Here is a 144,179-nt window from a genome sequence, read left to right on the forward strand (position 1 = left end):
TCACTTTCTCATCATGTGCTCTGCTCTTTGTCCATGGAAAGTTATGTTAAAGGGGTTGTCCCGCGAAAGCAAGTGGGGTTATACACTTCTGTATGGCCATATTAATGCACTTTGTAATGTACATTGTGCATTAATTATGAGCCATACAGAAGTTATTCACTTACCTGTTCCGTTGCTAGCGTCCCCGTCTCCATGGTGCCGTCTAATTTTCAGCGTCTAATCGCCCGATTAGATGCGCTTGCGCAGTCCGGTCTTCTCCGTGTTGAATGGGGCCTCTCGTGCCGGAGAGCTGGTCCTCGTAGCTCCGCCCCGTCACGTGTGCCGATTCCAGCCAATCAGGAGGCTGGAATCGGCAATGGACCGCACAGAGCCCACGGTGCACCATGGGAGAAGACCCGCGGTGCATCATGGGTGAAGATCCCGGCGGCCATCTTACTAAGGTAAGGAAGAAGTCGCCGCAGCGCGGGGATTCGGGTAAGTACAAAACGTTTTTTTTTTAACACATGCATTGGGTTTGTCTCGTGCCGAACGGGGGGCCTATTGAATAAAAAAAAACCCGTTTCGGCGCGGGACAACCCCTTTAATCTACCAATGCGTTTTACCAATTACAAACAGCTTGTCTCCAAAAAAAGAGAATATTTTGTACTTAATTCATTGTCTGATTCAACAGATTCAATATAAGTATTACTTTCCAATTAAACATATTGTCAAGTCTAGAAGTAAGTGTTGCTCTAATAGCACTGCATGACAAAGCTCGGAGAAAGAGAACAAGTTAGGTCAGGAAAGAAAGATAGAAAGTTGATGGCAGCAAAGAAAACCCTGGTCCATCCAGTCTATCCCAAGCATGCTTGAATTTATTTATTGTTGATTGTCCCACCACGTCTGCTGGAAGTTTGTTCCAAGCATCTACTACTCTTTCAAAAAAGATATTCTTGTGTTTCGGCAATAAAAATTCTTCTATTGAAATTTCATTCTAATACCCCTGACCTATTTGAAGGATTGTTTTCACTTTATATATAATATAATAGTATATATATATATATATATATATATATATATATATATATAATATAGTATATAAAATCCTGAGAATACATATATAAAAGTCACATACTTAAAACAAAGTTTGACTTTTTACTCAAAATATGCCACCCTTAATGAAGTGGTATGTCATAATATAACGGTATCTCTATAAACGAAAGTGCATCTTATATTGCGTTAGGGACTAAGAAACTATGCAAGCCACACTGCACCCAAAGTGTTCACCATGAATACTGAAAATGGTTTAAATCAGAGTATTCTATGCTACCATAGTGACGATAAACTATACAGGCCCTGTGAGACTTAAAGAGGTTTACTCACAACTTAAAATTGTTTACAAGCACTCTGTCCCTTCTGTTTGCTGCTAACCAGGACATATGACTGCTGCAGCCAATAATTGGCTATAGAAGGTCACTGCTGTTGCCAGTGAGTGGCTGAAGGAGTCACATGTCCCAGTTAGCAGCAACCAGAAGGGACAGAGTGGTTGTGAAAGAATTTTAAGTAATGAGAAAACCCTTTTAACCCTTTAAGGACCAGGGTGTTTTGGTCCTAGAGGACCAGACACTTTTTAGGGATTTTACCCATGTGGTAGTCTTACTGCCTTTTTTCTTCTTGTTCAGCTGTCAAAATTAGTTTGCTGCATTTTTCCCGTGACATATAGGGCTATTTTTTACATCTTTTTTCATTGACTTTTTTTCCGTTTTTAGTTTTATTGGGGGTAAAAAGCTAAAAAAAAAGTTTTTTCTTCCATTTATAGTTGGTTTTTAAATTTCCGCTTAAATAAAGTATGTAGTGACAATAGTCTCCAACAGAGCTGTACCCTGCAGCTCTTCTATGACAGAGGACACCCTGTGGTCATGTGATCGCCAGGTCACTTTTACTTTTAGTACATAGAACTCATTGGGCACTATGTAGCTTGGAAAGCAGAAGCTAAAAGTGGTTAAAAACCGCTTCTCCCTTCTCATCTAGGTCCTTGGCTGTGTCTGACAGCCGAGGCCCTGACCTCATGGGATTAAAGCCCAGGACCAAGCACTGTAAATTTACCATGTTTGGTCCTTAAGGGATTAAAGTATTCAGGGCATGCATGGATTGTTGCTGATGTGTGGAGATAGCATCTTATAGAAAGCACAAGGAGTCAAAAATAGTCAGCTTTAGGTGTTCGGCCTCTTATGCTCAATGGAGGCATAAGTGCATATTTAATGTGTCCAAACAGCTCACATATATAGCTTGACACAGTAGTATGTTAGGGCGGGTAAACAGAAATCAGCTGTCAATGGAGGTATTATATGATGGCCCCATGGAGACATTAGTAAGGATAGATGTGCTCAACAGTGCAGTTTGCCATATTGCATGGATAAGTAAAAGCGTGTTATATACCCACTCGCAGACTTGAAATATACTGAACGTTTTTTTTTAATAGCCGAGGCTTGAACTGACCAGGAAAGACAGATGGATAGAGAACAAACCAAAGAATGCATGAAGTACCGATGGAAACGAACTGCATAAAAGGACTGCAGTATTAGACAGAAAGTTTTGTCAACTGATTTTATTATTTCATTTAATTCAATTTTCGGTGAAATTGCTCTTAGTTTACATGTCTTGACAGACTTTGCTTCAAAAAACAATGTTTGTGTTATGCCTCTGGCCATTCAACCTGTTAGATAATATAGTTGGAACTGCAAGTATTTTTTAGAAACTTATGTGCTACATGATTTAATGTTACTTCCTATTGTTGATAATCTTACAAAATAAGCACTCGTTTTTGTTGCATTTCTATGATCTATAGTATCAGTGATGGAACATCTTCCTGATTGATGGACAGAATGGTCCCTGTAGTCTACTTGGTAGAATCACATTCTCGAGGGTGTTATATCTACAAAAACTTAGTACCAACTTGGCAGCAGATTTTTCAATATGGGGTCCATCCGTAAAGTACTTCAGTTTTATTCAATGTTTTGAATGTACTTATTTCCTTTGTCAAAGATGGCCATGAGGTTACAATTTAACTTTTCTTCTTGCCTTGTATTATTCTTGTTTCTGTCTCTTAAACAGTCTTAATGAGAGTGTCTCTAATTTCTTTTAAAGGCAGAGTAAATTAATTCAACAGGATAAGCTTTTTCCATGAATCTTTTCTTAATAGTTTGTGATTGTAATATTTAGTCTAAAGTTTTGTGCTTTTTTTCTTGTGGTACCTGGCTATGAGGGATGTTTTCTATCGTCTTGCGGTGCTATCAAAACACAGGTACAGTAGCTATTAGTGTCTACCTGCTTGAAGTTAGTTTTTGTGATAAACACAATAATTTCTTGGGTGACTCCCAATTTGGAAAAGTGCAGTCCTATCTGATGTGACATTGGGTGTCAATTTAGGTGTCCAAAGCTTTTATTGTTCAGAGCTTGCCAAATTGCAAATAAGTTTTCTATGCTACTTTTCCGAATCAGAAAAAGATCGATGATGCCATATAACGGAGATATATGCAGCAGCAGAGATCTACAGAATAAAGATATGCTTTTATTTACGCAGGTATTGGAAACCTCATACATGTGAAGCAGGCCAGCACTACTGAATGAGTTTCTGACTCATCCGTAAAGGTGCAATGTCATAAACGCGTTGACCATTAGCTAATGTCAGCTTTCTTCATTGCATGCATTTTTTAATACACGCATAAATAAAAGTATGTGTTTATTCCACGAATCATTGGTGCTGGTTAGATAACACTGGCCAACAATTTTTTGTTGCATTTATATGAACTCTTGTTTTAGTATAATTTGAGTATGCTGATTTCAAATCTGGAGTTAATTTTTTACTGTAAGCTCTAGTTCTTTTGCAATTTAACATTTAAATATTTCACTTTAAGTCATTTTCGACACAATTAAGTACATGGTACATAGGGAAATAAAAACCTTGGTTGATATGATGCAAGTGTAGGGTAATAAACAACAACTTTCTGACAGGCCATTACAGTCGGCACAAGTTCTACTCTGGCAGAAATTTACGTTTATAGCTTTTGCGTTTATGTACTTGCTCAGGGCAATCACGTTTTACGGACCAGCAGTAGTCTGCCATCATGTTCTTATCCCATCATCCTTGATATCTTTCCTCCATTGTACGCAAGTCCTGATGAAAGCGTTCTCACTGCTCATCACTAACATCCCCAAGGTTTTCTGGTAACTGATTGAGATAACTGTTAAGGACATGCAGCTTAACACTCATGTTGCATCCAAGTTCACGAAGGGCCACTGACATTTTTTCAACAAGTTCTTCATAATTCTCACCTTTTTTGTTACCAAGAAAATTTTTGGTAACTTCTACAAAAGACATCCATGCTGCCTTCCTATTCATCTTCTTGACAAATTTCTCATCACGTAAAAGAACACGAATTTGAGGACCGTTGAACACTCCTGCTTTAATTTTCTCAAAAGATAAAGCTGGAAGTGCAAAAACAATATACTGGAAACAATCGCCATATGTATACAATGCTCTCACAAACTGCTTCATCGGGCCAAGCTTGATGTTGACTGGGGGGATTATTTCGTCTTGACTGACGATAGTTTTGTTCACAATTAGAGATGAGCGAACGTGTTCTTAACGAACACTTACGCACCCGAACACCGGCTTTTCCGAGGACTTCCGTGTTCGCGTGTAAGTATTCGGGGGGCGCCGGGGGGCGGGGAGAGGCGCGGCGGCGCGGGCGGCAGCAGCGGGGAACAGGGGGGAGCCCTCTCTCTCTCCCTCTCCCCCCCACTCCCCGCCGCAACCCCCCGCGCTGCCACGGCGACCCCCGAACTTTTTTCGCCCGAACACGGAATTCCTCGCGAAGTTCGGTGTCCGGGCGAAAAGGGGCGGAGCCGAACACATTCGCTCATCTCTATTCACAATGTTTGCTTTACCTACTTCTAAAGTTTCTCGGTATAGCCACTTCTTTTGTACCCAGTGTTTTTCTCGAGCTCTGCTATCCCTCATACATATGTAGCACGGATACTTGGTAAAAGCTTTTTGTTGCCCAAGAAGAAAGTTACCCATTTTCAGATCCACACAAATGATCCAGTTGTGCTCATCATATTTCAGTAGATCAATTACTCTCCTGACATCTTTGTACTCTTCTTGCAAATTCCCAGAGTGTCCAACTGGAACTGAACCGTAGACGTTACCATTGTGCAAGAGAACACACTTTAAGCTACGCTTGGAGCTATCAATTAACAATCGCCATTCTGTTGCATTGTATGGGTTTATCCCTAATTCATGGAGAAGGCCTGGAATATCATGACAAAAAACAAAATCCTTTTCCTCTGAAAAGAATCTAATAAAATCTTGCTCTCTCTTTCGGAAGTAAGAAACTGTTGCTGAGCGATGTAGCAAATGTTTCTGCTGGAGTCTTGAGGCTAACAGCTCTGAAGATAACTTGGAGAGGCCCAAATCACACACTAAGTCACTCAGTTCTTATTTATTACGTTTTTTGAGGACATGAAGACTGTGCCGTGTCCGATGAGGATTCTTCTCTTTCTAGAACCATTTCATTCCCCATATCATGGTCTTCATCATCCTCACTATCTTCACCTCCTTCATTTACAAAGCCTTTGAAAAGTGGAATCGGGAGATCTTCACCATGCTATACAGGTCTTATTGCCAAAGGTATATTAGGGTACGTGATTGCATGACGATTTTTCTTCCCTACACCTCTTATGCTGTCAAGACAAAAATAGCAGTCAGTAATGCAGTCCTTGGGTTTTCGCCAAACCATGGGAACCCCAAAAGGTAGACCCTTTTGTTTTCCTTTCATCCAGTCACAAAGCATTTCTTCACAGTGATGGCACACAATATGCGGAAACCATTTCTAGTCCTGGTCACCAAGAGGAATTTTGAAGTACGTTTTGTAAGCAAGACACAAAAGACATTATATTCTGTCTCTGATGAGGAAGTGTGTAGCATCCACATATGTAGCAGAAGGCATCAGGTTTATTCACACATCTGTCTCTACTTGATGAAGCCATATTGACGTGTTCTTATTCCCTTCTGAGGTTCGGCCTTCACCCTATTTTACCTCGTCTACTTGACTGTAAACAAATCACAATGTAGCATATAGTCAGTGGAACCTGAAAGACAAAAAAAATTAAGTAGGAAAGCATAGATTTTCCGACTAAAATCAAAAATATCAAATTGCAAGAAAACTATAGCATCCACACAAAAACTGATGGCAGTTGAAATCAGCATTGAAAATGCACCTAAAACAGTTAAAAAATCTCATGCAACAGAAAATTCAAAAAAATTTGTTGGCCTGTGAATTTTTCCACATCCTGCTGAATAGTGGAACCTGGCTGCACCCTGGGGAGTCATACATGCACAGGACAAGACTGGTAAGCTAACTTACTTGGAGCGATTGATATAACTGAGATATGTTATGTTTCTCTGAAAGAACCGTGATTTGCTAATGTATGAGGACTCAAATCTCTCCATAAGGAGATTTGCAGAACTCAAGACGACTTGAGTCCCTATCACAATTGCACACTGTCGATGGTATAGTTTGCACCGAAAGCAGAATATATTTTGTGTCAATATGGAATCCAAGCCCTCTTCTGTTTAGGAGAAATCATGGCATTCATCTCAAGGTAATTACTGGTTGCTTGTAGACATAATTTGTTGCTGATGATTCAATTGAATTTGGAAACATCTAATGTAAGAATTAAACATTCATCTTCCCAGATGACCATTATAACATCTTGTATCTGGATGGTTGAATCCCTGAGGTATAATGGAATAGAGGTCACCATTTCTTTCAGGAACAAATCAATATAGTGAGAGAGTTGACTGTTTAAAGGGGTTGCACTTACTATCCACATGGGACCCCTGTTTTCACGACCGATGTGGGTGAGACCCCCACTGATCAACAAATTATCCCTTAGGGCTTGGTCAGACGAGCATGTTTTACACGCTGTACTGCTACCCGGACACTTTTGAGAAGCGTAGAATCTGTGCTTCTAAAAAAGAGCGGACAGCGAGTGCCGACTCGCCTGTCAGCTCCGTGGTGCACTTTGTCCAGGGTGCTTACCATAGGCTCCTATGGGAGCTGTGGAAGCAGGCTGCCTGCACCATGGATGTGTGAATGGGCTGCTCTGCACAGCTAGAGGCAGCCCATTCATGCACATACTCCCTGCATGTCAGCAGCGGGGTGTACATGTTGCTTAGCAGCGTATAAACCACGCTTGTCTGACCGAGCCCTTATCATGTAGATAGTTGATAAATTTCTGTTCTGGTGCAACCCCTTTACTGATCCTATGAAGTGAATGACAGGGCATTTAGTAAGTTTTTTTTTTTAATGAAATTTGTGTATATGGTAAAAAAAAGGCGCCTGTAGTTATAGAACAATTAGGAAGTGCTTTTCACATTTGTTGATTAGGTTCATGAGCATTGCTTCATATTCTTTTGTTGAATCTTTGTTTAAAACTTGATAACATTTTCATTAGATAGTATTTTTTGCTCCTCTGAGGTAAGTATCACAATTTTGTTTTACGATACCACTTCCTTAATCCATCGACCTTACTATAATTTTGGTGGGGTTTTTTGTATTTTAGAGTCCCTTTCTCTCATTATCAGACAGATTCCTGGAGCTTCTTATTCCCGCATTCACTGACTTGAAACCCTGGGAAACTAATGAAAATAATGTTTCCAGATGGTGTCCCTTGTGTTGTACTGGATAAAATTGGATTTGGCCCTCACTTCTTGATGGATGAAAGTATCAGAAGCTGGAGGAATAGTCTTGTGGCCTTTTGATTTCATTTGTGAAAAATGTCTTTGTAAGGTCAGCTTTCTCACAAAAGGATACAAGTTAAAAAAAAAAGTGAAATTATTTTTCAGTCGATCCGTTTTTGAGTAGGGCAAAAGTTAAGCCCCTTGAACAGCACCCTGATTTCATTTTCCTATAATTAGATAGATTGAAAATCTTGAAAGCTTTCGATATTTCTTTTTTATTGATTTTTGCTTTTATTTATGAATTCCTTTTCCCTTTCATCTTCTCATGTCCCTGGTCTTTCTTTCCTGTTTTGTGAATTTTGATGTATTTAGTAGTATAACATATTTCATAATAGTATTTATCTGTTTAGGGAGTTCTGATGGTGGGGAATCCGATCAATTTAAAGGGATGCTTCTAATAACTATTTTTTAACTCTTTTTTTTTTTTTTTTGAGGAGGATTGTTTTTCATTTCAGCACTACTATGCAATTAAAAATTCAGTACAAACTACTGTACATATCTAGCAGGTCAACACAAAGGTTTAAAACTCCTGAGTGTTAGGGCATATTGCTATCTCCTTACAACACACTGCAAAAAAAAAAGAGTTTATATACAAAATAATCTCAATAGAATTGAAGATAGAGGATTGGACTAGAGATGAGCGAGCACCAAAATGCTCGGGTGCTCGTTGCTCGAGTTGAACTTTTCGGGATGCTCGAGAGCTCGTTTCGAGTAACGAACCCCATTGAAGTCAGTGGGCGACTCGAGCATTTTTGTATATGACCAATGCACCGGATTGGTCTTTGCTTGTGAAAAACCAGAAAATATCCGAAATCCATGGAAACCCCACAGAAACGGATAGGGCAGGGCAGGGGCAGCATGCAGGGCTGCATCTCAGGCTCCCAGGTCCCACTATTAAGCCACAATAGGGGCAAGAGTCTGCCCCCCCCACTAACAATTGTTACTTTGGACAAACCCTCATTAGCAAGGCACACCTTAGCAAAGCACCACACTACCTGCAACCAAGCACAATCACTGCCTGGGGGTCACACCGCTGCCTCTTCTCCTCGGTTACATTCTGCCCAACCCCCCGCACGACCCTGCGTCCACAGCACACACAAAAGTTTCCCTGCCCAGCCTTCAGCTGCCCTCATGCCACACACTTGCTTCATAGCTACACTACCCTCATGTTTATTTCCAAGTGCGTCTGCGATGAGGAGGAACCGGAGGCACACACTGCAGAGGGTTGGCAAGGCCAGGCAGCGACCCTCTTCGAAAGGGGTGGGCGATAGCCCACAATGCTGTTGAGAATTGATGAGAAATTGACATTCGATCTTCACGTGAGCCTCCATCTTGTGTGACCCAAGGTGCTGCGAGTTACATAGCAATGGGGAATCCATGTGCCCACACACGATTCATTCTGTGTAGGTGTCAGATAGCTCAATCGACACCGCAAGGGGAAAGCCATCTGCACTCTGCACCCTACCATAGTCAGTCAGTGACTTTCTGCCAGACAGGTAAAACACAGCTATGGGAAGTCTGTGTGCACCCACAGCATAGCTGGGTCCTAGGCGACCCAAGACATGAACCATGAAGAAATCAGAGTGCCCAAACATGGCAGACTTTCACTGCGCCAAGGACATAGGCCTCTGCACAAACCCTCCGCAGTCGCGGGCATAGAACGGACTCCGATGCTAGTACAGCTGTGAACGTCTCATTAAGGCAGTAACGCTCCTCTTCTGTGGCCCAAACGAGTTTCTCAGATAACTGTGGTAACACGAGAAAATACATATTGGCCTCGGCCCACAATTCATGCCCTACTCAGTGAGTGTTTTTGGTCCAGATAGGTAAAACACCGCGATGGGAAGTCTGTGTGCACCCATAGTATAAACAGACCCCTGTAACATTCCAGTAGAAAAGATATAAGCAGACCCCAGTAACATTTCGGTTGCAGTAGTATAGGCAGACCCCAGTACCATTTCTGTAGTAGAAGTATAGGCAGACCCCTGTAACATTTTGGTAGCAAGAGTATAGGCAGACCCATGTAATACTTCGGTAGCAGGAGTATAGGCAGACCACTGTAACATGTATGTAGCAGCAGTATAGGCAGACCCCTGTAACATTTACGTGGCAGAAGTATAGGCAGACTCCAGTAACATTTATATAGCAGCAGTATAGGCAGACCCCAGTATCATTTCTGTAGCAGCAGTATAGGCAGAACCCTGTGTGAGGGTATATGTATATATTGCCATATGTTTTTTATGCTTTTATACCTGTATGCAAGTTCTATTCAAAGTTAAAATGAGAAAAACTTATATGTCGCCTTACATCAGATATTCCAAAAGTTTGCAAGGCCGAGAGAGATGTGTCCAGAAATTCAGAGATGAAACAGAACCGAACACGAAGGCCGTGTACTTGGCTGTTTTCCCAGAAGCGCCATATCTAGATAACGACTGTTCAACTACGTATATAACTTTCACTGTTTCAGGCCGGAAATCCGGACTTTACATATATGGTTATGCGGTGAATTTGAGCCAATGAGCCCATCACCCATTCCTAGTGATGAGACCAAAGGGTATAAGATCCCATGTAATCTGTAATAAAGTGCGCAGTCATGTCCCCGTGTGAGGAACTATACCAGACCTCCGTGTGTGGTGTCTCTTCTTTACCGCCGGCAGCGGGGCATTGGGGTGGGCCTGATTGGTGCTGTAACACAGAATTTTCCCTGACACCTGCACTATTTCTGTAGTAGAAGTATAGGCAGAACCCAGTAACATTTCTGTAGTAGAAGTATAGGCAGACCCCTGTAACATTTCTGTAGTAGAAGTATAGGCAGACCCCTGTAACATTTATGTGGCAGAAGTATAGGCAGACCCCTGTAACATATACGTGTCAGAAGTATAGGCAGACCCCTGTAATATTTATGTAGCAGCAGTATAGGCAGACCCCTGTAACATTTACGTGGCAGAAGTATAGGCAAACCCCAGTAACAATCTTGTAGCAGAAGTATAGGCAGACCCCAGTAACAATTTTGTAGCAGAAGTATAGGCAGACCCCAGTAACATTTCTATAGTAGAAATATAGGCAGACCCCAGTAACATTTCTGTAGTAGAAGTATAGGCAGACCCCTGCAACATTTCTGTAGTAGAAGTATAGGCAGACCCCTGTAACATTTATGTGGCAGAAGTATAGGCAGACCCCTGTAACATATACGTGTCAGAAGTATAGGCAGACCCCTGTAACATTTATGTAGCAGCAGTATAGGCAGACCCCTGTAACATTTACGTGGCAGAAGTATAGGCAAACCCCAGTAACAATCTTGTAGCAGAAGTATAGGCAGACCCCAGTAACATTTCTATAGTAGACGTATAGGCAGACCCCAGTAACATTTCTGTAGTAGAAGTATAGGCAGACCCCTGTAACATTTCTGTAGCAGCAGTATAGGCAGATCCCTGTAACATTTACGTGGCAGAAGTATAGGCAGACCCCAGTAACAATCTTGTAGCAGAAGTATAGGCAGACCCCTGTAACATTTAAGTGGCAGCAGTATAGGCAGATCCCTGTTACATTTATGTAGCAGCAGTATAGGCAGACCCCTGTAACATTTTTGTAGCAGCAGTATAGGCAGACCCCTGTAACATTTACGTGGCAGAAGTATAGGCAGACCCCAGTAACAATCTTGTAGCAGAAGTCTAGTCAGACAGACCCCAGTAAAATTTCTGTAGTAATAGTATGGGCAAACCTCTGAAATATTGGGATACCATGAGCGTAGGCGAAGACCAAAAAAATTAGTTGGATAAGAGAGTAGGCGTGGGCCCGAAAAAATTAGTGTACCAAGAGTACAAGTGTACCTCTGAAAAATTTATCAACCGAGAAGGCATGTGAAACTCAAAAGTATTTTTTTAAAGATATAGCTCGCTGTTGCTCAATTTGTAACAGAGCCTGGAGGCAGCCCTGTGAAAAAAAATGGTTCATATTAAAGTATTAATACTTTTGAAACTTTAAAAAATTGTAAAAAAATTGTTAGATGTGCCTTTTGGGACGCAGAAAAATTGACAGTTCAGCGCGATGACATGTTGTTTCTGGAGGAGGAGTAGCAGGAGGAGGACTAATATCCGAGACAGATTGACAAAGCTAAATGCCCCGTTTTTCCGGTGATAGAGAAGAGTGCTTTTATCTGCGGTTGCAGCGAAAAGAATCTTTAGGTTCCGCTGCTGTCCGCCGGTGGAGAAGAGAAGTCTGGGGAAATCCAGGCTTTGTTCATCTTTATGAGTGTAAGCATGTCGGCACTGGCAGTTGACAGGCGGGTACGCTTGTCTGTGATGATTCCCCCAGCTGCACTAAACACCCTCTCTGACAAGACGCTAGCGGCAGGGCAAGCCAGCACCTCCAGGGCATACAGCGCAAGTTCGTGCCACGTGTCCAGCTTTGACACCCAATAGTTGTATGGAGCTGAGGCATCACGGAGGATGGTGGTATGATCGGCTATGTACTCCCTCACCATCTTTTTACAGTGCTCCCTCCGACTCAGCCTTGACCGGGGAGTGGTGACGCAGTCTTGCTGAGGAGCCATAAAGCTGGCAAAGGCCTTGGAGAGTGTTCCCCTGCCTGCGCTGAACATGCTGCCTGATCTCTGCGCCTCCCCTGCTACTTGTCCCTCAGAACTGCGCCTTCTGCTGCTAGCGCTGTCAGATGGGAAGTTTAGCATCACTTTGTCCACCAGGGCCCTGTAGTATTGCATCACTCTCGTACCCCTTTCCTCTTCAGCAATGAGAGGGTCGAGGGTCGAGAAGGGTGTACACCCAGTAATCCGTGTTGGCCAGAATGCGTCTAACGTGAGGGTCACGAGAAAGGCATCCTAACATGAAGTCAGCCATGTGTGCCAGGGTGCCAGTACGCAAGACATGGCTGTCCTCGCTAGGAAGATGACTTTCAGGATCCTCCTCCTCCTCCTCCACAGGCCATACACGCTGAACAGATGAGAGGCAAGCAGCATGGGTACTGTTACCATGCAGAGCGGCACGGGGTCCCACGGTCGGCGCTCGTCGCTCCGGCGTTGGCTCAGGAGGCCTGGAGCCCTGTGTCGGGGTTATCCCAGCGACTTGGGGTGGCCGGTGGGCGGCGGTGTGGGCGTGTCCGCCCGTAGGGTGCCGCCCCCGCACTCCTCCGTTCTTCTTATACAGCAGTGGGTGGAGTTGCCTCCTCCCACTCTCCACCACTGGGCGGAGCCTTGTGGTTAAAAGACTGGCAGTGAATTGAGCTCACTGCCAGTTATTGGTTCTCCTTGCACCTAGCCAGTCTGTCTGCAGTTACCCTCAGCCAGTCCCTAGTTGCCGGTCATCTCCTTCTGGTTCCCTATTGCTCTGTCTGTTCTTGTTGGTTCTGTTAGCCTCTAGTCAGGTCTGTCTCAGTCTGCTCTAGTTGCTAGTCAGTGTCCTTTCAGTTTGCCTGTGAGCTCCATCTCCAGCCTTGCTTTGACTTGTAGTTCTGTTGGTTTGTTCCACCTGCCTCTTCTGTCGGCACTCTGTCCCCCGTTAGTTAGTTCCATCTAGATAGTCGCCAGGTCCCTAGCCAGAGAAGGGACCGCCGCCCAGTTGTCCGCCTGGGGTTAGCCAGGGCCGAGGCAAGTAGGCAGGGACACAGGGGTGCGGGAAGTTCAGGGCACCCCACCTGGCGCTCGGGGGGCAGAGTGCCGTAACAGGTACCCTCTGCAGTGTGCCCAGCTGTCTCTTCCCCCTCCTCCTGCTCCTCCCCCTCCTCCTCCTCCAAAACATGCTGAGATATAGACATGAGGGTGGTCTGGCTATCAAGCGGCATACTGTCATCCCCCGTCTCCTGTTCCAACTGCAAAGCGTCATCCTTTTTGCCTTGCAGCAAACTCCTCAGCAGGCATAGCAGCGGGATGGTAACGCTAATGATTGCAGCGTCGCCGCTCACCATCTGGGTAGACTCCTCAAAGTTTCCGAGGACCTGGCAGATGTCTGCCATCCAGGCCCGGTAAAGAATTGGGGAGGCTGACTACCACTACGCCGCCCATGTTAGAGTTGGTATTCCACTATTGCTCTACGCTGCTCATAGAGCCTGGCAAACAGGTGCAGCGTAGAATTCCACCGTGTGGGCACGTCGCACAGCAGTCGGTGCTCTAGCAGATTAAACCAATGTTGCAGGGTCCTCAGGGTGGCAGCGTCCGTGGTGGACTTGCGGAAATGTGCGCAGAAGCGGCAGACCTTGCCGAGCAGGTCAGATAAGTGCGGGTAGTTTTTCAGAAACCGCTGAACAACCAGATTGAAATCGTGGGCCAGGCATGTCACGTGTGTGAGGCTGCCGAGCTGCAGAGCCGCCACCAGGTTACGGCTGTTGTCACACACGACCATGCCCGGTTGGAGGCTCAGCGGTGAAAGCCAGAGGTCGGTCTGCTCTGTCAGACCCTGCAACAGTTTGGGGGCCATGTGCCTCTTGTCACCTAGGCTGAGTAGTTTCAGCATGGCCTGCTGACGCTTGCCCACCGCTGTGCTGCCGCGCCACGCCACACCGACTGCTGGCGACGTGCTGCTCACATTTCTTAATTGACAGGTAGAGATTGCGTAGGAGGAGAGGGAGGGTTTAGAGGAGGTGGCATAGACCGCCGCAGATACCAGAACTGAGGAAGGACCCGCTATTCTGGGTGTGGGTAGGACGTGTGCGGTCCCAGGCTCTGACTCGGTCCCAGCCTCCACCAAATTCACCCAATGTGCCGTCAGGGAGATATAGTGGCCCTGCCCGCCAGTACTTGTCCATGTGTCCGTGGTTAAGTGGACCTTCCCAGTAACCGCGTTGGTGAGGGCACGATTGATGTTGCGGGAGATGTGCTGGTGTAGGGCTGGGACGGCACACCGGGAAAAATAGTGGCGACTGGGGACCGAGTAGCGTGGGACCGCCGCTGCCATCATGTTTTTGAAAGCCTCCGCTTCCACAAGCCTGTACGGCAGCATCTCCAGGCAGATTAATTTGGCAATGTGCACATTTAAAGCTTGAGTGTGTGGGTGCGTGGTGGCGCATTTGCGCTTTTGCTCCAACGCTTGTGCTAGCAGCAGCTGGACACTGTGCTGAGAGACATTGCTGGATGGGGTCAAGGACAGCGGAGGTTAAGGTGTGGGTGCAGGCCGGGAGGCGCTCGTGCCTGTGTCCTGAGAGGGGGGTTGGATCTAAGTGGCAGGTTGGGGCACAGGGGAAGAGGCAGTGGTGTGACCCGGAGGCGGTGAATGGCCTTCGTCCCACCTTGTGGGGTGCTTGGCCATCATATGCCTGCGCATGCTGGTGGTGGTAAGGCTGGTAGTGGTGGCTCCCCGGCTGATCTTGGCACGACACAGGTTGCACACCACTGTTCGTCGGTTGTCCGCGCTCTCACTGAAAAACATCCACCCCTTTGAACACCTAGGCCTTGGCACGGTGGCTTGGCGCAAGGGGGTGCTTTGGGAAACAGTTGGGGGATTCTTCACTCTGGCCCTGCCTCTACCTCTGGCCACCCCACTGCCTCTTCCAACCTGTCCTGCTGCTGCACTTGCCTCCCCCTCTGAAGACCTGTCCTCAGTTGGCTTAGCAAACCAGGTGAGGTCAGTCACCTCATCGTCCAGCTGCTCTTCCTCCGAATCCTCTGTGCGCTCCTCCCTCGGACTTACTGCCCTTACTACTACCTCACTGATAGACAACTGTGTCTCATCATCATCGACCTCCTCACCCACTGAAAGCTCTTGAGACTGTTGCCGGAAGTCCCCAGCCTCATCACCTGGACCCCGGGAACTTTCCAAAGGTGGGGCATCGGTCACGACAAACTCCTCAGGTGAGAGAGGAACCATTTTTTCCCAATCAAGGCAGGGACCCGAGAACAGTTCCTGGGAGTCTGCCTGCTCATCAAAATGTGTCATTTTCATGGAGTGAGGAGGCTGGGAGGAAGGAGGAGCAGCAACCAGAGGATTCAGAGCAGTGGACTGCATATAAGACTGGGTGGTCGATACATTGCTGGATGCATTTTCTGCCATCCACGACAGGACCTGCTCACACTGCTCTGTTTGTAATAAAGGTCTACCACGTGGACCCATAAATTGTGATATGAAGCTGGGGACCCCAGAAACTTGCTTCTCTCCTAATCCCGCAGCAGCCGGCTGTGATTCACCTGGACCAGGTCCTCGCCCGCGTCCACGACCTCGACTCCTACCCCTATCCCTCAGCATGGTGGATTACGAATGGAGCAGACACAGAGCGGTGTAAATAATTATGGAATTATTTGCGTACACTTTTGCGCTGAGAGCGGTATTGTAACGCTAACTCCAGGCAGAAACAAAGAATACGGAAGGCTGCAAACAGACCTAGCTGTGCAATAGTGAAGCACTAAAACTCCCACCAGACACCCAGTAAAATGCAGACGGTCAGAGGTAGCCCAACGAATAAGCTTTTTTTTTTTGGAAAAAGAATACAGGCTGTATAGTGTGTATATCACTTTCCCTCTATAAGTGGCTGTGTTGGCTGTACACTGTGCGTCAAATTCACTGCAGACACAGACCGGTTTAAGTAATTATGGAATTATTTGCGTACACTTTCACGCTGAGAGTGGTATTGTAACGCAAACTCCAGCCAGAAAAAAATTGTAAGGAAGGCCGTAAAAAGGGTTAGCTGTGCAATAGTGATGCACTACAACTCCCACCAGACACCATGTAAATTTCAGACGGTCAGAGGTAGCCCAACGATGGAGCTTTTTTTTTTTTCTTTTTGAAAAAGAATACAGGCTATATAGTGTGTATATGACTTTCCCTCTATCTGTGGCTGTGGCTGTACTCTGTGCGTTAATTTCACTGCAGACACAGACCGGTGTAAAAAATTATGGAATTATTGGAGCACAGTTTGACGCTGAGAGCGGTATTGTAACGCAAACTGCAGCCAGGAAAAAATTATACGGAAGGCTGCAAAAAGGGCTAGCTGTGCAATAGTGATGCACTACAACTCCCACCAGACACCCTGTAAAATGAATGCAGACGGTCAGAGGTAACCCTAAGAAGGACCGTTGGGGTTCTTGTAGACAGCATTCTACACTACCACTGTCCCTATCTCAGCAGCAATTTCCCTATACTCTCTATTACAGACTGCAGACTTAGAACGCTATAGCTGTAATAGCCTGCACAGCCCGAGATTTTAAAAGATTATGCAAAACTGCTCCCAGCAGCCACACAGTTATGCACACGGTCAGATGTGGCCCTAAGAAGGTCAGTTGGGGTTCTTGTGGACAGGAGCCTACACTAACACTATCCATGAATAAGCAGCAGCACTTTCCCTATGCTCTCCCAGTGTGTGTCTGCGGCGAGCCGCGGGCGGGATCGCTTTAAGTACTCGGCGGTCACTTGATCTCGCCAGCCACTCACTGCAGGGGGGTGGGATAGGGCTTGCATGTCACAGGAGGAAGTGGTAATGCCTTCCCTGCATGTCTATTGGCTAAAAAATGGCGCTAAACATGCAGGGAAAGAAATGGAATTGACTTGAGTACCGCGTGGTGCTCGCCTCCAGTAACGAGCATCTCGAACACCCTAATGCTCGAATGAGCATCAAGCTCGGACGAGTGTGCTCGCTCATCTCTAGATTGGACTGACAGAATAAACGCATGACAGTTCTACTGTTCTTTTGATAGTCCTAGATAAACATGGCTTAGGAAATTCGGCTGCATAATTCCGCAGCCTAGTCAAGCACCACCACTCCTGCCTCAGTTATGTCAGTATTTTTTGGTTTTATGGTACTATATTAACACATGCCCCTTTCCTTGTCTTTGCTAACAATAATTACTGTAGATGACTGCTCTTATAGTAACAAATGGTGCAGAAATTCTGGGGGCAGTTCTGGGTCTTCTGGAGCTACAGCATGAGTGTGAAATCTAGCTTCTACTGACTATCGGTGGATTTACTACTGAGTGCAGTGTGGGTTGCCTGTCAGAGTGCTGAGCACTTTATATGAACGGCACAACAAATTGTGTGTTATTGGTTTAGGTAGTTTGTGTTTGCCTATAATTGTGACTACAGTCAGACAGCATTTTATTAGTAATCGATGGCGAAATTCAGGTAATTCCAAAGGAATCATTTACTTTTTCATACAACTGTATAGAAGGGGGTGGGTGTGGAGGAATAGGTAAGAATTGATTTTTTTTCTATGACAAAATTCCTTTGATATCTTGCTGATTAGAGATGAGCGAATACCAAAATGCTCGAGAGTTCGTTTCGAGTAACAAACCCCATTGAAGTCAATGGGAGACTCGAGCATTTTTCAAGCTGACTGATACTCTGCATAGAGGAGATTGTGTGAAACACCTGAAAACATCAGAAAGTAATGGAAACACCACAGAAATTGATAGGGAACGACAGGGGCAGCATGAAAGGGTGCATTTGAGGCTCCCAGATCCCACTATTAAGCCAAATTGTGGGTAATAGCCTGGTGGTCACCCCCTAACAATTTACTTGGGACAGACCATAAGCAGCAAGGCACACACACTGGCACATCCTAGCTAAGCACCACACTAGCTGCAACCAAGGACAATCACCTGTGTTACATGCTGGCATTGCTGTCCAACCTCCTGCACGAGCCTGCGTCCACTGCACACACAAAATGTTCCCTAAGCAGCATTCAGATGGCCTCAAGCCACATGCTGGCTTGATAGCCAAACCACCCTCATGTCGATTTATAAGTGCGTATTGGATGAGGAGGAACCAGAGACACACACTGCAGAGGGTTGGCAGGTTCTGTCAGCGACCCTCTTTGAAAGTGTGGGCGATAGCCCACAATGCTGATGAGAATTGATGATAAATTGATGTACGATCATAATTCCAATCCTGTGCCACCTCCGTCACAAATCTGCCAGGAGTCGCAAACATGGGCATAAAGGGGACTCAGATGTCAGTATTTCTACACATCTCCACAATGCAGCAGCGCATACTAACACCAAAGATTGGTTTGAAGCAGGAGGTGTAGCAAAAGCAGCCACCACAGGTAGACAGTGACCCTGTGAAAGTCCGGTTAAATAAGTTACGCTTCCTGTGAATGCTCCAATCCAGTATCTCAGATAACCATGGTAATTTGTAACACGAGAGATAATACATGCCGACCAGACCCCAAGGAGGAGGGAGAGGTGGCATAACAAGCCCGAGAAACTGTGACCGAGGTAGGACCTGCAATACTCTGTGTGGGAAGCACGTGAGTGAGCCCAGGGTCAGACTCGGTTCCAGTCTCCTCCTAGTTGACCCAATGTGCTGTCAGTCACGGTTTCTTTCATCACTCCAAAGACTGGATAAACCACAAAGAAGTTCCACAGGCCAAACCAGACACAGTTGCACCCCCCCCAGGACCAAGGCTTCTGCAGAACCCCTCAGCAATTGTGGGCATAAAGTGGACTCGGATGCTAGTACTGCTGTGAACATCTCATTAAATCAGTTCCAGTTCCTTTCAGCGCTCCAAAGACTGGATGAACCACCAAGAAATTCCACAGGCCAAACCTAGCGCAGTTGCATCGCCACCCCAGGACCTTGGCCTCTGCCCACACCCTCAGCAATCGTGGGCATAAAGCAGACTCGGTTGCTAGTACTGCTGTGAATGTCTCATTAATTCAGTTACGCTTCTTTTGATTGGTCCAAACCAGTGTCTCAGATAACTGCGATAACACGAGAGCAAATACCTGTCACCCAGCGCTGATCCCCAGACCCCAAGCAGGAGGGGGAGGTGGCATAATAAGCCTGAGAAACCGTGACCGAGGTAGGACCCACAATTCTTTGTGTGGAAAGCACGTGAGCGGGCCCAGGGTCAGGCTCGGTCCCAGCCTCCACCTTGCGTGACCCAAGGTGCTGTGAGTTACATAGCAATGGGAAATCCATGTGTCCCCACAAAATTCAGTCTGTGTATGTGTCAGATAGCTGAACACCATAATGGGAAAGCCTTCTGCACCCTACCCAAGTCATACAGTGTATTTGTGCCAGACAGCTGTATACCGCACTGGGAAACCTTTGTGCACCCAAAGCATAGGCGAGCCCAAGAAACCCAAGGACAGTATTAAACATGAAGAAAAGAGAGTGCCCAAACATGGCAGAGTTTCGCCCTGCCCAGGACCTCTGCCCACACTTTTGCCCAATTCATTCTGTGTATGTGTCAGATAGCTGAACAATACAATGGCAAAGCTGTCTTCACCCTACCCAAGTCATTCAGTGTATTTGTGCCAGGCAGCTGGACACCGCGCTGGGAAACCTTTGTGCACCCACAGCATAGGCGAGCCAATGAAACCCAAGAACAGTACTAAACATGAAGAAATTACAGTGCCCAAACATGGCAGAGTTTCCTAATCCCTCAGCAGCCAGCTCTGATTCACCCCACCCAGGACCTCAGCCTTTGCCCACATTCTCACTTGGACGCCCATATCCGCATCCATGTCCACGTCCTCGACCCTTGCCCTACTCTTCATCATGTCAGATAAAGGATAGAGCAGGGACCAAATAAATTAACCCACTGTTTAGCGCTGAGAACTGGGGCTAATTCACCGCACACAGAGACTTGTAGATACCAGAGGCTCTATGCTGTGACAGAAAAAAATTAAACTGCTGTCTTGCGCTGATACCTATGGGTAATTTACCACTCATGGAGACTTGTAGATAAGGCAATGCTAGATGTGAGATGTTGTGCTCAGGGGCAGAAAAAATTAACCCACTGTTTAGCGTGGAAAACTTAGGCTAGTTTACCACACACAGTGATTGGCAGATGTGAGATACACTGCAGAGCCCCAGGAAAAATTAATCCACTGTTTAGCATAGAGAATTTAGGCTACTAGACTGCCCACAGTGATTGGTGGGTGTTAGATACTCTGCAGAGCCCCAGGAAAAATTAACCCACTGTTTAGCGTTGAGAATTAAGGCTAGTTCACCACACACAGCGATTGGCAGATGTGGGATACTCTGAAGAGCCTCAGGAAAAATTAAACCATTGTTTAGCATGGAGAATTTAGGCTAGTTCATCACACACAGCAAATGGCAGATGTAAGATACTCTGCAGGGCCCCAGGAAAAATTAACCCACTGCCTAGCGTGGAGAATTTAGGCTAGTTCACCACACACAGCAAATTAGCCGACTGTTTTGCGATGAAAACTATGGCTAATTCACCGCATACAAAGAATGGTAGATGTGAAATGCTCTGCACAGGCCTAGATACTTGAAAAAAAAAATTGTGCACTACTGCTCTCAGCCAGCCAAAAAAGTAATGCACACAATGAGGAGTAGCCCTAAGAAGGACTGTTGGGTTCTTGAAGTTAGGATCCCTGCCTAACCGAACCCTACACTAACACTTTCCCTATCTCAGCAGCAGCTCTTTCCCTAACCTCTGCCAGCATGCGTCTGAGGCGAGCCGCGGGCAGCACCAGTTTAAGTACTCGGCGGTCACCTGATCCCGCCAGCCACTCACTGCTGTAGACATGCACAGGGCTGGCACGTCTCAGCAGGAAGTGGTAATGCCTTCCCTGCATGTTTAGTGGCTAAAAAATGGCGCTAAACATGCAGGGAAAGAAATGGAATTGACTCGAGTACCGCGTGGTGCTCGTCTCCAGTAACGAGCATCTCGAACACCCTAATGCTCGAATGAGCATCAAGCTCGGACGAGTGTGCTCGCTCATCTCTAGATTGGACTGACAGAATAAACGCATGACAGCTCTACTGTTCTTTTGATAGTCCTAGATAAACATGGCTTAGGAAATTCGGCTGCATAATTCCGCAGCCTAGTCAAGCACCACCACTCCTGCCTTAGTTATGTCAGTTGCATCAAGCTCGGACGAGTGTGCTCGCTCATCTCTACTGCTGATCCCTTCTGCATTTAGCTGACACTTTTGTGTAGAGCCCAGACAGAACCTGCATAGATTATTTAATATGTACATTATTTAGCTTTTCAGCTTGCTGTATCATGATACTGGGCAGCATGGTGCTCGGTGGATGGTATGGGAGCTCTGAGTTCAAAGCTTGGCCTGGCCAGTATATGGAGTTTGGATGCTCTTGTTAGATATGCATCCTAAGAAAAACGAATCGCTATGTATAAACATACTACCGGTAGGTAAATATCAATACAGCTTTAATTCCTTAAAGAGGCACTGAGGGTAGGAATAAATGCTAAAAAAATTAAGAGGGAAAAAAGTAACTACAAAATGAAAATTGTTCTGCTAGCTTCGGAAATAAACAGTTTTATAAAAATCTGGCAGAGAAAATAGGTGTCAGTTTCTTCCTAATCCTTTCCTTTGCAGCTAGTGATCATCTGAAGGTCTGGAGCTTAGATAAAAGGAAGTAGCTGTGCTTGTTTGATCTTTCATGGCAGGCATAGCAGTGGGGCACAGTTTCTGCTAACTTACAATCATTGGCATCCTCTGATGCTATTTTTTAGTATACTACTGCATTGTGGGATATCATCTAGACTAGTAAAAAATTAATGACAAACTGATATCAGGGCTTTATTTATTTGTTTTTTTGAAGTTTCACTAAGACCTAGAGTTCTGAGTTGCGGAGGCGGACCACACTCACCTCTATGCCCCACAGCATGAAAAGCTGTCACTCAACTTTAGATGGGTGGAGAGAGACCAACGTGGCCCGCCTTTGTGACTCGGAGCTCTGTTTCCGAGTGACACTTCAAAGCATATTTTTCCTGAAGTGTTTTAGAATAAAACATAAGGGCACTCTGTATATGTGTCATGCGGTTCAGGCCAAAATCCCTTTAAAAAAGTCTTCCAAGATCTGCTCCTTTAGACACCAGTTAAGGACAGTTCCTTTTACTTAAACCGGCATTTTATATGCCAGTCTAAGTAAACTATATACCAATGTCAGACAAATGTATTAAGAGGTGCAAGCCATTTGTCGTGTCTGGGCGCACCTCTATGCTAGAAGCTGCCGTAGGTTTCAGCTATATTTTATACCTGCTTCTGCCATAAATTATAGTAAATTTGCCATAAATTATAGTAAATCTGATGAGTCGTGCATCACCATGCTCCTAATGCTAGGGCAAGCTCACTTTAGGAAATGGCCTGGTGTAAAACTTAAAGTTGTAATTTTGGCATACAATGCATAGTACTTATGCCCCAATGCTTACTGTACAGGACCCAGAAGAAGCTCTTGTCCTCTATATAAAATGTTATTTACAGCCCCCACAATCTTTGGGTTTTGTTTTTACGGCATTCAGCGTGCAGTATAATGCCACTCTCTTACAGCATTTGAAACATTGTGCGAAACGCAGTAAAATGCCTCCATTGATTACAATGGGGCTTCTCAGGTGAGTGTTTCTAAAGACCCATTTAGACACAATGATTATCGCTCAAAATTCGCTCATAAGCTGTCTTTTGAGCGATAATCGTCGTGTCTAAATATGCCCATCTTTTAGTTTTCTGCCGAACGATGGTTTTCAGTTCTGCTAGAAAACCGTCCAGCAGAACAGCTGAAATGCAGGACCGCACTCTGTGTTCTGCATGGGGAGCGCTGATAACAGCTGATTACATTGTCTCAGCTCTTCTCAGCTGTCAGCCCTGCCAGCAGAACAAAGGTCATGTATTCAGCGAACAGCGGGTGGTCTGTTCCCTGATTACAGCTTCCAGCGGCTCACAGGCTACTACTTGGTACTAATAGGCATTAGTACCAAGTAGTAGTTTATGCAAAATGATCGCTGAAAAGCCATCTTTCAAGCGATCATTTTTGCAGTGTAAATGCACCCTACAGGCTTATTCAGATGGGCGTATATCGGTCGGGTTCTCACGCCCAGCTGATATACGCTGTCCCTTTCAGCAAAGGGGAGGAGGCTGTATTGGCCGGGAACTAGTGCACTGAGCTCCTGCCCACTCTTCGCCCCTCGCCACTGTTTGCAATGGGAGGGTCAGGACAGGGGCAGGGCTAAGTTCCCCCTGCCCTTTCCCCTCAGGTTTTCACGCCTGGCCGATATACACTGCCCTTCTTTGCAAGGGGAGAAAGTGGGACGGGATGGGAGCAGTGCACTGATCTCCCCTCCCGTTCCACTTTCTCCCCTTGCAGAGAGGGGCAGCGTATATCGGCAAGAAAATCCGACCGATATACGCCCATCTGAATAAGCCCCAACACTGCAATTTTTAAATGTTGTCTGCTTTATTTTAGTGCATTTCAGCGCTTTTTTAACGCACCCATTGCAATGATGGGGTGCCCCACAGAGCTTTGCAAAATGCCCAATTTAAAAATGCTGCGTTTTTACAGATGCCAGTGTGAGAGCGGCCTTAATGACATGTTTCTTTTTTTTCCTGCACATAAGTACAATTACAGCAACGGCATATTTATCCTTTTCTTCCCGTTTTAGTACTTTTACGTAATAAAAACACTTAAAAAAATAATTTCCTATTGTGTCACTATATTCTGAGTCATAACTTATTTTATTTTTCATTGATAGAACTGATTAAGAGCTTATAACCTGCAGGATAAACCATATGATAGACTACACATGACTTTTTAAGCACTTTTTATTAAATGAAAAATGTCAATTCTGACCTCATTTTATAAATTGTGTTACTGCACCTAAATTATTATTATTGCACAGCCTTGGGGACCTATGTTAAGACTAGAATGTCTGGCCTACTAAAGTAGTGTTAGAGCCTCATGTGGTGCTGAGTGTTAAGGCAGCAGAAATGCAGTCCTAAGCTCTCGCTCACAACCTGAAGTTTGTGAGTTCAATTCCTGCATGGTGCAGGTAACTGATGCAAGGTCAATTCATCCTTCTGAGGTTGTTACTCATTATTGGTGGTGGGGAGGGGTGGTAAAAAAAAATTACTGCAGAATAAGATATACAAATAACAGGATTGATTTATTTAAAGGGACCCTTACCATGTCAATAGCTGCTGTGTCCTACATGATCACTATAATGACCATATTGGTAATTGTGCATTAAGCGGTTAGGCAAAACGTTTTTGGAGAAGAAAAGCAAGTGGCAACATTTCTTGAGACTGGTGACAGACAAGTATATTTTGACTGCATTTATGCATCCTTAAAGGGGTTGTCCCGCGAAACAAAGTTGGGGTATACACTTCTGTATGGCCATATTAATGCACTTTGTAATGTACATTGTGCATTAATTATGAGCCATACAGAAGTTATTCACTTACCTGTTCCGTTGCTAGCGTCCTCGTCTCCATGGTGCCGTCTAATTTTCAGCATCTAATCGCCCGATTAGACGCGCTTGCGCAGTCCGGTCTTCTCCCTTCTGAATGGGGCCGCTCGTGCCAGAGAGCTGCTCCTCGTAGCTCCGCCCCGTCATGTGTGCCGATTCCAGCCAATCAGGAGGCTGGAATCGGCAATGGACCGCACAGAAGACCTGCGGTCCACCGAGGGTGAAGATCCCGGCGGCCATCTTCGCAAGGTAAGTAAGAAGTCACCGGAGCGCGGGGATTCGGGTAAGTACTATCCGTTTTTTTCTTTAAACCCCTGCATCGGGTTTGTCTCGCGCCGAACGGGGGGGCTATTGAAAAAAAAAAAAACCCGTTTCGGCGCGGGACAACCCCTTTAACACAGATGATTGTCCCAACCTGACTGCAGCCTCCTGATCCTAACTATAGGTTCCTATGATGCGTCAGGAAACCCGTGGTCAAGCCGGAACACTCATTTGTATTACAGGTGCATAAGTGCAACCAAAATACACTTGTCCGTTACTGACTTAAATTTCGGAAAGGAAGGGTGAGGTGCCAAATGATTATACTGCACAGGGCACCAAGTTACATTGGTCGTCCTGAAATGAATTATTACTGGAATCAGCACTGTAATCTTTCTTTATCTGGTCTATATTATATATCAGATATGCTGGAATTAAATGTACTTCTGATCTGACTGCTCCATATCGTTTTTGTATTATGTATAGTCACACAGTATGGTGCTCAATTCAGAGTGTTATTTTAAAAAATTAGTATATACCATTATTTACACTATGCAACAATGAACTGTGTTTATCAATAATATTTGTAGAAAACCCGAAATTCATCTTGCTTGCTGTTTTATAACCAAAGTAAATATGATTAGATATGCATATGGGGAATAGTTAGAAAGAGAAAGACTCATAACATGTTCAGTATATTGCCACTAGGGGGAGATGTTGACACAGAAAAGACATTTCAGTCCTAGTTTACAATTGGCAGTACATTAGATTTTGACAGTGAACTGCAGTGAAAACATCCCAGGTCTGAATAATATATTTAGAAGTGACTGTTCATTTAGAATACATGTATTGTGCTATGCAAACACAATAATAAATATAGGTACATTGTTATGTAAACGTGCGGGTTATGTAGTATATCTATGAACAAATGTAATATATACATGAGAGCTGCATAGAATTTCTGAATCTTATTTTATTATAATAAAAGTATTTTAAATTCTATTACTTTCAGGGTGGACACCCACTGGCGATATTTTCTTTCTTGCGCTGCGAGAGCACGGGAAAACTCTCGCCTCGCAGCGTAAGAAAGACGCCGAAATAGAACCGGCATATAGCTAGTGCTTTCAATGGGGCCAGCGGCAGCAGCGCTGACCCCATTGAAAACATAGGGAGAATACCACGGACTTCTGCCACAGCTGTCACAGCTGTCACAGCTGTGGCAGAAGTGCAGAATGATATCCCATTGCTTGCAATGGGATCGGCACTGCTGCCGATCCCCTTGAAAGCAGTGCTTTCTTGCAAGTCCCGCAGTATGATTATCGAGGAAGGGCTTGAAATATAAGCCCTTCCCTGAAAATCACCAATAAGTGTTAAAAAAAATTGTAAAAAAATTTACTCACCTCTCCGCCACTCAGACGCGTCCTCCGGCTGGCTCCCCAGCACTGCTGTCCAACACTTTCAGCAGGCAGGGATTTAAAAATTGTGCTGATTGGCTGAGGGCTCAGCCAATAGCAGCTAGTGCTTAGCTATTGGCTGAGCGCTCAGCCAATTACAGATAGTCCTTAGCTATTCATTCATGAATAGCACTAGCTGCTATTGGCTGAGCCCTCAGCCAATCTGCACATCCCTTTCAGGAGGCAGGGATTTTTAAATCCCCCCTACTGAGAGAGCTTGACAGCAGTGCTGGGGAGGCAGCCGAAGGACGGGTCTGAGCGGCGGAGAGGTGAGTAATTTTTTTTTTTTAACACTTATTGATGATTTTCAGGGAAGGTCTTATATTTCAAGCCCTTCCCCGATAATCATACTGCCGGGCTTGCAAGAAAGCACTGCTTTCAAGGGGATCGTCAGCAGTGCCGATCTCATTGAAAGCAATGGGATAGCATGCCGCGGACTTCTGCCACAGCTGTGACAGCTGTGGCAGAAGTCTGCGGCATTTTCCATTTCTTTTCAATGGGGCTAGCGCTGTTGCCGCTGGCCCCATTGAAAAGACTGGCGATATCCCGGCGTGATGCCGGGTTTTTTTTCGCACTGCAGTGTGAGACTTTTCCTTTACTCTCGCAGCGCAGTGAAGAAAAAAACGCCAGTGGGTGTCCACCCTTAAAATAGGAGAGCCTCAAATCTGGGAAATCAATTCTACTTCCTCTAATACAGAGTCTGTCTACCGGGCCACATTAGATTTTAGCCAAATAATTCTTAAAGCATAGCTGCACTCTCAAGTGACATTTCAGAATAAGCTATCATGTGTGTACATGAATAATAACAGTATTTCAGGCATTGTATGACTTGTATATATCATTTTCACCAGTTTTCCCGCCTACAGGCTCTGGTTCTAATTCTCAATTTGCCTTGAGTTGGAGGGTGAAGATTAGGTGCAACTATGTCTCCCTTACACTACACATAAGAGCAGAATATCTCTTTCTGTATATCTCTATAGCACACCCTCATAAGTAACTGTATCATGGAGGACATTATACAGCAGTACTGAGCAGTGTAGATGTGATTTCAGTAGCTGTGAGGCAGCTTATCTAATCACTGCCAGGTGCACCTATAGCTGTTGTTCTGCAACTTCCAGACCTCCCTTACTGCACAGAGATCCAGCCATCTGTGAAAATTGTGCATGTGAATATACAATGTGTATAATGTATGTATTTGTGTGTCTAATACATTAAAAGATTATTCTTATCTTACAGAGTGATGGCCTATTGCTAGGATATGCCATCACTTTAGGATAAGTGATGATCCCACAGATCATAAGATTATGAGGGTCGCAGTGATGGTTTAGGTGCATTGTGTCCCTTACCAGGAAAATGCAGTGCAGACACTCATTCGTTCTCTTGTAGTGTATAAGTGTATTGGCACAGGGTAGTATGGGTGCAGTAGAAATAGCACCAACAAAAATGCATGTCAAGGCAGTTTTTGCTGCAGTTTGTACCCCATCGACACCGCTCCATGTATTCACTTGACTTAGGGCTCCTTCACACAAGCATATGCGCATAAACGCTGACCGCAGTGCAATGTATTTGCACATAAACGAGGAAGGATGAGGCACATTTGCACGCGTCTCTGCACATATTACTTTTTGCACATGCAGGGCCAGTTCACATATGTGTGACGCACTCTTTCCGTGGATTAAAAAGCTAATTAGCCTAATGAGGTCCAGATGTGTTCATTCATTTTGTCCATTCACATAAGCAGATTTTGTACTTGCATGCTTTATTTTTCTCTGCGCATTTGCACACAAAAATAACACATCTTGAACTAATTAAGTTAATTGCCCATTTCAAAGAATAGGATCATGGCTGTGTGTTTTCTTTGCATGCACAAATGAGCTCAATTTGCGCACGTAAAATGTATCAGAAAACACACACATGTACGCGCAAATACCCAACAACCATTGCACAAATACGCAGTGGAAATGTGTGAGTAAATGCCCTCACGCCTGGGTGATACCCACTTTAAGCATTTTTTATGTCTGCATATAAGTGCAGCTTCACACGAGCGTAAGTGCAAAAACGCTTGCGGTAGCGCAATGTTTTGCGCTGTTGTCACTCGGTGTTATCAATTTTCCCGCAAAGTTGTGCAGTTCGTTATGCAATTTTGCAGGGATCGGGTATGCATTTGCGCATGCCCATAAACTCCTATGGTGCTGCGCACAAGAATAAAGCATGTTGCAGGGCTTTTTGCATACGCTAAGTGCTCTCAGGAAAGCAAAAGTGTGTATGAACCCATTCAAAACAATGGGTTCCATTCTCTGCGCAAAGCCATGCACAAATACGGTTGTCTGAAGTGGCCCTTAGGGCTCTTGCAGATGAGTGTAAGCGCAAATGTGTTCGCTCCTGTGCAATGTATTTGCGAGGTAACCAAGTCTTTTTTACGCACATTTCGGCATATATTTAGCTTTTTTTCCATTCCTAATAGTTGTGCATTTGCATGTGCATAAAAACACACTAGCAATACGTCATGCTGTGGTCATTGACCCAGCCCACTGTAATCACCCATAAATAGTCAGCAGTGACGCTGTCCTGCACGGCTTCTGGTACTTTCGGGGTTTGGAAGAGAGTAGCTGAGGTTGGAGACATCTTCTGATGATGAGGATGTTCTGTTCCTTCGGTTACAGTTGCACGGCTTTGTGCAGACATGTGAGATGGCGGAGGTTGTTCCTGGAAGGAGCAGTCAGCATTTCGGGGTTCATTCTCTGGTGTCTCACAGCACCGATCTCCGCTCAACTAAATCAATGAGCATCTCTACTCAGTTGAGCTTCCAAAATGAGATGATTAGAGATGAGCGAGTATACTCGCTAAAGCACTACTCGCTCGAGTAATGTGCCTTAGCCGAGTATCTCCCTGTTCGTCCCTAAAGATTCGGGGGCCGAGGCAGCTGACAGGTGAGTTGCGGCGGGGAGCAGGGGAGAGCGGGCGGGAGAGAGGGAGAGAGAGATCTCCCCTCCATTCCTTCCCGCTCTCCCCCGCAGCTCCCCGCCCCGCGCTGTCCCCCAAATCTTCAGGGACGAGCAGGGAGATACTCGGCTAAGGCACATTACTCGAACGAGTAGTGCCTTAGCGAGTATACTCGCTCATCCCTAGAGATGATCCTAAACAATCTCCCAAATCGCCGCTGTGCCTTCCCTGCAATTAGCTGCTAACGCTATAGTATCCTCACAGGTGGCTGCACAATTATGCCATTTTTCACTCATGCTTGTGCGCAGTTGATGCGCAGTTGCACACCTCCCCATGCGGACCTTTGTTGAGCAGAAAAAGAGCATGTTGCGCATTTTTTCACCTGACGGAAATGCGCGAGCAAAAACGAGTAATGTGAGCAAACCCATTGAAATCAATGAGCTCAATTGTCTGCAATTTGCGTGAGCCCGTGCGAAGGAACCCTTAGTGACATTATTTATGTGCTTTATTATGAGGGCAGTGAGTGTATCTAGCAAGTACATTCACGTTCAACCGTGTGGACATGCACTTGCTTATATCCCTGCGGTAAAACTCTCCCATAGGCTGCCTGCACATGGGCGGATTTTTGCTGCTGAATCCAGAGCCAGCGTCCCCCTCCGGATTCCACAGCAATAACCTTCCATAGCATGCTATGGAAAAATGATTCTTCATGCACACGAGCGGAAACCAATTGCAGTTTCCGCTCAGGGATGAAAAATTGCAGCATGCTCCATTTTACTGCGGTTCTCACACGGACAGCTTCCATTGAAGTCAATGGAAGCCGTCCGACCTGCGACCCGTGTACAATTGACATTGTGGACTTGGACACACAGGAATTGGGTTGGAGGTCTTAGGCTAGATCCATCCGTGTCTTACTGGGTTTTCATATGATTTGCCATGGACTTGCTGCCAATTTCATCTTTTTACAGTGGGCAGAATGAAAATTGATCAAACATGCAGCATTAATATGCCACTAATAGAATTTCCGCTGTATGCCATAAAATCCACAAATTCTGCATCTTATAAATGGCGCTTTGTGAAGTCCCATTCACTTGTATTGTATTTATGATACTGCATGGGTGTAAAATCTGAAACTATTGTGCCAAATGTAATCATAGTCTTCATGTTAGCTTATTGGTTATATTGCAGCAGAGCAAGAAAAGTAAAATAAGAAGTAATGTTCCATTATTTCCGTAATCAATGTAATCCATTTAATCCTCAGTAGATTGTATAGATCTTGAAGTGACCCATAACTTGTAAACACAAGGTGCCACAGACAGAATGTTCTTGGCTAAATCACACGTAGAAAATGCAACATACAATCCCAGTGAGTAAGTATCCGTCCTCCAGTCACAGCACACAATGAATAGCCCAGCATTACATCATGCCTTGAGAAAAGCAGACGAAAATGAACTGGCAGACTCTTCCTCTTTATTTATTTAATTTTCATGGGGTGATTTCTCCCTCCAGCTGAGGGTAACATGAGTGCATAACGATGAAAAAGGGTTTTATACAAGATGTCTGGAGGAAACGTGAGTTCAAATACAAAGTCCGTGGTTTCAGCCTGGGAGATCTAACGGATTCAGAATACAGACAAGTTGAGCAATCTAAGCCCTTTCAGGGTTCTGGAAAGAAATTATTGTTTTGCATCCAAGCAGAAAAAAGCCATTCTCATAGAGTGGCAAAGGAAAAATTGGTAAAGAGGATGACAGACCTTTCGCACACAGACGACTATACAGCCGGAATAAGGAAGAACTCTCATTAAAGCTAAAACATGAAAGAAACGGGGAAAGGGACATTTTTTTCATGAGACGGTTATTTCTTTCTACTTGTATTGAAAACATATGGCTTTTGCCTAAGAATATACTACGTAACAAAAATGAGCCTTGTGTGACGCAGAGTGTTAAAGCAGCAGTAAGCAGTCCTAATCTCTCGCTCACGACCTGAAGATTTCGGGTTCAATCCCTGCATGGTTCAGGTAGCCGGCTTAAAGTTTACTCAGCCTTCCACCCTTCCGAGGTCGGTAAAATGAGTACCCAGCTTGGTGGGGGGTAAAAGATGACTGGGGGCAGGCAATGGCAAACCAACCCGCAAAAACAACATGTACCAAGCTGCTTCCTCTTTTTGCCAGGTTGCTCTCAAGAGAAGACAAAACAGTGCAGAACCAAATTCGGGACAATCACTGTGGTCTGATCTGCTTATCCCAAATTGGAGCCAGCAGCAAGTCTCTAGTAGACATGGACAGCCTCTTACTTTTATCTTGGTTTGTGAAGCCAGTCATACATACTAATAATATAAGAATGCCCACAGATTTGCTTACCTTAAAAAGGTTTGCTAAGATACACAACCCTTTCGACATTGCAGAGTTCAGAGCAATCAGCTGATGTATTCGAATTCCCACTCTCAGCAATCGGAAGCTGCAGCCAGCCTGACATTTTCGCTATAGCAGCTGCAGGGGAAATATAGTAGTATAGGGTGGCCATTCACATGAATGGCTATACTGTATTACCAGGACGGCAGAATGTTTGCGAGTCCTCTTACTGATTGGGTGTCCATTCTGGGACATAGAGATGGATCCTGAATTGGGTACTTAACCAGTTAAGGACATGGCCTATTTTGGCCATATGGTCACACCGATTTTTTGGGGTTTTGCATCTTCACTTTCCAAGAGCCATAACTTTCTTATTTTTCTATCGGCATGGCCTTATAGGGGCCTGTTTTTTGTGCGGCAAACTGTAGTTTTTATTGGTTACATTTTTGGGTACATATAATGCATTGTAAAACTTTTAGCAATGTTTTTGTAGGTCAGAGAGAAAAGGCACAGCATTAATCATACAGCATAAATTACATGATACATTTTTGGTTGGTATGATCATGACGATACCAAAATTGTTATTTATTTTAGGGCTATCCACTCTTGCACAATAAAAACACTGTTTTCTAAATGATCTTTTTTACATCGTCTTTTTTTAATCGGCTTTTGCCATGCAGGATAAACAGTGTGTTCAATTTACTGTACAGATCATGATTGATACGATGATATCCAATATACTTTTTTAAACATTTTTTATGCAAAGAGGGAATGTGTGAAAAAAGTTATTTATTTATTTTTTAATTTTTATTTATTTTATTTACATTTTTTATGTTCTTGTAGGGGACTTAAAACATAAAAGCTCTTATTGCTATGATAATGCATTGCAGTACTTCTATACTGCAATACATTATCGCTCACAATAGCGATCACATGACATGGCAAGCCTAGACACCAGAGTCTGATTACCATGGCATTCCATCGGCAATCCCCATTACATAGTGGAGGGGCAGGTGATCTTTATTGATTGCAATATATAAGGGGTTTATTATTCAAAAAGACAGAGACATCATGGAATAAAATTAAAAATAAAGGGGCAAATGGTGTTAGCAAATGAAATGTGACCAGCAGTTCTGAACTATTATGAATTCCTCATGGCCCTGGAGCCTTCCGAAACTCTAAACTACCCTACTGTGAGGTGTTTAAGGTTTTGGAGTCTCTAGTTTTCTCTGGATAGCCTTTCCATAAGTGAAAGACAAATATTTGGTTTTCTGTAATCTACATGTAGTGATCCAGGGGCAGGATGGCAAGCCTGTCATCCACTAAGTAGTGGACCTCCATGTTTGCTTCTCCTAGGATTGGAGTAAAGTAGGTAATTTCTTGTGAGCTAACTCAACCTCTAGCCAGCAAATATTCTTCATCTAAAACATACTAGGTGGGTATCTAAACTTTTACAACTTTACTTCTACCCACTAATCTAGTTCTGATTGGCTATCATTTGTGCAACGGCTGAGCCGAGTGCGCCAAAGTGAGGGAGACCATGGGGTTTGCAGAAGGGTTGTCACGGGTGGCTCTGTGGTCCCTCCTGACAGTGGCACCAAGGGTGCTCTGTTCAGAGTTTGTGCAATGATCCAAAGAACGTACTATGATACGCTTAACAAGAAGGCCTGTTTTGTCACGGGTGACGCCAGTACTCCAACCGGGACCTTTGGGGTTGAATGTCGATGAAATAACTGAGACGAGTCCGGTAGCTTGTGGTAGTAATCTGGGAGTACGTAGTAGAGAGAAGGGGAGAAACAGGGTCTCTCCTATGAACGGCACCTTCTATGTCCAAGGACAGCACATAGAAAGGTGTGACAGGACAGATGTTGCTGTGAGTGTTCTGTAGGACCCGCTGGGCCACTACAATGTGTGTAACCACAGTCTTGGCTGTTTAACCCTTTCTCCACCAAAACCCACCTGCTTTAAAATAAAAAAAACAATGGGCAAAATACTTTTAAAGGCATACATACATACATATTATAAACACTTCAAAAACATAAGTGTAGGCTATGAACATTATAAAGGCATACTGAAGTTTTTCAAAACATTATTTTTAACATAATGAGCAGCTGTACTTCCAGGATCTATCAAGTCTCCTGACATACACTACGTTTACAGTCCTTTTCCATGTCAGTGTTTTCCAGTGGTTTCCCATTTAGTGTATAATAGTGACCTGTATTGTCTCTGCCCATTTTCAGAACCTTATATTTATCAGTGTTAAACCTCATTTGTCACTTTTATGTCCAACCCTCCAGCTTATCCAGATCCATTTGCAACTGTATATGGTCCTCTTTTGTGTTAATTACTTTACATAGTTTTGTATCATCTCCAAATACTGATATTTTACTGTGCAATCCTTCTAAAAGGTCATTGAAGGGGTTGTACCACATAGTGGATACAGGGTGAATTTTCTGTGATTGTTTTTAATTCTTGATTTCCCCTTCTGTGATGCATTTATATTAGTGTAGGGACTCACTACAATGCAAGGAACTGTGAAGTGGTTAGTGGGCTCATGTATCTTGGCCAACATCCAACCAATGCCTTGCATTTATTATCTATCATTCACATGCAGTGTGGCATTAAGACTCCTGGGGGAGCCCAGGGTGGCAGTACCAATGTGGTTCACTGATGGATATGCAGGGCAACCCGCCGAATTATCATGGCGTCATTAATAGGTTGCTGGTCTGCATGGTGAACTACATATATCAGAATGGTCTGGCACCCTGTATCCACTATGTGTGGGAGTGTACACCAAGCATCCACCCCCCTCATTATCAGGAGGCAGTGTGAGTGGGTGTCTCATCGGTGCCCTCACAGGTGTTATTGGCTCCTCCATTTGGTAGTCAGCTACCTGCATGGTGAGAGGAGGATGCATCTATATGCACTCCTCAGTCAGTAAGTAACGGCCATTTTCTGTGATTGTTTTTAATTCTTGATTTCCCCTTCTGTGATGCAATTGTGGTATAACCCCTTTCATAAATATATTAAAAAGAATTGGGCCCAATACTAACCCCTATGATAACCCACTAGTATCTGTGACCCAATCAGAGTATGTACCATTAATAACCACTCTCTGTTTTCTGTCACTGAATCCCTTATTTCTTTAGTGGCTTATAGCAAACCCCTATTAGGATTTTATTATTATTTTTCCCGCCATGTATTTCTACCCATAGAGACTACACATGATAATTTCCTTCACATATAGCTTCATGTAGTGTAGGCTTTAAACAAAACTTTACAAAAAGACAAATGCCTCCCACTTTCCGTTTTTTTGCAATTCCTTCTAAATAATTTGCAATCCTGTAAGTTCACTGCCCAGTCACAGCTTTTGTCCAACTAGGTCTCAGTTATTCCCACTATGTCATAGTTTTCTTCAGGCATTATTATTTCCAGTTCATCAGCTTTTTTGGTCTGACTTCTAGCTATGTCACCATACAGTTTAGAGATTCTTGGTTATTGCTTATTTAAAATGTTTCCCTATTTACTGTTCTGAAATTTCTAACTGTACTAACCCCTCCCATTGCTTTAGCCCCATTTTCCTTACTTAGTCCCAGATCACTGCCTGCACTACCTTCCCCTCTTTCTCCCTGATTGCCCTCCCCCAATCTCTAGTTTAAACACTTCTCCAATTATAGTCCTCTTCAGAACTAGTCTCCCTAATACCCTTCCCTCTACTCCTCCTTCTAAGGGTGAAATCACACGAACGTATATCGGCTCGGTTTTTACGCCAAGCCGATATACGTTGTCCTCGTGTGCAGGGGGGGAGGATGGAAGAGCCAGGAGAAGGAACTGAATTCCCTTCCCCCTCTCCGCCCCTCTGCACTATTTGCAATGAAAAAAGGCGGGGCGGGGGCTAAGTTCCGAGAATTAGCCCCGCCCCCATCCCACCTCTCCCCATTGCAAATAGTGCAGAGGGGCAGAGAGGAGGCAGAGAGGGGGGCGGGAGCTCAGTTCCTGCTCCTGGCTCTTCCATCCTCCCCCCCCCCCTGCACACGAGGACAACGTATATCGGCTCGGCGTAAAAACCGAGCTGATATACGTTCGTGTGACTTCACCCTAACTGTAACCCAGCTAGCTGCCTGATTACCCTGCACCTTCATGCTGTCTTTACATCTACCTCAGCCAGTGTCTACTCAGAAACCAGCAATCTCCTTTACATGTTATGAATGGAAGTCAACATTGCAAGCTGCTCAATTAGATCCAGGATCTGGACTTCCAAATGCACAGCATGCACACATCTCATACAACATTATACACCCTTGAACGGCTGTTCAAGGACTCTATACATGGCACAAGATTTCCACTTGATGGCATTGTCAAATCATGGAGCACATTCTAATTGACAACAGTACAAAACAATTAGATAAAAGAAATACGTTCTAATCAAAAATTAAAAGAGATAAGCAGTAAATAAAAGTGACTCACTCATAAAGTCCCTTCTAAAGTCACTTAATCTCAAGTCACACACTTAAGAGACAGCACACTCTAGATCACAGCACATACACTCCCACACTCACTGTTTGTTTGCTTTATATAGCTGTTAATTGAAATACTCCTGTTCCTCCTCTGTTTGGAAAGGACACAGATAACCCTATCCTCAATTAATCACCTATGCAAAACACTGAAGATTTAACCCACTAGCAAACTATATATGTTTTTCAATGTAACAAAGTTTAACAGTGTAACCCCCCAATGTACCCCTCAGTACAATTCATGTAACCACTAGGAAAAAACAAATACGGCTACAATGACTGCTGTGACTTAATATATAACACAGCTAAAATAATACAAATAAAAATTGGCAAAGATGCACTCAGCTATGTCCAATTATCTCAAATCACATACTTAAGGCACAGCAAACTTTACATCACAGCACGCATGCTCGCATGCTCCCACACTCACTTTTTAACTGCAATACTCCTGCTTCTTCTCTGTTTGCATATTGTGGACAAAAGTGGTTCAGCAGCACCAACTAACTTCTCTAGATGTTTTATAGTATACGAGCAGATGTATTAGGGTACACAAATGTAGATTTGTGGCAGGATTTTCATGAAGTGAAAATTTGTCCCATATATCTGAGTGGGGTTGTTTCTGCAGCATGTAAATACATTTCTGAAAGCCCATTCAAATTAGTAGGACAGTCTCCAAAATTTCAGCAAATCTGCCATGTGTGAATTTACCCTTAAGTAATCACATTACCCTTGAGTAATCACACAGACTCATGTATTTTGGCCATGTAATGCAGTGTTCCCCAATTCCAGTCCTCAGGGACCGCCAACAGGTCATGTTTTCAGGATTTCCTCAGTATTGTTCAGGTGATGTAATCATTGTCGGTGCTTCAGACATTGGCACAGGTGTTCTTATCATAGGACATCCTGAAAACATGACCTGTTGGTGGTCCCTGAGGACTGGAGTTGGGGATCCCTGATGTAATGCAAGCAGAGTCACTAGAAAAATCTATAATGCCTTGACAGATCAGTGGCAAAAGAAGACCTGGATGGCTGATACTGTCAAAGCTGATACTGGCATGGATATCACAGAACTGAAAGAAGCTGTGCAAAATCGAAAAACATGGAGGGAGCTGACCTTTAGGGCCGCTGAGGGTCGTGAACGTCTAAACAGCTAACAACAACAATACCTTGGAGCTATAATTTAAAGAAGTCTGTTACAATGGCATGTTCTACTTAATATTGCCCTTGTATACAAAATGCCTTTTGATGCAAATTAACTAAATAGGCTTACTATGTATTCTTTATTTTCATTAAACCATATTTAGTACCAAGACTACCTATCGTGCCAACTTGGCAAAATACCTATTCAGCTGAGCTTTGTAGTTTTTTTCTTCTACTGTATTACATGAAAACTAATCAAAAAGGTTAACCACAAGCAAATAGATTAGTTGTGTTATTCTATAAAGCATATTTTTATTTCTCAACACTGATTTCTTTCACTTATAGCTTAATCTGAATGTTATCAGATATTGCAGATTATTTCACGGTTGAACTGCATCTTGAAAGAACATTCCAAATGCTTAAGAATATCTGTGGAATTCCAGCAGCTATTGTACTTTATAAACATGATATGTCTGATAAGAATTGACAGATACAACAGTAAATAATGTACATAAGAGCAGGTCCCTGAAATTGGATATCTAGTGAGCTAACAGTTTTAATTGATTTATATCTAATGCATATGACAACATTGTTAGTTTAAGTAGATATAATAGAAAACAAAATATTTCTTTACTGATATTCTCAAGCTTGAAGTTATTTTTAGTAGAAGAATACAAGAACTCAGATATTTACAGCAACTTTCCACTACTGAGTATATAGTCACTCTGTACCACTCGTTGGATAGGATAAACATAGGTGGGGTTCATCTCTATATATCAAGGCAAAAGCCCTCACTGACTAATTGACTTACTCACTCACTCACTTACTGAATCGATACTAATTCTTTAACTTCCCAGTCTCGTACAAGCGTAAAATTTGGCACGATCAATCTTTAGGTCCTAAATAGGATAAGTTAAGAGGTCACTACTCGATTATTCAATGCTAAGTGCAAAAGTAAGTGCACCCCTATGTAATGTAACTTCTTGGTGTTGTACAAGCGTGAAATTTGGCACAACAATCTAACCGACCTTTGTGTGCATATACTAAGGAGAATCTACCTTACCTCTATGTGCATATACTGAATAGAATCTACCTCGCCTCTATGTGTATATACTGAGGAAAATGTAACTGACCTCTATGTGCATATACTGAGGAGATACTACCTCACCTCTATGTGTATATACTGAGAACAATCTAACTGACCTTTATGTGCATGTACTGAAAGGCTGTAAAGCCCATAAGGAAGCAGCAATAGACTGCAGGGATGGAGCATGCCTTTAAGGCTAAGAAGAGGCTGCAACCTCCAGTCTGGGGTTAAATTTGAGTAAGATGGGTATTACTTTTAAAGGTAAAAAGTGAGGACAGTGGGAGGGGGGGCACATTCTGCAGAGGGACATCAGTACATGCAGCCTGAGGAGAATCTAATGCTCCTCTATGTGTATACATATTTTATTCCTCGTTCCTCTGAAGTAACCATGACTTAATGAAAATTTTCTGTGCAAACAACAGATAAACACCTGTACCAAATTAACCCGTGTGAAGCCGTGTATATCAGCTAGTTAAAAAAACAACCTATCCTATCCACCTGTAGTCAGCCCCATGCATTAACCCCTTTTAAATTGGTGCTGTGGGAGTGTTTCCCTGTCTCCGCCCCAGGGCAGAGACTTGTGTTTTTAAGGCTGGCGGTGACCTGCATTCACTGCCAGTTATTTGGTTTCCTTCAGCGTGCTAGCATCCTGCCTCTGTTGGTCTCCAGCGTTGTCAGCTTGTTCTGTCATATCTGCCAGGTTCTCCCATCTGCCTTGGTCTGCTTGTATTTTTCTGTTGGTTGTATCATCTGCCCATCCTGTTATTATTCTACCTTGTTACATCTTGGTATGCCAGTGTCCCCTCTCGGTCCCTAGTGAGAGCAGGGACCACCGCCCAGTTGCCCCCCTGGGGTTAGTCAGGAGTGGAGGCAAGTAGGCAGGGACAGGGGGTTGCGGGCAAGTTCTAGGGCAACCCAGGCTGGCGTACCGGTGGGTAGGATACCGTAACAGCCGGGTTGTGTGGGGCATGCTCACAGTAAAAAATGATGTCCTTCCTTATCCCTCTTTGTAACAGGCTCTGCACCCTTTTTGGGTCCTTCCCTTCTTACAATTTGAGGGAATTTCATTAGGAAAGTATTGTCGTGGTACAATATTTGTGAGCTCGCTTCCAAACGTACTGTACTTCCTTTCCCCCTCCTGGTTCCCAAATATGAGGGCCTTGATGACCTCCTCATTAATTAAAGAAAGGTGCTCCTATGGCCAGCACATCGATATAGCATATAGTCATTATACAGTGCCATCTGTATGATGTACATAGCCAGTTTTTTATACCACACCCTTGTTTACCACATGGCATTGTACTGCAGGAGTACTTGATTATACAGGCCAACCACTCCCATGTACCTATTGTAATCAAGGATGCAGTCTGGCTTAAGGGTTTCTGTACTGGTACTTCCTACTCAGCAGGGGGTACTGATATGGCCATGTACTGTGCTCAATATAAGGACATCCTTTTTGTCCTTATACTTAATACAGAATACATTGTCGCTGCATAGTGCCTGGCTCTCACCCCTTCTGAGAATTTGCCCAAGCAGGGTTCTCTATTTTTTCTAACAGGGCCACATGCCAAAGTTTTTGGAAGGTTACGGAATAGGGTAACACCGGTGTAAAAATTATCCAGGTACAGGTAGCAACCCTGGTCCAGCGTGGGTGCACCAATTTCCGTACAATTCTCCTATAATTCCCCGGAAGGGGGGACATTCTGGGTACTCCGTTTTGGTGTCCTTCCTTTCATAAATTTAGAATTTATGGGTGTACCCTGAAGTACTCTCACACAGCTTGTACATTTTCACGCCTTACTGTTCCCTCTTACTGGGCAGGTTCTGGTGGAATCAAAGCCTCCTTTTGAAATGTACCAGGAAATCATCTATAGAAATCTTTTTGTCAGGGGTGTATGCATGGGCAAACGTAGCATTAAAATGCTCTATTAGCGACCTGATTTGACGTAAGCGATCATAATTGCAGTTATTGCTGGGTGAGCTTTGTGTAATGTCATTATAATGCAGGAATTTTATGATCACTTCAAAATGTGTCCTTGAGATCGCCATGCAGAACATTGGAGTGTGTTATAAATAGAGATGAGCAAGCACCAAAATGCTCGGGTGCTCGGTACTCGAGTCGAACTTTCCATAATGCTCGAGAGCTCATTTCGAGTAATGAACCCCATTGAAGTCAATGGGGGACTCGAGCATTCTTGTATGCGACCGCATAGGGGATAATTTGTGAAACACCTGAAAACATCAGAAAGTCATGGAAACATCTCAGAAACAGATAGGGAATGGCAGGGGCAGCATGCATGGCTGCATCTGAGCCACCCAGGTCCCACTATTAAGCCAAAATGGGGGCAAGAGTCTGGTGTCTCCCCCTAACAATTTACTTGGGACAGACCCTCATTAGCAAGGCACACGTGCTGGCACATCTTAGCTAAGCTCCACACTAGCTGCAACCAAGGACAATCACTGCCTGTGGGTGACACCACTGCCTCTTCTCCTGGGTTACATGCTGGCATTGCTGTCCAACCCCCCGCATGCCCTGCGTCCACAGCGCACACAAAATTTTCCCTGCGCACCGTTCAGCTGCCCTCATGCCACATGCTCGCTTCATAGCCACACCACCCTCATATGTAGCCACCACAGGTATACAGTGACCCTGTGAAAGTCTCATGAAATCACTAATGCTTCCTGTGAATGCTCCAATCCAGTATCTCAGATAACTGGTAATTTGTAGCACGAGAGATAATACATGCCGACCAACGCTGATCCCCAGTCCCCAAGCAGGAGGAGGAGGTGGCATAATAAGCCCGAGAAACCATGACCGAGGTAGGACTCGCAATACTCTGCGTGGGAAGCACGTGAGCGAGCCCAGGGTCAGGCTCGGTCCCAGCCTCCACCTTGTGTGACCCAAGATGCCGCGAGTTACATGGCAATGGGAAATCCATGTGTTCCCACACAATTCAGTCTGTATAGGTGTCAGATAGCTGAACAGCGCAATGGGAAAGCCTTCTGCGCCCTATCCAAGTCAGTCATTGTATTTGTGCCAGATAGGTAAAACAACGCAATGGGAAAGCCGTCTGCACCCTACCCAAGTCAGTCAGTGTATTTCTGCCAGATAGGTAAAACACCGCAATGGGAAGTCTTTGTGCACCCACAGCATAGGGGAGCCCAGGAAACTCAAAGCTGGTATTATACATAAAGAAATCAGAGTGCCAAAACATAGCAGAGTTTCACCCCACCAAAGACCTCGGCCTTGGCCCACACCCTCAGTAATCGTGGGCATAAAGTGGACTTGGATGCTAGTACAGATGTGAATGTCTCATTAAATCATTTACGGTTGCTTTCATCGCTCCAAAGACTGGATGAACCACCAAGAAGTTCCACAGGCCAAACCTGCCGCAGTTGATTCTTCCCCCCCAGGACCTCGGCCTCTGCTCACACCCTCATTAATCATGGGTCTAAAGCTAGTACAGCTGTGAACGTCTCATTAATTCAGTAACACTTCTTTTGTTTGGCCCAAACCAGTGTCTCAGATAACTGTGGTAACACGAGAGCAAATACATGTTGGCCAATGCTGATCCCCAGGTCCCAAGCAGGAGGAGGAGGTGGCATAATAAGGCCCGCAATATTCTGTGTGGGAAGCACGTGAGTGGGCCCTGGGTCAGGCTCAGTCCCAGCCTCCACCTTGTGTGACCCAAGGTGCGGTGAGTTACATAGCTATAGGAAATCAATGTGCACCCACAGTATAGGCGGACCCCTGAAACTTTTCTGTTGCAAGAGTATAGGCAAACCCCTCAAACCTTTTAGTAGCAAGTGTATAGGCAAACCCCTCAAACCTTTCAGTAGCAAAAGTATTGGCGGGCCCCTGTAACATTTATGTAGCAAGAGTATAGGTGGTCCCCTGTAACATTTCTGTAGCAAGAGTGTAGGCAAACCCCTGAAACATTGGTGTACCAAGAGTATAGGCGAACACCTGAAAAAATTTGTTTGTCAAAAGTAATGGCGAAGTGTAGGCGAAGGCTGGAAAAATTAGTTAGATAATAGTATAGGCAAGGGCCTGAAAAATTGGTGTACCAAGAGTACAAGTGTACCCCTGAAAAATTGCTCAACTGCGAGGGCAGGTGAAACCCATAAACATTTTTTAAAGATACAGCTCGCTGTTGCTTAATTTGTAACAGAGCCTGGAGGCAGCCCTCCGAAAAAATTGGTTTGAGTTAAAGTATAAAAACTTTTGAAACTTTAAAAAATTCTAAAAAACTTTTAAACAGAGCCTTTTGGGCCACAGAAAAATAGGCAGGTCGGCGTTATGACATGCTGTTTTAGGAGGAGGAGTTGGAGTAATAATATCCGAGAGTGATTGACAAAGCTAATTCCCCTCTTTTTTTGTGGTGATAGAGGATTCATTTTTCTCCTGTTGCAGCGAAAAGAATCATTAGGTTCGGCTGTTTTTCGCCAGTGGAGCAGAGAAGTCTGGGTAAGTCCAGCCTTTGTTCATCTTTACAAGTGTAAGCATGTCGGCGCTGTCAGTTGACAGGCGGGTACGCTTATCAGTGATGATTCTCCCAGCTAAACTAAACACCCTGTCTGACAAGACGCTAGCGGCAGGGCAGGCCAGCACCTCCAGGGCGTATAGCGCAAGTTTGTGCTTTGACACCCAATAGTTGTAGGGAGCTGAGGGTTCACAGAGGATGGTGGTATGGTCAGCTACGTACTTCCTCACCATCTGTTTACAGTGCTCCCTCCGACTCAGCCTTGACTGGAGAGTGGTGACACAGTCTTGCTGGGGAGCCATAAAGCTGGCAAAGGCCTTGGAGAGTGTTCCCCTGCCTGCGCTGGACATGTTGCCTGATCCCCACGCCTCCCCTGCTAGTTGGCCCTCTAAATTGCGTCTTCTGCCACTAGCGCTGTCAGATGGGAACTTTAGCATCACTTTTTCCACCACGGCCTTGTGGTATTGCATCACTCTCGTACCCTTTTCCTTTTCGGGAATGAGAGTCGAAAGGTTCTCCTTATACCGTGGGTCGAGAAGGGTGTACACCCAGTAATCTGTGTTGGCCAGAATGCGTCTAACATGAGGGTCATGGGAAAGGCATCCATGTGTGCCAGGGTCCCAGTAGACAACACATCGCTGTCCTCACTAGTAGGATGTCTTTCAGGATCCTCCTCCTCTTCAGCCCATACACGCTGAACAGATGAGAGGCAAGGAGCAGGGGTACCCTCTGCAGTGTGGCCAGCAGTCTCTTCTCCCTCCCCCTCCTCCTCCAAAACGCGCTGAAATATAGACATGAGGGTGGTCTGGCTATCAAGCGGCATACTGTCATCCCCCGTCTCCTGTTCCAAAAGCAGCGGGATTGTAACGTTAAGGATGGCCGCATTGTCGCTCACCATTTGGGTAGACTCCTCAAATTTTCCGAAGACCTGGAAGATGTCTGCCATCCATGCCCACTCCTCAATAAAGAATTGTGTCTCTCTATTGCAACTGCGCCTGCGCGAGGTGTTCAGAGCGCCACGAGATCCTCACAAATGACGTAAGGGTCTTAGGGTTTTACCCTACTACTACGCATGTGCAGAGTACTTTAGCGAACTCACATAGATATAAAACCAGGAGCCTGGAATAACCCTATCAATGTTTATACCAATAATAGCGCTAGACGGATGCTGAGGGGTCTCATATATATCGATTACCAAGAATTAACCAGCCTGTTTAATAGAGAGTTCGCTGAAGTACTCTGCACATGTGTAGTAGTAGGGTAAAACCCTAAGACCCTTACGTCATTTGTGAGGTTCTCGCGGCGCTCTGAACACCTCGCGCAGGCGCAGTTGCAATAGAGAGACGCTGGCTGGTGTATACAGCGGTTTGCTACGAGGGGACCGGAAGATTCGAGAAGGGGAAGCCCCTAGATACTGATGTCAGAGGAGAAGCCCCAACTATGCACTGGACATCTAGCGCATGTGCAGTACAGAAGGAGAAACGCCAGCAAGTCAGTACTACAGCAGCAATGGAGAGAGCCGGGGACAGCGAGGTCTGCTTGTTAAGCAATGGAAAAACACCAGTGAAGGAGGTTGAGCAACAAGGTAATGAATATTGGAATACACCTGTAATCTTGTAGTGGTGATTGGTGGTGGTTTATTGGGCACATGATATAAATGTTAGTGTTTTGTATTTGCTGTATGCTTGACAAAGACCCCAAGGGGGTTGAAACGTTGCAGTTTTTATGGAGGAATAAAATATAAAGAATTTGATACGCCTCTAATGCTGCCATCGTTCTTCTTTGTATATTGGATTACCTGCTTGGGGGGCTCAGTGGCTCTGACCCCTGTACTTTGGCAAGCATAAGACGGACTATTGAGTCTGACTTTAAAATCCTGAGGTGTGCTGTGAGTTGCTGTTGCTACATGTCAGTCCTAGCTTCCACCAAGTTCACCCAATGTGCTGACAGGGAGATATAGTGTCCCTGCCCGCCAGTACTTGTCCATGTGTCCGTGGTTAAGTGGACCTTCCCAGTAACCGCGTTGATGAGGGTACGGTTCATGTTGTGGGAGACGTGCTGGTGTAGGGTGGGGACGACACACCGGGAAAAATAGTGGCAACTGGAGACTGAGTAGCGCAGGACAGCTGCCGTCTTCATGCTTTTGAAAGCCTCCGTTTCCACAAGCCTGTACGAGAGCATCTCCAGGCTGATTAATTTGGCAATGTACACGTTTAAAGCTTGTGCATGCGGGTGGGTGGCGGTGTATTTCTGCTTTCACTCCAATACTTGTGTTAGCGACGCTGCACTGAGAGACATTGCTGGATGGAGTGGAGGACGGTGAAGGTGACGGTGTGGGTGCAGGCTGGGAGGCTCTCGTGCCTGCGTCCTGCGAGCTGGATTGGATCTGTGTGGCAGATGGGGCACAGGGGAAGAGGCAGTCGTGTGATCCGGAGGCGGTGAATGGCCTTTGTCCCACCTTGTGGGTTGCTTGGCCATCATATGCCTGCGCATGCTGGTGGTGGTGAGGCTTGTAGTGGTGGCTCCCCGGCTGATCTTGGTGCGACACAGGTTGCACACCACAGTTTGTCAGTTGTCTGCGCTCTCACTGAAAAACATCCACAACTTTGAACACGTAGCCCTCTGCACGGAGGCTTTCCGCGAGGGGGCGCTTTGGGAAACAGTTGGGGGATTCTTCGCTCTGGCCCTGTCTCTACCCCTGGCCACTCCACTGCCTCTTCCAACCTGTCCTGCTGTTGCACTTGCCTCCCCCTCTGAAGCCCTGTCCTCAGTAGGCTTAGAAAGCCAGGTGGGGTCAGTCACCTCATTGTCCAGCATCTCTTCCTCCGAATCCTCTGTGCTCTCCTCCCTCGGACTTACTGCCCTTACTACTACCTCACTGACAAACAACTGTGTCTCATCATCCTCATCCACAAAAAGCTCTTGAGACAGTTGCCGGAAGTCCCCAGCCTCATCACCTGGACTCCGGGAACTTTCCAAAGGTTGGGCATCGGTCACGACAAACTCCTCAGCTGAGAGAGGAACCGTTTTTCCCACTTAGGGCAGGGACCCGAGAACAGTTCCTGGGAGTCTGCCTGCTCAGAATATGTCATTTTCATGGAGTGACGAGGCTAGGAGGAAGGAGGAGCAGCCAGAGGAATTTAGAGTTGCAGTCCCTAGGCCGGGAGTAGTGGACTGCATAGAAGACTGGGTGGTCGATACATTGCTGGACGTGTTTTCTGCCATCCAACAGGACCTGCTCGCACTGCTCTGTTTGTAATAAGGGTCTACCACGCTGACCCGCAAATTGTGATATGAATCTGAGGAGCCCAGAAACGTGGCTCTCTCCTAATCCCTCAGCAGCTAGCTGTGATCCACCCCCTAGGAACTCGGCCTGTGCCCACACCCTCACTTGGACGCCCACGTCCGCGTCCATGTCCTTTACCCCTACTCCTCATCATGGTGGATTAAGGATAGAGCAGGGCCCAAATAAATTACCCCACTGTAGAGCGCTGACAACTGTGACTAATTCACTGCACACAGAGACTTGTAGATAGCGGAGGCTCTGTGCTGTGACTTGAAAAGATTAACCCGCTGTCTTGCGCTGATGCCTAGGGGTCACAGAGTCTTGTAGATAAGAGAGGCTGTATGGAGTGGGAGAAGACGCTAAAGCCAGTGGAGAGTGCTGGTAACTGCGGCTAACTACACCACACCAAGGAAAGGGTATTGTGAGACGCTGAAATACTTTGCAGTGGCCTAGAAAATATTAGAGTACTGTTTCACGGTGAGACCTCTGCGTAATGCACTGCAGACTGAGAACGGTATAACTGAAATGGTTTGCAGTAGCCTAAGAAATATTAGAGTACTGTTTTGCGGTGAGACCTCGGTCTAATGCACTGCAGACATAGAACGGTATAACTGTAATGCTCTGCACAGGCCTAGATGCATTAAAAAAAAAAGGAAGGGTGCACTACTGCTCCAAGCCAGCCACAACTGTAATGCACACGATGAGGAGTAGTCCTAAGAAGGACGCTCTGCACAGGGGCAGAAAGCTATACAGCCTGCCAGCTATATCAGCACAGATAGTGCTGATAACTGCGGCTACTTCACCAAACACATAGAATGGTATCTATGAAATGCTGTTCTGCAGTGGGCCACGAGATATTTGCATACTATTTAGCGATGAGAGTGAGCCCTCTGCCTAAGGCACTGCACACACAGGATGGTATAGCTGCAATAAGCTGCAATGGGCCAGGAAATATTTGTGTACTGTTTAGCGATGAGAGTGAGCCCTCTGCCTAAGGCACTGCACACATAGAACGGTATAGCTGCAATAATCTGCTGTGTGCCAGGAAATATTTTCGTACTATTTAGCGATGAGAGAGAGCCCTCTGCCTAAGGCACTGCACACATAGGATGGTATAGCTGCAATAATCTGCAGTGGACTAAGAAATATTTGCGTACTATTTAGCGATGAGAGTGAGCCCTTTGCCTAAGGCACTGTACACATAGAACGGTATAGCTGCAATAATCTGCAGTGGGACAGGAAATATTTGCGTACTATTTAGCATTGAGAGTGACCCCTCTGCATAAGGCACTGTACACATATAACAGTAGAGCTGCAATGATCTGGAGTAGGCCAGGAAATATTTGCGTACTGTTTAGCGATGAGAGTGAGCCCTCTGCCTAAGGCACTGCACACATAGGACGGTATAGCTGCAATGATCTGGAGTAGGCCAGGAAATATTTGCGAATTGTTTAGCGATGAGAGTGAGCCCTCTGCCTAAGGCACTGCACACATAGGACGGTATAGCTGCAATGATCTGCAGTGTCCCAGGAAATATTTGCGTACTATTTAGCGATGAGAGTGAGCTCTCTGCCTAAGGCACTGCACACACAGGATGGTATAGCTGCAATAATCTGCAGTGGACTAAGAAATATTTGCGTACTATTTAGCGATGAGAGTGAGCCCTTTGCCTAAGGCACTGCACACATAGAAAGGTATAGCTGCAATAATCTGCTGTGGGCCAGGAAATATTTGCGTACTATTTAGCGATGAGAGTGAGCCCTCTGCCTAAGGCACTGCACACATAGGACGGTATAGCTGCAATGATCTGGAGTAGGCCAGGAAATATTTGCGAATTGTTTAGCGATGAGAGTGAGCCCTCTGCCTAAGGCACTGCACACATAGGACGGTATAGCTGCAATGATCTGCAGTGTCCCAGGAAATATTAGAGTTCTGTTTATCGTTGAGAGTGAGCCCTCTGCCTAAGGCACTGCATACATAGAGCAAAATAGCTGCAATAATCTGCAGTGGGCCAGGAAATATTTGCATACTATTTAGCGATGAGAGTCAGCCCTCTGCCTAAGGCACTGCACACATAGAAAGGTATAGCTGCAATAATCTGCTGTGGGCCAGGAAATATTTGCGTACTATTTAGCGATGAGAGTGAGCTCTCTGCCTAAGGCACTGCACACACAGGATGGTATAGCTGCAATAATCTGCAGTGGACTAAGAAATATTTGCGTACTATTTAGCGATGAGAGTGAGCCCTTTGCCTAAGGCACTGCACACATAGAACGGTATAGCTGCAATAATCTGCAGTGGGACAGGAAATATTTGCGTTCTATTTAGCATTGAGAGTCACCCCTCTGCCTAAGGCACTGCACACATATAACAGTATAGCTGCAATGATCTGGAGTAGGCCAGGAAATATTTGCGTACTGTTTAGCGATGAGAGTGAGCCCTCTGCCTAAGGCACTGCACACATAGGATGGTATAGCTGCAATGATCTGCAGTGTCCCACAAAATATTAGAGTTCTGTTTATCGTTGAGAGTAAGCCCTCTGCCTAAGGCACTGCATACATAGAGCGATATAGCTGCAATAATCTGCAGTGGGCCAGGAAATATTTGCATACTATTTAGCGATGAGAGTCAGCCCTCTGCCTAAGGCACTGCACACATAGAACGGTATAGCTGCAATAATCTGGAGTGGGCCAGGAAATATTTGCGCACTGTTTAGCGATGAGAGTGAGCCCTCTGCCTAAGGCACTGCACACATAGAATGGTATAGCTGCAATAATCTGCAGTGAGCCAGGAAATATTTGTGTACTGTTTAGCGATGAGAGTGAGCTCTCTGTCTAAGGCACTGCACACATAGGATGGTATAGCTGCAATAATCTGGCGTAGGCCAGGAAATATTTGCGTACTATTTAGCAATGAGAGTGAGCCCTCTGCCCAAGGCACTGCCCACATAGAACGGTATAGCTGCAATAATCTGCAGTGGGCCAGGAAATATTTGCATACTATTTAGCAATGAGAGTGAGCCCTCTGCCTAAGGCACTGCACATTTAGAATGGTATAGCTGCAATGATCTGGAGTGGGCCAGGAAATATTTGCGTACTATTTAGCGATGAGAGTGAGCCCTCTGCCTAAGGCACTGCACACATAGGACGGTATAGCTGCAATGATCTGGAGTGGGCCAGGAAATATTTGCGTACTATTTAGCGATGAGAGTGGGCCCTCTGCCTAAGGCACTGCACACATAGGATGGTATAGCTGCAATGATCTGCAGTGTCCCACAAAATATTAGAGTTCTGTTTAGCGATGATAAGAGGATAATGCCAGAAAAATGTGGTCATCCTCACTAGCTGAGTCTGACTCAGACGCAATTATTGCGTAAACCTCCTGGAGGCCAAACTATAGATATATAAATTTTATATGCACCAAAAAAATCATTTTTTTTTATTGGGTGGGTGACCACAGAATACTGGGTGGTCTCTGGGATGTGGTGACTATTGGATGGGAACACAGCAGGAACCTTTTAGTTTTTTTCTTTGTTTACATTGACAGAAACACTGACACTAAACTACACTACACTGATCACGGGATGGGTGACTATGGGACAGGAAATAGCGATGGGAACACAGCAGGAACTTTTTTGTGTTTTTTTTTTGTTAGTCATGCTGAAGGATACTGTTACCATGCGATGGTTGCGGCTCCTGCGGGGGCGGCGGTGTGCTAGGTCCCGCGGTTGGGGCGTGTGCCCCTGGCTTGTGGTCCGGCAACCGGGGATGCGGGTGCCTGGCTGGCGGTCTGCTGGTGGCACGCGGCGCCGTTCGCGCGCACTGGTGAGTGCAGCTGCCATGCACGAGCTCCCTTTTTATGTGCTGTTGGGAGTTGGCTGCCTCCCTCTCTCTGCCTCTGGGCAGAGGCTTTGGTTTAAAAGTCTGGCAGTGACTGCAATCACTGCCAGTTATTGGTTGCCCGTCTGGGGTTAGCCAGGAGTGGAGGCAAGTAGGCAGGGACAGGGGTTGTGGGTAAGATCCAGCTGGCTTATGCAAGGTAGTTTACCGTAACAGATATATGGACTAACCACACACTACACCACACTTAAGAGATCAGACATTACACTAACTACACTGACTACACTAAAACTACACTGACTGATACACTGATCATACTTTACTAACTACTCTAAAATGCTGACAAGACACCTTGACTACACTAACACAGTTCGCTGGTAATTTTGATTATTTTCCACACATTTATCCCTTCAGCCATCTCTCTTTAACCGCTGACAACACACTGTGGTGGTTGGAGAGAGAGATTAGTACAGTGTTGCGAACACTTTAAACACAGAACATAAGTTTACGTCCTGTTGTGCTAACATGCACCTGTGACGTAAATTTATGTCCTGTGGCATTAAGAGATTAAGGACTCAGGATACAAAATTGATGCAATCTTGCACTATCTAGGGAAAAAAAACACATACATTATTTATATATGGTTTTTCATCATGGAATTCTTTGGGCAATAGATTGCCAATGGATTGTATCTGTTAGAGGCATTTCTCACAGCCATCCAGTTGAAAAACATATACTGTGCACATTAATTGTATAAGATTTTTTTTTAACATGGGAGCTTATGGTGATTGATGGCTAATGGATGGTATGATTCAGAGGCTTCCATTGACATATACTGGGGTTGTCCAATGAAATATATTGCTTATAGTTATTAGTCTGGACATACGAGGTGGTACCTCAAAGAAACAGGCGTCTTCTTTTAGTCGGCGGGGCATAACTAGTACGGGCTTCTGTTGCTCGGTGAATGTCTGCAGAACCATTCTGAGACGGTACGCCAGTTAACGTTCTTGGGGAAGGTTGCGTTCAGCTCCAGTGATTTTTTTTTTCAACACGTTCAGTTTTTCATATTTTTTGGGATGGCCAATTCATACAAACAATGTGCAGCTGTGAAATTGTATTTGTTTTTCCACTGCTAAGCTGTCAGAAAAAAAAATCACACGGAGAGAGTGAGGCAAGGGTGTCATGCCGTCTTTCATCAAAAATTGCTTAACATTCAGCGCTGTGTGGGCAAACAGGTGACTGGTTCTTCCTCATTGTAAGCTCTTACGTGCAGAGCCCTCGTTCCTCTTGTTTGAACTATTAATTAGCCTGTGGCTCTGTAACACCTACAGCAGTTTTCAAAGAAATAGCAGGGAGTTTGGAAGGGCAAATAGAGTACAAAACTATTCTAATAATTTTTAGTTTCAAAATGCAAATGCGCTGGAAATACTAAACATTTAATTCCAAATGTTCAAAAAATAGCAGTCCCAGCATTTTTCTATAAAAACTCAAAAAATGTATAAACTGAAAAAATGTTTTAGATTTCACTTTACTTTGAATTTCTGAACTAATATTTAGTGGCATAACAATTGTTTCTGAGAACTGCTTGACATTCAGGACATGTCTTCTTTTCAACAAAGAGACTTTGCAGGGGGTTCTTGTTGGTAACTTGGCTTCACTTAATAGTCTTCTGTTTGTACCAGTACTCACTAGTAAATTCAGATCTTCTTTGATCTTTCTGGAGATTATCATTGGCTGAGTCTTTGCCATTTTGGCTATTCTTCACTCAGACAGTAGTTCTCCGCTTCCTTCTGTATCTTTTAGGTTTGAGTTGCCACTTGAAAGCATTTGAGATAATTTTGGCTGAGCAGCTTATAATTTGCTACTCTTCTCTATATGTATTTTCCTCTCCACTCAAAGTCATCTTTCATTAGAACAATGTCTGAATGACGCCCCGTGAGGCGAAGAGTGTTAAGGCAGCAGACTGCAGTCCTAAGCTCTCACTCTCAACCTGAAGGTTTAGATTCCTTCATCTGAACATTCATATAGGAAACCATTGGTTCTAATAGCCACGTGTTTTTTATGCGCGCAATTTTTGTGTAACATTTGCCACCCTCCTACCTTGAATATGGGCCAAAATTAACCCTTGTTATTCCACAGAATGAATGACTTCACCATTTAACTCTTTGCTGCTTATGTTTTGAAAACTCCCCTTTCAATTAATGATTCAATTATTCAGAATGAGTGTCATGCAAATCCTAATTGTTGGGTCTGTTTGTTTTATTATTCTATTAAATTTACAAGTAAATTACTTGCCAAATGGAAATATCATTTCTACCAAAAGCAGTGATTTATCAGGTTAATGACATTGGACTGCTATTTTTTTGCACAGTACTGTAATTTTGTTCGCATGTGTACCCTCTAAAATGAAAGGTACTGCATAATATGTTGGCCCTATATAAATAATGTTGATGATGATGATTTTTCACTTTGAGAGCCAAGAATTATAATCTACCTGCAGCTACGCAGTTTTTGCTATAAAAAATTCAACTTATAAACTACAACACAATAATGTTACTCTTGCATGCCAATAAGCTCAAGGGAATGAGAATGTATATATAACTTGACACAAGAGATTGGAAATATTATATAGCATAAAAAGTATTGTTTGTATTATGGGGTCGTTATCTCTATTTTTTTAGCCACTGACCCTTACAAACATCTGGTTAAGTCAACGGACCCCTTTTCAGAGAAATGTTTGTAATTTTGAAATAATATTCTATATAAATCAGAATCCTCAATATTTTCCAAAACTATAATGCTGTATATTTACTATGCTGAGGAAAGTATTGGGACACCTATCAATCATATGCTGTCAGACGAAGGGGATGTACAAATCAGATGTGTGAGCATTAGGTATAAAGAAGAGTATCACATAGCCATATCCCAGTACAGAAACTATCAGGGCTCAGTCACACGGGCGTTTTTTGTGCGCATAACTATTGCGTTCAAAAGTCTGCGTGACCGAAGTGGGCGGCACGCAGTAAAAAACCCACCTAGCAGCGTTTTTCTGCTCAAAAAGTGTGCTGCCCGCTATCCCCTGCTGCAGCTGTGACAGCTGCAGCAGGGGATTCCTTGGATGTGAAACCCCTGGATGCTGTCACATCCAGGGGTTTCACCTGTGGTCAATGAGACCGGCGGCAGCTGCAGCGGCTCCATTGACATATAGAGAACATTGCGATCCTCTGCTACAGCTGTGACAGCTGTGACACAGGATTTCTTCATCTCCTCGGGGAGTCCCATTGTCACTGGGCAATACAGCCCTTCCCTGAAAAGCATCCCAAAAATGTGTAAAAAAAAAAAAAAATCTATACTCACCTCTCTACAGCTGTCGCATCCAGGGGGTTCACATACAAAAAACACCGGCTGACGCAGTTACCTGCGTTTCGCGAATCGGTGTCCCATAATTTTCGCCGCAGGCGTTTTTCCGCATGTAAAATTCCCACATGTGACCGCTGCCATTGAAAAGCATTGGTTCTATCTAGTGTGATTTATTTTACGAGCGGAAAAACGTACATTAAAACGACCGTGTGACTGAGCCCACAGAATGTCATGAGGTGTAGAGTTGACAGACTTTCAAATGAGTATAGTAGTAGGATGTTAGCTGAGCAACCAATCAGTACGGGACAGCATAGTGCTTTTGGACCTTCCAAAGTCCATTGTTGGCAATGTTATTCAGAAATAGAAAACATCTGGTTTGTGTGCACTGCGGACATCTCGCACATCATCTGCCGAAACATTCTCTCAGGAGGTCTCAGAGGCTATTGAAACATCCACTAGCATTGGAATCACCCATAGGGAACTGAATGTGAAGGGTTACCATGGACGAGCGGTTGCACACGAGCCCAACATCAGAGCAGTGAAAGCATAGAGGCACCAGCAATAGTGCTTGGAGTGTCATTCTTGGACTGTAAATGAGTTGAAGTAGTTTAGTGGACAGATGAATCACTTGGGTGTGGTGTTTGCCTGCAGTGCAGTTTCTATGAGACTGCATTGTCCCCCAGAAGTGAAATTTGGAGGAGGTGTCTTATAGTATGGGGGTGTTTCTGTTTGGAAGGACTATGGCCATTGGTTTAGAAATGGTTCTGCACCTTCTGGCTTAGTAGGTGTGACGCAATGTGCTCACATCTGTAGATGATTAGCTAGCTATTTAGCTGGGATAAAGAGATAGCTAATATGCTGTAAATTGTCATTTGCTCGCTGTCTGAGTTGGCAGTTAGTGGCTCCCGTGGACAGCGTGGTGTCCGCTGCTCCTTACTCCGGATGGCTCTGTATGCTGCGGCTTATTCTACTAAAGCTAAGTGCTGTGTTTTATTTTTGTTTTGTCCTTTATCAGTTTAGCCAAGTAGGGTTACTTCGGTCCCAGGAACGAGTGCAGGTCCGCATTTATCGACACGGTCAGTCTGCTGTTTTAGGCAGGGCCCTCTCCCTCGTTTGCTTACGTGTTTAAGGAAAGACTTCCCATTTATTATTCGTCAGTTTGTTTTGGCTGCCGCACTGTGAGCAAGTATTGTGCACGTCTGCAATTGCTGGTTCAGAACGTCCTATGCAGAAGTAACAACAATGTGACATTATATACCTTGTGGCCATACTCTGGTACAACACCATGTCTCCACCAACAAGACCACGCACCATGTTATACAGCACACAATGTTGAGGCTTGGTTTGAAGAGCAAAATGTCTGCAAAGTTTATTGGCCAGCCTAGTCCAGATATCAATCCTATTGAGCATCTTTGTGACAAGCTATATGTTACGGTATACTACCCTGGACACGCCAGCCCGGGTGCCCTAGATCTCACCGAAAGGACAAAAGGTTTCAATAATGACTTATGAAAAATCCTATGAACCCTCCATGTAGCTGGCAAATCAAGTTCATAAGCAAGCTGATTTACTACCCGCATGATGACAAAAGGACCCACGTAACCCGGCGCCAGTTTCAAAGACAGAGCCTTCAATTTGAGATTTCTAGAAGACAAATATACCTTCTGTGCCATCCTGTAAGGTTCAGATACTGACAGACTCCTCCCACTACGCAATTGCATACGAGCCCCCGTTGCTTCCAGGTTCTTCTGTACCTCTTTTCATAACCCCTGCAGTGCATCTGTGGCGACATCAGCTGCAGGACAGACAGACGGAGTAGAAATAGCTGTAAGAAAGCGAGGATGCTGACCATATACGCAAAGGAATGAAGATATCCCAGTGGAAGAACAAGTACGGTTGTTCAGTGCAAACTCTGCCAACGGCAGGTATTTTACCCACTGATGAGCCTTTTCGCTAGCAAACAACTGTAAATATTGCACTAAATCCTGGTTCTTCTGCTCAGTCTGACCATAAGTTTGCGGGTGGAATGCTGACGAGAAGGAAAGCGACGCCCCCAGGTTTCTACAGAAGGCTCGCCAAAATTGCGCAACAAACTGAACCCCACGATCAGATACAATGTTCTCGGGAACCCCATGTGGACGAATGATTTCTTTTACAAAAATCTTGGAAAATTCTATTGTAGAAGGTAGCTTCTTTAACGCCACGAAATGTGCCATCTTTGAGAAACAGTCTACAACAACTAGGATAGTGGTGAACTTCTGAGACTCAGGCAGATCGGTGATAAAATTTACCGATAAATGCGACCACAGACGAAAAGGCACCGGTAATGGTCTCAGAGGCCCCCCCGGACGACGACACCGACTTTTTACCGCGTGCACAGACAGAGCATCCCTTAACAAAGTCGCAGATCTCCCGAGACATGTCAGGCCACCAGTAGTGTCTAGTAAAAAGATCCAGAGTCCCCTGAGCCCCTGAATGGCCAGATGAGTGAGACTCTTCAATGACTCTGAGATGCAAGGTCTCTGGCACAAACCATCTGCCCTCCGGCACCCCCAAGGGAGCGTTCTGCTGACAATTTTGTAGATGAGGAACGAGATCAGATTCTACAGCTGCCACCACCAACCCAGGTGCCAGGATATGCTCGGGAGCCACTGTATCACTTTCCGGCGAACCAAAACTCCATGAGAGGGCATCTGCCTTCAGGTTCTTCTCCCCTGGAATATATGTAACGACGAGGTTAAACCTGGTGAAAAACAACGCCCACCTGGCTTGACGAGCTGTGAGTCTCTTAGCATTGGCGAGATATACCAAGTTTTTATGATCAGTATACACGGTAATGGGATGCCTTACCCCCTCAAGATGGTGACGCCACTCTTCTAGAGACCACTTAATCGCCAATAACTCACAATTACCCATGTCGTAGTTACGTTCCACTGAACTGAACTTTTGCGAGAAGAATGCACATGGACTATACCGAGGTCTCCCGCTGACTTTCTGAGACAATACAGCCCCTACCTCAGATGCATCGACCTCAATGAAGAATGGTCGCCGTGCGTCAGGCTGTACTAGCACTGGGGCAGCAGTAAACGCACTTTTGAGACGACTAAAAGCCTCTAGGGCCTCTGGCAACCATCTTACCAAGTTGGCGCCCTTCTTAGTAAGATCGGTCAGGGGTTGAGCAACAACAGAATAATTCTTAATGAATCTACGATAAAAATTTGCGTAACCTAAAAACCGGTGGAGAGCTTTCAGGTTATCTGGTCTGACTCATTGGAAGATTGCTGCCACTTTATCAGACTCCATTTGAATCTCCATGGGTGAAATCACATAACCAAAGAAAGACACTTGTTTAGTACAAAAATGCATTTCTCCAACTTGACAAAAAGTCGGTACTCATGCAAACGGGACAGAACCAGCCTCAAGTGCCGCACATGTGAGTCCCAGTCTGGGGAGTACACCAGAATGTCATCCAGATATATGACCAAAAATACCCACAGGAAGTCGTGGAAGACCGTGTTCATAAATCCCTGGAACACAGCGGCTGCATTACAAAGTCCGAAGGGCATGACTAGACATTCAAAATGTCCAAACGAGGTGTTGAACGCAGTCTTCCACTCATCTTCCTTTCGTGTGTGAATTAAATTGTAAGCCCCCCTTATGTCCAGTTTGGAAAACCAGTGGGCCCTACCACCTGATTCAATAAATCAGGAATCAGGGGCAAGGAGCACTGGTTCATCCCTGTAATTTTATTCAAAGCCCGATAATCCACACAAGGCCTTCATGTCCCATCCTTCTTCTCTACAAAGAAGAGACCTGCCCCGGCAGGGGACCTGGACGGCCTGATATGTCGTTTGGCCAGAGACTCTGAGATATCGGACTTAAGGGCTTTGCGCTCACGCCCAGACAAATTGAAAATGGCTCCCTTAGGGTTGGGGCTGTCGAGGATCAAATCAATACCACAGTCCCACTCCCTATGGGGACGCAAAGTCTCAGACAGTTTCTTGGAAAATACATCATGAAAATCAGACAAATACGCAGGAATAAGTATGGTATCTGCTGAACACATGGATATAGTAGCTAAATGACTATTACAAGAGAACCCCCAATGTGTTCATTCCCGAGTGGACCAATAAAATCGGGGATTGTGCAGTGCCAACCAGGGCATACCAAGCACTACATCAACAGACATCCTTTCCATTACCAAGAACGACAGATTCTCAGAATGGAGAACACCCACAGTGAACTGTAACATGGGAGTCCTCCATTGTACAATCCCTGCAGACAGAGGGGTAGAATCAATACTAGTGAAGCGTATGGGAATTTTTAGCGCCGAGAATTCAGTCATCAGAGGTCTGACAAAACTTAAACTAATCAAATTGACAGCAGCACTGGAATCAATAAAAGCTTGACCGGACCGAGTGAAATTCTGGAAGCCAATCTGACAAGGCACCAACAACTTAGGGAGTACCTGTGATCCTAGGCGATGTTCCCAAAGATCGCCTAGGATCTGAAGTTTTCCACCGGTTCAGAATGATGTTGTAGACGCTTCTGAGGACAGGTTGCTACACGATGTCCGGCTTTCCCACAATAGAGGCAGAGGCGATGAGTCATCCAGAAATATCGCCGTTCCTCGGGACTAAGCTGATCCACTTCCACAGGCTCGGCACCAGAAGTTGGTATGGGAGAAGGGGGAGCGGGTCTGCCAGATTCCTTAGCCTTATGGGCCTGACGTTCCTCTTTTCTAGATCTCAGCCTCCTGTCAGCTTTGACTGCCAATTCCATTGCATCATTGAGTGTCACAGGAGCGGGATGAGAAATGAGTAGGGATGAGCGAGTATACTCGCTAAGGCACTACTCGCTTGAGTAATGTGCCTTAGCCGAGTATCTCCCCGCTCGTCCCGAAAGATTCGGGTGCCGCCGCGGGGCGGGGAGCTGCGGGGGAGAGCAGGGAGGAATGGAGGGGAGATCTCTCTCTCCCTCTCTCCCGCCCGCTCTCCCCTGCTCCCCGCCGCAACTCACCTGTCAGCTGCGGCGGCCCCCGAATCTTTAGGGACGAGCAGGGAGATACTCAGCTAAGGCACATTACTCGAGCGAGTAGTGCCTTAGCGAGTATACTCGCCCATCCCTAGAAATGAGTAGATCTTTGACAGCGTCAGAAAGACCCAACAAAAACACATCTTTAATGGCGCTATCATTCCAAGAGGTTTCACCTGCATACAGTCTAAATTTAGAGCAATAGTCCTCTAACCACTGCTGCCCCTGACGTAGAGACCTGAGATGAGAAACCGCCAACCCCGCACGGTTCGGCTCATCAAAAATACCTCCAAAACAAATCAACTGACTGCAGGCAAGCCGAACTCTCAGGCAAGCAATAGCCCCATGTCTGGGGGGGACCCCGAAGTAAGGACATAATCAATCCAACTTTCTGGGATTCTGAGCCGGAGGAGCGGGCCGCATCCAAAAATACAATCTACAAGCCTGCTGAAAAACAAAAATCTTGCTCCTCTCCCCAGAAAATACCTCAGGAAGAGGACACTTGGGCTCGGAAATAGAAGGGGTGGTAGAAACATGCACTTACTCCCGCTGCTCCTGGACTACCATACGACCGGACAGGTCTTGGATCACAACCACTAAATCCTGCAACTGACTTGCGAGGGTACTCATGGCCTCCATTGGAGAGCAATTTTAAGGACCAGTTATTATGTTACGGTAAACTACCCGTGATACACCAGCCCAGGTGCCCTAGATCTGGGATCCCCAACTCCAGTCTTCATGGACCACCAACAGGTCATGTTTTCAGGATATCCTATGGTAAGAACACCTGTGGCAATGTCTGAGGCACTGATGATAATTACATCACCTGTGCAACACTGAGGAAATCATGAAAACATGACCTGTTGGTGGTCCCTGAGGACTGGAGTTGGGGAACACTGCCCTAGATCTCACCCACAACCCCTGTCCCTGCCTGCTTGCCTCCACTCCTGGCTAACCCCAGGCAGGCAACTGGGCGGCGGTCCCTACTCTCACTAGGGACCGAAAAGGGACGCTGGCATACCTGGATGGAAAGGGTAGAATACCGACAGAAAAGGCAGATGTAAATAACCAACACGAACAATACTAAGCAGAACTGAGGCAGATGGAAAAACCTGGCGGACAATAGCAAAGGATAGCAGACAATGATAGAGGCAGGAGACCAACAGAGGCAGACTAGCTAGCACACTGAGGGAAACCAATAACTGGCAGTGATTGCAAGTCTCTGCCTGACCTTTAAAGAAAAGCCGCCACCCAGGGGCGAAGAGAGGGAGACAGCCAACTCCCAACAGAACATAATAAAAGGGAGCTCGTGCATGGCAGCTGCACTCAGAGGTGCGCGCACGCACAGTGCCAAGTACCATCAGCACCATGCCGCCCACGCTGGCCAGGCACCCGTGCCCCGACCGCGGGACCCCGCACACCGCCGCCCTGGGTGTATATTTGCAATTGCAATTAGTGAAATTTTCTGTCAATTTGAAAGTTCAGTTACATGCTAGTAATGAGGCAAGTTTTACAACTATGCTAATATTTATCCGTGAGATCTTTATAACCTACAGTACAAAGATACATGTGTAACCAGCACACATGTGGAGGTTGACATTTTTGGTTACTTAGCCCTTGGAGAAGACAATTAACCAGGAATGAAGAAAAGATGTGCAAATAATCAGATTTAACTATCCAAATTGAACTGATATACATATAAAATTTCCTACACTAGTTTTCCAGTTGTTTGAACTGTGATATTTTTCACCCAGGAAGCAGAAGGTACTAGTGGGATATCAGGATTGCCACTCTGGAATAATGTCCAAACCATTGTATCCACCAGTGATACGTGTTGGTACATGTTGATACATTGTATCCACCAGTGATACATTGTTACTAGACTCATAGATTTACAATTTGTAATCTCATATGGAAAGTGTGTCAGTTTTAAGCCTCTTTCACATGGGCTACAAAATCTCGCTACAAAATAAACGCTCACGTGAAAGAACTCATTGGAAACCATGGGCTTCACATACAAGTGCTTTGTAGCGATGATTTTGTAGCAAGATTTTGTAGCCCAAGTGAAAGAAGCCTTAAATCCACAGAGAAGATCACCCACTCTTTCAATAAAATATTTCTGATATTGTATTTGATCTTCTGAAATCTACAGTATGCCTGCTATCAGCACATTTGTACTAAAGTTTGTGCAATTTTCTTGTTTTGATATTATTAAATCAGTCTAAAAGTTGTAGACCTTGCCCACAGGTAAACCATGCACACTTATTTCTTTAAAAGTGACGAGTTCTGAGAAAAGTCACAAATATTTTTACAAGAATGTTGTGTACTATCACTTCAACTTTATTGGACTCAGTTTATGGAGCCTTAAGTTTTCTTTTCAAGAGTCCTCTTAACTTTCTAATATAATGGATATTTCTGCTAAATTCCGCTATCTTTTCTCCTTATAGAGAGCAGTGAGTGAGGACACTTAAAAGGCTATTCATTGTCCTCTGGGTAATATGCAAATAAGGGAGATGGAACAATGGCCTTTTAAGTCTCCTCAGTCACTGCTTTCGTTTCTGACCCACATCACAGGCCTCTGTCTAGCAAAGCCAGAATTCTACTGCACACTGATGAGGGGCAAACACCTGAAACAGCTGTCTGTGAATTAAATCAGGATTGGCTTTCAATTCCTAGTCATTGTTACTAGGCTTGTATAATGAGTCTAACATTGATTTTAAGGAATGCTGCTTTCCAATAGGTGGTGCTGTGGAGGTATTATTCCATCTCCCTTATTTGCATATTACCCAGAGGAGCATAAATGGCATGTTAAGTCTCCTCACTGACTGCTCTCCCTAAGGAGAAAAGGTAGCATTTCTGGCACAGGAAAATCACATGCGTGACGGGCAATTGCAATATGCCTGCGTGAGAGCGGCCGTGGAGCAATATCCACAATGTTGGCTTTTTCTACTCTTCCCCACTGTTCTGTTCAGCAAACACCATGGAAGCACTTACTGTGCAACTGCGCTAATTTTTGTACAATATTATCAGCGCGTTGCACTTGAACCCAACTCCTTTATCACACATAGCCACACTTGCCCCAAATGATGTTTCACATGCCATTATAAATATGATTTGTCATCTCTTTTATTAAAGTGACAGTAACCACAAATAACTTTAACACAAAATTTCTAAACAAATTTTTTACAGTTTTGAGGGGATCAACACTTTTTAGCTGGTTGACCTGCCTATGCAAACCTTGACTCTCTTAACCTGGTTGAGCTGGCAGTACAAGTCCTTACAGTACTGTCACATTTCATTTTTTATTAGATTAGGATTTGATTTAGCTATGAAAGTGTTTTTGAATAACCTTCTGAATTTGCATTATACACATGCAACTGTAAATTGCTTTGTATTTTAATAGTTTGTCCAGCACATACCGGTACGTTCTCAGTATATTTTAGATGTGACACAAAGAGAAAACCTTAGTTGACCATGAGATTCTCACTTGAATAAAACTAAACCTTGTGTCTTTAGAAACCTCGAACACATATTACTGCTACATCTGTCAGTGGAAATAACAGCATGTGTCTGCGGTAAGTGTGATTTTTATCCCAGCTGGAAATTCCCCTATTTGCCAGTTTTCTCTGGTATTATGAGTGACATGACGAGGCCAGAGCCTGTTGGACTGCCATTAATCATGACAGTTTAACAATAATTCCACATCTTCATTGCCACAACTATCAGGCTGCTCCGCAAGGCTCCTTTTATCAGTGTTATTCCTGCCTCTGGGCTTGTGTCAAATGTGTACAAGCTCCAAGTGAGTGACTTGGACCTATGTCAGCAGGAATTGATTTCCCTTTCTCCAACCACTTGAGGTCCCTCTGCCATGGTTATTAATCACAGTCACTGACAGCACAGGGTAGGGACAAGTAAAACATATGAAAATTCGCATTCCTTGACGTTGTTAGATTTTCATTTTGGAATGGAATTTGTTTAATCTTCAACATAATCAAGCTTTACGTGCAAACTAAATTTTTTTAGAAAATAAATTAAACCCCCACCTATTTGTTAATAAGTAACTCCTGACACACTTAATTAAATCTGTCTTAATTGTACTAATCCAGCAAAATACCCACAAATCTTTAAGTATTCTACTCGTAGTTTGGTATTTTTTGATATATGCTTATATATCCCAACTATATGTTTATGGAGAGCCCTAATGTGCTGTTCATAACATTGTTACTATATTCAAGTCTTGACTAAAGTAATTTCCTGATTGGCAAAAATTACCTACTGTCAATTAAATTTCTTTACTGGAGCAAGGATAATTAACAAGTACTTAGTCTAGGGTGCTAAAAGGTGATGACAACTCTGCCACTTTTTTGTGCTGCCACCTTAAATGAAGAGCAATTGATGCAGGTCCTCTCAAAGTAAGGAGGCACAAAGAGGGTATGCTCTCTCAGCAGGCACCATTTTTAGCGCCAGACGAGGTGGTCAGGTAAGGGTCTGGCAAGCTGAAATCCTAAGAGAGTTAGATGCTATAAACAAGAAAAAAGGGTGAGATGAGAAAGGAGGTCAAGTTTTGTAACTTAGGGGTCTTTCATCAGGAAATTGGATTAAATTTGTGAAAAGGTATGAAAGATGGACTCAAATGGCGAATAGAAGTGTGAGATGAAGTGGCAGGCATCAGATGTAAGAGTTGCTACCCACCTGGCAAGACTTCCAGACTTCTTCTTATGTTGTATGATTTAAGTGTAAGGCTCCCTCTAATGTTATACTCCACCACATGCCATTGCTCCGTGTATACATGTGTCATGGTGAGGAAGCCACAAAGTTGCCAATAAAGCAAGCTTAGCAATGTGGTAGCACTAGTGGTATCAGTGCTTCCAGGATGCAGTGCCCGGGACCCCATGTAGGCCTCTTGTAAGTGAGCAATGGTTGCTTGGTGCTTGGAGTTTGATGCACCTGGTACAACATTAAACGGCTGAGCACAGCTAGGTCATTGGCACAAGGTTGGTGGGCCGCTTTATGTACCCTAACTTTGTTACATAGAGTGGCTTTTCACCAAAATGTTATATTAAGAAAACAGTTGTCTGTGTTTTTGTTGTATGGGGCAAAGAGCAAAATGGTAGTGTGTGGTTAATGGAGCAATGGTATTGTTAGTGCATCCCTTATTACATATACCTATCAATAATTCAATATTTAATTACAGTAAGATTAATATGAGGTGGTCATTTTGTATACTACTTTAAGGTGAGATTCATATTATACTATTGCTCTGAGTCTGACACTATAAAACCTACCATTTTCAGTTTTGTCTTGATAATTTTAGTTTATAGTCATAAGCGTAAGTACAGAATCATCTCCAAAAATCAAAACACAAAACTATAACAATTGGCCTTTGTTGGGCCAACAATGAACATATTAAAAATGTTTTCATTTTATCCCTGAAAATCAAATTTAAAATGGCTACCTCTAGGTGTCATTAAACAGTTGGCTTCTCTAGTAACAGGGACTTAGGGATACTGCTAATCACTACAGGTATCATTCAGATGCTGCCTTGCAGCTGATTGGAGCAGAGCTACACAAGGCTGCATGGGAAGTGTGGGAGAGGAAGTTCTGGCCAGTAGAGTACAGGCAGAATGACCGGCTTATGCCTCATTCACACAAGCATAGGAGTAATCACGCTCCTTCCTAATCTTTGCGCTGCTGCCGATCCTGTTCACATTGATGCGGGGGACATCCGAGCTATGTTTGAACAGACGGGGATATTTTGATGAATAGGCGGGCCTGCCTAATAGGTAGGTGTACCAGCCTAAGTGTTATCAATTAACACCGCAAAATTGCGGTTTGAATAGTGCAATTTCATTTGGGACAAGGGCGCATTTTTGCACACCATGGACTTCTATAGAGTCTCCGGTGCGCAAATACGGCCCAAAAAAGAGTATTATGCGTATTTTTGTCAGCGGAAAAAATTCACGCAGAAAATCAGCCATTGTTAGTGCATTCATTGAAATTTATAGGTGTTAATGTTTTTGGTTTCCACAGCTGATTATCTGTGCGCAAAAATATGCACAATAGTGTTCATGTGAAGAAGTCCTTAGGAAACCTCCACCTGTAAGTGGCTCCAACGCGTTTGCATTTTTTGTTAACGCGATTGTCAATGGGACTTTCTAAAATTAAAAACGCAACGCAATGCAACTTGCATTTTTGTTGCTTTGCGTTTTTAACATTAGAATTTCCCATTGACAATCGGGTTAACAAAAAACACAAACACAAGTGTGTGGGAACCCTTAGGCAGCAGAAAAATAGGAAAATCAGCATGAAAGACTAAATTGATAGAGCTCAAACTTGGTGCAAATAGCAGAGGCCAATGACGACCTCGGCTGCATTTGAAATCTATTGGAAATTTAGGTACACGTTAATGATTTAACGCTTTCCAATCCACTGTCTGACGTCTAAAGACATCATAGTAACATGGTTCGTAAGGCCGAATGAAGACAATGTCTATCTAGTTCAGCCTGTCTATCCTCCTTTGTTGTTGATCCAGAGGAAGGCAAAAAACCCCAAGAGCAGAAGCCAATAGCCCTTTTGGGGAAAAAACGTCTTCCCGACTCCCTAATGGCAATCAGACTGTTCCCTGGATCAACCCTTAATAGTTCCTACCTGCCTGTATACCTGGATTAACAATTAACCTAAGATTTATAACCTGTAATATCTTTCTGCTCCAGAAAGACATCAAGCTCCTTTTTAAACTCCTCAATTGATTTTGCCATCACTACGTCCTCCGGCAGAGAGTTCCACAGTCTCACTGCTCTTACAGTAAAGAATCCCCTTCTATGTTGGTGATGAAACCTACTTTCCTCTAATCGTAGCGGATGTCCTCTTGTTACCGTCATGGTCCTGGGTGTAAACAGATCTTGGGAGAGATCCTTGTATTGTCCCCTCATGTACTTATACATGGTTATTTGATCACCCCTTAGCCGTCTTTTTTCTAGAGTAAATAATCCCAATTTGGATAGCCTCTCTGGGTATTCGAATCCCTTCATTGCGTTTATGAGTTTAGTTGCTCTTCTTTGAACCTTCTCCAGTACTGTAACATCTTTCCTGAGCACCGGTGACCAGAACTGTACGCAGTATTCCATGTGATGCCTGACTAGTGCCTTATATAATGGAAGGATAATGTTCTCGTCCTTCGCCCCTATACCTCTTTTAATGCACCCGAAGACATTATTTGCCTTTGCAGCAGCTGACTGGCATTGGTTACTCCAGTTTAGTCTACAATCCACTAGTACCCCCAGGTCTGTTTCCATATCACTTTTCCCTAGCAGTACCCCATTTAGTGTATATTGGTAACATCCATTTCTCCTGCCCATGTGCATATCCTTACATTTTTCAACATTGAACTTCATTTGCCATTTTTCTGCCCAAGACCCCAGCTTATCTAGATCATGATTTAAGGCTGTACAGCTCTGATGTTGGAAGACGTCCGTTGGGGTTCTCTTACTGTATATTGGCAGCCTCTCTGCTGTCGGAGCCTATCCAATATGTCACCTCATGTAGTACTGGTTTTAGCCAGCAGATAGCGCCATTGTATAACAGCAGAAAAAGAGTAAGCCCCCTAGGAAAACCAGGATACAAATTGGATTGGAAAGGGTTAATAAACATTTGCACATGCTAGTAATGCTGGGGGAAAGTTATCATGCAGGGAATTTTTGACACCAGTTTCCTGGCAGCTTTTTTTTTCCTGTTCACGTTTTAAAATGCAACAGTTTTATCAAGTCCTGTAGAACGTTGATTAATTTTACGCATCTTTACATTCATCTAGAGGTGTGAAGTCACTTTGTATGCTACACAACTATTGGACTGAGACAGTGACAAATTTTGAAACTTTTAAAAGAGTTTCATGTGATAAATGTCTCTAGAAACCTCACTCCATTTAAACCCAACTTCCTTTTCTAGACATTTTTGAAAAGTGGAGAGAGGTGTAACATATGTTCTTTTTCATGTAAATGAGTACTAAAGTTGTCTAAATTGATTTGCACCAAAAAAAAAGAACTGTCCATATAAAGCCCTGGAAATTATGATATTGGGGTGACAGCATGAAAAAAGGAGCATTCAAAGGGTTTAATGGCCAGGGGTATGTCAATAATTGTTTAAATGATTAAAACAAATGAACAAAGGTAAAGCAAAAATAATCCAAAAACAGATGATAAACATGTGAAGCAGAGGTCTACTAGGAATATACCTTATGTTTACCATGCAGACAATATAACCTTGTCGTTTATATATTTGTCACCTTTTAAAAAATTAAAAAGGCTCCATACCGCTTTGCGAAGCTACTACATTTTCCCGGGTAGTTCTTGATTGTGGCTTAATATTGTTTCACATATTAATCTATTCAATATTGATTGTTCTATCTAATATGGTTTCATATTATTTCACACTTCATATCCATAAAACTAAGGCCTCATGTTCACGGGGAAATTAAGAATTAAAATCCGGAGCATTTTTCCTGCACGCCCCATAGGGATGCATTAGACACCCGCAGGTAGTTAAATACCTGTGGATGTCATTTTCCCCTGCAGACGTGGGTCCCGCGTGCAGGAAAAAATACGGACATACTCCATTTTAGTGCGGGTCTCCCGCGCGGACAGCTCCCGCAGGCTTCTATTGAAGCCTATGGAAGCCATCCGGATCCGCGGGAGACCCGCGCCTGAATTAAACTCACCTGCTCCAGACGGTATGGGTCTTTCCTTCTTCACGGCCTGATCTTCCTTCTTCGCGGCCGGATCTTCTTTCTTCGGCCCGGCGGGCGTGCCAGGCACATGCGCGCGGCAAGCAGCCGGCGTGACGAGCACATCCGCTGGGCCGAAGAAAGGAGATCCGGCTGCGAAGAAGGGAAGACCCGCACCGTTCACAGCAGCTTATTTTAAGCGCTCATGTCCGTGGGGCAGGATGGACCCGCTACGGATTCTCCATGGAGAATCCGTAGCGGGCCTGATTTTCCCCGTGGACATGAGGCCTAAAACTGACCAGTAGGCGGTGTTTTTAGACTGCACTCAGGTTAGAACAAATACACTACAGTGTATCACATTCCTTTTGTGTATTATGCACATGATTATATAGAATACTCATACGAAAAACATTATATCGTAAAACACAATTAAGAAGGTGGTTAATATGTGAAAAAAATATATTTGTAGTTTATTTACTATATTGAAAATTTCAGATTAGTAATGAAAGCACAGTATCAGTACAGCATGTTTGAATGCATATTGGGGGTTCTGTCTTGCCAGCAAAAGACAAGAATTCAGACGGAACTTTGACAGATACTGTTCAAATCAATTGGGTTTGTCGGTGACCATTTGGGATCCCGTTGATAAAATGGATCTTCCATAGCAACTTTGTTTCTATTATACCCAGCCATGATCCTAGTGTGAACAAAGCCTTCACTCAAAACTTTATGTGTTGTCTGACCAGCTTCCAAAAACAGATTCCTCTCTTTTCACACACAGCCTGTTTGTGTCTGAGAGCATTTATATGTAAGAGAACGTGCAGACACAATGGTAGATAAAGAAAACCTATAGAGGTGTAGGTTGCTTAATAGATCTGTTGGGTAAATAGTCAGACCGCATAGAGAACAGTGTACTGAAATGTATGTAAAGTTGTTGCTAATGTAAACTTGGCATGAGAAGGTATGGAGCCGAGCTCACTTCATGTCTGCTGGCTACCAGCTTTTTCTGACAGCTTATATTGACTGATTTATTTGTTTAACTGCTTAGATACTGTGGTCAGTGGTGAATGCCACATCTAAGCAGTCCCCTCTGGTGTCCCATCAGCCCCATGTGATGTAATTATGGGGTGTTCATTGGTTACCATGGTAGCCTGGGGCCTTATGAAGGCTCTCAGGGCTGATATGTATTTCAGCTTATTAGGCCCCCTGTCCATGGGCGTTGCGATATCCCACTGCGGAGCCGCCGCCGGGAGCAGGAGCCGGCAGACAGATCTCTGCTGTCAGCCTATCTGCGAATTGCCGGCCGTGAGCGGAGAATCGCAATGATTCTCCACTCATATACATGGGGCTGGCGCTTTCCATAGCAACGCTATGGAAAGCTTCAGATGGCGTGATTTGCCGCCGGCGAAATCATGCCCGTGGACAGGGGGCCTTAAAGGAGATGTCTCGAGAAAGCAGTAAATTTTTTTTTTTGCCCAGTCCCCCTAATTAAGCATACATTATTAAGCCCCCCTGTAAATGACTTTTCTAGCTGGTTCGTACTTACCGTTCCAGCGTTTCAGCAACTTATAAAAGTTTCCCCAAGATGGCCGCCGGCTCTTTTCCCGTCGCTTGCTGCAGCCCGACGTGCGCGCTCCCGAGACGCTGCCAGCTGTGTCTCCATGGCAACCAGACGCCCCACAGCCGCCGACCAGTCACCCACCGCCAGGCAGCAGGTAACCGGCGCTAGCCCTCGGCTCCCCAGCGCTACGCTCCCAGCTCCCCAGCGCTACGCTCCCGGCTCCCCAGCGCTAGACCCTGACAACAGACGAAGGCCCCGGAGCCCAGCGCTAGGTTCCGGAGCCCAGGTGAAGGCCCCGGAGCACATCGCTAGGCCCCGGAGCCCAGTGCTAGGTTTCGGAGCCCAGGTGAAGGCCCCGGAGCCCAGCGCTCCGGAACCTAGCGCTGTGGCTCGGGACCTTCACCTGTTAGAGAAGATCACCCCCCGACCCATCACTTACTTGGGCGGCTTCTCGGGGCTGCTGGGCTGGGCTGGGCTTCTCCACTGGGCAGCTCCAGTTTCTGCACCTTCCTCTAACAGAGGATGGTACAGAATGGCCGCTCCAGCGCGCTCCCGAGCAGTGACAGCTCGTCTGCGCATGCGCAGAAGAGCTGTAGCGGGGAGCACACTGAAGCAGCTCGTGCTGAAAGGAGAAGACCGGACTGCGCAAGCGCGTCTAAAAAAGCAAGCTGTCAGCGAATTTAGACGGAACCATGGAGACGAGGACGCTAGCAACGGAGCAGGTAAGTGGAATAACTTCTGTATGGCTCATATTTAATGCACGATGTATATTACAAAGTGCATTAATATGGCCATACGGAAGTGTATAACCCCACTTGGTTTCGCGAGACCACCCCTTTAAGCTTATTATTAAGCCCTGCCTCTAACAGGCCTTAATTCACTGCCAGGAAAAATATAATATACTCTAATGCTGAAATATTGCAGTATATTGTATAGGAGATCATACGGGTAAAAAAGTATAAATGAGCTTAATAAAAAAAAATTAAGTATTGAGAAGAGATAGAAAATATCAAAAGCAAAAAAAACCTTTTCTCAGTTTTGATATAAAAAAAAATCTGAAATATTAAAATATCACTTTATTTATCACGCACGCTGTATGCCATAAGGAAAGGAAACATAAACAACGCCAGAATTGTGGTTTTTTTTGTCACCCTGCCACTGAAAACAAAATGAATAAAAAGTGATCAAAAGGTAATAGGTACCCCATAACGATATCAATAAAAACTACATCTCACTCAACAAAAAACATGAACTCACACAGCGACACAAATATAAAACTTTTTTTTTAATTTTAAATATTCTCAATACATCATATGGAGCCATTAAAAAATATAACTCACCCTGCAAGAAACAAGCCCTCTGTTAGTGGAAAAATAAAAATGGCTGTGATTGGTTCATCGAGCACTGCATTGATTAGCTGAGCTATGGTGCTCGAGAACCAATAAGATCCAGCACTTTCTGGAGGTGAATTTATGAACCCCCTAACTAGAAAGCAGTGGCTGAAGATTGCAAACAAGTGCATCAGAGCTTTGGGAGGAGAAGTGTGGCAGAGCAGACAGCACCTGTCAGGTAATGTATTGTTTATGTTTTGTGTTTTTAAATGTAGTTAGGGCTTATTTTAGGGGGGAAAGTAGGACTTCCTACTGCTAAAGGTGCATCGCACCGCATAAAAACCGCAATTTCGTGCGATGTGATGCAACATAAAGAAAGGCTCCATAAGGAAACATGGGCTTCAAAATACAGATAGTCCCCGACTTGCGAACATTCGACTTACGAATTTCGCAAGATACGAACTATCTGTCCTACACAGTATGATGTAATGCTATGGCATTACATCATACTGTGCAGGGACCGCACAAGCTTCTATCAAGCCTGATAGAAGCCTGTCCGGTCAGATCGCGGTTGCTAGGCAGCCAGGGGCCTTCTGAAAGGCCCTAGGGCTGTCTATGCAGAGCGCCTATTAAGCCGTGCGCTTGATGGGCACTCTGCATAGGCAGCCCTGGGGCCTTTCAGGAGGTCCCTGGCTGCCTAGCAACCACACAGCATCCCGCGATCTCATCGTGGGACGCTGTACGGGCCCCCTGAACGTCGGGTGCAGGCTGTTTCCTACAGCCGGCACCCAGCGGCAGCAGTCCTGACGAGCCGCGCCGCTCGTCAGAACTGTTAACACTTTAAATACCGCTGTCAAAGCGGTATTTAAAGTGTTAACAGTTCTGACAAGCGGCGCGGCTCGTCGGAACTGCTGCCGCCGGGTGCCCGCTGTAGGAACAGCCGGCACCCGACGTATGGAGCGGGATCCACCCGTGATCCGCTCCATACTACCATCTGTTCGACTTGCGAACAAAATGGACTTGCGAACAGGCTCCTGGAACGGAACCTGTTCGCAAGTCGGGGACCATCTGTATTACAATTCATGGCAATATTCAGCATGCCACAATTTTTTTTTCTCGCAATGTAGCAGCCTACAAAACATTGCTAATGGGAAGGAACCCATTGGAAAGCATGGGCTTCACATACATGCAATTTATAGCACCGTCATATTGCGAGGAAATTATGCAATTTTGTCACCCAGATAAAAGCGACCCTAAAGTTTCCCACTCAGCCTGGAGAAAGTAAAATGGTTGAACCGTATCTCATGCTGTCTATTAGTATGCATTGATGGTCTAAGATACTACATTCTGCTCTAAATGGCTAGTACTACTCATGGGAGCAGCACTGGTTAATCAAAGCAGGTGTAGTGTCTCACACTAATGATATATACTAATACACAGTGTACATTAGGTAGTCAGAGAAGCTGGTGTGGCCATCTTTGCTTCTACAGGCTCGGAAGGTTACTTAAGACTGCCTGCATATGGTCGGATTTGCGCCGGTGTCCGCCTCTGGATTCCGCAGCAAATATCTTCCATAGCATGCTACGGAAAAGCGTTTTTTCCTGCCCACGAGCGGAAATCAACTGCAAGTTTCGGCTTGTGGGGGGAAAAAAATCACAGCATGCTCTATTTCTAGGCAGGTTCCATGTGGACGGCTTCCATTGAAGTCAATGGAAGCCATATGAACTGCGGCCTTACCACAATCATCATTGCGGAAAGGCCACGCTATCTACGTCATCACCTAGCGATGGTGTGACATAATCTGTACTGTGCATATGCGCCGGCGCGATGGCAGGCACATCTGCAGTACAGAATATGAAGATTCCAGACAGGTACACGGGGCTCACTAGCCGGGCACAGGGTCAGATTCCGCTGTGTGCAGGTGGCCTTAGGGCTAATGCCCACGGACAGATTATTGCTGCGCAGTTCGCGGTCAGACACCTGCAGCGAATTCCGCAGCAATGTCCGTCCATAGATATGCTGTGGTTAACGATTCTCCCCTGCCCACAAGCAAAAATCAACTTCAGCAGAATCGCACCATGTTCTATTCTGAGAGGAAAATCGCACGGACGGCTTCCATTACAGGTACAGGAGAAATCAACCAGCAAAAGCATTTCAGACTTTATCCATTCCCTAGTTACTGTATATTGTCTCGTGGCTAGACCTCATTCTTAAAGGAGTTGTCCCATGAAAAATATTGTTCATATTTAAATCCAACCCATAATGCAAAACATTTTTGTATCTACAGTCATTAAAAATATGCTTCCCTCTCCATATATTTTAGGGATAATGTTAGAATCGTGCCAGGAAAAAAAACATTATTGATTCTGTCAGTATTTTTGCACTATATACGCAGGAGTGTTTCTTAAGTCGGCAGCTTTATTGTATGTACTGTATCAAATATGTCTATCAGTTCATTTCTGGCTAATGTTGCCTGTGCATAATAGATATCTGCCAATTGTTTAATCCATATCTATCAAATATTATGTTTAAATATAACAATTGATCACCTTTTCCTGTTTGCTAAGTGTTGTCTGGTAATTGAGGGCACATTCGTCGAGGTCCGCTTTTGGTATCCATTGTGTGGCATATAGCAGCAATGTGTTACGTGTTGGATGACAGTTTTGAACTGGCAGCTAAAGATTACATTGACTTTCGTTGGATGTCTGAGCCAGGTGCTTCCTTACTTGGATTATGCTAAACCATTGTGTTCCAAGTTTCATTTATGCTTACATGCCAAAGAGAAATTCCAGAACATTGAAAGAACTTGTGACATTTGACTTTTTGATATAGCTTTTTGCTCTCCATTATTTGCTGAGTTATCTTGTGCAAGAAAGCCTTCTCCAACTTGTAATTGAGAAATATGAAGATTTTGTGAATACTATACACAGTGTGAATCCAAATGCTTATAATCAGGGACCGGACATATCATTTGTGTGGGACCTTGCAGGTAAAAAGAATTTAGGGCTCCTGTAGACACGTGCATGCGTAGATATACTCACAGCAGCATGACGTAATTGTGCTATGAAGGGAAGCCTATCGAGTGCGTATCCTCGCATTCTACTGTACTTTTCTATGCTGATGGGCCTGTCCACGTTATTGAACTGGCTAAGGAGCCTAATTAGTCCCCAGTGCTATCGATTAACACAAAAACTCGCAGTTCAGTACATGATTTTGTGTGGACCACGTGAATGCACCCTCACACGATAATCTACTATTTTTACATAGTCATAACGGCTTCTGCAGAAGGGCTATTCTGCACGCATTTTCACTTGTGCAAACCGCACAGAGTAGAACCCATTGATTTCAATGGGTTCCCTCACATTCAGCATTTTTCAGTCGGCAAAAAGCTGTTTTTAAGCCATTAGACACTATTAGTCTATCTGCCCCACTGGTAACCCTTTCTCCTGCGAGGGCATGGGAATGTATATTTGAGAATGCGATGTTGGTTTGTGGTATTCATTAGTGTTCTCCGTTGAATGCATATATATCCCATTTACTTGTTGCATTCTACTTGAAGACACTAGAACATAATGCCTCCTATATTAGCTTAGCATAAAGCATTATGTATTCTACCAAGGGTAAGTAGTTATTATAACCCAACCATTTAGAATTGGGTCATTCTTTAATAATAACTCAATTAAGTAAACACTACATATAGAAGCATAAGTTGACAAAAGACATGAGTTCACCCTTTAAGAATCTCACAGCAAGAATAAAGGATCATTTAACTTGCCTGCTTTTCCTTGATTTCAAATGATGTGTTCCATTGTGTTTTATTTTACTATTGTTTGGCCTTTGCCATTGGGCAATGTAACTGAATGGAATTTTTAAGAGGTTTAACTTGAATAGAAATGTGAATGGGGTTACACAGGTTAACCCTTGCACGCGCTGCTGCTCACAGCTTTACTTGTGTGCTTATTTTACACTAATCCAGACTGCAGCTATCAAATATAGCAAATAAGCATCCGTTGACTAATCCTATGCACTGCTGTGGCTGCAGTTTCTTGTTATCTGGGTCTTGATGTACTGTAGATCATGTATACTTTTGAAAAATCATCCACCTTTTAGTATGAACATTTTATACTAAACTATATAAACTGCGTACTGTACATAGTTAATATTAACCCCAAATCATATTTATAAACAGATTTCATTAAACATGATTTTAGGAGTCTTTCTGTTGTCTAGTTGTCAATTGATTCCAGTAGTATTGGCAGATCGCGGCTCTGGGTATAATATGGGATATAGGACCCCTGCACACGGGCAGAAATGCTGTGGTGGGATTTCCTACAGAATTTGCGCCCATGCCCGCCTGCATAGGATTGCATTACAAAATGCAATCCTATGCAGACGGACGTGATTTGTCCGTGTGTATTTTCAAACAAATCGCGGCAGGTTCTATTTCTCTGCGGGTCTCGCAGAGGCCCGCATAGATATGTCAGTCCCGGCGCGCTGGCTCAGAGCCGCGGGAGCAGGTGAGAGCCGCACTGGTCCCTGCTGGGGCGTGGGTTGGATCCCGCTACGAGAATTCTCACAAGGGATCCGACCCGGCCGTCTGGAGGCGGCCATAGAGTGGATCATGGTGTATACACTAGACCAGTGTTCCCCAACTCCAGTCCTCAGGGACCGCCAACAGGTCATGTTTTCAGGATTTCCTCAGTATACCACAGGTGATATAATTATTGCCAGTGCCTCAGACATTGCCACAGGTGTTCTTACTATAGGATATCCTGAAAACATGACCTGTTGGTGGTCCCTGAGGACTGGAGTTGGGGACCCCTGCACTAGACCAAAAACCCAACTATTTAAGTGGGATGTGCAAATGTAGCAGATAGCAGATATTGGGGAAGGAAGAATTAGATATGTAAGATTTCAACATGCATTATTCTTTGCTCACAAATGAAGTACATATGTATGCTTCTTTTCTTTTCTTGTTGGCTTGGCAAATCTAAAGATTTATGGCGTGAGATAACAAGTTATGAAAAAGATATGATATCACAAAACTCTCTTGGGAAATGAATAAGCTATATGGGGAGAATTTATTAAGACCAGTATTTAAACACCCGTCTTAATATGATCCCCGCCAGTACATGATGTATCAAGAGGTGAACCTTTATGCCACATTTAGGACGCTTGCATACGGGCGGAAATTCCCCGCAAAATTGCCGCCCGTGGAAGCTGCCATAGGATTGCGTTGGAAAACGCAATGTTAGGCAGACAGACGGGCACAATTCGTCTGCGCGAAATCAAATCGCAGGATGCTCTATTTCACAGAGCGCCCCACAGAAATGGCACTCCCCGGCCGCCGACTCCGGTCTGCGCATGCGCTGGCTGGCCGGCACATCAAAGAGCCGGAGCCACGAGAAAGGTGAGTGCTGCGCTGGTGCCTGCAGGGCTCAGGTTGGGTCCCGCTGCGAGAATTCTCGCAGCGGGATCCGACCCGGCCGTCTGCAGGCGGCCTAAGTATGTTGAACTTGGTGTTCACTCCCCTTTTTCTGCTTTGTTACCATGTTAAAAAGTAACATAAGCAGACGGAGACTGCCAAATGTTTTTTGTGCAAGAAAGGCTTGAGCTAAAATTTGTGACTTTCGTATACATGTTTTAACTTGCTAAATCTGCCCCTGTGTGGATGTGATGTGAATTGCAGCCTATCAAGAATTTTGTTGGCATGTTGTGATATTATAGTGAATGGCCTGCTGTCTTAGGCCGCCTGCATACGAGCGGGTCGGATCCGGCGGCGAGAATTCTTGCCGCGGGACCCGACCTGAGCGCCTGCAGAGACGAGCGCGTACTCACCCGCGCCCGGCGGCCCCGGCTCTTTCATGTGCCAGCTGCCGGGCAGCCGGCGCATGTGCAGACCAGAGCCGGCGGCCGGGTGAGTGACGTTTCTGTGCGAGGCTCTGCGAGCCCCGCACAAAAATAGGACATGCCGCGGTTTGTTTGCCGCGCGACATTTCGCGCAGCCAAACCGCGGCCGTCTGCATAGGAGTGCGTATTGTAATGCACTCCTATGCAGGCTTTGAGCGGCGGAAATCCCGTGGGAAATCCCGCCGCGGGATTTCCGCCCGTGTGCAGGCGGCCTTAGTTGTTTTATTTCCATTTTTATATTTATTTAGATTTTTATATTTAGATTTCTTTTTGTCTATTTCTTATTTTTCTTGTTATATTTTTCTTATTTATTGTATATAGCATAGAATGGTAGTACACAGAAATGGCATTCTGGAACTAGAGATTAGAGAGAACACCTGTGGGTGTGGCAGAAAGTGAGATAAAAAGTTTAGTTCCTTCCACTCTCAGGGGGAAGTTGGCTGTCAGCCAGAGTGAGAGGCTGTGCAGTAACCATCAGACACTAGGAGCCTGAGGTCCATGTGGATGAGTCTGAGCCCATCATAAGTCTGACAGAGGAGGATGCCCTCTAGATGCCCCAGGAAGGTAATAGTTACAGCAACCCTGTGGATTGTGAACTCTAAGGAACTGTATGTACCAGTGACTGTTGTATGTGAAATAAATACTGGCAGGCAGCAGAACTTAAAGAAACTGCAAATCTCCTGAGCCTTTATGAACATGTGCCAACCATCCTGATGTAAAGATGATGATCCTATAAGCGAGTAACCCCAATGTTACCACGAGACCAGTCAGGGACACCGGGTGGCAGTGGCGCGTTTTGGGATGGTGTTGCGCCCATGTTCGGGTCGGCGAGCGGTGGCGCCATGCTCCGGAGTGCGGGCATGGCATGTGGCGCGCGTGTGGCCTGCTAGAAGAGGCACGTGCGCTCTATCTCTGTGAGTTATAGTGGCTGGCTGGGAACTCCAGTCAGCTGGCTCGATTGGTCTCTGCCCTAGGGGCGGAGACTCCTGAATATAGTCTGGCAGCTGCTGATAGCAGTTGCCAGTTATTGGTACAGTTCCCTGTGTGCTTGACTTCTGTCCTGCTCCAGTGGAAGTTACCTGGTCTCGATCCAGCTCTGCCTGTGTTCTGTGGTTTTCCTGTCATGTTGGTTTATTCCATCTGCCTAGCCTGTCAGTACTAGTAAGTTGTCATCTGCATAGGGACGGCAGTTCCTCTATGTTCTGCCGCTAGGCAGCGTAGGGTCAGTGTTGACGGCCTGGACCTGTCCACCTTTGGGGCTACCTCCAGGAAGGGACATTGGCGTGGGTGAGGGTCAGGGAGTCCTACGCCGTGCCTACCTGTACACTCTACTAGTACTGTAACATAATAACTGGCCCCCCAAAAAATTTTCTGTGGTTTTTTGTGGTTGGATTCACTGTGTGAATCAAGTCCTACAATACGATTACCAGTCAGATTCGTGACCTGGCTGGGATGGTTCAGGACCTGTCAGGGCATCTCAGTCATCATGAGCAGTGGTTGGTTGTGCCCGCTGACCCCGTACCTGAACCTAAATGCCCATTACCTGACCTGTTCTTGGGGGACCGAAACAAATTCTTTATCTTCTGGGAGGCTTGTAAGTTGTTTTTTTCGCTTGCGGCCACGTTCCTCTGGGTCTGAGCCCCAATGGGTGGGGATTGTTATGTCTTTGCTCAGAGAAGGGCTTCAGTCATGGTCCTATTCTTTATCATCTGATTCTGCTTGTCTGCAGTCGGTAGATTCTTTTTTCATTGAGCTCGGGAATATTTTTGATGAACTCGATCATGCAGGTTACGCAGTCAATAAGTTGTTGGCCCTTCGCCAGGGGCGCCAATTGGCAGAAGACTATTGCTCTAGTTTTAGGCAGTATTCAGGTGAATCTGCATGGAATGACTGTGCGCTCAAAGATTTATTTTTGGTAGGCCTGTCTGTCGCAGTAAAAGATCTATTGGTGTCCCATCCGTCACCCTCTACTTTGAATCAAGCTATGGAATTGGCAGTCAGAGCTGATCGTAAACTCAGGCCTAGAAGGGAAGCTAAGCTAGAGTACCATCAAGAACGTGGTGCTAAGTCTCTGGCGACTTGTACAGCCTGTACCCCATTGTCAACCCCCGGAGCTGATAGTATGGAAGTGGACCGGTTGAGCCCTGGAGAGCGGAGCCGGTTCTGAGCTGCAAACCAACTCTGTTTCTACTGCGGCAAGGCTGGTCATCGCATCGCGTCTTGTCAGGAAAGGCAGTCACGGAAGCAGCAGGAAAACTTCAGCTCCTAGGTGACTGTCGGGAGGATCATCTAGGAGGTCAGGTACTCCCTAATTTACTGGTGCCTTGTAGTGTGTCTTAGAAGGCTTTTCACAGGGTAGGACAGGCATTTATTGAATTTATTGAATATTCTGGGTTGGCCGCGAACCTTATCCATTTGCAGTTCGTAAGACCACTGTTATCTAGTTTTACTGTGTTAGGTTTGCCGATCCACTTTACCAGTATCGATGCAACCCCTCTGTCCTCTGGGGTAGTGCGTTGGAGGACACCAGAACTTCGGTTCATGGTGGCCACATTACATTTGGAGGTTATTTCATTTCTCGTCATGAAGATGATGTCCGTGGATATCGTTCTGGGATTGCTGTGGCTAAGGACGCACAATCCTCAGTTCGATTGGACTACTCTGGAGCTAGTTCGGTGGGGAATGTTCTGTCAGGATCATCTAGTGCCTGTTACATTGTGTTCCACCGATACTATTAGTATTCCGGACTATTTACGGGATTTTCAAGATGTGTTCCCTAAGAAGCATACTGAGGTATTACCCCCATACCACGAATGGGATTGTAGGATTGATCTTGTCCCGGATAGTCCCATCCCCAAGGGGGCCATATTTAATCTGTCGGGTCGGGAGCATAAGGCTCTTAAATCTTATGTTTCAGAGGCATTGGCCAAGGAACATATCAGACCATCAAAGTCACCAGCTGGAGCAGGCCTATTTTTCATTAAAAAGAAAGATGGGTCTTTGCGGCCTTGTGTTGACTATCGAGCTTTAAACAAGATCACCATAAAGAGTCAGTGCTCGCTCCCTCTCATCCCAGATCTGATGAATCAAGGGGTGGGAGCACGCTGGTTCTCTAAGCTTGACCTTCGGGGGGCTTATAATCTTATACGTATTAACTCTGGTGACGAGTGGAAGAACACATTCAACACTCTGTTAGGGCACTTTGAGTGTCTGGTTATGCCCTTCGGGTTATGCAATGCCCCTGTGGTTTTTCAGGGGTTTATGAACGCAGTCTTCCACGATTATCTAGGGGTTTTTATGGTTGTCTATTTGGACGACATTTTGGTGTACTCGTCGGATTGGGACACGCATGTTAGACATCTCCATTTCGTGTTAGAGCGGCTACGGGAGTACCAATTATATGTTAAATTGGAGAAGTGCTCATTTGGGGTCAAACGCGTGTCATTCCTTGGGTATATCATTACTTCAACTGATGTGTGTATGGATTCAGACAAGATTGCGGCAATCACGCAATGGGCTAAACCAAATAATTTGAAGGCTCTTCAGCACTTGCTTGGGTTTGCCAACTTTTACAGAAAATTTATCAGAAATTTTTCATTGAATGCACAACCGCTGACTGATCTCACTAAAAAAGGAGCAGAAGCTTCAGAGGCGTTTGAGCAACTTAAGAGGGCTTTTTCCACTGCACTGACGTTTGCTCAGCTGGACCTTCAGAGGCCCTTTTTTCGTGGAGGTAGACGCTTCTGAGGTTGGGGTGGGTGCAGTCCTATTCCAAGTATTGGTAGGCCGTTCAGAGTATAGTCCATGTGACTTCTTCTCCCGTAAATTCAGTAGCGCCGAGCGCAACTACGATGTTGGGAACAGGGAACTGCTGGCAATAAAATGGGCATTTGAGGAATGGCGTCATCTTCTGGAGGGGGCTTGACACCAGGTGACAGTCTTCACCGATCACAAGAACTTAGTGTATCTTGAGAATGCTAAACATCTCAATGCGTGGCAAGCCAGGTGGGCGCTTTTCTTCTCAAGATTCGATTTTACAGTCACGTACCTGCCGGGTGATAAAAATGTGAAAGCTGACCCCCTCTCCCACAGTTTCGGGACTCCGGAGGTTAAGGACTCTTCTCCGGAAGGCATCCTCCCGCCCGGTGTCGTGTTTAAATCCCACTGTAGGTCCCTGTTATACTCACCAGACCGTCTTCTCTGTGCTGCCTAACAGGTCTCTGTAGCTCTTCAGAGCACCTCCCCTGTCTTACGAGAGGTTACAGGTTGCTATAGGGACTAAGCGCAAGAGGCAGAAGACTGGCCGGACAGCGCTGAGAGGAGACGGCTGGTGAGTAGACTGTTGTATGTATATATGAACTGTATATGTGCTGTGTGTTTAATGTATATATGTGTGTAGTATGTATGTGTGAGGGTGCAGGCATACTCACCTAGCCACACCGCTGCCCTGCTTCTCCGCACTGCTGTTCTGTGTGACACTGCTCTGCCTCCCCGCTCCAGTAGTGCGATGGAGCCCTAAGGGCTCCTGCACACCCGTGAGCATTATCTTGCAGCCGACATACATGAAAGTTTTCGTCGGATGATTTCCACCGAAAACTTACATCCCGTGTATAAGAAGCAGTGTGATTTTTTGGAGCAAAATATTTGGCAAAAAACCACGTCTTATACACAGAAAAATACGGTACATTGGCTGGTATGGAACCTCACAGGCAGAAGAGGAGATAAGGTGACCTCGCCAGACTGCAGGAGACAGGAGAAGATAGGTGAGGTAAAGATCTGGTAAGTAGACTGATGGGGGAGGAATAGGTAAGTATACAATTTTTTTTTAATGACAGAACCCCTTTAACCCTTTAGTATGAGTCTCTCACAGCCTATCACATTCCCTAATCTAACTGTTCTCGAGGTACTCCTCTTCTACATTCCCCTCAGAACCTCACCACTTTCATCCATCAGTATTACCTGCACCCCATACCCCAAAATGCACTCCATATCTGTTTATTCTGTACTTGGATACTGGCTGGTGACTGGCTCATATGGCTTTATGTATTCTACCCTACTTATATAAAAGATGGCTAGACTATCGTACAGAATGAGCACTGTTGGCTCTTGTGCCTCCTCTATTTCATCATAATTTGTAAGCTATTGTGTCACTCCTATCTCCTCATAGACTGTTAAGCTCTTGCGTTACCCCTGTTTCATCAGCAAATTTGACCACACTATAACTGGACTTTTGACGAAATGTGCAGGTTAAAGTTTCAAGATGGGTGCTATGCAAGCAGGGGATTTTCCTTTACTGTTTGTTGGCAAGGAAACAGAACACCTGTCAGGGCTCAAACCCACAACCTCTTGTGTCCCAGTTGGCAGCTCTCTCCACTAGGCTAGTCCAGCACCTACTTCTTGCCTCCTGGTCCTGACCCTGTCTTTGTTCCTGATTGCACTTCCTATAAAAGCCCAGCCTTGCCACTCCTTCAGTGCATGATTATTGTGTTCCACTATTGTGATCAAGCTCCTCTTCCTCTGTCTACTGCATTGTACTGCATATCGATACCTACTGCTGCTGACCTTTGGCTTCCATTGACTATGCTTCCATCTCATCCCATTTGTACTGCATATCGATACCTCCTGCTGCTGACCTTTGGGGTCCATTCACTACACTTCCGTCTCATCCATTTGTACCACATTCCATGACTTTCTGATAATGGCTCCCTGGTATTCTGACTACTCTCCAGTGACTGGCTTGACTACTACACAGCTGCTCCAATCCAGTGACGGTAAAACACTTACACCACCTCTTCGATGGAAAGAAATAGCAGACCGGCAGAGGAGGCTGACTCTTGGGCACTTCTTTCATCTAAATGTGATGGCAAGGATCTCAAGAGAATGTATGCACTAGCTTTCAGCACAATCACCAGCTGCTGTTGTGCTCTGCTATTTCTTTCCATTGCAGAGGTGGTTTATTTTCATGGTAATGAGCAGTAAACAACCAGAGAGCAGAGGAATCAATAGCTGCAATATCTGGAGAATGGAGCATTTTGGAAATCAACATCTATGGGGTGAATGTACGGCTTTGCAATTCCCAGAACATTAAAATAGAATTCTCGGGATAGGCATACCCCTTTCATTTGTAATTTTCTTTTTTTCTTCTTCGATGTAATGACTGAAAAAAGAGATATTTTAAAACTTTTAATACGTTTTATATTCTGTAATTCGAAAAATCTTTATTTTACATTTTTTTTAGTCCCCACAGCATTGCAGGTAATATACCTCCATTTCCCTCCTGTCCTGGAACACAATTTTGGCCTGAAACCAAAGGGTTGCTTTAATGAAAATATAGATTTTATACACATTCTTGAAAATAAGCAAATATTTTACATAAATGTTTTGTGGATTGTTTTTCTTTCATTCATAAATATAAACCATGGAATATGCAGCCATAGAAAATTGACTGTGCTCTTCTTATATGTAGTATTCAGTTCCACTGAAACATTTGTGCATCGCAGTAGTGGACGTCAACCTTCATAAATTTCTTGCATGCGCTGTATTAATAAATTCTGTTTTCACTCCAGACATCAGTACATCTTTAGTGATTCGTCCTGTGCTCTTCACTATCCAGAAATGTACAGTCAACAGGTTTAGGCTGTAGTCATTTATGTGACAAATGAGTAAGTCCATCACACTAAATAGTAGTAACATGAATACAAAATTGCTTGATGCAATTGTGATTGTGATATCCATCAGTAGACTGATGTCAGACAACTCCATGGAGCATTGACCAATAACTTTCTGAAAATTGTGGCCCAGAGAAAGTGGGATTTATATGACTACTTGTCCATATGGCTTGTCATGAGATAATCTGCAGCTAATCAGCAGGTAGCATGAGCCTGGCTGTCTGCTTGGGTTTCTAGTAACAGGGGAGCAGATCAGTTGCCAGCAGGGGAGAAGATAAACCTAGGCTCAAATACAGCCAAGAATGTGGTAGGAAATTATATCAGAAAATACGCTGCAAGGCATAACCAAAAAACAAATCAAGATTAAAGAACTTGGAGAGCATAGTAAGTGGTGCATCAGCAGATTTGTTAACGTAATACTTACATAATTGACACAGCAACACGTGGTTTATAAGCTATATGTTATTGGTCATTGTTTTTGAAAAGAAATGTACCAGCGATTAGCCAAAGTATTAAAGCTACCTGCTTAATATTGTGCAGGCCCCCGGGTGCTGCCAAAACAGCTTTGACCTGTCAAAGCCTGAACTCCACAAGACTTCTAAAGGTTACTTGTGGCATCTATCATGGAAATGTTAGCAGCACATCATTTAAAAGGAACCTGTCATCATCGGTGGGCTGGCGCCATGGGGCAAGGGGGCATATGCAGGGCAAACACAGTCTAAAGAAGATGGCTTCACATGAGCGTGTTTTTGTGTGTGCATACGCTCTCACAAAAACACGCTTCTATTTGCAACATTGCATTCCCTATGGTGTGTGCACATGTCCGTGCTTTACAGGCGTGTGCCTGCAAAGATAGGACATGCGTGCACCATTGGGAATGCACGCATTGTTTTCAATGGAGTTCTGTGTTGAGTTCTGGGCATCCCAATTTAAAATGGCATCAACAAACTGGCACAAGCTCAGAGAAGAGCTACTAGGATGGTGATGTGTCCGCAAATCATGTCCTATGAGGAACGCTTAAAGAATCTGGGAATGTTTACCTTACAAAAAAGAAGGCTGAGAGGAGACTTAAAAGCTGTCTACAAATATCTAAAGGGCTGTCACAGTGCAGAGGGATCAGCTGTATTCTTGCTTGGACAAGGAAAGACTAGAAGCAATGGGATGAAACTGAAAGGGAGGAGACACAGATTAGATATTAGAAAAAAAACTTTTTGACAGTGAGGGTGATCAATGAGTGGAACAGGTTGTCACGGGAGGTGGTGAGTTCTCCTTCAGTGGAAGTATTCAAACAGAGACTAAACAGACATCTATCTGGGCTGATTTAGTGAATCCTGCACTGAGCAGGGGGTTGGACCAGATGATCCTGGAGGTCCCTTCCATCTCTACCATTCTATTATTCAATGATGAACAACTACTTACAGACCTACTACATATTAGGGGGAGTGGCTGCTTAGTATACTTGCACATCTTTAGAAAACATGCCCACAGACCCAGGTAAAACCTTCAAAAACAAGATATTTTCCTCCTTAATTCATTCATTTTATCAGCCATTGGGAGGCAACCCCTTTATATTCCCATCACAGCAAGTTATTCCCTACCCTCAGGATAGAAGATAATTTGCTAATCAAGTAGCATTGTATTAATTCCAGAATCTTGGGACACATTGTGAGTAAAATCTTAGGATCACTGGGGATCCCAACGGTTGAACCTCCACCGATCCTCAGACTTCACTTTTTAATGTGTCCTATTTTCACCCCGATTTCCAATTCGTCTAGGTCCATTTTACGCATGATCACTTCTTCATAAAGTTAAACAAGAAGGGTGAGAGGATGCAGCCCTGTTGGACACCTTTAGCAATCCCAAACCAATCTGTGTCCCCATACTGTGTTCTCATAGTGGTTTTTTGATTGGTATAAAGTGATTTTATCAGCTTGACTAGATGTGCCGATACGTCCAGCTATTGTAGGGTCTGCCATAGCTTGTTATGGTCAATGCAATCAAAGGCCTTGATGTAGTCAATTAAGAACATGTAGATATTCTTTTGGTATTCTCTAGCTTTTTTCATTGTCCATCAGTTTTGCAATATGGTAGCAGGTGCCGCATCCTCGACGGAAACCTGCCTGCGCATCAGAAAATGCACCTTCAACTACTAATCTTAGTCTTTCCTGTAAATACAGCACCTGAACCGAGCTCAATACACAGATACAGTAACAGAACCAAGCTCATAAAATAGAGCACCAGAACTGAGTTCATAACATTGACCATTTTGGTCGCTTTCTCAAGCAAGCTAAAATGGCACAAGCATTTTTGATCTGTATCCAGTCCACAGGCGTCAGTGGCCAACCTTCATACAGTGCCTTCTAACGGTATATACACCATCTGCTACTCCATGATAACTAACTGCTGCTGTCTTATCCTCTGTAACATATGCAACATGGAATACAGTGTATGAACGTCACAGATGAGGCATTTGGGGGTAGGCCAAACTGTCATTGCACCTCTGTCGAACAAGAGGCAGCTGGGTGTGAATGCCAAAAGTGTGAGCACAGTTTCCTGGCCTTTTCAGCAGCTGTTGTAAACTTGGGTAATTGTTTAGGAAGCGCTGCATGACCAGGGTTATTACTTGGGTCACGAAAATTATATGTGTAAGATTTCCGAGGTGAAGGGCTGCAAACAGGTTGGCCCCATTGTCACACATGACCTTGTCTGGCTTCAGATTATGTGGAGTCAGCCACATGTCAACCTGGGCCTGCAGAGCCATCAATAGCTGTTCAGCTCTGTGGCCGTGCTCTCATATACATATGAGTTTTTGTAAAACATGTTGGTATTACCACATGCACTGCTGTAAGGAGTCTGGCTTTTGTCAGATACAGATATCTATGCTGATGTAAAAAGATTTTAAAAGGTGGTATGAAGATGTGGAGGAAGACAAAGAAGAGGGGACAGATGAATGTCCCACAAGTCTAAGAGGTACCATAAAACACGAACCACCACTTTCATCTCTATGCCCACTTGCAGGACATTGATCCAGTTTGCGGTCAAGGATATATAATGCCCCTGGCCATGCTTACTGAACCACATGTCCGTGGTCAGGTGCATCCTGCCACAATACTAAAGACAGATTATCAGTCACATAGCAGTGCAGGGCAGGGGCAGCTTTTTAGGCAAAGACTGGCATCTGGGCATCTGATACTGTGGGTTAGTACAAAGCATTAGATCGCAGAAGGTGCCTGTGTCCACCAGCTAGAAGAATAGCATTTCCATTGCAAGACAATGATCTAAAACATACTTCTAGGTTATGCCAGAACTTCCTAAGAAGACAGCAAGAAGTTGGTATACTTCAAAGAACAGAATGACCTGCACAATCTCCAGACTTAAACCCCACTGAGCTTGCTTAGGATGAACTAGATGGAAGGGTGAAAGCAAAGCAGCCTACGAGTGTAGCACATTTGTGAAAACTTCGGCAACAATATTAGAAAGATTTTTCTGAACTATATTGGAATGCAATTGCAGAAAGAATGGCTTGATTGTGTAAAGCTGTTATATCAGCTAGAGGTTGCTACTTTGAAGAGTTAAAAATGTAGATTTAATCTGGTGAAACAAAGTTAATCCATTAATATTATTCATCTTAACACAGAGGCGTAACTTGAAGATTCTGGGCCCCAATGCAAAATATGTAACAGGGCCCCCAACTAAAGTGCTTTATTCATAGTACTGAGCGCCCTATATGGAGAAGAGAGGCCATATGGGCCCCCTAAGGCTCCAGGGCCCGGGTGCAACTGCGTCCACTATAGTTACGCCCCTGTCTTAACATATTTATTTGCTCTATGCTTTCATTTCAAAGTACACTTGAGACATTAAACGGTGTAAATTTTAATAAAAATTGCAAAAATTTGACTGGTATATTCACACACCTTTAAATTCTATTATCTTATTTGTTGTAATCATAACATTTAGTGGACCATAATTATAAGATTTTCTGTTGGATTTAGAAGAGGTACGCTGCTCAGATTACTGTAAGGAGTATACGTGAACAGAGAGGGCAATGGTCGCATTAGAACAAAAACAATGAAGAGAGGGTGTCTAACTGTTCATCAGGAGTTTCATGCCATTGAAAAATGTTTTGGTTCTCTGAGCGGTAGTTTCATTCTAGAAACTGGCATTATTAACGCTTTCCTTGTCCTTTTCTGCTTTATGGCAGGCCTTTTAAACAGACAGTCCAGCAAAATTTCACAGGTTCATTTTAATGTTTGTCATAGTTTTGGGCTATTGATATGAAAAGATATTGTGAAAGTACAAAAATATTAAGTTGCATACTTTTTCTAGTTCACAGAACATCTTTTAAAAATAGTAAATGTTGTAACTAGAGATGAGCGAGTATACTCGCTAAAGGCAATTGCTCGAGCGAGCATTGCCTTTAGCGAGTACCTGCCCGCTCGAGACGAAAGGTTCGGGTGCTGGCGCAGGGGAGCCGTGAGTAGCGGCAGTCAGCAGAAGGGAGCGGGGGGGGGGGGGGGGGGGAGAGAGAGATCTCCCCTCCATTCCGCCCCGCTCTCCCTCGCAGCTCCCTGCCCGCCGCCAGCACCCAAACCTTTCATCTTGAGCGGGCAGGTACTCGCTAAAGGCAATGCTCGCTCGAGCAATTGCCTTTAGCGAGTATACTCGCTCATCTCTAGTTGTAACCTATAAATGTATGTATAATGTCAGCAATTTCAATATCCATAGGGGATTTTACACTGCTTTGCGAAGACCATGGCATATGTGTATTCATAAGTCTGTATCGTTATAAGACTGATTTGTGTACCCCCGCCTTGCTCCCTTAATGCTGTGTAATATCCAGTCTTTATTATATACTGTAGTTACAGTGGTGCTTAAAAGTTTGTGAATTTTCTATATTTCTGCTTATATAAAACCACATCAGATTTTCACACAAGTCCTAAAAGTAGATAAAGAGAGCAAAATCAAACAAATGGGTCGAACATATTAGACTTTTCCATTTATCTATTGAGGAAAATGATTCCATTTCACATGTCTGAGATTGGCAAAGTATGTGAACCTTTGCTTTCAGTATCTGGTGTGACTCCCTTTTATGGTTAACTGCATCTAAACGTTTCCAGTAATTGTTTAGTCTTGCACATCACCTCTGAGAAATTTCAGCCCATTACTCTGTACAAAACAGTTTCATTTCGGTTATGTGTGTTTAGGTTGTTTTCTTGCTGCATGACCCAAGTTCTCCTGAGATACAGCTCACGGACAGATGTACTGACATTTTCCTCTAGAATTTGCTGGTTTAATTTAGAATTCATTGTTCCATCAATAATGACAAACCATCCTTGACTAGATGCAGCGAAACAGGACCAAACCATATTACCCCCATAGTGTTTCATTGATAGTATGACGTTTTTTTGCTGTAATGTTGTATTTTTCTTTCTCCAAACATAACTCCTCTCATTTAAGTCAAAAAGCTTTATGTTAGTCTTATCTAACCACAAAACATTGTCCTAATAGCCTTCTGGCTTGTCTATGTGATCTTTGGCAAACTGCGGATGGGCAGCAATGTTCTTTTTGGAGAGCAGCAGCTTTATCCTTGCAATTTTGCCATACACACCATTGTTGTTCAGTGTCTTCCTAATGGTGAACTAACAAACATTAACATTAGCTAATGTGAGAAAGGCCTTTAGTTCCTTATAGGTTACCTTGGGTTCGGCTCTTGTGATGTTTGTTAGTTGACCACTTGTATACAGTTGGTCTGACTGTGGATTGGTGGAGTCCCAACTCTTTGGAGATAGTTTTGTAACCTTTTCCAGCCTGATGATCATCAACAACTCTTTTTCTGAGGTCCTCGGAAATCTCCTTTGGTCATGCCGTGATACACTTCCACAAACGTGTTATGGAAAAGCAGACTTTGATAGATCCCTTTTCTTTGAATACAACAGGTCACTCACTCACACCCCATTGTCATCCCATTGATTGAAAACACCTGACTCTAATGACTCTAATTTCACCTTTAAATTATCTACTAATCCTAAAGGTTCACTTGTTTTTGCCGCTTTCAGATGTGATATTGGATCATTTTCCTCAAGAAATAAATAACCAAGTCTAGGATTTTTGACTCAACTGTTTGATTTTGTTCTTTTTAACTACTTTTAGGACTTGTATGAAATCTGATGTAACTTTAGGTTGAATATAACCATTAATATGGATAATTTTGATGGGTCCATTAACTTTCAAGAATCAATGTATATTCTTCTTTACAAAAGAAGGAGAATTCTGCAGTGCACTGAACTGTGAAACAATACAGCAAAAATGAATTAAAATAGTAAAATGAATATTTACAAACGCATATATTTATGATCAGCCAGGAATTGTAGGTGGAATCTGTATAGGTCCTAGAATAGCTCTTTAATATTTCTATACAGACCACAGGCAGACAAAACAAGTTGTTTTGCTATTTACTGCGCATTCATTATCATTAGAGGTAATTACTTTTTTTACATAAAGTTCATGTAGATTTTTACAAATATTACAAAGCGACTTTTCCTAATACTCTTATGCCTCACATCCAGTAAATCATTAGTCACCCTCATAAACACCTTTTTAAGCATCTGATCCATTATTGTCTATATAAACACAAGCTCCTGCAGCCCTACACTAATGTTTAATCCCTTAATCTGAAGCAGACGGGCCACATGTAGATACGGCACTACAAATCTCCCCTTTTCATCATCATTACAGGAAGGATCATTAGACAGTGTTTTCAGGATGATCTGACATCCAATTAACTAGCTGACAGTCTTCAAGTATCTCCCACTGGTCCTCACATTCTCTGTTTACAAACAGAGACTGCTGCTTTACTCCAAAAGGGTCTGGTTCATATGCTCCTACTGAGCCAGTTTGCACAGTCCTGTGTGGCTTCTTTCAGAGAACCCTTTGTGTGCTACTGACTACGCAGATTGCTTCCAGCAGTATCCAAGCCACCTGAATGACACCTCTTCTATACGGTGGGAAAGACTCAGCACAGCCTGAGGGTAAGGATTGAAGCAACTAAATGAAGCACATTTAACTGATGACTATATTCATTATATATACCCATACGTGTAAAATAATATTATATCAATCTATTTGGCCTGTATTACAAGTTGCTGAATGCAGCTGACAATACAAGAAGTGAAGTAGTAAAGCCCATATTGTGAAAGAGGGATATTTAGTAACCAGGATTTGGCAGAAAATATTTCAGGAGTGCTTCAAAGTTCTACCAGAAGACAACCCTAGTCATTGCTGGGTTTGCAGTCATTTGAGTCAATGGCCACTAGTGTCTATCTTTAAAGGCAGTGTTTCCCAACTCCGGGCCTCAGCAGCCCCCAACAGATCATGTTTTCAGGATATCCTATGCAGTCAGGCAGCGCATTTCAACATCGAAGCCATATCTTTCTCAGGTCATTTAAACTCACATGCTAGTGGAGAGCTTAAATATATTGAAAAGCACGAGTAGGAGGGGAAAGAATGGTGCTTGACATTACACACAGCACCTCAACCTGCCCGGAGGCACAGAGCACATCATTAACATAAAGTAGAATAAATGCATATAAGAATGTATAAGAAAATGTGAATAATCCAAAGAAAAAATAAAGGGTTAAAAACAAGTAAAGAGGGATAAGTCATCAATTACAGGCGATGATGGAACAAGGCTTTCCACTCCTCCCTCTGCTTCTTCAGGCCAGAATCACAAGTCACAAGTATAGAAGAAAAGGAGAAACAGGGCACTGGTGAATGAGGCATTAGATACAGGAGAAGAAGAAGAAGAAATGGCTTTATTAAAACTGGCAATGCATTTCAATATCAGAGCATTATCTTCCTTGGGCCACTAAAGCCCACATGCTGATGGAGAATGTAAATAATTCAATGGGGTTGTCCAAAGAAAGCAAGTTATCTCCTATCCACAGGATAGGAATTGCAATATGCGCAAAGTTTAAGGCTCTTTTACACAGGACGACTCTCGGGCACTTCATCCCAGCGATGATCACTCTTGTGTTTAAACAAGCCTGAGAGCTGGTGCCTCTGATCTTTTAAGATCCTAGCAACGCCCCTGCCAAGATGCATTTTGAGAAGAAGGCAAGCCGGCAGAGACAGTGTGATGCTCTGGACAACATTCTGCTGGGAACCCTTGGATCCTGACATTCATATAAATGTTACTTTGACATGTTACACCTACTTAAACATTGTTGCAGACTAAGTATACCCCTTCAAGGAAGTGATATTCTCTCTCTTGGCAGGATAATGTGGCCTGCCACATTGTAAAAATGTTTCAGAAATGGTTTGAGGAACATGCTAAAGAGTTCAAAGTGTTGACTTGGCCTCCGATTTCCTCAGGCCTCAATCCGATTGACCATCTGTGGAATGTGCTAGAAAAACAATTCCCATCCATGGAGGTTTCGAATTGCAACTTACAAGAGGTAAAGGTTTTGCTGCTAACATCTTTCCATCCGGCTCCAGCTTTGCAGTATGTGGATCCCGCTGCCTCCTAATGAGAAAAAGGACCTGCAATGACATCATGAGCATGTGATCAGGCACATTTTGAGGAGGACCGAAACTGTGTGTAGTGCCAGCAGCCTTCGGTGGGTAAGTGGGGATCCCCTATCCGTGGACTGCGGTGCTGGAGCCAGACAGCTGATGTGTAAGGATGCCCCGGTTGCTATCACTGTCACCCCCCTCAGTGATAGCACCCCGGGCGGCTCGCACCGGCCGCACCCCTCTCCCTATGCTGCTGAGCACTCCAACCTCAGCCTGAGGACTGGTTAAATCCAAACTTAATTTTAGGGTCCTTAGTGAAAATGGGAATATGCCTTAGATTCAGCACTTCACTTAAATTATTGTTAGAGCGGCTGCTTAACAGTGCTGTTGCTTGCCTAACAGAACAGTTTTTCTTCTTCCTGATTATTAATTTTAAGGAAGTTTCAGAAACACTTTGTGCCTTCTCATTAGTTATCCAGAGGGACTGCAATACCATGAACCAGATATCTCCAATAATATATTCTGTGACTTTGTTGTGATAGAATATGCAAAGGATCTTATTGCACTTCATTTACTCATTAGTCACACATTTCTCCCAACCAGGCTGCTGTGGGACAAAACTATATTCAAAGTTTCCATCATAAAAATTCACTTTCCAAAGATTGAGTTTAAATTGTTATTTGATGCTTTACCTGGATGGATAAGGAATGTCTCTTTCATCTCCAGTGTTCTCAGAGGAGGTATAACTGCATCACTGACTTCAGGAGACAGGATGAATAATATGCTTGCAATTACAAAAGCTTCTACTGAGAAATATGTGCAGGACAATGTCAGAAGGAGCAACCAGCAAGCAATGAATTATCATGTCTTGAAATATCACTGGAGTAGCAAATAATATTTTTTTGTCCAGGAAGTAAGAATTAAATGCATCATTGAAAAGAGCAATTCTGGGGCACCTCACAGGTTTACTTTTGCATTTCCCTGTAAAACATTTTGCGACATAAAAGTTAAAAGATGTTACTACAGGATACTTTCATCCATGAGGTAGGTCTTAAAGGAGATGTCCCGAGGCAGCAAGTGGGTCTATACACTTCTGTATGGCCATAATAATGCACTTTGTAATGTACATTGTGCATTAATTATGAGCCATACAGAAGTTATAAAAAGTTTTATACTTACCTGCTCCGTTGCTAGCGTCCTCGTCTCCATGGTGCCGACTAATTTTCGCCCTCCGATGGCCAAATTAGCCGCGCTTGCGCAGTCCGGGTCTTCTCCTCTTCTCTATGGGGCTCCGTGTAGCTCCGTGTAGCTCCGCCCCGTCACGTGCCGATTCCAGCCAATCAGGAGGCTGGAATCGGCAATGGACCGCACAGAAGCCCTGCGGTCCATGAAGACAGAGGATCCCGGCGGCCATCTTCAGCAGGTGAGTATGAAGACGCCGGACCGCCGGGATTCAGGTAAGCGCTGTGCGGGTGGTTTTTTTAACCCCTGCATCGGGGTTGTCTCGCGCCGAACGGGGGGGGGGGGTTTAAAAAAAAAAAAACCCGTTTCGGCGCGGGACATCTCCTTTAAGATTGGTTTGTTCAGGTAAAAAATGGCATACATTAAATGTTTTTTCTGGCGAGTTTTTTTCTGGTAAGAGTTATAGAGCCTCGTGTGGCGCAGAGTGTTAAGGCAGCAGAATACAGTCCTAAGCTCTTGCTCACGACCTGAAGGTTACAAGTTCAATCCCAGCATGGTTCAGGTAGCCGGACCAAGGTTGACTCAGCCTTCTATCCTTCTGAGGTCGGTATAATGAGTATCCAGCATGCTGCGATTTGCCAGCCTGGAGCTATGACTCTCCGCTCGTGGACAGGGGGGCTGCACTTTCCATAACAATGCTATGGAAAGCGTGCATTGCGTTCCCCACGGCTGGATTATCGCCGCGGGGAATGCAATGCAATAACGCCTGTGGACAGGCAGCCTAATTTAGAGGGAGGGTAGTTCTACAAACAGAGTTTTTCATAAAAATGCTGTATTTCCTTCATTTTTTTGTCCAAAATGTGGCAGATATTAGTTAAAAGTCCATAGTGAAAGGTAACATTCATTACAAGGGTTTATGATGGTTTTCCTGTCATTTTGGTGCAGTTATTAATCACAGCATGCTTTTTTTCCTGCCACCTTTCCATAGACTTTTCTCTGGGACATGAATAACACAAAAAAAGGCATGTTAAAAATGTAATGAATAGCAAATAGAGATGAGCAAACACGCTCGGTTAAGGCAGGAACTAGAGCGAGCATCGCTCTTCTCGAGTAACTGCATACTGGTCCGAGCAGATTTGGGGGGTGGCGGTGGTGAGCTTGGGATGGCAAGGGGTAGCGGGAAGGAGAGAGATCTCTCTCACTCTCCCCTCCGCTGCCCCCCGCTCCACCCCTGCCACCCCCCTCCCGAATCTGCTCGGACCAGTAAGCAGTTACTCGAGAAGAGCGATGCCTCTAATAGCAAACATGCCAAAATCTATTGTAGAAAAAAATGCAATGCAATTCATGGTGATTTTTTTAACAACACAAAAAAACCACATACACAGAAAAAATGTATTTGTGAAGGTGGTCTTAAAAGGTATTTTACTGAAATGCTATACACCCCTAATACATCTTTCTTTGCTAAAATGTATCAGACAATGCTCTGTGAGCTGAACAGTCTGGAATTCAGGCTGATTCATTTTAGGTACAATAATACAGTACATTGTATCAAACAATTAGAACAGGAGAAAAATCCGTGTTTAATTCACAGTGCATTGCCCAAACTGAATGCTATTGTTTCCACTTCTTAGCTCAGGATAAGGTATTATACAGGCTTTCGACTTCTAGATGTCAACAGAAATTGGCATCCAATTCCTTGTACGCCCATTGGTCAGCTGTTTGAAGAGGGCATGGTGCACGTGTGAGTGCTGCAGCTTCTGCATTGCCTGTGACATCACATCTATTGGTCATATGGATTTTCTGCAGCTCAACCCCATTCAAATGCATGGGATTGACTTGCAGTACCAGACACACACGCTACAAAATATGCAATGCTTTGATTGGTATACAATGAAGTTGCCACAGTGCTTAGGTGGGTGCTGCAGCCTCTTAAAACAGATGATCAGTGGGGGTATCAGGATTTGGACGCCCACTAATCTGATATTGATAACCTATGCTAAGAATAGGTCATCAATATCCAAGTCCCAGAGAACCCCTTTCAGTCTCTTACTTTTAAAGTGTGTATTTTCATTTCTTCCATAGTACATTTTAAAACATTTTTGAATTAGCATTGAGTGATTATCAGAATATTCGGATCGTGAGTGCCTGAATCGATTTGTAAAAAATAATTATGAATCAGGACAGTTGATTACAGCTCTCATTAAAGTCAATGGGAGTAAAAATTGGGTTCACTAATTTATCATGCAAAATGTCCCTAAAGCGTGGTGGTGGTTCCTCTTCCAAGAATATGGCTCAGTGCTTAGCACTGTTGCCTTGCAGCGCTAAAAACTAAGGTTAATTTGCGATGAAGGGCAACATATGGATGGAGGTTTTATGTTCTCTTTGTGTTTACTGTTCTTGTTTAATAAACACAAAGAGAACATAAAACCTACATCCATATGTTGCCCTTCATCGCAATTTAAAGGGGTTGTCCCGCGCCGAAACGTTTTTTTTTTTTTTTTTTAACCCCCCCCCCCCCCCCGTTCGGCGCGAGACAACCCCGATGCAGGGGTTAAAAAAACAACCCGCACAGCGCTTACCTGAATCCCGGCGGTCCGGCGTCTTCATACTTACCTGCTGAAGATGGCCGCCGGGATCCTCTGTCTCCGTGGACCGCAGGGCTTCTGTGCGGTCCATTGCCGATTCCAGCCTCCTGATTGGCTGGAATCGGCACGTGACGGGGCGGAGCTACACGGAGCCGGCATTCTACACGAGCGGCCCCATAGAAGACTGCAGAAGACCCGGACTGCGCAAGCGCGGCTAATTTGGCCATCGGAGGGCGAAAATTAGTCGGCTCCATGGGAACGAGGACGCCAGCAACGGAGCAGGTAAGTATAAAACTTTTTATAACTTCTGTATGGCTCATAATTAATGCACGATGTACATTACAAAGTGCATTATTATGGCCATACAGAAGTGTATAGACCCACTTGCTGCCGCGGGACAACCCCTTTAACCTTGGTCTTTAGCGTTGCAAGGCAACAGTACTAGAACCCCAGTACAAGGAAACAGTGCTAGCCACTGAGCCACCAAGCTTATTCCTTCTCCATAGGAGTTGGGGGAAAAATAAGAAGGATAATATTTTCTTCTCCTGCTTCACTTACTCCTCCTTCTCCTCCTTCTTCTCATTTTTCCCTTTATTCTCCTTCCTTTTCTTCTCCTTCCCTTTCTTCTTCTCTGGAGGAGTAGGGGTAAGAAAAAGGAAAAGGGAGGTGAAGGAAAAAGAAAGAAGAAACTTGTCAGCTCAGTCATCAATATGGTTGCCTTATAGTACTGGGTGTCTAGGTTCAAGGCTGACCAAGGACAACATGAGCATGGACTTTGTAAGTTCTCTTTATATTTCACCTTTTTTCTTCCCCTCATCCTCCAGAGAAGAACAAAGGAATACTAAGCATGGTGGCTCAGTTGTTGGCACTGTTGCTTTCAGTGCTGCAGTTCTAGTTTCTAATCTGACAAAGGGCAACATTTGAATGTAGGTGTTATGTTCTCTTTGTGTTTATTCTTCTTGTTCTCCTCCTCCCCCATTGTTATCATTGCTGCTTTGCAGTGCTGGAGTTGTAGGTTCAAATCTGGATGTAGGTTTTCAAAGTCCATGCAGATATTGCCCTTGATGGGATTTGAACCTAATGCCCCAGCACTATAACGTAATATTACTAACCACTGAGACACACACAACCCTACCTCTTAGATGAAATATGCTTTTTATTTTTGTGATTCTTGCTATAAATTGGGTCGAGATTTTTTTGCCTGACTGATCACTATTTAGTATTAAAGTTACATTCTGGTTCCACCTGTCCCAGTGATGTGCATCAACTTTCTTAAGTACATTTCCAAGTGATTGCTCAGTATGTCAAAATATCCTGTGTAATTAATAACAAATATGCTTCCTCTGAAGTCTCTGGTAATTAATTTCCTGCATTATTAATATCTTGTTTGTGTTCTCTTTAATGCATCACTGACCTGTCCATGAATGTGTAATAGAAGAAGCTGAAAGAAATGTCAGTTTTCACTTCACAAGTTTCACAGCTAAATATCTTTCCTTTAGTATGAAAGCAGATAAAATAACCTAGTAGTCATGTATAATAATCACGCCCTATTTAGTATATTTTGTTCTGGTACCATGGCACATGGAAGTTTAACTTGATATTGTATATTGTATATATTGTATATTGCACTTTAAAGTCATTGCAAAGCAAAATACGGTTTCCCTACAGAAAACTAGACACTATCACTAACTGGAAAATTAAAATATAATTCTTATGATTAATTTAATTAAAAATCATCAATGGTTTAAAGTATCAATAGTTCAGTCAATTTTATAAAACTAAAATTCAGCACATTGTTGATATGCGGGAGATAAAGTAGTGATTGCACAATGTGAGTTACAAACTATGGTAGTAACAAGTATACACTTAAAAAAAGATAAGAACTAATATACTGAACAAAAATGTAAAGTGTTATTCATATACCCTGGACTAGAATTAGGCCTACACAATATGATTGCCCTAGAAATAGAGGCGCTATGCTGAAACCTTAACCTGTGGCCACAGATAGCTCTACTAGCGGCCATTCATGAGCAAGTAAAGTGACAGGAGAAGTAAAATAACATCCAAATTATACAAGTTATACAGTTTTAGACTGATCACCATAATGTCTATTGCCTAACACACCCAATGCAGATAAGATGATTAATAATGTTATAATCAGCAAGCATTTTAAATACTGTGTTTTCCCAAAAATAAGACACTGTCTTATATTAATTTTTGCACCAAAAGAGGCACAGTGTCTTATTTTTTTTTTTTGGGGGGGGGGGGACTTCTATTTGCTGGTTGTGCTTGGCTGGTGCTCGATCTAATCACAGCGCTCGCTTTGCTGGAGGCGGGTATTCAAAGCCCCATCACCAGAAAGAAACCGAAATGTCAGCGCGGAAGACACTACAGCTTGCCGCAGCGCCGCTGGAGACCATCGCAAGGCATTGGGATGCCGCAGACCAGGTAAGTATTGATTTTTCTTTTCATGCAGGTTATCTAGGGCTTATTTTGGGGGGTGGGCTTATATTTCAAGCCTCCCCCAAAACCAGGGTAGGGCTTATTATCGGGGTAGGTATATATAGCAGATAGTTTGTACTTACAATACAAAACAAAATTTCTGCTTCATTGTGTTTCCCCTTTCTGTATGGTATATTCAGGAAACTGCAATACGGGGAGTCACAAGGAAGTGGACACTATACTAGTCCACCCATTCTCCATGCTGTTTAATCCCTTCCAAAGAAGCTGGTCATCCCCGGGTATGGCACCGTGGTCAGCACTGTACCACCCTCAGACATTCTACTTATAGACTGTGGCATCCTACATCATAACAATTAGGCAGATCAACAGATACCTGCCCCTACCTGAACAGGTTACTATCCTGCTGTTAACTTCTATACAATCAATCCTACAAGCAAGTTTTAAGAAAAAGAGTTACCCAACTCGTTAAATTAAAGGTGCATTAATTAGAACCAGAAATCTTACGCAAGTGCTCTTAGATAAACAGGCCATTAAGGCTGACAACCTCACATGATATTATCACCACTTTTAACTCCAGGCCGCAATTCATTTAGAAAAATACTATGCAAACACTGGCATGGCTAATGATCCACTGCTAAAACACAACATACCATGTATTCCTAACATAACGTAAAGAAGGTCAATAACTCTGCAATATGGGAGTTCTCAGTCGTTTATGCAGAATAACTATAAGGTTACCATTATGTTCCCATCTATCACAAGATCATGTTAATATGGGAAACCCCACTGCTTATGCTGTTCAAATATCCAACATCTAGAGGTATCGCAAGACACATTTACTATCGTGATTCTTTTGAATTGCGGCTCCATTTTATATTTACTCCAATGAATAATCACAGCCATATAACGGGAGAAAATGAACAACTGATTTCAATAGAAATCCACATCTTGCACACACAGTGAATACATCGTGCGGGGAAGATCGGGTGGCACCTATCTTCCCTCGGCTTTTTTCAAACTCCTGCCTTGAGACCAAAAACACACACTGCCGTAGGCGCAACTATGCTCAATGATACGAAGAGTAGTTGCACCTGAACGAGAGTAATTGCTTCCCCTTTGCCAGCTTTTCAAATTCAGGGAAAGATAGGGCATGTTCACGACCAAGACATCTCTATAGTAAAAACTAAACAACTGAACTCCTATTGAAATCAGTAGTTTGGTTTTGTCCCATTAAACAAAATGTAACCCCTTTTTCCTCATGGGCTAAATAAGGTTATTTAATCTACATTGTAGCCATTTATTTCTGAAGGGCATAGTCTTTGCTTTGCCATGCAATGTTCAGTTTGTTAGGGTTGCGGTTTCTATGAATATATTTTTCATAACCTAATCAATCTATGTCTCTATGTACTTTTGTTCATATTCTTTTGGCACAGGTCAAATTGCAACATGTGCATTTTAGGACATATTAGTTGTTACTAGTGGGGTTTAATATGTTTACATTGAATTACATTGAGCTTGAACAGTGGGCGGCAACTAAGAGAATGGTATTTAACAAAGAGAAATGTAAAGTCCTACATCTGGGCAAGAAAAATGAAAAACGCACATACAGAATGGGAGGAATTGGGTTAAGCAGCAGCACATGTGAAAAAGACTTGGGTATACTAATAGATCACAGACTGAACATCAGTCAACAGTGTGATGCAGCAGCCAAAAAGGCAAACACAATTCTGGGATGTATTAAGAGAAGCATAGAGTCTAGATCACGTGAGGTCATTATCCCAGTCTACTCTTCCTTAGTGAGACCTCATGTAGAATACTGTGTCCAGTACTGGGCACCCTCCTTTAAAAAAGACATAGACAAACTGAAGCAAATTCCGAGAAGAGCTACCAAGATGGTGAGTGGTCTGCAAATTATGACCTATGTGGAATGGTTAAAGGATCTTGGAATTTTAGTTTAGCTTGTACAAAAGAAGACTGAGAGGAGACTTAATAGCTGTCTACAAATATCTGAAGGGCTGTCACAGTGCAGAGGGATCAGCCCTGTTCTCATTTGCACAAGGAAAGACTAGAAGCAATGGGATGAAACTGAAAGGGAGGAGACACAAATTATATATTAGAAAAAAACTTTCTGACCGTGAGGGTGATCAATGAGTGGAACAGGTTCCTACGGGAGGTGGTGAGTTCTCCTTCAATGGAAGTCTTCAAACAAAGGCTGGACAGACATCTGTCTGGGATGATTTAGTGAATCCTGCACTGAGCAGGGGGTTGGACCAGATGACCCTGAAGGTACCTTCCAAGTCTATCATTCTATAATTCTATGAAAATTATTACCTGAAAGCACTGCGAAATGAGTTTCTCTATCTATCTGTGCTGCTAGCCTCTTTGTGATCGCCTGTCTGATCATGGTTAAAAGGATCCATGAAACAGCACTTGAGGTAGGCAGGCATCATTACAGTAGGATTATTCATTATGTTTTTATAATTATTAATACCGCTGTCACTACATTATTTTCATTACTTTTGCAGCATTTTTCACACATTCTTGTATCTTTCATATATGTTTTACTTATTTTATATATTTCTTATCCTTTTTTAATTCCTTTTGTAATATGTTCATTCTTGAATCCTTCCCCCATCTATGATGTTATTTATTTTCCAATTTTCTCAATGGTCCAAGGAAGTTGTCAGTCTGCCACTGAAATGTGTAACCATTAAAGCACAAAGATTGCATTTGTATCCAGACATGCCCACATCTTGATAGCTGCCTTAGACTTTTGTATCTTTCCTTCATTTGGTATTTTATATCATGGCCATTCTGAGTACTGCAGGCTTGTCCCATTGGAGTGAACGGGATAAACCTGCAGTACTCTAAATGCAAACATTTAAGATGCTACAGTGCTCACATGAGTGCTGCAACCCCTACAATCAGCGGATTCATTGGGGTCCCGGGCTGTGGACTTCTATTGATCAAAGGCTGATGACTTAGTCTGGGAATACGTCATCAGTTTTTAAAGCCTAAATAACCCCTTAAATATATTTTACAATGCTCTTACTGAAAAAAAAACACTATACAAAATTTTTTTTTCCCAATACAATAACCACATAGTGGTAGATAGCAACAATACAAAAGGTGCTCTGCTCACAATGTAAGTGTAGTACTATTATATCTAGGGATCACAGATGATGTCCCCTCTGATTGGAGTCATACACTTTCTCTTTTCTTCTCCATCTGACCCAGATCACCATGACAACTTCTTGCAGCTACAACTTGTCTTTGCTGAATGTGGATAGACATCTTTGATCTTTGCTTTTCTAGCATCTTTCCATGTTTTACATACTTCTAAACAATCTATCCAATGGTAGTGCCCCAAATAATTAGGTCCCACACAGTAAGGGCCACTTTTAGTGCCCTTCACACAGCAAAGTGCCCCCTTTCATGTCTAAATCAGTAACAATTCCTCTTTATGCCCCATAATTAACAATGTTCATTTTCTTCTCCCATAAGTAATGAAGCTGCCTGTATGCTGTTAATAAAAAAACTAAATCTGCACCACTTTTGCTGCCTCCAGCCTTCCTCACTTCCAGGTAGTGCAGTCAAGTGCTGAAATGTGTTCCTGTTGTGGCCAATCCATGGCCCCAGATACTAAGACCAGGGATTTGCTGCAGAGGGCACATGCAAACTGGCATGTAATTGTGCTATTCGGAAGAAAGAAGGACCTAATTAAAGCAGTCTTGTTAGTAAAAGAGGAGAGTATATAATTACTTTTTCATGGTCTCCTCCCGCTTAGTAATTGCAGTCTCGGGGACTAAGACGTAGGCCCTATAACAGCCACTATGGCTGCTACAGCGGCAATTACTCTCTTGCAGTGCATAACAATTTCATAAACATGAGAGAGAAACTAGATATAAGATGAATGATCTTATGATGGATATTCTTACATAAACTTCATATTACACCTGAGTGATGAATGATGGTCCAAAATGGCAAAAAAAAATTCTTCAACAGAAATTCAACAGGAGAAAAGAATGAGGACAAACTAACAAGTAAGTTATTGCAAGATCTTGCGTCTCTGTATAAGGGTGACTGACTACCCACTACAGTTCTTTTTCACTGTGAAATTCGCAGCGTTTTTTTTTCTCCAGGGGTCTATGGGACTTGTCAACGTTAATTGCATCGCACAAAATCACGATTTCGTGGTAAATTGCGATTTTGCCGCGATGTGTTTTTATTTTTAACATTAGAAAACCCCATAGACACCAGGAGAAAAATGCAGCAAATTTGCAAACGCTAGTGGGTGGTCACCCTTAGATAGCACTGTTTACGGAATACAGTAATTATCTACTGGTAAATTTTAACACCCCCAACTGTTTTGGACGAGCTCAGTTCGCTCAACAGAAAATGAACATTACAGTATTGGATGAATTAAGCTTATTCTTTTTCAAACAACTGTAGCTCCGGTTCTATCAGAGCTATAGACATACTTTTGTTGTCATTTTAAAGTCAAAATTCTAGGTCTAACAGAATGGGAGCTACAAACATTTGAAGTACAGTTGGGAATGCAGGATTTACAACTGTCATTTCAGTAGGCAGTGTAGAGGAGAGAGGATCAGGGGGGGAGACCAGCGGAAATCTCTGATTCTCCTGTAAATCTTCCTGTCCCAAAGGAGGGGTGGCATGAATACGGCACCCATTACATTACTGCCTTTGACACCTACCCACTGCTGCCTCTGTTTGCAGCGATGTCCTGAACGATGAAACTGGACTGCTATGGAGTGGAACCAAGTTGTCTTCAGAGACAAATCCAGGTTTAGTTTGGAGACCTAGGTGTGAGCACTTCAATTCTGCCTTTGCTGGAAAGCGACTCACTTTCCCCACTGCTGGTGTGATGGTCTGAGGGACCATCTAATATGACAGTGGGTCTCTCTTTGTAGTGGTACAAGGGACAATGACAGCTCAGCGATAAGTTCAGGACATCATGCAATCACGTGTGTTCTCTCATGGCGGGGTGTCCAAGAGGCATTTTCCAACAAAGGTGTCACAGGAATACTTCCACAACATTGCCATATTTTCATGGCCTGTCTGGTTGCCAGATTTAATCACCAATAGAACATATATGGGACCATCTGCGATGCCAACATTGATAGCCTACGAGTTTGCATGATCTATAGGCTCAGTTTTAGCAAATGTGGACCGATATGCCGCAGTATACCATACAGTATCTGTATGCATCCATGCCCATATCACTTCTTACATCCAAGCTAGATGCGGCTCATCAGGGTACTAGAGCCTCCCTTCAAGTGTTCACTTTTCTGCAATAAATTATACTTTTTCTCTGATATCACTTGCTTTTATCAATGTTACAATTACACATAGAGATTTTCATTTGATTCCAACAACTCCTTCTACAGGATGGATTTTTTTGCCAATAAGTGTATATCTATATAAATTCAACATCTACAATTTTAAAAAGTATTTTTTGGAGTTTTTGTTCCAAATTTAATGTGACTGTTGGGGAAGGGGTCTAACATAATACTTATTGAATGACAACTATTATATTAATTCAGTAAATAGCACTATTTTGGACAGAGCCACAAAATCTCACAATAACCAACATGATCTTATGGTCTGAGACTGAATCTGCCATGTGAGGTTAGGGGGAGTTATGGTGGATGACAGGAGGATGCAGGAGATGTCTGGACCAAATCAACAGGACGTTTTCACCCAACTCCTGTGGAGAGTCATGTCATTTACTTATTTGAGGCAGGGCAGCCACTGAGATTTTTTTTCATATATGTTAGGGTGCGGGCAGACGAGCGTAGGCGTATTTACGTTCGCACAAGCGCAACGTATAATCGCCCGAGCGATCGTTTTTCACCGATCACGACCAGAGCTAGAAAGCGTATTTTCGTTTGTTCCTACTATGCAAACGGTCTTTTCGGCGATCGAATATGCGTTGGCGCGTATTTCGGTCGCATATGTTCCGTTTTTTTTTTAATTGCCGTTTTTACGCGCCGTAAAATCGCCCATGTGAACGAATACATTCGAAACCATTGCCTCAGATGGTCACGTATATACGTTTGGTCGCAAAAACGCGCCGTTTATGCGCTCGTCTGCCCGCACCCTTAATGATATATTTGGAAAACTATTTCTTAATGGGGTATTACTTTTTCTCATAAAAGAGGGACCCTATTTTAGGTGATAGGTCCAGCTGATTGCCGAGGAGAATAGCTAAATATTTTAGGGTAAGCTGCAGTACTAGACATTTCAGCTCCAAGATAAACTATAGAATTACAAGTGGCCCTCCATTTCTCTATGACATCCTAATCAATATAAATTTAAAGGTTAAAGCCCTCACTGACTGGCTGACTCACCACTAGTTCTCTAACTTCCCGATGTCGTACAACTCGAAATTTGGCAGGAGCATTTTTTCGGTCATAAATAGGAAAAGTAAAGGAGTCACGACTCAATTATTCAATTCGAAGTACAAAAGTAAGTGACCACCTATGTAATGTACCTAATTTAATTCTCTAACTCCCTGGTGTCGTACAACCCTGAAATTTGGCACAACCTTTGTTTAGCTCCTGAGCAGAAATTATAAGGAGGTCACAACTTGATTATTCAATTCTAAGTGTGAAAGTAAGTGACCCTTATGTAATGTAACTATTAGCACACATCTGTACTGCATAAATGTGGCATGACCATTGTTTAGATCCTACATAGGAAAAGTTAAGGGGTTGAAACTTGACTATTCAATTCTTGGTGCAAAAGTAAGTGACACTATGTAATGAACCTAATCTAATTCTCTAACTTTCCGGTGTCGTACAAACTTGAAATTTGGCATGACCTTTGTTTAGGTATTTAATAGGATAAGTAAAGCAGTCACAAGTTGATTATTCAATTTGAAGTGCAAAAGTAAGCAACCCCCCTATGTAACGTAACTAATAACACACATCTGTACCACACAAAAGTGAACTTTGCCACAACCATTCTTCACATCCTAAAAAGTAAAGTGGTTGCAACTTCAATATTCAATTCTAAGTGTGAAAATCTTTGTGAAAATCCACGATACTTGAGATAGTTCTTTTCTCAAAAACCAAAAAGCCTTGGGAAATGATTTGTATACAGAGGAGAATCTACCTCTCTTCTATGTGTATATACTGAATAGAATCTACCTCACCTTTATGTGTTAGGAAGAGGGTCTGGATCAAAGTCCTCAGGTTGTGGCCAGCTCAGCAGAAACAGTGCAGTCAGAGAAACCCAGTGGTCATACATGGAGCGGCATGTACAGCAAGGCAGCAGGCAGGTACGTAGTCAGTGAGAAGCCGGGGCATACATGGAGAAGCAGATATGGCAAGGCAGCAGGCAGGTATGTAGTCAGTGGGAAGCCGGGGTCATACACGGAGCAGCAAGTACAGCAAGGCAGCAGGTAGGTACGAACAGGAGCTTGACTAAAGGCTCAATAATCATACAAGGGAGGTGTTCCAGGGCCAGGTTTAAACAGCCAGAATAATTAATGAAAACTAGGTGGAGTCTCCTCAGAAACAGAAGCTGGAGCAAGGAAACAAGAACAAAGTTCAGCAGGGAAGCTGTCCACAGGAGGAATAGCTCACTGGGAAGAGTCCTTGCCTGGGACATGGCAACTTGAGGGTTCGAGTCCTGACAGTAGTCCGCCTATTTCAAGATTGCCTTTGGACTCAGGAACAGTGACTAACATGGAAAGCAGAAGGTAAGTTGATTGACATTTCTAAGACTGTACAGAAACTTTCCCCACATCTAGAGGTGACTTGAACTCATATATGAGGCACTATATTGTCCAGAATTCCATGTAATCTAAATACTTCTTTAATCATTAGCTCTGCCATCTGTTCTGTTGAAGGAATCTTTCTAGTGGGGATTTTCCTGAGTCAGTCCACCACCACAAGGATGGTCGTCATCTCCTTATAAGGGGGCAGATCTACAATAAAATCCATAGATATTGATTCCAAGTAGAGATGAGCGAACGTACTCGGATAAGCACTACTCGTCCGAGTAATGTGCTTTATCCGAGTATCTCTCCGCTCATCCTGAAAGATTCGGGGCGCTCCGCTGCTGACAGGTGAGTCGCAGGGGAGAGCGGGCGGGAGAGACGGAGAGAAAGATCTCCCCTCCGTTCCTCCCTGCAGCTCCCCGCACCGCAGCGCGTCCCGAATCTTTCAGGATGAGCAGAGAGGTACTCGGATAAAGCACATTACTCGGACGAGTAGTGCTTATCCGAGTACGTTCGCTCATCTCTAATTCCAAGGCCTGGATAGAATGGGTAATGGTTGAAGGAGACCTAATGGAGAGGATCGTGGAGTCGTATTTTGTGCACATGATCCGCAGGAAGAGACATATCTTTTCACATCTGCATTGCAATTGGGCCACCAAAACGAATGGAGTAATAATTCTAGAGTCTTTCTGATTCCAAGATGGCCTGCCAGTTTAGAGTCATGGGTCAGCTTAACAATTTCAGGTCGGACTGCCTTAGGGACATACAGTCTGTTTCCCACTTCCAGAACTTCTCCTTAAAGGGGTTGTCTCGCGAAAGCAAGTGGGTCTATACACTTCTGTATGGCCATATTAATGCACTTTGTAATATACATCGTGCATTAAATATGAGCCATACAGAAGTTATTCACTTACCTGCTCCGTTGCTAGCGTCCCCGTTGCCATGGTTCCGTCTAACTTCGGTGTCTTCTTGCTTTTTTAGACGCGCTTGCGCAGATGGATCTTCTCCCTTCGGCTGGTCTTGGAAGCATCGGCGTTTTGGCTCCGCCCCCTTTTCGTGTCATCGCGTAGCTCCGCCCCCGTCATGTGCCGATTCCAGCCAATCAGGAGGCTGGAACCGGCACACGTCATGGGGCGGAGCTACGCAATGATGCGTACAAGGGGCGGAGCCAAAACGCCGATGCTTCCAAGACCAGCCGAAGGGAGAAGATGCATCTGCGCAAGCGCGTCTAAAAAAGCAAGAAGACACCGAAGTTAGACGGAACCATGGCAACGGGGACGCTAGCAACGGAGCAGGTAAGTGAATAACTTCTGTATGGCTCATATTTAATGCACAATGTACATTACAAAGTGCATTAATATGGCCATACAGAAGTGTATAGACCCACTTGCTGCCGCGAGACAACCCCTTTAAATGAGAGATGTACAGTTTTAGAGTGTTGGCAAAGAAAAGTATCATCCTGCTATCCTTTCTTAAATCTTTTTAAGAATTCTTTTGAGTCTAGACTTCCCCCAAAATTTTTTGAAGATAGAATCATACAATCTGCATTTAACCCTTTCTCTGGGTCACCATGAATCCTGGACAAGGCATCAGCCTTACTGTTTCTCGACCCAGGACAGTAGGAAATAGTAAAATTGAATCTAGAGAAGAACAGGGCCCCAGCAAGCTTGTTTCCCATCTTGGCATTGGTGAAGGCAATGGTTGTTTGGGACCAATTAGGACAATAACGAGCAAAATGTCCCGGGTTCCCACAATAAAGACAGAGACCCTCCACCCAACGCTTCTCCTTCCAAGCTGTAGATAGAGGTCCACGAATAATGTAATGTAAATTCACGCAAAAATAACAGTTGTTCCAGGGAGAAATTCAATTGGACAATCATGTGGCTGGTGCAGAGGTAATTGATCAGATTATTTCTTGTTGCAGGCCTCTTGAAACTGCTAGTATTGTTGAGGTAGCTTATTAGAACTTGATTAACAGCCCTCCAAATCTAGGATAATTTCCTGGGTGGGGAAAATCAACTGACAATTTTCCTTGCAGTGTTCTGAGGGGAAGGAAACAACCCTTAAATCCCAGTTGGTAGATGGATTGTGAGTAGAGCGAGCACCAAAGTGCTCGGGTGCTCGTTGCTCGAGTCGAACTTTCCGCGATGCTCAAGGGTTCGTTTCGAGTAACGAACCCCATTGAAGTCAATGGGCGACTCGAGCATTTTTGTATATCGCCGATGCTCGCTAAGGTTTTCATTTGTGAAAATCTGGGAAATTCAAGAAAGTGATGGGAATGACACAGAAACGGATAGGGCAGGCGAGGGGCTACATGTTGGGCTGCATCTCAACTTCCAGGTCCCACTATTAAGCCACAATAGCGGCAAGAGTGGGCCCCCCCCAACAATTTTTACTTCTGAAAAACCCTCATTAGCAAGGCATACCTTAGCTAAGCACCACACTACCTCCAACAAAGCACAATCACTGCCTGCATGACACTCCGCTGCCACTTCTCCTGGGTTACATGCTGCCCAACCCCCCCGCACGACCCAGTGTCCACAGCGCACACCAAAGTGTCCCTGCGCAGCCTTCAGCTGCCCTCATGCCACACGCTGGCCTCATAGCCACACCACCCTCATGTCTATTTATAAGTGCATCTGCCATGAGGAGCAACCGGAGGCACACACTGCAGAGGGTTGGCAGGGCTAGGCAGCGACCCTCTTTAAAAGGGGCGGGGCGATAGCCCACAATGCTGTACAGAAGCAATGAGAACTCCAATCCTGTGCCACCTCCATCAGGTGCTGCAAACGTGGCCATAGCAATAGGGAATCCATGTGCCACACAGTATTCATTCTGTCAAGGTGTCGCATAGCTCAATCCACACTGCAAGGGGAAAGCCATCAGCTCTCTGCCCCCTACCCAAGTCAGTCAGTGCCTTTGTGCCAGACAGGTCAAACACCGCAATGGGAACTAAGTTTGCACCAACAGCATAGGCGGGTCCTAGGAAACCCAAGACATGAACAAAAAATTGATCTGAGCGGCCAAACATGGCAGACTTGCACCGCGCCCATGCTCCTGTAGTTTGTCCGAATGCAGTGCCCCGGATAGTAGAGCTAACGTCAGATTAAATACAGGTGGGCTTCGGCCCACACTGCATGCCCCAGTCAGACTGGGGTTCTTTATAAGTAGACACAGGCAGGTACAACTCTGTGTGGACCGACAGCATGGGTGGGTCCCAGGAAGCCACCGGCGTTACATAAATAAATCCCATTGCATTGCTCAGCACAGCTGAGGTAACGTCAGATGAAATGCAGGTGGGCTTCGGCCCACACTGCATGCCCCAGTCAGACCAGGGTTTTTTATAAATAGTCACAGACAGGTACAACTCCGCAATGGGAATTCCGTGTGCACCCACAGCATGGGTGGCTCCCTGGAACCCACTGGCGGTACATAAACAAATCCCATTGCAGTGCCCAGCACAGCTGAGGTAACGTCACATTAAATGCAGGTGGGCTTCAGCCCACACTGCATGCCCCAGTCAGACTGGGGTTCTTTATAAGTAGACACAGGCAGGTACAACTCCGTGTGGACCGACAGCATTGGTGGGTCCCAGGAAGCCACCGGCATTACATAAATAAATCCCATTGCATTGCCCAGCACAGCTGAGGTAATGTCAGATGAAATGCAGGTGGGCTTCGGCCCACACTGCATGCCCCAGTCAGACCGGGGGTTTTTTATAAATAGTCACAGGCAGGTACAACTCCGCAATGGGAATTCCGTGTGCACCCACAGCATGGGTGGCTCCCTGGAACCCACCGGCGGTACATAAACAATTCCCATTGCAGTGCCCAGCACAGCTGAGGTAACGTCGCATTAAATGCAGGTGGGCTTCGGCCCACACTGCATGCCCCAGTCAGACTGGTAATATGTACCTTAACAGTAACCGCGTTGGTGGGAAATGGCCTCGCCACCATCATGTCTTTGGGAAGCCTCCGTTTCCACACCACAGTGACATAGCATTAGCAGCGGTATAGTCAGAGCCCAGAATTAGTAACATTTCAGCGGTAGCATTAGGGACAGGCCCCAGTAACATATCACTAGCAGCAGTATAGGGGGAGCACAGTCTTAGTTCCATTTCAGTAGTAGTAGCAGTCAAGACAGGCCACAGTAACATTCCCGTTGCAGCAGTTTAGGGAGATAACAGTCTCTTTCACATTTCAGTAGTTGCAGTATAGACAAGGCCCCAGTTACATTTATGTAGCAAAAGTGTAGGCCAACCCCACACACCTTGCTGTACCATGAGTGCAGGCGAAGCCCATAAAAATTACTAGGATTGCACTGTAGGCGGTGGCCCAAAAAAATTGGTGTACCAACAGTACTAATGTACCTCAGAAAAATTGCCCATGCCCAACCAAGAGGGCAGGTGAAACCCATTAATCGCTTTGGTTACTGTGGCTTAATTTGTAACTAGGCCTGGAGGCAGCCCAGTTAAAATAAAAATTGGTTCAGGTGCAAGTTTCAACGCTTTAATGAGAATGGTGAGGTGAAAAACCAGAGACACCGCATGCAGCGGATATAATGTGTACTGTTTCCCTGTGGCGGGATGACGACAATGATGTTACGGAATGCACAGCAGAGCCAGGAAACAATTATGCGCAAGCCTGTAGTGAGACCTAGGTGCGTATGACTGAGCTGCTGCAATTCACAGCGCAGAACCAGTGAAGTGGACAAAGCCCAGTGGTAGGCCTTAAGTATTTTGCCTCAATTTTTTAAAATGGTGAGGTGAAAAACCAGAGACACCGCATGCAGCGGATATAATGTGTACTGTTTCCCTGTGGCGGGATGACAACAATGATGTTATGGAACGCACAGCAGAGCCAGGAAACAATTATGCGCAAGCCTGTAGTGAGACCTAGGTGCGTATGACTGAGCTGCTGCAATTCACAGTGCAGAACCAGTGAAGTGGACAAAGCCCAGTGGTAGGCCTTAAGTATTTTGCTCAATTTTTTAAAATGGTGAGGTGAAAAACCAGAGACACCGCATGCAGCGGATATAATGTGTACTGTTTCCCTGTGGCGGGATGACAACAATGATGTTACGGAACGCACAGCAGAGCCAGGAAACAATTATGCGCAAGTCTGCTGTAACGCTTAGCTGGGTATTAATTAGCGACTACTACCCCCAGCAGACACGCAGTAAACTGAAGACGGTCACAGGCAGCCCAAATATAGTATGTTTTTGAAATAGCCCACTGCCTATATAGCCAGTATACCTCTTTCCCTGTACCACTGACCCTGCCTCACCAGTACTGCCCCTATACTCTGTAAAATGACTGCAGACTGAGGACGCTATGGTATGCACGCCCGATATACATTAAAAAAAAAAGTGCAACACTGCTAAAAGCAGCCTCAACAGTACTGCACACAGTTAGATGTGGCCCTAAGAAGGACCGTTGGGGTTCTTGAAGACTGAAATTAAACCTAACACTCTCCCTATAGCAGCAGCAGCATCAGCAGCACTTTCCCTGATCTGTGCTGAGCCGCGGGTGGGGCAGATTTAAATACTCGGGTGTCATCTGATCTCCCCAGCCACTCACTGCAGGGGGGTGGGATAGGGCTGGAACGTCACAGGAGGAAGTTGTAATGCCTTCCATCTCTTTCTATTGGCCAGAAAAGCGCGCAAATTTCTCAGGGAAGGAAATGTAATGGAGTCGAGCACCGCGTGGTGCTCGTCTCGAGTAACGAGCATCTCGAACACCCTAATACTCGAACGAGCATCAAGCTCGGACGAGTACGCTCGCTCATCTCTAATTGTGAGTCAAAAGTCTAGGAATTTCTAAAATGACAGCAAATTTAGGGAAGGCAATAAGATGGAGGCTAATCATTTTACAGTAGCCAGGTTCTATGATAATTTCAAGTTCAATAGTCTTGTGAGTCACAGGCCCAGAAGACAGTGGTGAACTGTCCACGGTTTCTATATCGACTGGAATGGATTTGGCTTTATTTGGAATGTTGTTGTCAATGCCTTTCTGCTCCAAAATCCAACATGGCAGTACATTGTAACTTGCCACCCTCAGCACTGATCTGTATGGGGAATACTAAATGAAATAGTGAGGAAGGCATCTCTCTTGTGTTAAAGAGGGTATGGCCTGAGACCTTGAGGAGGTCATCTGACACTTTTGTAAGGGCGGTTTCTGTCAAGTGTAGAGGGCAGAAACTGGATTGTAGGGGGTAAAGAAGAGAGTTTTCTGATAGATGGCTTAAACCAGGCATTCTAGTAGTTTGGAGCTGAAGGACAGATTTGAGATGGGTTGGTAGTTGGCAACATTGGTCGAGTCAAGAGAGGGTTTCTTTAGCACTGAGGATATGATTGCATGTTTAAATTAGAAGGGGAAAATGCCAGAGGTCGGAGAGTGGTTGAATATGGTAGTGAGGTGGGAGATAAAGACCGGGGGAGGGACCGGAGGAGGTGTGAGGGAAAAGGGTCGCTAGCACAGGTGGTGGGGCGAGCAGAGTAAAGCTATCTGAAGACCTCTTCCTCTGTCATTGGTCTGAGTACAGAGAGTTAGCTGGAGCTAGATTCAGTACTGACGAGACTAGAGTCAGGGCTAGTCTGGGATTGGGAGGTGATTTCATGATGGATGTCATCAATTTTCTTTTTGATGTAAGCAGCCAGCTCTTCAGCACTGAGATCTGTCACTGGGGCTGCAGCTTAGGGCTGCAAAAGGAGTGAAAAGTGTAAAGAGTCGGTTAGGGTTGTGAGACAGTGAGGAGACAAAAGATGAGAAATAGACTTGTTTGGCATAGTGGAGGGCCAGGTTGTAGGTTCAGAACATGAATTTAAAGTGGAAAACGTCTGCGGGCTTTTGCGACTTTTTCCACAGCTGTTCAGCACACCTAGAGCACTGCCGGATAAAGCGCATTTGAGGCATGAGCCAGGGTTGCATGGTCTGTATCAGATGGCTTGGGTCACAGTGGGGGGGCCGCTTCATCCAGGGCATGTTTGAGAGTGGTGTTGTAGTGTGCGGCAGCCAGGTTGGGGATAGGGGACAGAGAGGACTGTAGGGACTCAGCAAAGTCCTGGGTGTGAATGGCCTGAAGGTTCCTGTAAGTACGGTAGGTAGGAGGGTCTGGAGAGATGCTAGGGAGCTTGACAGAGAAAGAGAGGAGGTTATGATCCAGGAGCGGGAGATGGAAGTTAGTGAAGCAGGAAACAGAGCAGAGACGGAGGAAGACCAGAGTGGGAGAGGCTGTGAGTTGTGAGAGACCAAGGGAGGTGAGCGATAGAAGCTGAGAGGCAGATGGGGAGAAGGGGATGTTAAAGTCGCCTAAGATGAGGGTTGGGATTTCACAGGATAGGAAGTGGGAGAGCCAGGCAGCACAGTGGTCCAGAAACAAGCAGGGAGGACCTGGGGGGTGGTAGGTAACTACTACTCGCATGGACAGCGAACAGAAAAGCCATAGGGTATGTCCCTTAAACGATGGGAAGGTGAGTAAGGGTACCAGGGGGATGACTTGGAAGGTGCATTGTGGAGAAAGAAGAGCACCTACTTCTCCACCACCACACTTGTTTTCCAGTCTTGGGGTATGGGAGAACTGCAGGCCATTGTAAGACAATACAGTAAGGGAGGATGTGTCAGACTGCTGTATCCATGTTCCCGTGACAGCTAGCTGATTTAGAAATTTAACCACGAAAAATTTGTGAATGGTGGGGAGTTTGTTGCATGCTGACTGATATATATAGGCATGTATGCCACGCGAGTGGCTACCTCGCAAATATGAGCTGTATTAAATGTGGCTGGAACAAAGGATGGGACATCGACACAAAAATATCGATAGTCGATATTATCGACTATCGCTGAACAAACTATCGATTATTATAAAATATCGGCGGAAAACGATCGCTATTTTGATATATCGACTTTTTAAAAATGCTGTATAAAAATAAAACAGGTCCAGGGTTAATAAAGCAACAATCAACAAAAAAAAATTATAGTTTTCCTTTAAAACTTTAATCTGTTGAATTTATTATTAGCTTGTAACTATTAATAACATGAAAATATATTAAAGTTACAAATGAAAATAAACAATTACAGATGAAACATGTAATTAAAATTAGGTATATGAAAAGAGGTTTTTTATCATTGGCCCCAATAATCGTTATCTAATGAGCCAAGAAATATTAATTTACTCGCATGCTCTCCCTTCACAATGCTCCTTCGAGCGGACGTCATTTCAACAGCTTAACCAGGAGTGCAGAAAGATGATTGGAGGTAAACACACTGAAACAAGGTCCTGCCAGCTACAAGGAAGCCAGAAGATGGACGCTGGACCTGACGGGATGTGAGCATGATCTGTGTGTGTGTGTTTGTGCGTGCCCTGCATTTTTTTAAGTTGCCGCTGAGGAATCAACGTCCTCCATGGCATGTATACATATATATATATATATATATATATATATATATATATATATATATATATATATATATATATGTGTGTCTGTGTGTGTATATCTATATATAAATGTATATGTGTATGTTTACATCAACATGTATGACAATGCTTCTTGGTAATTGAAGATCATACATGGATTGTGTTGGTCTGTTATGTAGAGTAATATTTGTGTGGGGATGTTTGTGAAGAGTCACTCAGAACTATGAATATTGTTCTGCACATTGTGCATAAAAGTCTCTGCACACATAACACGTGTCTGATGTAGTGAGACACAAGCTTGTTTTCTAAAATGAGAGACTAGCACTGACTGTCCCTTTAATTAATTCTATTCTAGACATTATACATCCTCTGATCCCATCAGAAGTTCCCCTATCCTTTCCTCCAGAGGGCTCTCTAATTCCCTTTGTGGTAAATGGGTTGATGAAGAAGACATCTGTGCACTAAGCCACAGTGTGCAATTTCAGGTATACCATGTGTCGTACCTTTACCTAACATCTCATTTTTGACCAGTGAGGCCAATTAAACAAGGAGCATGAGAAGAGTCAATTGATTGGCTCGTGCTGGCCATAACCACAAGGACTTAAAGGCTATAAATCTCTGTTATTACCAAGCTGTTCCTGCCAGCAGCATGCTGCCACAAAACAATGAGAATAGATTAGGATCAATCAGGCCTCCCCCAGGCTTGTCAGTGGGACTTTAAACCACACCTTCAACTTAAACTTTCTCCCTTTCCAAAATTACCTACCCTGATCCTATCTAACAAGGTGTCTGCTGAGTTTAGTCTTCCTGCTCAACCATATGTTCACAATTAGATAACTTCTTGTTTGTCACTAGGGGCATAAGTGTGTGCTATCCCCAAGGGGTGTTAAAGACCCAATAAGGTGCTACTAGCAAGTTCCAGCCCCTCCCTCACACCAACAGAAGAGGCATATTTAATTCCAGCTGTGATTTAACTTTATCCCCAATTTAAAAAGCCAGCATGAAATCAAAGGAACCTCTGAAATAGAGAAAAGAGATCACAGGTCAGCTAAAAATCTGCTCAATGAAAGTACTACTGGCTAACCCCATTTAACCAACCACTTGGACCAAGGCAGGTGGTGGCTGGCGTTGTTATCCCTGGCTTTCATACCCCTGTAATTTCTCACCAAGGGGTTTATAAGCATTATCTGTCCTACCACTGTGTGAGGCAAGGCTTAAGCTAATGATACTCATGAAAACTAATGCCTTTTTTTATTATGTTGCCAAAGGTAAGAATTAGAGATGAGCGAACGCGTTCGTCCGAGCTTGATATTCGTGCGAATATTAGGGTGTTCGGGATGTTCGTTATTCGTGACGAACACCATGCGGTGTTCTGGTTACTTTCACTTCCTTCCCTGAGACGTTAGCGCGCTTTTCTGGCCAATTGAAAGACAGGGAAGGCATTACAACTTCCCCCTGCAACGTTTAAGCCCTATACCACCCCCCTGCTGTGAGTGGCTGGCGAGATCAGGTGTTCGCCTAATATAAAAGTCGGCCCCTCCCGCGGCTCGCCTCAGATGCGGTGTGAGTTAGATGAGGGACAGTGCTGTTTATACCGGAGCTGCTGTAGGGAAAGAATTGGTAGTTAGTGTAGGCTTCAAGACCCCCCAAAGGTCCTTATTAGGGCCACTGATAGCTGTGTGTTGGCTGCTGTTAGCAGTGGGATTTTTTTTTTCTCAAAATCGCCTCTGCAGACCGTTGCACCTGGCATTAGGGACAGAAGTGCTGCATAGGCAGGGAGAGTGTTAGGAGTGAGTGTAGCCTTCAAGAACCTCAACGGTCCTTTCTAGGGCCATATTTATCCGTGTGCAGTACTGTCCAGGCTGCTGTTAGCTGTGCTGCATTTTTTTTGGGCTTCTCAAAATCGCCTCTGCAGAGCATTCCACCCTCCATTGATACTGCAGGGAAAGAATTGTATAGGCAGGGCCACAACACAGTTATTATTCATAGAATATACGCAGTGCTGCCTGTTGGTGGGAAAAAACTGAAAACAAATCTATTTGTCCAGCCTCTGTCCGTCCTTACGGGCGGTGGACACGTGTGAGCTGCGTGAAAAACATTGCTAAATCATACGCAGCCAGCTACGCTTTACTGCTGGGTTCGCCATTTGCTTTCCTTAATTGGGAAAAAAAATACCTGCTCTCCAAGAGTTATAATAACTCTGCTACCCTCACGTTCTGTGACACATAAGCAGGGACACAGCACAGTTATTAAACTTCTCAGGTTCATTGAATATACGCAGTGCTGCCTGTTGGTGGGAAAAAACTGAAAAGAAATCTATTTGTCCAGCCTGTGTCCGTCCTTACGCCTGTGGAGACGTGTGAGCTGCGTGAAAAACATTGCTAAATCATACGCAGCCAGCTACGCTTTACTGCTGGGTTCGCCATTTGCTTTCCTTAATTGGGAAAAAAAATACCTGCTCTCCAAGAGTTATAATAACTCTGCTACCCTCACGTTCTGTGACACATAAGCAGGGACACAGCACAGTTATTAAACTTCTTAGGTTCATAGAATATACGCAGTGCTGCCTGTTGGTGGGAAAAAACTGAAAACAAATCTATTTGTCCAGCCTCTGTCCGTCCTAACGCCTGTGGACACGTGTGAGCTGCGTGAAAAACATTGCTAAATCATACGCAGCCAGCTACGCTTTACTGCTGGGTTCGCCATTTGCTTTCCTTAATTGGGAAAAAAAATACCTGCTCTCCAAGAGTTATAATAACTCTGCTACCCTCACGTTCTGTGACACATAAGCAGGGACACAGCACAGTTATTAAACTTCTCAGGTTCATAGAATATACGCAGTGCTGCCTGTTGGTGGGAAAAAACTGAAAACAAATCTATTTGTCCAGCCTCTGTCCGTCCTAACGCCTGTGGACACGTGTGAGCTGCGTGAAAAACATTGCTAAATCATACGCAGCCAGCTACGCTTTACTGCTGGGTTCGCCATTTGCTTTCCTTAATTGGGAAAAAAAATACCTGCTCTCCAAGAGTTATAATAACTCTGCTACCCTCACGTTCTGTGACACATAAGCAGGGACACAGCACAGTTATTAAACTTCTCAGGTTCATAGAATATACGCAGTGCTGCCTGTTGGTGGGAAAAAACTGAAAACAAATCTATTTGTCCAGCCTCTGTCCGTCCTAACGCCTGTGGACACGTGTGAGCTGCGTGAAAAACATTGCTAAATCATACGCAGCCAGCTACGCTTTACTGCTGGGTTCGCCATTTGCTTTCCTTAATTGGGAAAAAAAATACCTGCTCTCCAAGAGTTATAATAACTCTGCTACCCTCACGTTCTGTGACACATAAGCAGGGACACAGCACAGTTATTAAACTTCTCAGGTTCATTGAATATACGCAGTGCTGCCTGTTGGTGGGAAAAAACTGAAAAGAAATCTATTTGTCCAGCCTGTGTCCGTCCTTACGCCTGTGGAGACGTGTGAGCTGCGTGAAAAACATTGCTAAATCATACGCAGCCAGCTACGCTTTACTGCTGGGTTCGCCATTTGCTTTCCTTAATTGGGAAAAAAAATACCTGCTCTCCAAGAGTTATAATAACTCTGCTACCCTCACGTTCTGTGACACATAAGCAGGGACACAGCACAGTTATTAAACTTCTCAGGTTCATAGAATATACGCAGTGCTGCCTGTTGGTGGGAAAAAACTGAAAACAAATCTATTTGTCCAGCCTCTGTCCGTCCTAACGCCTGTGGACACGTGTGAGCTGCGTGAAAAACATTGCTAAATCATACGCAGCCAGCTACGCTTTACTGCTGGGTTCGCCATTTGCTTTCCTTAATTGGGAAAAAAAATACCTGCTCTCCAAGAGTTATAATAACTCTGCTACCCTCACGTTCTGTGACACATAAGCAGGGACACAGCACAGTTATTAAACTTAGATAATTCATTCACTAGAGGCAGTGGGGCCTTTCGTTTTCCAAAAAGGGCAAAAATTATATTTGGCCTGCAGTCTTGCGCCAATTTATTTCCTGCCTGTGAAATCAAATCACTGGTAATACAGCATGCTGAGGGGTAGGGGTAGGCCTAGAGGACGTGGACGCGGCCGAGGACGCGGAGGGCCAAGTCAGGGTGTGGGCACAGGCCAAGCTCCTGATCCAGGTGTGTCGCAGCCGACTGCTGCGCGATTAGGAGAGAGGCACGTTTCTGGCGTCCCCACATTCATCGCCCAATTAATGGGTCCACGCGGGAGACGGTTATTAGAAAATGAGCAGTGTGAGCAGGTCCTGTCCTGGATGGCAGAAAGTGCTTCGAGCAACCTATCGTCTACCCGCAGTTCTGCGCCGTCCACTGCTGCCAATCCGAATCCTCTGTCTGCTGCTCCTCCTTCCTCCCAGCCTCCTCGCTCCACTACAATGACACCTGCTCAGGAGCGGGAACACTCCCAGGAACTGTTCTCGGGCCCCTGCTTAGATTGGGCAGCAGCGGTTCCTCTCCCACCAGAGGAGTTTATCGTCACTGATGCCCAACCATTCGAAAGTTCCCGGGGTCCGGGGGAAGAGGCTGGGGACTTCCGCCAACTGTCTCAACAACTTTCTGTGGGTGAGGAGGACGATGACGATCAGACACAGTTGTCTTGCAGTGAGGTAGTAGTAAGGGCAGTAAGTCCCAGGGAGCAGCGCACAGAGGATTCGGAGGAAGAGCAGCAGGACGATGAGGTGACTGACCCCACCTGGTGTGCAACGCTTACTCAGGAGGACAGGTCTTCAGAGGGGGAGTCAAGGGCATCAGCAGGGCAGGTTGCAAGAGGCAGTGCAGTGGCCAGGGGTAGAGGCAGGGCCAGACCGAATAATCCACCAAGTGTTTCCCAAAGCGCCCCCTCGCGCCATGCCACCCTGCGGAGGCCGAGGTGCTCTAAGGTCTGGCAGTTTTTCACAGAGACGCCTGACGACCGACGAACAGTGGTGTGCAACCTTTGTCGCGCAAAGCTCAGCCGGGGAGCCAACACCAACAGCCTCACCACCACCACCATGCGCAGACATATGATGGCCAAGCACCCCGCAAGGTGGGACAAAGGCCGTTCACCGCCTCCGGTTTGCACCCCTGCCTCTCCCCCTGTGCCCCAACCTGCCACTGAGATGCAACCCCCCTCTCAGGACACAGGCACTACCGCCTCATGGCCTGCACCCACACCCTCATCTCCGCTGTCCTCGGCCCCATCCAGCAGTGTAGTTCAGCGCACCGTTCAGCCGTCGCTTGCGCAAGTGTTCGAGCGCAAGCGCAAGTACGCCGCCACGCACCCGCACGCTCAAACGTTAACCGTCCGCATCGCAAAATTCATCAGCCTTGAGATGCTGCCGTATAGGGTTGTGGAAACGGAGTCCTTCAAAAGTATCATGGAGGCGGCGGCCCCGCGCTACTCAGTTCCCAGTCGCCACTACTTTTCCCGATGTGCCGTCCCAGCCCTGCACGACCACGTCTCCCGCAACATTGTGCGCGCCCTCACCAACGCGGTTACTGCCACGGTCCACTTAACTACGGACACGTGGACAAGCACAGGCGGGCAGGGCCACTACATCTCCCTGACGGCACATTGGGTGAATTTAGTGGAGGCTGGGACAGAGTCAGAGCCTGGGACCGCTCACGTCCTACCCACCCCCAGAATTGCGGGCCCCAGCTCGGTGGTGGTATCTGCGGAGGTGTATGCTTCCTCCACTAAAGCACCCTCCTCCTCCTCCTCCTCCTCTGTCTCACAATCAAGATGTGTTAGCAGCAGCATGTCGCCAGCAGTCGGTGTCGCGCGGTGTGGCAGCACAGCGGTGGGCAAGCGTCAGCAGGCCGTGCTGAAACTACTCAGCTTAGGCGATAAGAGGCACACGGCCCACGAACTGCTGCAGGGTCTGACACAGCAGACCGACCGCTGGCTTGCGCCGCTGAGCCTCCAACCGGGCATGGTCGTGTGTGACAACGGCCGTAACCTGGTGGCGGCTCTGCAGCTCGGCAGCCTCACGCACGTGCCATGCCTGGCCCACGTCTTTAATTTGGTGGTTCAGCGGTTTCTGAAAAGCTACCCACGCTTGTCAGACCTGCTCGTAAAGGCGCGCCGGCTCTGCGCACATTTCCGCAAGTCCCACACGGACGCTGCCACCCTGCGCACCCTGCAACATCACTTTAAGCTGCCAGTGCACCGACTGCTGTGCGACGTGCCCACACGGTGGAACTCTACGCTCCACATGTTGGCCAGGCTCTATGAACAGCGTAGAGCTATAGTCGAATACCAACTCCAACATGGGCGGCGCAGTGGGAGTCAGCCTCCTCAATTCCTTTCAGAAGAGTGGGCCTGGTTGGCAGACATCTGCCATGTCCTTGGTAATTTTGAGGAGTCTACCCAGGTGGTGAGCGGCGATGCTACAATCATTAGCGTCACCATTCCTCTGCTATGCATCTTGAGAAATTCCCTGCAAACCATAAAGGCAGCTGCTTTGCGCTCGGAAACGGGGGCGGGGGAAGACAGTATGCCGCTGGATAGTCAGGGCACCCTCCTGTCTATTTCTCAGCGCGTACAGGAGGAGGAGGAGGAGCATGAGGAGGATGAGGAGGAGGGGGAAGAGACAGCTTGGCCCGCTGCTGACGGTACACCGGCTGATTGCCTGTCATCCTTTCAGCGTGTATGGCCTGAGGAGGAGGAGGAGGAGGAGGATCCTGAAAGTGATCTTCCTAGTGAAGACAGCCATGTGTTGCGTACAGGTACCCTGGCACACATGGCTGACTTCATGTTAGGATGCCTTTCTCGTGACCCTCGCGTTGCACGCATTCTGGCCACTACGGATTACTGGGTGTACACACTGCTCGATCCACGGTATAAGGAGAACCTGCCCACTCTGATTCCCGAAGAGGAAAGGGGTTCGAGAGTGTTGCTATACCACAGGACCCTTGCGGACAAGCTGATGGTAAAATTCCCAGCCGACAGCGCTAGTGGCAGAAGGCGCAGTTCCGAGGGCCATGTTGCAGGGGATGTGCGTAGATCGAGCAGCATGTACATCCCAGGCAGTGCAACAGTCTTTAAGGGCCTGGCCAGCTTTATGGCTCCCCACCAAGACTGTGTCACCGCTCCCCAGTCACGGCTGAGTCGGCGGGAGCACTGCAAAAGGATGGTGAGGGAGTACGTAGCGGATCGCACGACCATCCTTGGTGACGCCTCTGCCCCCTACAACTACTGGGTGTCGAAGCTGGACACGTGGCCTGAACTAGCCCTGTATGCCCTTGAGGTGCTTGCTTGTCCTGCGGCTAGCGTGTTGTCGGAGAGGGTGTTTAGTGCGGCTGGGGGAATCATCACCGATAAGCGTAGCCGCTTGTCAACCGACAGTGCCGACAGGCTAACACTCATCAAGATGAACAAAGGCTGGATTTCGCCAGACTTCTGTTCTCCACCAGCGGACAGCAGCGATACGTAAGCAATACGTAGGCTGCACCCGCGGATGGAAGCTACGTTCTCTCTCACCATCCAAAACGGGGACATTTGTGCTTCATCAATCTGTGTCTAATATTCCTCCTCCTCCTCCTGTTCCTCCTCGTGAAACCTCACGTAATCACGCTGAACGGGCAATTTTTCTTAGGGCCACAAGGCTCACTCAAATAATTTTTCTGAACAATTTTTATAAGTTTCAATGCGCTTAAAAGCATTGGAACTTTAACTTGAACCAATTTTTCGTTACACTGGGCTGCCTCCAGGCCTAGTTACCACTTAAGCCACATTAACCAAAGCGATTAATGGGTTTCACCTGCCCTCTTGGCTGGCCATGGCCAATTTTTGGGATGTACATTAGTACTGTTGATACAGCAATTTTTGTGGGCCCTCGCCTACAGTGTAATCAAATTAATTTTTAGCCCACCTGCATTACAGCTGACGTTACCTCAGCTGTGTTGGGCAATGCAATGGGATATTTTTGTGTACCGCCGGTGGGTTCCAGGGAGCCACCCATGCTGTAGGTGCACACTGAGTTTTTAATACTTCTGTACACTTCTAAAGAACCCGTCTGACTGGGGCATGCAGTGTGGGCCGAAGCCCACCTGTATTACGCACGACATTACTACCTCAGCTGTGTTGGGCAATGCAATGGGATATTTCTATGTACCGCCGGTGGCTTCCTGGCACCCACCCAGGCAGTGGGTCCACAGGGAGTTAAACCTACATGTGTCCACTTGTAAAGAACCCCAGTCTGACTGGGGCATGCAGTGTGGGCCGAAACCCACCTGCATTAACCCTTTCCAGTCCACTGTGTGACCTGTGAAGACATTAGGGTTTAAGGCTGTACAGCTCCGTTGTTGGTAGACGTCCGTCGGGGTTCTCTTACTGTATATTGCCAGCCTCTCTGCTGTCGGAGCCTATCCTACGTGTCAGCTCATGCAGTACTGGCTTTAGCCAGCATATAGCGCCGTTGTATAACAGCAGAAAAAGAGTAAGCCCCCTAGGAAAACCATATACAAATTGGATTGGAAAGGGTTAAGCACAACATTACTACCTCAGCTGTGTTGGGCAATGCAATGGGATATTTCTATGTACCGCCGGTGGCTTCCTGGCACCCACCCATGCTGTAGGTGCACACGGAGTTTTTACTACATCTGTACACTTATAAAGAACCCCAGTCAGACTGGGGCATGCAGTGTGGGCCGAAGCCCACCTGCATTAAGCACGACATTACTACCTCAGCTGTGTTGGGCAATGCAATGGGATATTTCTGTGTACCGCCGGTGGGTTCCAGGGAGCCACCCATGCTGTGGGTCGACAGGGACTTCACAATAGGGAGTTGTACCTGCCTGTGTCTATGAATTAAAAAGCCCGGTCTGACTGGGGCATGCAGACACCTTGACAGAATGAATAGTGTGTGGCACATAGGTTCCCCATTGCTATGCCCACGTGTGCAGCTCCTGATGGCGGTGGCACAGGATTCTATTTCTCATTGCTTCTGTACAGCATTGTGGGCTATCGCTCCGCCACTTTTAAAGAGGGTCGCTGCCTAGCCGTGCCAACCTCTGCAGTGTGTGCCTGCGGTCCCTCGTCATGGCAGACGCAATTCTAAATAGACATGAGCGTGGTGTGGCATGAGGGCAGCTGAAGGCTGCGCAGGGACACTTTGGTGTGCGCTGTGGGGGGGAGGGGGGCCGTTTGGGCAGCATGTAACCCAGGAGAAGTGTCAGTGGAGTGTCATGCAGGCAGTGATTGTGCTTTGTTGGAGGTAGTGTGGTGCTTAGCAAAGGTATGCCATGCTAATGAGGGCTTTTCAGAAGTAAAAGTTGTTGGGAGGGGGGGGGCCCACTCTTGCCGGTATTGTGGCTTAATAGTGGGACCTGGGAACTTGAGATGCAGCCCAACATGTAGCCCCTCGCCTGCCCTATCCGTCACTGTGTCATTCCCATCACTTTCCTGAATTGCCCAGATTTTCACACATGAAAACCTTAGCGAGCATCGGCGAAATACAAAAATGTTCTGGTCGCCCATTGACTTCAATGGGGTTCGTTGTTCGAAACGAACCCTCGAGCATCACGGGAAGTTCGTTACGAATAACGAACACCCGAACATTTTGGTGTTCGCTCATCTCTAGTAAGAATGTTTCCTTATATGTGATTATTATGCAAAAGTGAAAATATTGAGAAAGCTCTCTCAGTAGTTGGCTGGGAAACAGAACAAGTATATATTTCAGTAGAGCACCTCTCAGCTTTTATCCTGCATGTTATTCATAGCATGCAGTGTGGAATTGCAAGATTGTATGCAAAGTATTATCTATATTATTCCCATCTAAAAAGTAACCTTTCAGTCCCAGTTAAAGGGGTTTTCCAGTTAAATACTATTGATATCCATAGGATAGGTCATCAATAGTTGATTGGCTGGGGTACGCCGCTTGGGACCCCGACTGATCAACTGTGCGGGTGCATGTCAGCGCCGTTATAACACAGAAGTCAGGCTGGAAGCCTCGTGCTGACCTCTGTGTAGTGGCCTGCGCTTGTAACTGCAGGCACAGCTCTCATTGAAATCAAAGGGAGCCTTGCCTGCAGTTACAAGCGCCGGCAACTACATGGGAGGTCAGCGCGGACATTTCCATTCCAAATACACAGAGGTCAGAGCGGAAGCCTCCGCGCCAACCTCCTTATAGTGGCTGGCACTTGTAACTGCAGGCATGGCTCCCATTGATTTCAATGAAAGCCGTGCCTGCAGTTACAAGCGTCGGTCACTAAATGGAGGTCGGCGCGGAGACTTCCGCTGCTTCCGCTCCGACCTCTCTGTATTTGCGATGCTGGCAGCATGCGCCTGCTTAGCTGATCGGTCAGGGTCCCAAGCGATGGACTCTGGACGATCAACTACTGATGTATTTCACTGGAAAACCCTTTTAAGTGTAAAATTACAGCTTGGAAGGTTAAAGTTTTGTGATTTTAAATTCATCATTTATGCTGCCACTTTTTCTGTGAAATTTATGGATGACTGAAGGGATCTGAAGGCTCTAGTTCCCGGAGTAGCTGTGCATCTTTGCCACCTTGTCCCAAAGGGATTTTCTTCATTGTGAGTGCTGTTGCATTGTATACTTCTATTTATCCTCATGATAAGTCATCTATTATTGATCCACGGGGGTCAGCTACTTGGGTTCCCTGCTGATCAGCTTATTTTCAGACCCACTGTCTGTGCAGTGGAGCTGGATATCTGTATTGGAGTTGAAGTCAGAAGTGTAACAGAAAGCATTGCTCCCACTGAAATCAATGGGAGTGATGCCTTCTACTATACGTCTGGCTCTAGCTGCAATGAGGAACCAGAATTGTAATGAAAGGCTTCATTCCTATTGAAATCTATGGTTCCCACCCCAATGCAGACATCCAGCTCAGCTGTACAGACAGTGGGCCGTAAGATCAACTGATCGATGGGGATCCCAAGTGGTGGTCCCTTGCTGATCAACTATTGTTGACCTATACTGAGGATAGAAGCAAGGGCCAAGCAGTAAATAGGTGCAGAAGAATCTTCACATCCGAAGTACAAAACTTTATTTGGTCTACATAATACAGGCATCAAACATATATAAAAAATGCATATACAGAAGCAGAACCCACCCTGTCAGGTCACACGTATGGCAGTGGATTATAATTAAGGTTTAAGCCATTAGTTGGGGGTATATCCAACTCAAATATCGATTTTAATTCAAGAACTTTCAACTTCCTCTCCCTATCTCGCCTTCTAATGTCAGCGGGCACATGGCCTATGATCCAAAAACAGAGCTGACTGACCGTGTGTCCTTTGTCCAGAAAATGTTTTGCTACTGGGATATCAGTCCTTTTAGTGCGAATTGTGCTCTTATGCTTTGTGATCCTATTCTTAACTTCCGTGGTTGTTTTACTAATGTAAAGCAGCCCACAAGGGCATACAATCATGTAGATGACAAATGTGGAGGTACAGGAAAATCTCTCCTCAATCCAGTACCTCTCACCCATTAAAGGATGTGTAAAGCTATCCCCTTTAATGAAATTATGGCAACATGCACAGACAAGGCAGGGAAAAATTCCCTTTCTTGGTTGGCATGAAAGTGCGTTGGGACATACAATTTTTAGGCTTCTGAACAGTGTGGACCAGCTTATCCTTTAAATTAGTGCCCCTACGATAAGCCATAATTGGCAGTGATTGAAACTCTATCACTTCAGGATGACATTGGGACAAAATAGACCAATGTCTCTTGATTACATGTGATATATCTGTTTACTCACAAGACCAAAGGTCGAAACGAATGGAATACATGTAAGTTGCTTTTTAGTCCCTCTAGGACTAGCAATGTCTCTCTCTCAATGTGTCGGACTTTATCATCAAATTTCTGTATCAATTTCTCAGGCTACTCCCTATTGTGAAATTTCTCGCACATCTGCTGTAGGCGAACATCCATGTGCTCATTATCCCACAATTCACCTCACCCTCAACATTTGGCTCAATTGCAAAGAGTCCAACAGGTTGGGTGGATAAAAACTATCATATCTCAGCAGGTTATTGCGGTCTGTAGATTTAATATACAGATTGGTTTTAAGAGCACCCTCACAGATTAAGACCATGATGTCCAAGAACTGCACTTTCTCCTTAGAATAAGTGAGTGTACATTTGGGCTCTGGTAAAATATTGTTAAGCTCACGGTGAGAGGAGTGTAATTAGATCTCTGAGCCATCCCAAATGATGAACACATCATCAATATACCTCCACCAGGCCCGGACCTTGGTCCAGGCCGGGGAAGTACAGATGAAAGTTTCCGTGATTAAGTCCATAAATATATTTGCATATGTAGGGGCAACATTCAACCCCATCACCGTACCTTGGCGCTAGCGGTAGAACGTGACACCATACAAAAAAAAAAGTTGTTTTGCAACACCATTTCCAGAAGAGTCATCATGAATTCAATATTTCTATTAGGAAGGTCTGATTTAACCAAGTGACTTCGGGTGATGATACAGGCATCCCTCCCTGAGATAATGTGGCATCCCGGTCGTGCATTCAAGGTCTTGTGTATCTTCAGGAGAGTGTAGATAACAAGAACCACAGGGTGATGAGAAAGCAAGAAATCCCACAACTGCCGGTCAATAATCCCCTGACTCAAAGCCTCATCCAAAGTCTCTCTATCTTAAGACTGGCATGACAATGTAATGTTGGGTCACCGCCGAGAGGCTCATAAACATTGGCATCACCCAGCTGCATAAGGATTTCCTCATGATAGCCAGTATTATGTGGAGCAAATAAAGTTTTGCACTTTGGATGTGAAGATTCTTCTGCACCTATTTGCTGCTTGGTCCTTGTTTCTATTTGTTGTATTTATGTGGATTCTTGGAGTTCAATCTACTGCGGAGCGTGCAAAACCAAGTGCCTCTCTATAGAGGGTTCATAGTTAGTGCTGATAACATTACTGTTTTTTCTGCTATACAGAGGATATGTCATCAATAGTAAATTCCTGGAAAATCCCTTTATTAATTTCTAAGTATTTCACATTCAAATGTTATCAATATATATATCTTTCTACTAACAGTATACACAACCCAAAAGTCAGATGCTGTATAGAGATGAGCTAGTGTACTCGGCCACGCCCCTTTTTCACCCGAGTACCGCGATTTTCCAGTACTTCCGTACTCGGGCGAAAAGATTCAGGGGGCGCCGTGGGTGAGTGGGGGGTTGCAGTGGGGAGTGGGGGGGAGAGGGAGAGAGAGAGGGCTCCCCCCTGTTCCCCGCTGCTACCCCCCGCTCCGCCACGCCTCCCCCCGCCCCCCGGCGCCCCCCGAATCTTTTCACCCGAATACGGAAGTACTCGAAAATCACGGTGCTCGATCGAATAATTACTCGAAACGAGTACGTTCGCTCATCTCTAATACCAAAATAATTAAGCGTATACAGTCATGGAATTTGCTGATAGGTTATACAGATAGCGTATGGAAATATAGTGAAAAGTGAATGCAACTAAACTTCATAAACTATAAGGGGAGTGGAGGGGTTAAAGCTTCTAATCTCAACCATTTTACTGGATTGAACTGTAACAGAAGAGTACAACACTCATTTCTACAAAAAGTTTTCTGTAACCGTAACTCTGAAACAAAGATATCACTAAAGTTACCCTTACATGCTCTAACAATGTGTACGATTTCACTAATGTTGATCATCTCAATTTATAAATACTTGCCAATAACCTGTTTCAATATTTGGTGACTGCAGATGTTCTAGTAGGCTAAAAATTTAGATTGTAAGTTCCACAAACCATTCTATATTTGTCTGGTAATAAAACCACCCATGTTGGCGCTCTGCCTCTGTATCACATGACTATGATTACAATTTCATCTGATTATCGAGAACTTGACATGCATTGTTTAAGTAAGTGACACATGTATGAGACAAGTCATGCGAGCGAGACATTGCTGAATTATAAGGTAAAGGTCAAGGTGCAAGCACCGAGTCGTGACCGATTCCTTGGGTGACATCACATCTTGGCAGACTGTTTTTGCGGCTTGCCATTGCCGAGTCATCTTTATCCCCCAGCAAGCTGGATAATCATTTTACCGACCTCAGAAGGATGGAAGGCTGAGTCAACCTTGAGCCGGCTACCTGAAGCATACGGGGATTGAGCACACAACCTTCAGGTCGTGAGCGAGAGCTTAGGACTGAATTCTGCTGCCCTAACACTCTGCGCCACACAAGGCTCTAAAGTTGAGCCTCCCTGTCAGGGAATCGAACCCCAGTCTTCCACATGAGAGTTGGGGATACGTACTAATGACGATTGTAGCTATATGCATTTGTCTTTTTTTCATTAGTTTTTTTAAATTCTGAATTCTTATGAGCTTAAAATGTTATGCATTATCTAATCATCTTATTGAGATCTGCTTATTACAGGCCCTCCTTTTCTTTTTAAATGACAGAAGAAACCAGTTATCAATAATCAGGGTCAAAAAACTGCAAAAAAGATTTCTTACCTGAAAAAAATTATGAAAAATACTCCATTTGTCATGTGGAAGATTTTCAATGAAACTGTGAGCTGAATTTTGGAGAGTGAATGGAGAATGCAGTTTTTAAATATTCATTCATCTATTAAAGTGGTGAAATCAATTCGCCCTGTTTAGAATTTGCGACAACTCATTATGATTTGCATTGTAGAGAACCAGTGGTGCATGGAATTTTAAAAATTTGTTCACCCATACTCATACATAAAAATCAATAGACCTGTAGTATGGTTTAGTATTCTCAGAACCACTAACTTCCATGGAGAGAATACTAATTACTAAGTGCTTTGCTGATTGTTCATGACTCATGGTATTAGCCCCTTGCAGAAAACAGCTAAACAGTAAAAGAAATAGTAATGGCAATGAAAACAATAAATAGCATAAAACTGTTATAACACTACTGAGTTTTGGTATCTTCATGTATCAACAAAAGTTCATTAAAGCTGGCCGCAGATATGAAATACCCATCTGCAAATCATTGGCAAGCCCCTGTTAATTTTATGTGTATGCCCAGTACCAACTTCAGATTGTCAGCAAGGCATAGCTAGCTTAAAGGGGTATTCCCTCCTTAGACATTCATGATACACTCACAGGATATGCTATAAATCTTTGTCAGATGCAAGTCCAACATCTGGGATTAAGGCTGCCTGTCCACGGGCGTTGCAGTATCCCACGGGATACTGCCGCCCGGGAGGGGGAGTCGGTAGACGGATCTTCGCTGTCAGCCTATCTGACAGATAGGCTGACCGTGGAGAATCACGGTAAATTCGCAGCATGGACAGGGGGGAAGCGTTCTCCATAGCAACGCTATGGAGAGCTTTCACTGCGTTCCCCACGGATGGATTATCGCCGCGGGGAACACAATTTAAACCCGCCCATGGACAGGCAGCCTTACAGCTATCTGCAGTATGTAGGCTCTACAACCATCATACCGCCTGGAGAAGAATAAATGCTGATGTGCCTATCTATGTGGCTTTCACCAGTCACAACTATGGTAGTCAAAGAAATAGCTAAGCATGCTTGACCAACTACCTCTTCATTCTTTTCCTTGGTGTGGCTGCTGCCTCATCAGGTTGAGAAGCTATTGAAGCCCCATTCTGGAGACAGGTATTGGTCAGTCTTTTATGGCATACACTGTACATATGCCATAAATATCTAAAGTGAGAATACCTCTTTATGTTATACCGTACCAACAAAAATATCGACATACCCCACTTTACAGTTAGGGCTCAGTCACACGGGCGTCGATGTGCCCATGTTCCTGCACGAAAAGACGGCTCCATTGCCGATCATGTGTTCTTTCTTCCGGCGGTGCGGAGAGTCGTCTGCACCTGCAGTGCGGCCATCTTCTTCGTGCAGTAACACGGGCACATCAGTGCCCGTGTGACTGAGCCCTTAGGCGGTGCTCTACTCCTATAGCTGTTTGTGTACAGGTACAGATTATTAGGAGCAAATGTTAGGGCAGAACCAACATTCAAGCCTAGGCACAAAGTCTCAGGGGAGCCCAGTTGTCCTTTTGCCAGATAGGAAACCTTTATTTTAAATGGCCTGATAAATATTTTGCATTGGGGTCTAAGAACTGCAAGTTACATTTCTGGTTTCATTTTGTTGTTCATGCCAACCTGAAGTTTCCTCGTCAGTCAAGAGTAGGCCGAGAACAGTCAGACTGGAAAAAAAGAGAAATCTGAGAATGTAAACATTTCATCCATGAAAGGGGTCAGAGGAGGAACTCAAGAATCATTCTGACAAACAGGAGGTGCACAGACAAGCAAATTACAAGTAAATGCAGTGCTGGAGCTCCAACTAATATGTCTAATCACATATATCAATATTCCTTAACATGGATGGACGATAATAGCAGGCAACCAATTTGAATATGAAAAAAAAAGTTTGGTACGGTGTTAGCCAGTAGAGTAAAGTGTGATTGTTCTCAGTAAGAGAAACTAAGTAATCTTGTTGATATGATACCTTTTAATGGCTAACAAAAATACATGATGTTGCAGCAAGCTTTCGGGATATCCCCTTCCTCAGGCTATTTGAATAAAACTAGTTTGGATGGCACATAATTATAACATACAGATGCAGAGGGCAGGGGGACACATTCCTCTTGATCTAAATGAATATTCACACACAGAAAGTTGAGACTTAATTAAACACAAGACAGTCTGAGCAGAGAGAAGTACTAAGTCAGTCCACTGAGCTGAGGAATGTGACAGTTTTATGATGTCTCTTATCTCTAATGCATATAGAAGAGGATAAAAGAAGATAGAAACACAACCTCTGTAGCACCACCTATTGGATGGAAACATTCTTACAATCAATTTCTGGATTTTCATGAGAAAAACAAAAAATGATTGGGAGGGTGATACCAGTCTTGACCTCCTTCAGACCTTTCATATTCCCCACTTATGCAAGAATCCCCAGCTGAGGTTCATTCCATTCTTGAGGGTGTCAAACATGGCCATAAACTTATACTCCCAAATTCTTCTGTGACGCTGTGACTTGAAGTTGCCCTTCAGTATGATAACTCTCATCAGCTCTATGCTATGTCTGTGATCACTAAAATGTTTTGCCACAGGTAATTCCATCTTTTCCTCTCCAATTGAGTGGCGATGAGACCACATCCTGGCTCTCAGTTTCTGTCCTGTTTCCCCGATATGAAGCCCCCAACAGGACACTTACTGCACCGGATCAGGTCCACAACATTGGACATGGAACATGTGAATGACCCAGGGATTTTATAGTCCTGCTGTGTGTTGGGAATCCCTATCCTGTACGCAGTCAGTATCTGTGAGCAGGTCTTGCAGTTCTTCTATATGCATTAGAGATAAGAGACATCATAAAACTGTCACATTCCTCAGCTCAGTGGACTGATTTAGTACTTCTCTCTCTGCTCAGACTGTCTTGTGTTTTTTTAAGTCCCAAATTTCTGTGTGTGAACATTTATTCAGATCAAGAGGGGTGTACCCCTCGCCTCTGCATCTGTATGTTAGTATGTGCCATCCAAACTAGTTTCATTCATTAGCCTGAGGAAGGGGATATCCCAAAAGCTTGCTGCAACATCATGTATTTTTGTTAGCCAATAAAAGGTATCATATCTACAAGATTACTTGGTTTCTCTCACTGAGAACAATCACACCAATTCGGATGGCATTGTTGTCTAAGAGAAAAAGAAAGACAAGACTCTGGTGGGTAAAAGAATGCAGAAATTATATCACTAAACAATGGAAAAACATTGTCTGGTCAGATGATTCCAGATTTCTGTTACACCATGCTGATGATAGGCTCAGAATTTAGCACAAGCAGCATGAAATGATGAACCCGTCCTGTCAGGTGTTCAGAGCACGTTAGTACCTCCATGTAATTTGCGACAATTGCAAGAAGATATCACCTCTGTAGGGGAGGCCAAAATTCCTAAAGAACAATTTCAACACCTAGTGGCATTTACGCCATGATGAATTGCTGAAGGCCAGAGGAGGTCTAACTTACCACTACATTGTTGTCTCTAATAAGGTGGCCATTCAGTGTACAATGGTGTTACTGGATTGCACAAGAATGTATCATGAGAAATTGGAGTCCCTAATGAATTTTAAGCCAACGTAAGGATGGACACATCTGTGTGTAAAAGGCTTGCACACAAAAAGGTTTAGATCCCCTTCTAATTTAGAAGTTGATTTTTAGCCTTATTTTATACACTATTAATGTTATAAATAAACAAAAAGACAGATTAAGTCATTGCACCTTCTCCTTTATCACATTGTAATCATTTAAAGGGTTGTTGGAATTATTCCGATTGCCAGATTGGAGTCAGGAAGGAATTTTTTCCTTAAATGGGGGGAAATTGGCTACTACGGCATTGTTTTTTTTTTTGCCTTCCTCTGGATCAACATTGGGAATTAATTGGACATATGTCTTTGTTCGGCCTTACATACTATGTTACTATTACTATTACTGAAAAAGGGTTTCACAGAGGCAGGAATAGTCCAAAATATTATAACTAGAATCTATTCACTGCTTTGGACTATAAAAGATAACTTTTAATATTATTGTAAAAAAAACATTTTTACAACAACTCACAAACAAACATCTCATACTGATGAGCTATTAAATTCTTAGAATACTTCTCACATGGAGGAAAAAACACAGTATGCTCTATTTTTGTGCGGTGTCTACACGGATGGCTTCCATTGAAGTCAATGGAAGCCGTCCGACTCGCTGCCCTTCTGCATTTAACCTTGTATAATGGTCGCGCATGAAAATCTGTATTGTGCATGTCAATCCGCAGTACGGAAGAAACAAGAAAATGACAGGTACGTGTGCAGCCGGCCTAATAGGAGTAGTGCTGCTGACAGACTTTGCTATACAGTTTAAGGGAGTTTGAAAGAGTTGGAGACACAGCCTCGGCCTCTTCTGATTCGCTGCTGTGTATAACATGAGTTTATTACAGGCTCACCAGGAAGTCACTGTATGCAGAGCTAATTGATATTATAGCAATTGCAGTTTTATAAAGTACAGCAGTGACTCAGCCTCTTATATGCTGCATCTAAGTCACCTTTCTTCTACTCTGGCTCCTATCTCTACCTTGTGTGGTCCTGAGGGCTTCACCCTCCATGCAGGTATGTACATAAGTATGTGTATGTTTGTAGAAGTGTATGCCTGGGTGTGTAGAAATATGCCTATGTATATATCTATGTGACACGTATACATGTAAAAGTGTGCCTATGTGTTTGTAAGATGTTCCACTGTGTGTGTATATTGGGGTACCTTCACATGTAGTAGAATTGGTGCTGATTTTCCACAATGGAAAATCTGCACTAAATCCACGTCAATTCCTGCGCCAAAAACTGTCAAAAACCACACAAAACTGGCGGAATTTGACGCAATTTTTGGTGCGAAAATTGAGATAGATTCTGGTATGGATTTTCTGCTGCAGAAAATGTGCACGGATTCTACTACGTGTGAACGTACCATAAAAGGGTATCTGTGCGTGTATGTCAGTAAAAGTGTACAGGTCTACATTAAAAATGTATTCAAAAGTTTGTAACATATTTCCTAAACCTACAAAGTAACTTTCACATCTGCGTTGGAGGGTGTTTTGGGGTCTCCAGTGCCATTGCTATTTTGCCTAGTAAAATGCCAAGTGATGAGACAGAAGTCCAACAGATGCAATTATAGTCAATTGAGTCTGTTGGGAACCATCCATGTTAGTTAAAGAGGTTTTGTAGGACTACAATATTGACAACCTCGCACTGCTTGGCTTTCCCCACTGATCAGCTGATTGAAGAAGCCATGGTTGTTAGGTGAGCACTGCAGTCTGTTCTCCGGCCTGTGATGTCACGTTCACGTGAACAGGACCAAACTACAATGCCAGGCACATACACTATACAATGTATGGCGCTGTGCCTGGTATGGACTGAAGTAAGCTCGGTTCTGTTACGCCATCTATGTAGTCAGCTTGGTTCTCTTGCCCTACATATATAGTAAACTCTGTTCTGTTACACTATCTATGTACTAAGCTTTGTTCTGTTATCGTATCTTTGTAGTAAACTCAGTTCTGTTACCGTACCTATGTAGTAAGCTTGGTTCAGATGCTCCAATCAGAGAGGTCACCAGTGATCACTGGAGGTAACTGCACTGTAATCACTTTTACTGTGTAGAAATGGTATCTCACTGTTACTTAGAGGTATATTAGTGAGGGACCTCTATTATTTTGAGAGAATACCAGGAGGGTGGTTTAATACTGAATGGGCGTGGTCTAATGCTTCATTTACATGGGATGACCGTTGTCTAAATGAGCGCACGAGCCGGTGACATCACCGGTAGTTGCTCATGCAGAATATTTAGACGGGCAGTGCATCGCTGAGAATCGCTAAGTTCTAGTTCAGTGCTTCACATTCGATGTGAATGCTGAGCGGGGAGTGTTTAGATGCAGCAAGAAGTGAGCAAACCAGCGATGATTCTTATGTTGGTTGAATCTGAGTGACAAACGAAAAGTAAACAATGGCCTTGTATTTAAACATAATGATTATTACTAGAGATGAGCGAGCACCCAAATGCTCGGGTCTGCGTTATTAGGGTCGAGCTTTTCGAAAAAATTCGAGAGCTCTACTCGAGTAACGAACCCCATTGACTACAATGGGAGACTCTCTCTCTCTCTCACATTGAGGCAAGTGAGCCATACTAAGGAAACACCTGGATGGTCGTTTTACGAGACCGAGGATGGGGTGATATATTGTTTATAACTTTTACATAAAAACCAAGATACATACTGTACATTGTTAAATGCATATTCACTGCCTTAATATATCATTAGGCTACATTGACATACAACATAAACTAACAGGCTGAGGATTTAAAATCTATACCACAGGTCAATTGATGTGCAGATTTAATGCTTGTTTTCATTCGCGTGAAAAATCTGCAGTAAATCCTCCCTATGTGAACATGACTTTAACAGTAGAGATGAGCGAGCACCAAAATGCTCGGGTGCTCGTTACTCGGGACGAATTTATCGCGATGCTCGAGGGTTCGTTTCGAGTAACGAACCCCATTGAAGTCAATGGGCGACCCGAGCATTTTTGTATTTCGCCGATGCTCGCTAAGGTTTTCATGTGTGAAAATCTAGGCAATTCAAGAAAGTGATGGGAACGACACAGAAACGGATAGGGCAGGCGAGGGGCTACATGTTGGGCTGCATCTCAAGTTCACAGGTCCCACTATTAAGCCACAATACCGGCAAGAGTGGGGCCCCTCCCTCCCAACAACTTTTACTTCTGAAAAGCCCTCATTAGCATGGCATACCTTAGCTAAGCACCACACTAGCTACAACAAAGCACAATCACTGCCTGCATGACACTCCGCTGCCACTTCTCCTGGGTTACATGCTGCCCAACCCCCCTCCCCCCTGCACGACACAGTGTCCACAGCGCACACCAAACTGTCCCTGCGCAGCCTTCAGCTGCCCTCATGCCACACCACCCTCATGTCTATTTATAAGTGCGTCTGCCATGAGAAGGAACTGCAGGCACACACTGCAGAGGGTTGGCATGGCTAGGCAGCGACCCTCTTTAAAAGTGGTGGGGCGATAGCCCACAATGCTGTACAAAAGCAATGATAAATCCAATCCTGTGCCACCTCCATCAGGAGCTGCACACGTGGGCATAGCAATGGGGAACCTATGTGCCACACACTATTCATTCTGTAAAGGTGTCTGCATGCCCCAGTCAGACTGGTAATATGTACCTTAACAGTAACCGCGTTGGTGGTAATGTGGTGGTGACTGCGGACCTAGTAGCGCGGTTGTATTTTGTTGGTTTTCGGAATGTGGCCAGGATTAAGTGGGCCGTGGCAGGGGGATGGTGGGGGGGCTCTCTTGTTGTGTCGGTAAAGGTGAAATTCTTGGACTGCCACCAGACGAACCAATGCAAAGGCATTTGCCAAGAATGTTTTCATTGTTGGAGGAGGAGGGGGATGTTTTTGAGGCACTATGTGTCCTCTCCACGTGTCCGTGGTTATATGCACCTTAACAGTAACCGCGTTGGTGGTAATGTGGTGGTGACTGCGGACCTAGTAGCACGGTTGTATTTTGTTGGTTTTCGGAATGTGGCCAGGATTAAGTGGGCCGTGGCAGGGGGATGGTGGGGGGCTCTCTTGTTGTGTCGGTAAAGGTGAAATTCTTGGACTGCCACCAGACGAACCAATGCAAAGGCATTTGCCAAGAATGTTTTCATTGTTGGAGGAGGAGGGGGATGTTTTTGAGGCACTACGTATCCTCTCCACGTGTCCGTGGTTATATGCACCTTAACAGTAACCGCGTTGGTGGGAAATGGCCTCGCCGCCATCATGTCTTTGGGAAGCCTCTGTTTCCACACCCCAGAGACATACCATTAGCAGCGGTATAGGCAGAGCCCAGAATTCATAACATTTCAGCCGTAGCATTAGGACAGGCCCCACTAACATATCACTAGCAGCATTATAGGGGGAGCACAGTATTAGTTCCATTTCAGTAATAGTAGCACTCAAGACAGGCTCCAGTAACAATTCCGAAGCAGCAGTATAGGAGGAGCATAGTCTAAGTTCCATTTAAGTAATAGTAGCAGCCTACACAGGCCCCAGGAACAATTCCGAAGCAGCAGTATAGTGGGAGCGCAGTCTTAGTTCCATTTCAGTAGCTGCAGTATAGCCAAGGCCCAAGTTACATTTATGCAGCTAAAGTGTAGGCCAACCCCACACACCTTTCTGTACCATGAGTGCAGGTGAAGAACATAGAAATTGCTATGATTACACTGTAGGTGAGGGCCCAAAAAAATTGGTGTACCAACAGTACTAATGTACCTCAGTAAAAATTGGCCATGCCCAACCAAGAGGGCAGGTGAAACCCATTAATCGCTTTGGTTAATGTGGCTTAAGTGGTAACTAGGCCTGGAGGCAGCCCAGTTTAACGAAAAATTGGTTCAAGTTAAAGTTTCAACGCTTTTAAGAGCATTGAAACGTATAAAAAATTTTTTGAAAAATTATATGAGTGAGCCTTGTGGCCCTAAGAAAAATTGCCCGTTCAGCGTGATTACGTGAGGTTTCAGGAGGAGGAGCAGGAAGAGGAGGAGGAATATTATACACAGATTGATGAAGCAGAAATGTCCCCGTTTTGGATGGTGAGAGAGAACTATGCTTCCATCCGCGGGTGCAGCCTACGTATCGCTTAGGTATCGCTGCTGTCTGCTGGTGGAGAAGAGAAGTCTGGGGAAATCCAGGCTTTGTTCATCTTGATGAGTGTTAGCCTGTCGGCACTGTCGGTTGACAGGTGGGTACGCTTATCTGTGATGATTCCCCCAGCCGCACTAAACACCCTCTCCGACAAGACGCTAGCCGCAGGACAAGCAAGCACCTCCAGGGCATACAGCGCTAGTTCAGGTCACGTGTCCAGCTTCGACACCCAGTAGTTGTAGGTGGCAGAGGCGTCACGGAGGACGGTCGTGCGATCGGCAACGTACTCCCTCACCATCCTTTTACAGTGCTCCCGCCGACTCAGCCTTGACTGGGGAGCGGTGACACAGTCTTGCTGGGGAGCCATAAAGCTGTCCAGGCCCTTAAAGACTGTTGCACTGCCTGGGCTGTACATGCTGCTCGATCTCCGCACCTCCCCTGCTACCTGGCGCTCGGAACTGCGCCTTCTGCCACTAGCGCTGTCGGATGGGAATTTTACCATCAGCTTATCCGCCAGGGTCCTGTGGTATAGCAACACTCTCGAACCCCTTTCCTCTTCGGGAATCAGAGTGGGAAGGTTCTCCTTATAGCGTGGGTCGAGCAGTGTGTACACCCAGTAATCCGTAGTGGCCAGAATGCGTGTAACGCGAGGGTCACGAGAAAGGCATCCTAACGTGAAGTCAGCCATGTGTGCCAGGGTACCTGTACGCAACACATGGCTGTCCGCACTAGGAAGATCACTTTCAGGATCCTCCTCCTCCTCCTCCTCCGGCCATACACGCTGAAATGATGACAGGCAAGCAGCATGGGTACCGTTAGCAGTGGGCCAAGCTGTCTCTTCCCCCTCCTCCTCATCCTCCTCATGCTCCTCCTCCTCCTCCTCAACGCGCTGAGATATAGACAGGAGGGTGCTCTGACTATCCAGCGACATACTGCCTTCCCCCGGCTCTGTTTCCGAGCGCAAAGCGGCTGCCTTTATGGTTTGCAGGGAACTTCTCAAGATGCATAGCAGAGGAATGGTGACGCTAATGATGGTAGACTGGGTAGACTGCTCAAAGTTTCGAAGGACCTGGCAGATGTCTGCCAACCAGGCCCACTCTTCTGAAAAGAATTGAGGAGGCTGACTCCCACTGCGCCGCCCATGTTGGAGTTGGTATTCCACTATAGCTCTACGCTGCTCATAGAGCCTAGCCAACATGTGGAGCGTAGAGTTCCACCGTGTGGGCACGTCGCACAGCAGTCGGTGCACTGGCAGATTAAAGCGATGTTGCAGGGTGCGCAGGGTGGCAGCGTCCGTGTGGGACTTGCGGAAATGTGCGCAGAGCCGGCGCACCTTTCTGAGCAGGTCTGACAAGCGTGGGTAGCTTTTCAGAAAGCGCTGAACCACCAAATTAAAGACGTGGGCCAGGCATGGCACGTGCGTGAGGCTGCCGAGCTGCAGAGCCGCCACCAGGTTACGGCCGTTGTCACACACGACCATGCCCGGTTGGAGGCTCAGCGGCGCAAGCCAACGGTCGGTCTGCTCTGTCAGACCCTGCAGCAGTTCGTGGGCCGTGTGCCTCCTATCTCCTAAGCTGAGTAGTTTCAGCACGGCTTGCTAACGCTTGCCCACCGCTGTGCTGCCACGCCGCGCGACACCGACTGCTGGCGACGTCCTGCTGCTGCTGACACATCTAGATTGCGAGACAGAGGTTGAGGAGGAGGAGGAGGAGGGTGCTTTAGTGGAGGAAGCATACACTGCCGAATATACCACCACCGAGCTGGGGCCCGCAATTCTGGGGGTGGGTAGGACGTGAGCGGTCCCAGGCTCTGACTCTGTCCCAGCCTCCACTAAATTCACCCAATGTGCCGTCAGGGAGATGTAGTGGCCCTGCCCGCCTGTGCTTGTCCACGTGTCCGTAGTTAAGTGGACCTTGCCACTAACCGCATTGGTGAGGGCACGTACAATGTTGCGGGAGACGTGGTCGTGCAGGGCTGGGATGGCACATCGGGAAAAGTAGTGGCGACTGGGAACTGAGTAGCGCGGGGCCGCCGCCGCCATCATAGCTTTGAAAGCCTCCGTTTCCACAACCCTATACGGCAGCATCTCAAGGCTGATAAATTTGGCTATGTGGACGGTTAACGATTGAGCGTGCGGGTTGCGTGGCGGCGTACTTGCGCTTGCGCTCCAACACTTGCGCTAGCGACGGCTGGACTGTGCGGTGCGAGACATTGGTGGATGGGGCCGAGGACAGCGGAGGTGAGGGTGTGGGTGCAGGCCAGGAGACGGTAGTGCCTGTGTCCTGAGAGGGGGGTTGGATCTCAGTGGCAGGTTGGGGCACAGGGGGAGAGGCAGCGGTGCAAACCGGAGGCGATGAACGGCCTTCGTCCCACCTTGTGGGGTGCTTGGCCATCATATGTCTGCGCATGCTGGTGGTGGTGAGGCTGTTGGTGGTGGCTCCCCGGCTGATCTTGGCGCGACAAAGGTTGCACACCACTGTTCGTCGGTCGTCAGGCGTCTCTGTGAAAAACTGCCAGACCTTAGAGCACCTCGGCCTCTGCAGGGTGGCATGGCGCGAGGGTGCGCTTTGGGAAACAGTTGGTGGATTATTCGGTCTGGCCCTGCCTCCACCCCTGGCCACCGCACTGCCTCTTGCAACCTGCCCTGCTGCTGCCCTTGCCTGCCCCTCTGAAGACCTGTCCTGAGTAGGCGTTGCACACCAGGTGGGGTCAGTCACCTCATCATCCTGCTGCTCTTCCTCCGAATCCTCTGTGCGCTACTCCCTCGGACTTACTGCCCTTACTACTACCTCACTGCAAGACAACTGTGTCTCATCGTCATCGTCCTCCTCACCCACTGAAAGGTCTTGAGACAGTTGCCGGAAGTCCCCAGCCTCATCCCCCGGACCCCGGGAACTTTCCAATGGTTGTGCATCAGTGACGATAAACTCCTTTGGTGGGAGAGGAACCACTGCTGCCCAATCTGAGCAGGGGCCCGAGAACAGTTCCTGGGAGTGTTCCCGCTCCTGAGCATGTGTCATTGTAGTGGAGTGAGGAGGCTGGGAGGAAGGAGGAGCAGCAGACAGAGGATTCGGATTTGCAGCACTGGACGGCGCAGAACTCTGGGTGGATGATAGCTTGCTCGAAGCACTTTCTGCCATCCACGAAAGGACCTGCTCACACTGCTCATTTTCTAATAAAGGTCTCCCGCGTGGACCCATTAATTGGGTGATGAATCGCGCAGCAGTCGGCTGCGACACACCTGGATCAGGAGCTCGGCCTGTGCCCACACCCTCACTTGGGCCTACGCATCCTCGGCCGCGTCCACGTCCTCTAGGCCTACCCCTACCCCTCAGCATGCTGTATTACCAGTGATTTCCAAGCCAGGAAAGAAATTGGCGCAAGCCTGCAGCCAAAATAGAATTTTTTCCGTTGTTTTTCAAAGGACAAGCCACACTGCGTGTATTCAATGAATACTACTAAGTTTAATAACTGTGCTGTGGCCCTGCAAATGTGTCAGAGAACTGCAGTGATGCAAAGTTATTCGCTACAGCAGATCAGGGATTTCCCATGCAGGAAAAAAATTGGTGCAAGCCTGCAGTAAAACGTAGCTGGCTGCGTCTGATTTTTTTTAACGTTCTGCACGCAGCACACACGTACCCAGAGCCCTGAAGACTGTCAGAGGCAGGCGAAATAGAATTTTTTCCCTTGTTTTTCAAAGGAAAAGCCACACTGCGTCTATTCAATGAATAATGTATGTCTTCTGGCCCTGCCTACACAATTCTATCCCTGTAGTATTAATGCCGGGTGCAATGGTCTGCACAGCCGGTTTTGAGAAGAAAAAAAAAATATGCAACACTGCTAACAGCAGCCTGGACAGTACTGCACACGGATAGATGTGGCCCTAGAAAGGACCGTTGGGGTTCTTGAAGCCTACACTCACCGCTAACACTCTCCCTGCCTAACCACCACTTCTGTCCCTATTGCAGGGCACAATGCTCTGCAGATCCAATTTTGAAAAAAAAAAAAATACAGTGCTAACACAGTACTGCACACTATTAGATGTGGCCCTGAGAAGGACCGTTGGGGTTCTTGAAGCCTACACTAACTCCTAACGCTCTCCCTACAGCAGCTCCAGCACGATAGCACTTTCCCTCAGCTAACTCACAAGGCATCTGAGCCGAGCCGCGGGAGGGGCCGATTTTTATACTCGGGTGACATCAGATCGCCCCAGCCACTCACAGCAGGGGGGTGGTATAGGGCTTGAACGTCACAGGGGGAAGTTGTAATGCCTTCCCTGTCTTTCAATTGGCCAGAAAAGCGCGCTAACGTCTCAGAGAGGAAACTGAAAGTAACCAGAACATCGCGTGGTACTCGTTACGAGTACCGAGCATCCCGAACACGCTAATATTCGCCCGAGTATCAAGCTCGGACGAGTACGTTCGCTCATCTCTATTTAACAGTAAAAAGTTTTCAAGTAGGTTGTAAATGTACATAACCAAGGCAGCTCAGGAACTAACTCTAGCTCCACCTACAGGCTATTTAATATAATGCAAGATTCCCACTAGATGGACTGCTCGATCTTTAACTGTAATCACCATATATGTCTATTTTCCTTTACTATCCTGATTGGATATATAATAATACAAGACAGATGTTCAACTTATTAATATTAAGTTGTGAAATTCCACTTAACAAAGAAAATCGAGGAAATTTATATTACCCTAATTCCTCTCTTCTCATAGATCCAAATCTTTTTCAGTTTGCAATAAAGCCTGCAGAAAAAAAACATGATTCTGGCACTCCTAGGAGTTTCTCAATGCACATCAGGGTGCTGCTGAGCCCTTGTTAGCAATCATTGTAATAGATACATGTTAGGTACCTAATTAAGTAATAGAGAAAAGTTTTATTTCAGAAAACATAATACTATATAATAATAATATTAATGTACTATACTGTTAATAACAGGTTTTAACAACTTTATGTCACTTAAAGGGGTATGTCAGTACTTCAGAGGAAAAGATATTTACTTCATGTAACTTTGCAATATAATGTTATAACTAGAGATGAGCGAGCACCAAAATGCTCGGGTGCTCGTTATTCGGGACGAACTTTTCGCGATGCTCGAGGGTTCGTTTCAAGTAACGAACCCCATTGAAGTCAATGGGCGACCCGAGCATTTTTGTATATCGCCGATGCTTGCTAAGGTTTTCGTTTGTGAAAATCGGGACAATTCAAGAAAGTGATGGGAATGACACAGCAACGGATAGGGCAGGCGAGGGGCTACATGTTGGGCTGCATCTCAAGTTCCCAGGTCCCACTATTAAGCCACAATAGCGGCGAGAGTGCCCCCCCCCCCCCCCCCCGCACTGTCAGCATAAAGATCGTTCTCCTCTGCCATAGCTGTAACAGCTGTGGCAGAGAAGAACGATGTTTGCCCATTGAATTCAATGGAGCCAGCAATACAGCAGGTTCCACTGAAAGCAATGGGCTGCCGGCGATCGCGGGATGAATTGTCGGGAAGGGCTTAAATATATAAGCCAGAAATGTGTTACAATAAAAATATATACCGGCGTATAAGACGACCCCCCAACTGTCACCTTATACGCCGGGAATACAGCGGAGCAAAGAATAAAAATCATTACTCACTTCACCGGGCGTTCTGCGGTGCTCCTGCAGGCTGTCGCTCCCTCCTGGTCCCCGGCAGAGCATTGCTTTCTGGACGCAGTGGTTGAAATCCCCGCCTCCAGAAACACACGTGCCTTCAGCCAATCACAGCCATTCAATGACATCATTGTCATTGGCTGTGATTGGCTGAAGGCACGTGTGAACACCCGGTGAAGTGAGTAATGATTTTTATTCTTTGCTCCGCTGTATTCCCGGCGTATAAGGTGACAGTTGGGGGGTCACCTTATACGCCGGTATATATTTTTATTGTAACACATTTCTGGATGAATTGCAGGGAAGGGCTTATATATTTAAGCCCTTCCCGACAATTCATCCCGCGATCGCCGGCAGCCCATTGCTTTCAGTGGAACCTGCTGTATTGCTGGCTCCATTGAATTGAATGGGCAAACATCGTTCTTCTCTGCCACAGCTGTTACAGCTGTGGCAGAGAAGAATGATTTGTCTTCTATATGTTCTCAATGGGGTCGGCGCTGCTGCCGCCGGCCCCATTGAGCGCATATAGAGAAGAGAACAGAAATCGCAGATCGCACATAGGTGCGATCTGCGATTTCTATGGCCTAAGAAGGACCGTTGGGGTTCTTGAAGCCTAAAATCACTCCTAACACTCTCCCTATAGCAGCTCCGGCATCAACAACACTTTCCCTGAACTATGTCAGAATGCATCTGTGGCGAGCCACGGGAGGGGCAGATTTTAATACTCGGGTGACACCTAATCTCGCCAGCCACTCACTGCAGGGGGGTGGTATAGGGCTTGAACGTCGCAGGGGGAAGTTGTAATGCCTTCCCTGTCTTTCTATTGGCCAGAAAAGCGCGCAAATTTCTCAGGGAAGAAAATGAAAGTAACCCGAACATCGCGTGGTACTCGTCTCGAGTAACGAGCATCTCGAACACCCTAATACTCGAACGAGTATCAAGCTCGGACGAGTATGCTCACTCATCTCTAGTTATAACATATTTTACAAATCTGCGAGATATTTCTTTACCTGTGGTCTCCATCCTGCTTAAGGCCCTTTTACACGCAACTATTATCGCTCAAAAGCCATCTTTAGAGTGATAATCGTTGTGTGTAAATGTGTGCCCATCATGCACTTACCGCGCACTTTTTGTCCACCGCTGAGTTCAGCTCCGCTTAAAATCTGTCAGATTTCTCCGCGGGCAGCACTGATAACATTCTTTCAGCAACTGTCCTGCCGGAGAACAATAGTGATGTATTTGGAGAGCAGACCTGCTGCTGTTCTCTAAATACATGCAAATGAAGCTAGTTAGCTACTAATTAGTCGATTACCCAATTAGTACCTATGCAAAATGATCGCTCAAAACTGTCAGTTTCTGACGAATTTTGAGCGATCATCTGTGCACGTAAATTAACCTTTTGTTCTCCATTGGTATCCAATGCTTCCAACCTGTGAGCTCCTCTGTTTTACTTGTCAGGCCTGCTCAGCATGGTCAGGTTCTGTATTGACACAGTTTATACAGTTGTGAAAGCGCACTTATCAGTAACTGGCAATGGGGCACTGTGAGAGATGTAGTTTCTGCACTCCCTGGAGCCTATTTTAAATAGCAATGTGGAAATC

The sequence above is a fragment of the Eleutherodactylus coqui genome, chromosome 1, assembly GCF_035609145.1.
Source record: "Eleutherodactylus coqui strain aEleCoq1 chromosome 1, aEleCoq1.hap1, whole genome shotgun sequence".
Classification (NCBI taxonomy): Eukaryota; Metazoa; Chordata; class Amphibia; order Anura; family Eleutherodactylidae; genus Eleutherodactylus; species Eleutherodactylus coqui.